This window comes from Rhipicephalus microplus, chromosome 3 (genome assembly GCF_043290135.1).
Source record: "Rhipicephalus microplus isolate Deutch F79 chromosome 3, USDA_Rmic, whole genome shotgun sequence".
In the NCBI taxonomy this organism is placed as follows: domain Eukaryota; kingdom Metazoa; phylum Arthropoda; class Arachnida; order Ixodida; family Ixodidae; genus Rhipicephalus; species Rhipicephalus microplus.
The window spans coordinates 135542265-135686443 of NC_134702.1; the positions used below are offsets into that span (position 1 = coordinate 135542265).

The 144179-nt window shown below is 46.4% G+C and overlaps 1 protein-coding gene across 1 annotated transcript; it reads right to left on the reverse strand.

Annotated features, from left to right (window-relative positions):
• Positions 1–24518: 24518 nt before the first annotated feature.
• Positions 24519–116478, reverse strand: LOC119171420 (techylectin-5A). The gene is made up of 4 exons (XM_075890287.1): positions 116348–116478; positions 98296–98401; positions 97135–97302; positions 24519–24986 (listed from the first exon to the last, which is right to left on the reverse strand). The coding sequence occupies exons 1-4, from the start codon at positions 116357–116359 to the stop codon at positions 24718–24720; spliced, it is 555 nt and encodes a 184-aa protein (XP_075746402.1). The 5' UTR covers positions 116360–116478; the 3' UTR covers positions 24519–24717.
• Between the last annotated feature and the right edge of the window lie 27701 nt (positions 116479–144179).

Consider the following 144179-nt stretch of genomic DNA (forward strand, 5'->3'; position numbering starts at 1 on the left):
CATCTCTCCCGTTAGAGATCACTGCTCGCGTCTTCCGCTGCCGCGAAATTGCCCACGTCAATACTGCTACCATTCAGGAAAAGAAAAAAAAAGAAGTATTGATGCAAAGCATCGAGTTGTTCTTTGTTCCACCTATAGCGACGAATTCCTCTTCTGCCCCCCCCCCCCCCCTGTTCATGCACCTGGGCTATGCGAAAAATTCCTTCATCGATATCTCGGTTCAAACACCAACCTGTAAGGAACATCTGACGTCAGTGTGGCTCCTGATCGTCGTCACCGCAGCGCCGAGATCGTTCACGTATTTTGACTAAAACCCTTATTTGGCGTCCGAGCCCTTTCTAACTTGCTGCCGTCTTTCACGAAGGGAGGAAAATAGTGTGAGCGCTACTATGTACTTCATCTTCGTCTGTAACGAGCAAACAATTGTACTGATCACCATCATCTGTCACGTGGGCTGGACTGCGTTTGTGGGTGTGTATATATATATATATATATAGCTTTAACAATAATATTGCGATCTAACAGACAATAATGCCAAGGAAAGAATAGGGTAAGTTATTAGACCGAATTGTATAGACGTGAAGAACAAAAAGTGGGTGAAAAAATAACTTGCGGTGGGCAGTAACCAAACCTGCGACATTTAAATATATATATATATATATATAAATATATATATATATATAAATATATATATATATAAATATATATATATATATATATATATATATATATATATATATATATATATATATATATATATATATATATATATATATATATATATATATATATATATATATATACACATATATATACACCTGCTTGCCACCTAGCAGGCCTTCAGGATAAATTTATACTCAGAGTGAGGACTTCTTTTATTGCGTATTTATTTATTCGTATCCATCACGAAGCTTCACCACTCAAAGAGAACGCCGACTTCTTTTACTCACAAAACAACTTCCCACGCCACCGACATCGACAACGAAACAAGATTTTCCGTGAAACAACATATTTAACACTATTGCGTACAGATTACCAAAGTTGTGTTTTTCTTCGATAGTGCTCAGCGAGTTTTAATATATATCTAAGCTTTGTGGGGTCATTTAGATTCCATTTTTAATTTTTGCTATTCAATAAATATTTTCCAACAACCTGACTATTGGCACAATGACGTTTTGTCGTATTTCTCACGTTGAGCCGCAAAATTTCTTCCGAGCTTGCTTTTTCTCTTTTTCCCCATGAGTCAGCGCTCTGTTAACATGAGCAGCTAAACGTTTACTCAGCCCATTCGCTTGTCCGTATAGTCGTGAGTCTTGTCTAACATAAAAAACAACAAAAATTTAATAGAAATGATGAGAAGAACTAAAGCTGCTACAAGTGAACTTGAGCACTACTTCTTGAAATGTTGTGAAAAGAGTGCCGTATTTCATGACGATGTTGGAAAAGGAACCCACACTGAAGCACAAATTAATTAAGGCACTTCTGATCTCACATTTCTACATTAGGTAGGGTGGGGCTCGGACGCAATTGCAGCTTCATTATTTGCTGTTTTGGTAATGCTTCTAATGAAAAAAATGGGTGGTTTTATCACGACCTTCCGAGCCCCCTAAAACTATTACACCACGCAGGCGCTGTAGGTATTGTAAATAAATTGTAAATAAAGGTCATCATTAATTTATTCTATTTTACAGCTCATTATTGGCACAGTTGTTTTATGTCATCAATTTATTCTATAAGTTATTCGTTTCTTGCATAATCCCCCAAAGAGAGTGTGATCAATACATATAGTCTGTCATGACCATACCTAATGACCAACATTAACCACACACAGCGCTTTCTTTCGTGGAATAATGTGTACCTCACAAAATCTACTTATTTTAAGAGCATCGAGAAATAAAGTAGGATAAATATAAGAACATCAAAAATAGAGAAAGCTAGATTCAAAAGTTAAAGTAAGTTTATACTTTGAAGTTTGCAGAAATGAAAGTAACTTCAACGAACACGAATCGCTGCAATTGTATCTATTAGAATGTTAGAAATTGATTTTGGTCTATATTGGCAATGACACAGCTTGCTATTTTATAGACACTGTGCTACTTTATAGGCACTGTGAAGTACCATCTGTTCATGAGTGGTTTGTGGAAGTTTTAGTCGAAGTGCGTGATGTGTACAAGAATAATGACTGTGATGAAATGTGATGTTTTTTTATGTATTAACGTGTATGAAATGGGTATGATGTATGATGGTTAGACTATCTTGACCTGTAGTCAAGAAGTGAATAAAGAAAAAAAAATGTTCTTTATTGATTGCGAAGTAAGTCCCAGTCGCCAGTTTGTGGACCAGACAGGCATACGTCGATGCTGTGAGACCAAAACCAGCGTTTCAAGCTGTTAGACCCGCACAACAATATAGTAGAGGAGACTAAAATTTTCAACAATAGCACACATCCGCGTGGGGAGATTGGGCATAAACAGGGTTGTTTAAAAAATTCCTAAATACTATAATAAATAAAGTCTAGTTTGAGATAGAAAAAAAGTAATAATGTAACACAATTGGGAACGTTAAAAATAGATCAGTAAAAAGCATAGATAGTAACGAAAAGGCGGCTAGTTCGATGGATGATTGATTGGATGTATGGATGTACTTCATTTGGTCCTTCAGAACGCGCTTTAGCACGTTTAGGCTGCTCTCACGTTGGAACAGAGAAAAAATAATTGAGATATTAAATACAAAATAATGATATGCAAAGTAATCCTGAAAACACTAGCATAAATTGGCTCTACGATGTATATATCTCTGAAGTGTGAGTTGCTGCTGGTGTTGGTTCGTTGTTAAAAACAGTACAAAAAAAAACACGGGCCTGTATATATGTGTGAGTTGACGTGAACGAAAATTGGGGGCCAGTCCAGCGCCCATGTCTGTGTGGTTTTTCTTCATCTGCGACCCGTGTGTTTTTTGCACTGTTTATAACTACAAATATGCGTACTATCCATCATTTTCATTGTCACTGAACAATCGCAGTGCCAGAGTTTCCTCTAGTTCGTATGAAAATACGATATGCGAACAAGAACAGCCAAGTCAAGTCAAATCAAAATCCTTGACGATGTGGCGCATACCCACGCTGGGGGATTTACAAGAACCGTATAGTTTTCATGACTTTCTTCCTAATAACAGGTTAAAAGTAATTTATTTACCAAAAATAAAAGAAAGATGCAACAAGACAAATTTGATGGTTGAATTGTAAATAATCTGTAGAGTAATGCAATAAAGCGTCGTATTTGATTTAATATGAATTTGAAAAAGTTAAAATCTACCGAAGAATGATTTCAACACTTAAACCTCTTTTAAATTTTGACGAACTCCTGCAATGCGTCAACAATCTTCCCGTCGCTGTGGCTTAGAGACAAAGGCCCGAAAGAAAGCCCATTTTGAGCATTTAAATCTATTCCGAGAAGGTGGCAAATGGCCCCTAAAGTGTTTTTACGTAAGGCAGAGAATCTATTACAATAAATGCGATAATGTTCAGTTGACTCATGTACTCCACAAACAGGACAATGAAAGGAGGCTGCCAGACCTGCTCTGTGTAAATATAAATTTAGCTGTGGAATTCGACAGCGCAGTCTAGCGCAGTCTATTGACTTCTGTTCCTCACGTTTGACATATTTTATTATTTCAATTGTATAACAAGTGCTGTAATTCTGGTGTGGCTGTTAGTGAAGGTGTTGAAAAATCCTCGAACAGCAGTATTCTTCTCAATCTAGCGCCTATGGAAAATTTAGATGCCGGAAATAGCTGAATAACAGGCCCATTTAGAGATGATTTTGACAGCACATCTGCCATTTCATTCATATAAATGTCCCTATGTCCTGGAAGCCAGACCGATTTGATCAGATTCAGATGCGAGGGAACTAATGCTTTGAAAGCACTTTGAGCATGTGAGTTCTCATCTGCAATAAAGGAGGCACATACTGATAGTGAATCCATTAAATATACTGTGTACCTTACCGAAGCAGTCATTTTACGGAGAGCGAGAATTATCGCAGAAAAATTCTGCTTCAAATGAGGGCACAAAATCTTGAAGGCGAAGCGAAAAGGACCAGCCTAGAGCAGGAGAAAAAATATCAATTCCACAATCTTCTTTCCTTTGTGACGCATCAGTTGCTATGACTACTTGTATTGATGTATTTGCCTGGAAATCTTTTAATATAGTTTCTAAAAGCCTGAGAGGCATGAGTTTTGAATTTTCAGAAATATATCATCAAACTGTAAATTAATAGTTTTGTTAATGTACTTATTAGAGGAACAGCATTAAGTTTAACGTCTAAATCATCTAGAAAGTGCTGTATAACCAGAATTTCGTGTACATAAAATTTCGGCCAGTATTGTCCAAAAAACAAGTCAGGACGGTCAATAAAAATTGTTTCAAAGCGCCTTACCGGTGATTCATGCAGGCTGAGAAATGCCTGTGTAGCTGAGCGGACAATTAAAAACTGGTTGCAAGGGAAGGAAGCCTAGCTTCCAGATACAAGATCTTGATAGCAGCAAACTTAAGGAGACCTAAGCATATAGTCTCAAGGCTTGTCTCTTCATGACTGCCAGGGGATGTATCTTGTAGGCAGGTGCTCCCTCGTATAACACGAACCCAAACTCAAGCACCGGGTGAATATACACACAATATACTGAGATAAGAGCATTTCTCCGCATACCTAACCGACTATTACTGATTTTGCTTAGTATTCCCACTGCACGACCTCCCTTTGCTGCAATGTACTCATTGTGTGTCTTCCAAGACATTGATTGGTCATAGATCACCCCCAAATATTTCACATTGGCTACTTGAGGGACAGGATCCAGGTGATAGGAGAGCGAAATGTGAATAAAGTCTTTGAGGAGAAATGTTAAAACAGAACACTTCTTAACATTTAAATACAGATGTAAGCTATCGAGCCACATTTCTACGGCAGGTAGTAATGTGTATAAAATTTGAAATAGCTTATTAATGTCCTCTGCTGCTGAAAAAAAAGCGATGTCGTCTGCATACACATACGTGTGCACGTCCGGCTGCCGTGGCACAGAGCTCATCAAGATATTGAACAACACCGGGGAAAGGACGGCCCCTTGTGGGACACCTCTTGTTTGCACATATTCAGAAGACGAGATGCCACTTTTGTAACAGTAAAACGTTCTATTGCGTAAAACTTCTGCTACCCATGACTGTATGTAGTTTGGGAAGGTAAGGTTTTGCAGCAGATTGATTAACACTATATGCTCAACGCTGTCGTACGCTTTTGCTGTATCGAGAGTGACGAGCGCAGCATATTTTCCCTCGCGCTGAGCTAATAATATGCGACTTTCTAGGTCTATGTGGGCCTGCCATATGGAGCATCCGTATTTGAAGCCAATTCGGGATGGATTCATAATTTCTCTTTCATTTATGAAATTTGATATTCGAATGTTTAGGATTCTCCTAATTACTTTGACAAAGTTTGAAGTTAACACAATGGGCCTAACGTTATCCAAAACGTATGCTTTACTCTGGATTTTCAGTATTGGTATTACCTTTGCTATTTTCCACTCTAATGGGAGCCATGCCTTTCTTAAAGAATAATTGATTGACTCTTTATGCATCGTTTTCAACATGAACGACGTAACTTCGTCAGGTCCCAGATCCGCTAGTGGCAAGTTAGCTAACACCTGCGACAATTCATACCTGGAAACTTCTGTGAAGTCATCGTCCCTTAGCACATATGAAGGAGGGGGGGGGGATAGTTGGCTGGAAAAACGTTGCTGTAATCTCTTACTAATCACTTCTAAAGAAGCTTTTATTTCTTCTGCCGCCAAAACGTTAGAGCCTGCATTTATTGATTGCTGAATCATTGTCTTTTTACGTAGAAATATAAATAACGCTTTTTCATTCTTGTATTTAGAAAGATAATTGAATATCCGCCTTTCGTAATCTTCTGTTGTCTTGGCAACTGTACGTTTAAAAACACCTGCAACGAACTGGTAGCCTTTTCAATTTTGAGGGCACTGATTGTACAAAAGTTTTTCCATGCAACCTTCCTGCGTCTATAGTCTATCGAGCAATCGTTATTGCACCAAGAAGAATTTAAGTTATGATTAGTTGCCGACACCACGAATTCAGATTTCTCACGGGAATTCTTTAATAAAGAATATAAGCTCCGAGCCTTTGGCATCGTGATATTATCTGACAGAGAAGACAGCGAAGAAAGCAAGGCATCATTGAATTTTGAGTAGTTTATATGCGTACGGGTAATAGAGAATAATGAGGCTACCTGAATTTTTATTTCAAAAGTTATCGGTAGGTGGTCGCTGTTTGTTGCGCAATCGACGAATGACCAAAATGATGCATTAAGGCTTGAGCTTTTAAAAGTTAAATCTAGCGCTGAAGAAGTATGACTGCATACGTATGTTGGGCTTCCCGAATTCTGACATGAAAAGTGATTATCTTGGACCCAATGTAACAACCGGCTGCCACACGCGTCAGTTTTACTCCCCATGTGACATGGTGGGAGTTGAAGTCACCTGCTAGTAAAATATTTCCTCCACAAGTGGTTACTTAACTATCTAATGGCCGAGTGTCATGTACACCTGAAGGAAAGTAAGTATTTACTACTGACCAAGTCTGCCCGGTCGGGAGAGTTAAGCCTACAACTAATATTTCGTATGCCGGGGAGAGGAACATTAACATCAGTTTGGCTTTGGAGCAAGGTTTGTTCAAAATCATTGTTTCTATTTCACCACCTCTCGTAGGATGGTCAAGACTGAACAAATGGTAATATTTAAAATGAAGATTAGTATGAGGAGCAATCTGAGATTCCTGAATTAGGATTAAATGGCGATTTAGTTTATCGCACACGAAATGTAAGTCAGTAAAAGCAGCAAATAGAGAACGACAATTCCTCTGCAGCACTCTCAGGGACGCTATTTTAGTGTAAGAATTGTTACGGAGGTAGCTGTCTCCAAAATACTTTCTTTGGGTATTTTGCTGGACGGAGTCTATTTTGGGATTAGACGGAAGGGAACTTGAAACGTCGTGGTTCAACGGGGACCGGCTACGTTTCTGTGCTCGAGGATCAAGCTCGGCATCAGTAGACACATTTAGGTCTAACACTTGTTCTTGTTCAACGTATGTCATGCACCCTGAGGAGCCCTGGATGTTATCCACGTTATTCATCTCATGATTACATATGGCAGTAGCATCACTGGCAGTCGGTATTTTATTGTGCTCAGCATTACCCAAAGCAGTGGGAATCAACAGCTTAGTAATTTGATTTCTGAAAACTAGTGCTATTCATTGGGAGATGCTAGCTACCAATTGGTCCATAACTGTAGCCATAGCTCTTCTCACAGCTACCGCAACTGCCTACGCGATATTAGTATCCTGACATGAATGACGTCCTGTAACGCAGCATAGCCATGGGCTCCCTCCTGAACAGCTGCAATGGCTTCCTTTTTAGAGCATCTCCTTTTGTCTAGGATTTCTACAATTTTTGCTTTTTCATGGCGCAATTGGCACTCTGCAAAATCAGCTGCATGATGTCCACCATACAAGCAACACAAGTCATCTTGGACCTTACAATCTTGATCTGAGTGGCGTTCACCACATCTACGACATCGACCCTCCGATTTGCAGCCACGAGAACTATGTCTAAACCTCTAGTAGTTCTAAAATTGCAATGGGCGGGACGCTACTGATCTACTTGAATACTAATGACCATGCTTTAATTTCTGAAGGGCACGACGTACCTGCAAAATTCGCAATCACTGACTCTGTAAGATGTCATTTGTTGTCAACCAGTCGATTGCACCGGTATGCAACCACACCCGCCACCGACAGCTTCTCGAGCGTCTCCGCAGGGCTTAGTTGTGCGTCAACCCCACGCACAATGCCTTTAGTGCATACTAGATGTTGCGGCATATACTCACTTACCGGGATTGAAGCACAGGAAGAACACTTAAAAAGATCCTTTGCACATATCTGATCTGGCGTTCGACATACAATGCCACCGCGACCAAACTGCCGCACGTCGGTTATGCTCTGGTAGTTGGGGGTCACGGCATGGAGATGTTCTTGTGTCGCCTTAGGGTTATTCAGCTTAATGAAATTTCCACCCAAAGGTACCAGAGCGACGGGAATAATGCTCACGCCACTGTGGTGAAACGAGTCAAAAGGTAAGTCATCATTGCGTTGCGAGGCCGTCCACAGGGAACGATCATGACCCGGAGAATTCCTAGGCATCAGTGCAGACTAGATAAAAAAATGATCCTGCATGAAATAATGAAAAACACACCAAATACTAGGTGAAAAAACTATCTGGTACTTAGCCACTCAACCAGCACCTAGAATCGCCTAACCAGATCGAACGCCACTTGCAGACCACTGCAATCTTCGACAAATGCCGAAGCGGCAGAGCATCTGGCACAAAGGGTCTTCTTCTACCCATATCGTGCTTGCAGCAATGTCTTCATCTTCTCCTCGACGGATTCCTTCGGGCCGCACTAGCGCGCTGCAATAGCAACGTACTTAGGGTGCCTCAACGCGCGCGCCCCCGTGGAGGAGCGACCGTTGAGACACTCTGAACGTAATGCACGTTATTTCAAGTAAAACTCATGAACTCAATTTTAACAAACTTTGTAGTTCATGTATGACTGCGCATGATGTCCGCACTGATGCTTTTCCAGAGAAGCTGAAACGTGGGGCCCTGGTGTTGATCAATGGGTAAATCCCGAAAGTTCAATATCATCTTTCTCAATTATTTGTTGGATGTGCCCTGAAGTGTGAGTTGATGCTGGCTGCCGAAATGTTGTCTTATTCATCGATAGTGATCAGTGACTAGTAGGCGGGCATGTTTAACCTCTCTGGCTAGGAATTTTCACGTACAGAAGACAGATGAATTTTGACTTCGCCTATAGTCCCTTATATACTGCTTCGGTGTAAGACACTGGGTCTATAAAACCAAGTGGTTGAAGAGAGTAAGTTTACACTTGACTTCTAAGAGGCATTTTTATGGTTTAGATGGAGTGGTAAATATTCAAGATATTGTCGAGACATAGCCGCTTCAAAAATCAATACATGCAGATGCCGCGAAACATCGTAGGTGTCATAATGTGCTAATACAAACAATACCAAATATTTTCAATAGGCCTTTACATCATGCCGCAGCCCTATTCTTGCATTTCACTTAAACATATAGGATGGCAAAAGACCTACACAGTCAAAGACAATCATTTTTCGAAGTACCATTTGTTCTAAAGGACAATTTTGGTAGAACATATGTCAAAAAAGCAACGTCAACAGGAAAACAGCACACGTTACACCTATTGCTCTCAGAAATTTGTCGGAAATTTGGAAAAATCAGGAAAATCAGATAATCGCTCGTGGGCTGCCAAATTGCTCTTATAGGGGCAGGTCTCTAAAGAAAGTTAAAAAAATTATTTAGACCGTAATAAAAAGGTAAACTAATTAACTTATAAATTAGTTCAGTTAGGCAAATATTTCATGTGGGAGTATTGATGTTTTTTGTGCAACAAATCTCGTTAAAATGGCACCTCCGCACAGAAACAGTGTTCTCAGCGTTATTGTCAATCTAAAAATAATATGTGGAACGATTCATTCTTTCGCTGAGAGGTCTATCCTTCACTGGTTATTTTTGTTCACTGGCAATGACAAAGCGTGGCCGATGTTGGACATGCTGAAGTGCTGTCACCTATTCAAAATAAAAAGTAAACGTCATAGCGCCGTAGCGTTAAATTGCCCGTGCTTCAGAATTACGGGTGTCGTTATAGACACCGTCGATGGTGAGCGATATTTCGACGTTGTGCATGAGGGAATATTCCAAATAGACTGAAATGAAGACGTTATAAGAAAGCCTGCTCCAGTGAATATCAAACTCGGGGCGTCTGCACGGCAGTCAAGTGTGTTAACATGCGTCACAGAGCAAGAGAAGTGACGTCATCATGTGGAGTATTGCTGACAGAAGAGTATAATTGCACCTGGTGCCACACATGTTTATTGTGCAACGCTTCAGTGATTCAAATGCCACCAATTGCGAAATGCTTAGGCACGATTATTGATTAATAAAAACGACATCAGCAAAGTGCCCAGCAGCAATTAACGCTTTGCGGATGCATTGTGGCTACCTGACTTGTTTGCAAGGTGGTCACCATCGCTATTTCATTCGTAGGTAGGCATGCCCTATAGGTATGATTCAAACGGCGACCATTCTCACGGCACGATTGAGGTACTGACACTGTAAAAGTCCTGTGCTCCAGCAAGTGTGTTGATTCTGGTTATGATGCAGCAGTACTGAAAATGTTTCAAAAGTGAAGCAAGAAGGTAAGCATGGACTGAACACGCCAACATAGTCCTTCGCCGCTGCAATTTATGATAAGAACCCACGACATACTTCTTCTTCTTATATATTCTGACCCAAAATCAGACACGTGCTGTGGCATTTTTAACGCTAAGAAAATACCATAATAAATAACCGTCAGTACAGAATTAGGAAACAAAGGTGTGCGAAATGTTCAGAAATAACGAAAATATATATATTTTTATTTTATTCATAAATAGTTTTTGTGCGGTGGCACACATCTTACGCAGAGTACAAGAGTGAATTATTACCGCAGTTACGAAAAAAATAGGGTAAATAATTTTTTGAGTCAATGTAATCAGTTCGGTTAAGACCGAAAACTACAGCGCATGCCCTGAAGAGCCTGTGTCAGCTTTAAAAGTTCAGAAACACGGACACTGGCAATTATTAATTAGTGACATATCAAGATTTGTGTAATGACATATCAAAAATTTGTCCTGTAACACCAAAAATGAGGTCCATGGCACTGCAGCTGTAATTCCCATTTGGGGCCTCCAAAATGAGTAAGCATCGATGTATTAACAATCGACTGACTTGGTTTTGTGCTTGTGAGGGTTTCAACTGCAATTCGAACACGTATGGCACTCGTACGTTAACAAATACCGAACCAACTCCACTACAGCCAGGGTCCGCTAGGTAGGCTTGAAAAGGAGCCCGATTTCAAACTAAAAGCAGCCAAGGTGGCCATGCCATTCAAATCTTTCGCTTATTTGTAGACAAATAGAAGGGAAGCGGTATTATGAATAGAGTTTTCGCTATTACCGACTAATATGATCAGTGTTCAAGAACATCAGAAACATGATTTTTTCCTCTTGCCTGGTCTTCAAACCAAGATGAGTTGCAAAAAATGAATAATTTATTTACCTATTTATGCCTGTATTTATTTACGTACCGCAAGGCGGCGAGCATCGCAAGGGAAAATGAATCAAAAAACAATAAAAAAGTAACACAACACAACGAGTAAAAATGTAAAAAAGAGTAAACACACTTCCCACAGACTAGTACTTGTCATGGTAGTTAATGCTTCAAGATAACTCATTATCAACACTTCAACCATAACAAACGTGACTTCAACAGTTTACTGCGGGCACCAGAAAAGCTTCGGCAGATGGCAAAAATTTTAATGCAGTGTTATAGATAGTGGGTGAAGGCTGAATTTGATGTCTTCTATGCTATGTTGCGTGATTTTCATTAGAGGTAACAATATATTTTTCTGTTTTTATTACAGATGTACGAACATGAGAGAACTATTCAAGGGGGCGGTTCAAATTCAAAGTGATCGAAGTGTTACATAGGGACCTCCAAGTCTTTTAGGATTCATGAATAAACTTTGATTTACCCACATTTAGTTTCATAAACCATAATTTGTACGAGCTGGCGCAGGACCTATATTAGATTGGTAAGTGTTGCCTCAGCGCGCTCACGCAATTTCGTGCGGTATAGACTTGCTGCCAAGGACAGATTAATTTTGCAACATTCTAACCAACAAGTCATTGGGAATATCCGATATTTAATTAGTTTTTTCTTGAATCCATTGATTGCAATTTAATATTAGATTCGTTTTAATGCGGACCTCAACTTCTCTTGTAGTTGGCACGATAATATGCGCTGGGTATCAGCGTTAGAAACTGACTTCAGAGTAGATAACGGTCAGCGTGACCTGCGTGCTATCCACGCGTTTCGAAACTTCTCCTGTTGTCTTCGAAGGTGCGCATGCAGATGCCTCGATGCGGACGAGCCTTCCGGTGGGGCCAAGATGATAAGAGGGCTAATTAGCTTACGCCACAGAAATGATTCAAAATTGTCGGTGGTCTGTAGGCTTGCTCGTCCTTTCCCCCATCAACAATAAGAAAATTGCCGACCAAATGTGCAAAACTCAATTTAAACGCAGTAAAAAGGTGGTGAAACACTAACCTGGAATTTCCGTGGCCAGACAAGGTCCTCAAATTGTCAATTAGACACACAGTTGCAGCTAACAACCACCCTGACCGAGATAGCCGTCGTGAGTGGTTACGTTATTCTGGTCGTAGTATACACTGTAAACCGCAAATGGCGAAAAGGAGTCTGCGGTTTGTCCTTCCAAACGATGAATGATTCGTCCTTTTGGGAGCGACCATAAGAGGACGAACTGTTAGTTTTCAGTAGTTTCGAAGGAGGCAATGTCAAGGAGCAAAAGTTACCCCTGTATGAAAGGGGTAACCGCACAGGGACAAACTGTTACAGCGCAAGAAACAAACAGTTGCTCTTTCTAAAAAAAAATCAATATATCACAATTTCTGGTGAATCGTCAAGACTTGGAGGATGAAGAATGCGTGCTTCAAGTGAAATTACGTGCTTGATGAGTCTATGTAAAAATAAATTTTCCCATATATGTTCTCATCGCGGTGTCAAGCTTGTTCGCTTCTGAGAGCACAGAGAGCGGTTCGTTAAGTAATTCAGCGAAAATGCCTGTCTCGTGACAAAGAAAAGACGAAAACGTGTAAAGACACAACTAAGCTTATTAAGCGACTCGTGTAAAATCTGCACCATCATGCGCACACATAAATGATCATTTTTATGAGTACGAAAAATAGAAACACATCCCTGAATTCTGGGAAAGACAATAAAAGATGCAGTGTTTCATTGGAATAGATGCTGTCCAGCCGACTTCTGGAAGTGTACCCACACCACCGACAGCTGCTGAGTGCGTATTCGTAGCTGCAAGATGTGACCTTTGTCAGAAGGTGCAACGCTGCCAGTTATTGATTTTTTATATTTTTCTTTTTATACAAAGTACAGTACACAAGTACAGTAGACACAAGTAATAGGCAGGGTTGGCAAAAAGGCAAATTAATGCCTGACAAGGTGCCGTAACCCGTCCCAGACTATAAAGCGCGAAAAAGCAGTAATGTACACATAATTAAAATGTTTTAACAAAGAAGCAGACGCTATTACAAATTTTATATAAGAACATATAAAGAAACGTTAGATGAACATTTGATTGAGTAAAGACTTGTCTGCAAGACTGAGTTTATAGCAAACAAAGCAAGGAATATGTGAATAAACCCAATTGATCGAATAACAAACCAATTTATTACAACTGATTAATGAAAATGTCACGAGTGTATACACTTCAATTAGATATACTACCTGTGTGATACCGCATAAAGAGGAAAAGTTGTTCTTGGAGCCCTACTAGATTAGCTCTACTATTTTTCGATAGTGTAATTGAGAAGCAACCATAATTTTTGGCAGAACTGTTCGTGCATTTGAAGTTACGTCCCATCCTATCAGTTAGAGTTGCCGCATGCATAAAAGTTTGAGCAAAACTGCTCTTTTACAGAGCCCGTCATAATGCAATAAAGCAGTTTAGAACATGCTATCAAGTTTAATAAGCCTGTTCTACCGCCTAAAGCTTTCACTGCGATACACTTGTGGGCTTACTTATTTATCAATGAAGCTTGCGCTTCGTTTTAGAGATACAGAATTGAAACATACTTAGCATCACTTCAAACGAGCGAACTCGCCAACGTGGTCACCGAGTGCCAGTGATAGTGGTGCAAGGCAACCTAGACATGCAATGTTAACAACTAGCCTTTCTAAATTACTTGTTTACTTTGCGAAAGATGGCGGTGTGTGGAGTTTAATAGAATATTTTTTCGAAAGCAGTGAAATTTTCTGACGAACATTGCTTATTTGTGCTGCACTGAAAACAAAATAATTTTTGAACAGCTGTACTTGCTACAAAGGCTACCACGTTTCGACAGCCTAGTTATCACGCTTGTAGTTATATAACCGGCAGGGCAGCACTCACTATGCTGTGTAGAGCGAACTTATCAACCATACGGGTTTTGTTCGCAAAGAGCATGAGTACTAAATAAGCGGTGATCATTACATGTCACCAGAACACAGGTAAAATCTAGCGGAGTGATTGCAATCTTGTTTAGACTCACCCTTCTCCTGATAACCTAGGGCAGCGCTAAGCATTTCAATAGCGTAGCACTTCATTCCAGGAGCGAAGCACGTTTACCACAGCGGAAAGATGATTCAGTGCACCACAAAAATGCAGCTATCTCTACCACGTAACGATAACAGATCCGCAATACACCGCTAAAGCAGCGAGAACACTACGCCGCACATTTTTATTGCTTGAGCAAGATCGCAAAAGAGGGCTTACACATTTGCTTATTCTTGGACTATATAAACAATATTACTTAACTTCGATAGTTGTCGTAGTTATCACGACCAATTACACTACTTCAACCTGTAAACAGCTGATTATTTTAGAGAACTGTTTTCTTACGCGCGTGCAGACCGATCCTTAGAGGCCGCCACGGCGCCGAAAAGTCATATGGAAGTACACGTTGCTCTGTATGGCCTAACAGTTCCTCCCTCAGTTTGCACACATCACCCTGGTCTTGCAATTGATCCCTCCGCGGACTAGCTGTCACTTACAGGAATGAAGTGCAGCACTTATTTTCATTTTACTCTCATCTCACTCCTTTGCGGCTTAGAGTGTAGTTGCAGTCATCGGATCTTCTTTTTAACTTTCACCTATCAAGTTTGCTAAACTTCATTCTTCCGGAATAATTACCAGAGGCTTATAGATGAAAATCACGAAGCGGAAATAAAATTCGTGCACGAAGAAAAGTCATTCTCTGATTGGAACTGACCACCTATCTCCACCAATTGTGTTAACGAATTTATTTGATTTTCCTCGTAATGGCTGCGCCTTGCCATGTTCAGATGTCTTCCACCACTACTGGACTGCAGGCCTATGTGAACGCCTTTAAAGGACCACTCACCAGGTTTGAAAATTTTAGGCTGATAAGCGCAATATGTATATGAGGCGTTCACGGTCACGTCTGCCGAAATTTGCAAAGCTACACGCTACAGAAATGGTCAAACTTTGAGATGAACGTTTCTTCCCCTGACCCGTACGTTTCCTACCCCATATTTTCGCCTGTGATTTACACCTCCACTTTGTGCATTTTCTACCAACAAAGAGCTAACCTAGACCATAATATGTGGGGGTGCACCCTGAACCCACCACTTATCACAATAATAATAAGGAGCAGCGGGAGGCTGCTATCTGCCGCTCGGTACCCGAGGTCCTGGATCAGATCCTGAATCGGGCCAAGAGGGTAGCGAAGACATACGCTGGATAGGCTCCTCTGACTCTCCACCCCCACACCTTTCCCTCTTGGGATAAATAAAGTTTTTCTCCTCTTCCTCCTTTTGCGGGCGCGCGTCCAGTGAAGGAGAGCATGAAGTGCACGTAGGAATGGCCCTACGTACATGGCAGTGTGGTGACGTTGGTCCTCTACGTAGACGACTGTGCTCTGACATTGCCAACAGTAACACGACTTGCGCAGTTTATGTAAGTTGTTGCTTGAAGAGAATAATAAAGCTTGAGATAAATAATGAGATGCAATAAGGGAATGTGCGCCTCTCTTTTCCATTTGTTTTCCGTGAACTGCAACGAGATGTGGGGCTCATTTGCTGGCGTTGCGCGTGCGTTCGTGTCCCCGCTCTCAGCGCTTCAAGCAAACGACAGCCGTGGAAGCGAAAATAACGCTCCTGCGCGTTCGTGTACTTCTTTTGCACATCTACTCACCGCATCTAATCCAGCGTTTCCAAACCATCTCGCAGGAACAGGCAGTAGACCACAATATAACGCTGGTCAACAACAACCAAACTAAAAAAGAACGCCGCTCGTGTGTCCGGTGTTTGGGCTTGTTCGGACACGTCATGCGCACATGAAGAAGAGGGCAGGGAAGAGATTTGGCCTGCGAAGGATACGTGGGGGAGCGGCAAGGGTTTCGAGCTCGCCTCTTCAAATTCTCCTTTCGTGCCGCTTTTAAAAAGCAGTTTTCTCAGCTCGTAATAAACCGATTGAACAAATTTTTGTGGCGTGAGGCTCATCATCGGACACTCAACTTCCACGGTCAAACTAAAATTTTTTATGGGGCCTAATGGGTGGTCCTTCAAGTTGTACCACTCTCTTATTGTTTTGGGGAAAAATAAGTAGAAAAAGTGTTAAATCTGCAATTGAAGGTAAATATCTTTTTGGTATTATCACAGCGAGTGCATGTGTAAGGTGGTTGAACAAGATAGTTATGATGTTTATTCCTGTGTTAGAGTGATATATCTGGTGCAAAAGTGTAAGCCACAGCTTCTGTCTACGTACACGTAGCTGATCCCATTCCAAAGTGCACCTCATTCGTGAAACGCTGACGTAGAGGCTATAATTATTTAAAACAAATTATGATGTTTTTGTTTTTTGTTTATAAGATAGCCTTTGTAGGGTTCCATACTGTGCATGCGTAATAGAGTACAGACCAGAACTGCAAAAAATGTAATGTTTCCTTTATTTCGCGCGTTGCCTGTTGGAAATTCCTGCGAATAAAGTACAGCATCCTACTAGCCTTTGCTATGGCTGTACCAATGAGTTTATTCCATGTAAACAATCAAGTGAAATTAACACATAGATACGTATGTTTGCAGCGTATATGTTGATAGATACGTCATAGATGTTATATTGATGATGTGGTTTGGATGCTTTCTTTGAGAAGCTGACGCTGCAACACTTTTTATATTCGAATTTATTTTCCATTTTTCACACCAGTCCGCAATTGGATCTAGGCCGGTTTGCAAAATGCGAGTATCAGATTCAGTCATGATTTGTGTGTATATGACAAAGTTGTCAGCAAATATTTGATGAGTGATGTCACGATTCCAACTATGTTGTTTATGTAGATTAGGAACTGTAAATGTCGTAAAACACTACCTTGGGGAACGCCCAAGGGGGGGCGCTGCGAGCGCTCGATAGTGACGGACGCACTCCACATCACCTCCGTAGATTTTCTGCTATTTCTGCGGACATCCACCCTGGTACCCCTGAAACTTGGGTTTATCGTCACCGCCAAATTCTCCGCTTCGCCTAGACAACACCTTCGTCCAGGTGGGTCCAATTTTGACAACTTGAGAGACGTCCTTCACTCCCGGCTACAACGCCGCCTCGCTAAGGGCTCTCAGCCCGGCGATGACGGCCGCTAACGTGGTTACGGGCTATGATCCTACCTCAAGCCAAGTACTGTCCATGCAGAATTCATCCTCCGTAAACAATATGCCATCAGAAGACGAATACCTGGACGACATGGTGAGACTGTGGCAACGCAAGCAAGCGAAATCGAAGTCTGCGTCTCAACAACAACGAGACGCCACAGGGGGGCACCATTCCCCAGCCTTGCAAGGAACACCGGCGCGCTATCCCTCCGGTGGTGTGCCTACCTCTGCTCCGTCCTCGCAGCCAGCGAAGCAAAGCAAGTGGCGTCCGCCTCAGACTCCTCGCCTCTCTCGCGACGACTACATCGTAGTAGTGAAACCTCGCGTTCTTTGCGAGCTACGCACATTCGTCCCGGCCGATCGCACGGGCGACGCCATCCGCAGCTACCTCGGCGACCGGACTACCACGCAAATTCAAGTGTGGCCGATCTGGGAACTAAACATTTTGGTCTGTAGCACCACCATTTGGCCTATGGCACAGCGACTCCTCGGGGACTTCCAGCTGCAAGTGGGGGATCAGCAGCTGCCCGTTTGAGGGCACGCCAAGCACCAGGGGATACATGCAAGGGCGTCATCAACATAAACCCTGCTGAATGCCCGGAGAAGATATATTCAGAACTACATTGGCCTCGAGGTACTATCCTCGCGGTCCGCAAACTCGGAGATTCCGCGGCGGTGGTGGTGACTTTCGAGGGCACGAAGTTACCCCGCTTCCTCTTCTACCACTGTTGGTGACGTATATCCACGCCTACAAGAAAACGGTCCCTGTTTGCACCAAGTGCGGTACCATCGGTCATCGACCACCTCAGTGTCCTCACCCCGCTCCAACCCAGTGTGCCAAATGTGGAACCCCCGCACCTGCAGGTCCCAATGCCCACGACTGCCACCCCAAGTGCCTCCTCTGCCACGTCGCCCATGAGACTGGGACCAGTGACTGCACGGCAAAATATCGGAAACGCATGCAGCCCTCAACATTTCCTCGAGGGACAACCTCATATTCGGCACAGCCAGACAGCGGCACCAACCTGCATCAGCCGGCTCCACCACTCCACGCCGACACTCAGGCATTCCCACCGCTCGAAGCACCAGCGGCGGTACCTCAGGTGACCAGTTGGGCAGGGAATGCTGCTTCTAAGCCTCTCTCACCCACTTCTGTCAATCATCCTTCTCCAGAACTTGCGGCCCTTCGCCAGCAAGTTGCGGCACTTCAAAAGCAAAATTATCTTTTAACTAAACAACTCAAACTCTTAAATAAGCGTCTTCAACCCCAACAACAGTCTACTGCAATGCCATCCGGTATTGCCTCCTCTGTCCAGGCGGCTATGCCAGCTACGTCCAAGCTTAGTCCTCGCGCTGAGTCCACTCCCATTAACCCACCGGTTCAAGCAGCCATGTGTACTCCAGCACTTGGAACCGGTGCCGCATCTACTCCAGAAGTTATTGAGGCTCTTGGGGCACCTCAGGTTCTCTTGCCCGCTAACCAAACTCTCCTTTAGCGAGAAGCGCGCCCCGCGCACAGAGGAACGCCTTACGCGCGTCGAAGCTTCGATTAATCACCTTCTCACCAGCTTCTCTGTCCAACGCATAGTAGTAGAGGTTACCCAGGCTATTCAAGCCTGGGCAATCACCCAGTTTCAACCCAAGGCATCGCGTTCCCGCTCCTGCTCGGTGAGCAGTGAGGGTGCAGCTCCACGGTGTCGTCGTAAGGTGGCTACCACCACCCCGCCGCCGGACAATTCGGTCTCCGCGCCTCTCCCTGCCTCTGAGGATTCCGAGCGGGACATGGAGGACCAAATATAAAACCTAAGACAGTCACGATGGCTACCAATCGTACGTCCCGTTCAAACATTGCGTCTTAATTCGAGATCATACAGTGGGACCCTGGAGGCTTCGGGAACAGGCGAAAGCGTTTTTTTCCCTTTTCTCTTCTCCCTTTTTCTTTTCCATCTTTCCCTTTTCCTCAGCTCACATGGCTCTCAGCCGGCTGTCTTGGCGCTCCAAGAATCTGGCCCTGCTCCATCCCTTTCTGGATACTGCTCCTATGTAGGCGGCACCGCCACATGCCTCCTCGTGCATAAAGCTTACACGGCGATACAGATCGACCTCGATCTGGATCTTCCTTACGACTACTGCATGATATCAGGGCTGTCTCAGCAGAGAGGCCAACCATCAATACATATCTTAAACGTGTACTGTCCCCCTCGCCTTGCGAGGGCTTCGTTTGCGCATCGCTTCCATCGGGCGCTGCGTATAGCGGCCCGACAACCACTGGTGACTGTCGAGGACTTTAATGCCCCCAGCCCTCACTGGGGTTACTACTACGAGAAGGCCCGGGGCAGAGAGCTCAAGGAGCTCATTTCCTCGATGAGCCTCACGCTTCTTACGGATCCGGCACAACCCACACGTTCCGGCAACTCGGTGACGCGAGACACATGCCCCGACCTCTCCCTCACCCGTCACATCCGTGATGCTACATGGGAAAATTTAGGCGAAACCCTAGACAGCGATCACTTTTCACTCCGCATTTTGTTCACACCACGGCAGAAAATGCGCCAACACTGGGGCCATGCCCGTCTCACCGATTGGACTCAGTTCAGAATGCAACCATTCCCCGCCGTCCTCTCCTCGACCGAATATGCAGCGTGGGCATCATACGCCCTCCATATGAAACAAACGAACACTCGCACCCTTGCAACCTCTAATTTGACTCCTGCAATCAATCCATACCTCCTACATCTTTGGCACGCTCGCCGCGGGCTCGTAAGGCGCTGGAAACACAACAAACTTAATCGGAAACTTCGCGCTCGCATTGAGGTGCTCACTGCAGAGGCGGCCGCATACTCTGCACAACTTTCCGATGCTAACTGGGCAGACATCTGTCCGAAGGCTGCAAACCAGATGAGCTCTAAGAGTGCGTGGCGACTCTTTAGAAGCGTTCTCGATCCCTCCACCACCAGGGGACAAACGCAACGCCAGCTCCGCCGTGCTCTGCTTGCCTTTCAGGGCACTACGGATCAACTCGCGCGAGAACTTTGTGACCGCTACATCTGCCGCACAATTGATCCCGCAGACCCAGCATATACGTATTCCGGCGCCCCTAACACCGACCTCGACGCTCCATACACGCTTCCCGATTTACAATTGGCACTCACGAAAATGCGACGGGGCACGGCCCCTGGACGCGACGGAATCACATTATCGCTCCTGGCAAATCTTCCCGACCAAGCACACCTCTCGCTACTCCACCTTACAAATTCGATATGGGACGGCTCTCCGCTTCCAATGGAATGGACCACATCGGTTGTGACATTCATACCCAAATCGGCAAAGTTCGTTAGTATCGAGGTACTGAGACCCATCTCACTTACGTCTTGCGTAGGCAAACTCATGGAAACCATGGTTCGCGAACGCCTTTCCGCCTACTTGGAGGCCAGGAGGACTTTTGCCGACACAATGTTTGGCTTTCGCCCGCATCTGTCGGCGCAGGACGTCCTGCTCCAGCTTCAACACAATATCAGAGCCGACTACTATGCGCCATAACGATAAAGCCGTGCTCGCTCTCGATCTCCGCGGGGCGTTCGACAACGTCAAACACAGCACTATACTCACTAACCTGTCTACCATAAACTGCGGGCAGAAGACTTTCAACTACATTCGCGCCTTCCTATCACATCGCACCGCCTTCATTCGCCTTAATTCAACCGAACACGGCCCGTATTTATTAGGCACGTGGGGTACACCTCAAGGGGCAGTCCTGTCTCCTCTGCTTTTTAACCTGGCGATAATGAACCTCCTCCTTCTTCTAAGCGAGGTCGAGGGAATACAACACGCACTATATGCGGACGATATCACAATCTGGACCAACACCGGCTCCTTAGCTTAAATCGAAGAACGCCTGCAAAAGGCTGCCCTTCTGGTGGACACCTACGCTGGTTCATGCAGCCTGGAGTGCTCGCCAGCTAAATCGGCTCTTGTTTAAGTCTCTCCACTACCACCGCCTCAAATTTTTCTTCCGTCCGGGCCCGTCTCGTCAGTGCAAAATATTCGGGTTCTTGGCCTTCACCTCACGTCGTCCTTGGATCCAAAGGGCACAATAGCAGGCCTCAGACGCACCAGCGAACAGGTGAGCCGCATGATACGGCGAGTTTCTACCAAGCGCGGCGGCCTCCGCGGGTCTCGGTCCCGCCGATTGGCCCACGCGATTGTGACCAGTCGAGTCCTCTACGCCTTGCCTTACCTTCGCCTGCGTCGTCGACACGAGCACCAGCTGGACGTCCTTCTTCGTTCAGTATACAAACGCGCTCTGGACCTACCTATTGCAACTTCCAACAGCCGATTCGCGGCCCTGGGGGTACACAACACCTTTGCAGAGATGCGCGAAGCTCATCGCGTTAACCAAATCAATCGTCTGTCGCAGACGCCTTCAGGGCGCCGTCTTCTACACAGACTTGGCATTAACACGATATCTGACCAAGACCATCTGCAGCCGGTACCAGAGCTCTGGCGTCAGAAGCTATGGGTGGAACCTCTACCCCGTAATATGAACCCCGACCTCCATCCTGGCCGTAGACTAGCACGCGCCACGGCCCTTCATATGCGACACTCCGATCGTCCTTGTGTTTTATACGTGGACGTCTCGGGTCCCTTCTCCTCGGGTCACTTCACGGCTGCCGTGAATACAGAGGGCAAACACGTCGATGACTTCTCCTTTCGAGCAGACACAGTAACGCACGCTGAAGAGGTTGCCATAGCTTTGGCTGCCTCTCACCCTGCCTCGCGCACCATCCTGACGGACTCGCGCTCGGCCTGTTTTCAGTACCTTCAGGGTTCCATTGCCCCGCTGGCGGCTAGCCTACTACAGGCAGCCTCTTGGTGCTTTAACCCTCATCCCATTTGTATAGTCTGTACCCCAGGCCACTCGGGCCTGCCCGGCAACGAGGCGGCAAATGCCGCTGCCCGCGCTTCTCCTGTCCGGGCCGTTGCCCCTCCATGTCCCGAGACGGAATCTGGCAATGCCAACCTGACGCGCGCGAAATTGTGGCTTATTACCGGGCTTCGTGCCGCCTCTACCCGGACCCCGCACGTGATTTGGAAAAAGCGGACGAACGACTGCTACGCCGCCTGCAGACGAATACCTTTATCAGTCCGGCGGTCGCCAGGCACTTTTTGCCGGAAATGGCACCTGCTCGACCTGTCATGTCCTCGCCGACACTGATCACGTCGTAGCATCGTGCCCAGTTAATCCCGTTCCTTTCTCATCCCCTTTTCCTATCCCAACTAGAGAGGCTTTGGAGGAGCACCTGCTCGGCTGCTCTACCTTGGCTGCGCAACGCTCCTTGGTGGAGCGCGCACGGGCAGCTTCAAGCTCCACTGGCATCCCGGAATAGGGTCTGGCCACTCTATCACGCTGATGGGCCACGTCGGCACTCTCTAGTTGACTTTTTCTAAATTAAATGTCTTTTACCATCACCACCACCACGCCCAAAGTTACCGCTATGGACGAAGATTTGAAATTATTGAAGGCAACAGACAGTGTGTCACGATTCAAGTAATTTTGTATCCATGTTTGAACGAGTGTTTATGCCCAATGCAGCAAGCCTTATATCCAAGAGAGTATGGAACACAGTCTCGAATGCTTTTTGAAAATATCTAAAAATTGCGCCTACACGACCATTGTTATCAATGACTTTGGATACAAAATGCTAAAACTCCATTAGTTGTGTGTTACAGGAATAACCTTTTCGGATGCTGTGTTGGGATGGAGTAAAAAAGCGTATTGTTCAAGGAGTTCAAATATATTGGTATGTAAAATGTGTTCAAATATTTTGCAACATATCGACATTAGTGAGATCAGCCTGTAATTTGCTGTAAGCTTTCAATCTCCAGATTTGAAAGCGGTTGTAATATTCGCAGTCTTCCAATCTTGGGGAATAAGACTACTTTCGAGCGAGAGTCCGCAGATGATACCTAATTTTAAATCAATATTGTGATGGCTTTATTTGAGGACTACTGGGGACAGTCCATCAGTTAATATGGCTTTTGTTTCACCAAAGCGGCGCTATAATGAGTCGGCACCACTGACATCAATTTCAATGTTTCGCATCACATTGCTCCAAGTGGTACTATTTAGAATCGGTGCTCACTCATTAGTTTCATGCGAGGACGCTTATTGAAAATATGATTGAAACATTCTGCTCTCAGGTATTTTGACGTCCCAACTGTGCTGTCGGCACTTAAAGCTGGTAAAGATATTTTTTGTTTTCGGTTCTGCTTTACATATTTCCAGATTGACTTCGGGTTGTATTTTAATGGTTTGCCTAGTTTAACAAAGAAAGCAACCTTCACAGATTTATTGTTGCTTTTATTATAAAATATTTATTTGATATAAAATATTTGAGTTTTCAATATAAAATATTTATCATACAAGTGCTTACTAAACTAGAGTTCGCAGAAAATGTTTTAAACTCGCGTCTATATTTCCTAATAATTTGTGTATTTCCGCGTTAAACGAAGGTTTATGCGTTTTCTCTTTGTGCAGGTACCTACAGTAAACATGACTTTAGACCGATCTGAGTATTTTTTCGCGGAATGTTGAGCAAAGAACCAACTGACAGTGTGCTTTTGAGTTATGCTTGAAAGTAGAAAGAGAAATTTTCTAGTTCAGTTCTAATAGCAACAAGATCTCCTCTGGCATAGCTGAAATTTTCTTTGTGGAACCTGTGATGTCCATACGCATTGTACGATAGCCTCTGCGACAACGGCCCTGTTGTCGCTAACACCTCGGCACACAGTAATACCTGACACTAAGTTTGGTTCATTCCAAAACACCAAATCTAAAATCGAATTTTCTCGTGAAAGTCCCAGCTTGTACTGTTGTAAATCATACAATCCAAGCAGAACTTCAAACTCTAAGCAGATACGGGAACCATCTTCAGTACCAACCTCCAGCACTCCAACTAAAGTTCGGCAAGTCAAAATATTCACAAAAAATACGCTCTTTTTATAAAGACCACGCAAATATTGATAGGTTCAACATTGTGGGGATTATTTTGTTCAAACAAACAAACAGAGAAATTTATTGCTAGAACAGTTTATTGCGTGTTCATATGGTACAAACTACAGACACTTAATCTGTTGGAACAAAAATAATGACCTTGATTCTTTAGGTGCAAAATGATAGCGTGTGGTTCGTGTGCCAGTTCTTCTTAGATACATGTACTGAATCAATCAAACCACGCGCATCTTTCAATACCACTTAACAAAGTTTAGTCCACTACCTATCTGCTGGTCGTATCATCATTTGAACCTTTGGGTAAGAGTAGTGCAACATATAAGTAATCATAGGGCTCTTTTCCCACACAATACCATCACCCAGGCTATCGTGATGGCCATTAAGATTCAGCCCGTTTAGGTTACCACCGAGACAATTACTGTACCACCAGCCTCCTCGAAAACGCACCGCACAGTTGACCCTATAGAGACTGTTGTCACGATCGTAGGTTGAAAACTTTAGGCCTGAAAGATGTCCCATTGCGTCCCACTCTGAAAAAAAGAGAAGCGGAAGACATGCGAGATTCGTGAAAATTGTTAGCTGTTTTTTGAAAAAGCTATTTCTTTCCAATGGCAGATAGCCTTTAATGAAAGCAAAGTATGTAAGCAATTTGTGAATAAAAACTTAGCTCACAAAAAAACAACCAAATACAAGAACAAAAAAAAATGCCGCCCGCATCTCCTCTCAGTGGGGGGGGGGGGGGGGTACTCGAGTAAATGCGTCGTAGAGTGGTGGGTGTATCGCATGAGTGTTGCGTAATGGGGTTTGGTTTGGGAATGTGTATTTGTTGTTTCATCTTCCTTATTTTTACTTATTGAATGAAGGTGAAGCTTTGCCTTCAACGTCAAGCGAAAGCCAAGACGCCCTTGACTAAATTCCTAACGCGTGATCCATTGCCTACATATATGGGCTAAGCCAGTGAGTGGTTGTGCAGCGTGAGTATTTGTTAGCTTTCCTTTTCTTTTTTGTAGCAGACGCTACCTGCTTCGGCACTGCGAAGCGAGAGAGGGGAGTGACAGTTTTGCGGGTGTCTTCCTGGTCCGGCACGACACGCACGCAGGCGGCCAGGCACAGTAAGGCTATGGACAGGACCACGACACCGAAGTGCGACATCGCGCGACTAAGAAATGCTTCGTGTTTAAAAGCGCAGCTCAGCTTCTTTAAAAGCTATTTCCGATGTTAAGGGAAGAAAAGTTACTCGAGCTGTTTTATCATGCACTCCGATGCCAATTTGGCAAAACCTTCTTGAAGCGCAAAAAATGGGCGTATCTATGGTGGTGGGGGAGGTGTTGAGGAGCTCAAGCTTCCTCCCTCGAGGTTTTTTTTTTACTTTAGCTTGCGTATATATACAGCGCCCCAGAAAAAAATTCGGCAGATCCCACGTACCTGGGAATCGACCTTGTGCGAAACATGCGGAGGGAGGGAGACTGTTGTACTTTTTTATTGAGTGACACAGCATGAAATTACACTAAATATATGTACAAATGTTGCACGCACTGACATACGTTGAAGAGTTGCAGATGTTTATATAAGTAGTTTTTCACACATGAGCAACGGTGCCAACTGAAACATGCGTGTTAGCAACACCAGAAGCTGATACGAAGCGCCGATGCTCGCGAGGATGCTGGCCCTCAACACTGCTACATGAATCAAGTTCAGCACATGACAACTAACCACAATTGACGTTAACCCGACGTGACGGCTGTATCAAAGGAACACATATGTAATTTTCGCAAAATTGGGTAGGCATCACTGCTACCACCATTGAGGTTTCACGAAGATTACCGTGTGTTCGAAAAGTAGTTCCCAGACCTGGCATATCTCTGAGGTAAAATGCTCATTGCCACGCAGAATGCTTGGGTTCGATTCCAGCTGGGACCCTGAGATTTATTATTTGCATTCATCGGGTTTACCATATTGATGTCGGGTATTTTTATTGCTCGAGCGTTAAAAGTGCCCATTTGTGTTCTCGTCCTTCCTGGCTAGATACTAAGTGTCGATTGCCTGTGGCACATATGCGCATACCAGTGGCACATACCCGCCCATGGGTATGTGCCACTTTCTAGCGGGAAGTGTTTGACGACGTAGGCGACGAGATTGTGACAATATTCAAGTATTGACCAGCGCGTTATATTCGCAAACCATCTTACCCTCCCATGCTAATTTTCGTTCATGCCATAGACACGAGGCTGACCACGAGAGCACCCAAACGTAAGCAGCTAGATAGATAGATAGATCGATAGATAGATAGATAGATAGATAGATAAATGGATAGATAGATAGATAGATAGATAGATAGATAGATACGCTCAAAGCCGTCAAAGTTCGCAAAGAAATGTTTAGCATTTAAAATGTGCGCGTGAACATGCGTACTTCCTCTAGAAAAACAATATTAAGGCTACACCCCTGGTGCAAGGCTTCCTTAGATGGCAGAGGTACAGAAGCGCAGAATAAAAGTGGAGTGGTTGAACAGGTGAGTGCGCAGTTTGCCACCCTGAACTGCGAGAAAACAATTCGACAAAAGTATTCGAAAGAAAACAGAGACGTCAAAGGTTCGTAATATGGCTTTGGAATTCGTAGAATGGGCTTAAAACAGGCTCTAAGCTACAATGGTTTCTGGCGTGCTATGCAGAATCGGCCGAGTTTTGCCTGAGTTTCCCAAAACTTGGTATTTTTCCGAGCTCTGGCGACACTCCCTTTTCAAGGACCCAACAGCAAGAAAAAGTCAAATTCATCCCTAAGCGGGCTGTGTTTATTGGTTACGATGGAACCAGTCATCGCATCACGGATGGTCCACTAAGTTGGGAGGTGTTGTCAAACAAGTTGCAGTGAGGTTCCGCACTACGCCGAAAACTTCCCATTCAGAGACATGGAAATTTTTTATTTCGGAGGCTTTCCCAGAAAACGTTCACAAAATTCTGAGCATTTTTTTCCAGCAAAACAGTACTGATACCCGCCACCATCCATGGACGCACATACTATATTTACACGTGTCAGACGTATTGGTGACTTGTGAAATTATGACTGGCCCCTCCACTGCCGTGCAACAAAAGCATAACTTTATTAATTCATATAACCTGCCATATTACAAAAATTCAATTTTTCTCTTTGGCTCAAAAGGAGGGGTGGAAATTCCTCGAAAAAGGAAAAATGCTCTGCACGAGACATCACTGACCAGAGGCATGTTCTTTCATATGTTCGTCATTCCACTGAGTGCAGAAGCACAACGACGCAATAGAAGGGTGAGAAACATTTAGTGATAATCTTTTTCAGAGAAGCGTGGTGCTTATATTTATTTTGCAGCTTTTAATGCCTGCACTAAGTCTGTTTTAGAATAATCAGCAGGGTGACCTCTGAGATAAGCCCCGGTCGAGTCTCTCACAATATCGCGACCGCAGCGAAACCCAAGGCCATGTGTTAATCATCATAGTGAGTGTGTACATCATAGCGCGTTGGTCGTCTGGTGCGCGTTGTCTTTGTTGTCATAGCCCGCTAGCGCCCTTAGTATGTGCGGCCGGCTAATTAGCTATTAAGGGCGATGCTCCCACAGCTGTGGGTCGGTCCCTCCTAGCTCGTAGTATGTGACCACCTAGTTCGATGACTCCCTAAGCAAATGCGGATGGACAGATGAAGAGAAAAACAGACAGACAGACAGACAGACAGACAGACAGACAGACAGACAGACAGACAGACAGACAGACAGACAGACAGACAGACAGACAGATGGACGGCCTGATGAAGGGACGGATGACAGACGAACAGACTGAAGAACGGACAGACGGGCAGAGAGACGGACAAACAGAGAATTCACGGTTCACCAATAAAACCCTCCAAAGCTTCGTCCCACTCATCATCATTGCTCCCATTTATATACTGTGATTCGTTTTTGGCTAGATGATATACTTAGCCACTTAGACCAGGACATGCTGTCAACGAGCTAATTGCGCCAAGTCATGGTAAGGTTGAGGTAATTACGTTACATCTTTAGAAAACCATTCTACTGAGGGTATGTAAAGCTTGAACCGGGCTAACTAAAACATGCTAGTTGATGAGCTAACTAAACTACACAAATTAGCGAGACCTTATTCATGAGCACGCTAAGGAAAACCAAGTAGTCCTTACTAATATGGGAAGAATTAGTACCCTGCTAATCAGGATTACGTTTAATACCTCCATACTGATCTAGCACTTGCTATTTTTAGCCGAGATAATTGCATTCTAGTTAAAACCTTATCAGTGAGGACAAGGTAGGTCAGTGTAATGGTCGTTAGGCATCAGCCAATTGATACAATAAAATTATGACATAGCTGATGCATTCTTCAATTTTTTAAGTTCCTAAATCTGCCCCTAGGCATAATAATTTTTCAAAAATGCACCTACAAGTTTTATTCATTTATGAAGTCTAGTAGAGAACAGTGGTGTGGTCTACGAAGCCAGCGGTCAAAGTTGGGTAATCGGCCAGGCCTGAGACCTGTTGCATGGAGGTTACAGGGTCGACTCAGTTGTAGACCAGTGCAAGTCCACAGTAAGAGTGAGGCAGTTACATATTGGATTGGGGCGTCAAAAGTGGACATGATGTGCCACACGAGCCTCGGCACTTTTGCGCCGAAAGGGTGGTTACGAATAGGGTGAGCGCCGCCTCAACACGAAGCCTCCACAACGTAATCTCCTCTCGGTGGGTTAAACCACCAGGGAGGTCTGATACACACGGAGGTATAAGAGCTCGTGTGGCACGTCAGAGACTTTCTTTTTCCCGCAGAATCTGTACTTACGCGTCCACAGGAAAACACGCTATCGGGTATGGTGTAACTTGAGGGTGGGTTGCCAAATCAGTTTTAACAAGGTCCGGCAAAGCGGCCCATGGAACCCACTGAACATATCTTTGCACAGATGCGAAGGCAGCAATAATGTGAATAGTATCCGAGAGGAACGTACAGCGATAAACTCGTCGTATGTCGTGAATAGCTTGCGTGGAGTTCGTAAGAATGATAAGCTGGGAGCATCTGCCTGGTTGTAAAAGAGTTAGCAGCGCTGCCAGTTCATAACGTATGGCGGCCAGCTCAGCAAGGTGAGACAGCTGTGCAGGATCCGCAAAATACGAGCATGTCTGGTCAGCCTCTGGTATTATTGGACACACAAGCGCGGTATGAATGGTGGTGCCGCTCACACTGGCATCCGTATAAATGATGACAGTAGCGGCAGGTTATCTTTACGAAGCAGGTGGGATGCTTGGGCGTTCGCCTGGCGTAGAACCGGGCTGGAAAGGTGACCAAGGGGTTCGTTTTGAGTCAGTTGCATTTTGTTCCACCGACAATAGTGGTCGTCTCTGAAGGTGTGTGGTAAACTTCTTTGCACGTGTACCGTGCCAATGCAGCAGCCGAACACAACGTTGATGGCTTGAGATTGTGCGCACAGCGATGCTGATGCACTGATTCACCAATTGTGTTTAGTTGTGACCTGTTGAAGGGCTGTCACTGGAGTAATGCGTGGCAATCCAGTTATGGCGCGCATGACTTCGTTGTTGATCGCCTCTCGACTTGCCCACTCTGCCAGTTGGAGGGGAGGAAACTGAGCGCGGTAAACGAGCCTTGGCTGCAATATCGCACAGACCACGAGGCGAGCCTTGTTGGAGGTAGCACTACCAGATTTCTTCGCTATCCGTCGTATGAGGTGTACTGTTTTTGATATTTGCAGCTTGGCACTCCTGACCCAAGGTCTTGCAGATCCAGTGGCATGAATTTTCAGGCCAAGCACGTGGAGATCACAGGCTTCGAGTAGTCACTGCTGATTCGAAATTAACTGCAGAAGCCGGACTTCCAGTTTACGACGTCCTTACTAGTTCGCAATCGACACGAACTTCGTTTTTCTTTGGAGATTGCGAGACTAATGGAAGTGCACGTGTTGTGGGTTATGTCGATTGCCTCTTGCAATGACTGTTTTGGAGAGCTGATTCTGGGTGCATTGTCCAAAGAATGATGTCGTCTGCATACATAATGTATTTTGCGTGGTGTATTACCACCAGCTTCCCTGCTAGTTGGAGGAGGGCCATGTTAAAAAAAAACTAATGCAATCAAAGACCCTTGTGTGGCACCTCTATTCTAAACAAGCTTTCTAACTGGCTGACCACCTATGCGAATGGAGACGCTGGGATTGTGAAGAAAGCCTTCAACAGACGCGCACACTCTACTGGGAAATTTGAGCCTATAGAGAATTTTCACATTCGCATCATGACTCACTATATCATATGCTTTACAGGTGTCCATGACAGTATGGTGCTAATCCGTCGAGTTCGACCTCCAACGAGAACCATTGATGAGAGGTAGGAAAGGCCATCCTCAGTGCCCAGATGCGGACGGAACTCAGTTTGGCCAGGATGATACCAGGAGTATCTCTCGAGCCACCACGTATAGTGTGTCGCTAGCATATGCTGTGTCAGTTTGCCAAGTGTTGACGCGACAGCTATCGGACGCATCTGTGCAATATTTCCTGGATGTTTTCCTGCTTTAGGAATGGCAAACATTCTTGCATGCCGCCAAGAGTCAGGAATGGTTTCAGTAGCTCAAGCTTTGTTTATAACCTCTAACAGGACAAGTAGAACCTTGCCTTCTGTGTTTTTGTAAAGCCCATAAGGTATGCCATCTGGTCCCGGTGCTTTGGTCGGTTTTGATAGGTCTATTGCGCATTACAATTCAGCTATAGTGAAGTCAGCCTGTACCCTGTAAGTCGGTAAGCGTGAGAAGCATACCTGCATATGCTGGCAGACAATTCTGAGCCGTGAGTAAAGGTGGAGTGATGTCTAACGCAGGAAAGAATGTGTGGGCGACGGTGTTGGTGAATACGGCTGAAGTCTGGCCAGAGGCTAATACGACGCAGGCTGCGGTGTCAGGAGACCGCTGACCACGTTCCATGACTTGGAAGGCACGCCATATAGAGGCATCAGACGAAGGCCCAAGTAAGAAGCACCGGTCCATTCAACGACCACGTTCCAGGCGGTGTTCGTGGCATCAAGCTGCTGCTTTAAGACGTTTGGATTCCAACCTAATTGCAATCACTGTAGGCTCACGTTTCGACGCTACTTCTGTTTCACGGTGAGATGCCCATAGACGCAGAAGCTGCGAGTTGGGAGCAGGTCATGATTCATCCACCCACGACACACTTGTGACCTCAGATAATGCCGTACCTATGCAATCCAAAAAGTCTGAAACAGAAGGAGAGATTGTGGTTTCTGAAATTATTCTGTACTGATGCCATTCCACCACTCGATAAGGCAAGCGAAGGTGGCGGATTATGTCCGAGTGTAAGCCGAGGTGAATTGGATGGTCGTCGCTGCCCAAATAGTCAGGTTCAAGGGCCCAGGAGGTCGCAATGTGGCCTAGCCACCAAGATAAGTCCAGTGAATGAGGCAACGTGTGAGGGTGATCACGCCGACGAGTGGGCACTTATACATCATTAAGAAGCGTAAAGTTTGCGTCTGTAATTGTATCGTTCACACTCACGCCGCGCACACTGCAATGAGCAGAACCACGTGTAGTGTGAGGCGCGTTAAAGTCGCCTGCTACAATGATGGGACATCCAGGATGCTGTCGCTTTAAGTGCGTCAACCAGCCTAGATACATCCGAGCTGCACGACCACTGTGCGGACGGGCATAAAACGAAACCTTGATGACGTCGGTGCGTCGTGGACGGGGTACACTATCGCGAAAGGTCCACGTGAGTTTAAAGAATAGTAGGTCACACATTAACTGCAAAGTTTCCAGGGGAAACATCTAGCGTAGAGCACCTGCGATCCGAAATTGAAGGTGAAGAGTACGCTACATAACCCGATATTGGTGGCAGGCCATTAAATACGGGAAGAGGCAGAGGCCATGGACGCACCTTCCCATGATTAAGACGCTGGTGTAGCTCTCCCACGTTTCAGGCAAGACCACGTCATTTCCATTGTAGAACGCCTTCCGGTGACTGTGATGTGGAAGCCATCATGGATTGAGATTAGCCACAAGCACCGAAATGAGATGCTGAAGTTGATGCACAATGAAGCGCAACAGTTATTGGGATGGAAGAGATTTAGACTCGGGTGGCGAGACAGAAGTTTGTTCTGAAGGAGCAGGAGGGGACACCGATGGTATGTGCAGCGAACGCGTACCGTTTCGCCGATGCTGCAGCAGCGCACGCTGTTTCTTGAGATGCTGGATTTTTCTTTCAAGGCTTGCAAGGCGGGAATCTATCTACTACAGGAAAAATTTTGTCTTCCAACACTGGAAGAGCATGTCGGGGTCGAGAACTTGAGGACGCAACCACTGCACTATAACTAGGCGTGGACGAATCTTGCGTCGTTGTTACGGGAGCTACTTGAGTATTGTCGATATCTTGCGAGGCTAGAATATTGTAGCGGTTGTGTGTAAGAACCGGGTTTTTCGTTGGAGACTCCTTCGTTCATAGCGGTCTCCAAGGCCGGTGTTGGCGAGCGTTCTTGGTGGGTTTTAGGGTCGAAGCTCCTTGAAGCGGCACCCGTTCGTCCTTCGTCGTAGCGCGTAACCAGTCTTACATTTTGACCTGCAAGGTGGTGCCGGTGGGAGATTTCTCCTGTGCGTTGTTGAACCATGAAACATTTTCAGCATGCGCGTTAACTAAAAGCCGAATTCCCCTGTCTCCCGTTCCCCATTAGCAGCCCTTGGCGCGTACATTAAGCACTATCTGACAATAAAGGCTTGCTACGTTATACTCACTGGGCGTAACCTCCTTGGTTTTAGAAAGGTTTAGCAAGCGTCGGGCCGCAGTGCCATGAATCATGGTATATACAGTGAACTAGTATATACCATGAAGTCGAGGTGGTCAAAGGTGGGAAGTAGACACGAAGTGCAAGCCGTAACAAAGTGTGTGTGTGCCATCTCTCGTTAAGCACTTGTAATGACCGCTGGATGGCGGTGTTTCTATATGCGGTATATTTGATGAAAAGATGCGAGATGGTGGTACTTGGAATGTTGACTAGATGCACGAATGGACACACAGACAGATGCATTGACGCACGCACGCATGGATGCACGGACGGATGGACGCATGAACGGACGCAGGGACGCAAGCACGGATGGACGTGCGGACGCACGGACAGACGCACGCATGGCCGGGCGGATGAACGCATGGACGGTCATGCAGATGGACAGAAGCAAGAACGAATGGACAGACGGACACTTCGCCCCACTCTCCATCATTCACCCTGTGGATATGCTGCCATTTTTTTGCTTGGGAGGACATGAGGCAGAAGTGATGTCATGATCATTTGTACGGCATAAGCCACATCGACATGGTGCTAATTCTTCTCGTTTCATGACATCATCCTTGGAGGAGTAAGGGCAGGAAAATTTCATGTGGCCTAGTTTGAAGCAGGAATAGCAGTACACAAGAGACGGCTCGAATGGACGAGGGCGTAAAGCGCAACCGTATTATAGAACACGTTCTGGAGCAAATCGAGGTTCTTGAAGAGTATTAAGACACTTGTGGCCCCTGCCTATGTAACGGGCAGCTACGACATGATGGGTAGGACATGACAGTTCCCGCAAGAGCGTTTTAGGTTCCTCATTGGCGTAAACGCCGTTAACAACATAGCGCCTTAAATCAGTGCCATTGGCGAGGTACGCTTGCACAGGAAGGGCATAATCTTTGGCTATAAGGATCTGAGGTAGGTCCTTCAGCATCTCCATAAGGAACATAGCAGGAATCCATACAGAGATCGTACGGATAGCTTTGTGAGGGGCAAAACCTTGAAATCTGGAGGTGTTGAGGCAGGTGTCAAAAGCTGCTTGATTGACATGGTTGGCTAAAGTTGACCTGCTATATCTAGAACAGGGCTTGATGAAGACCTTGTAGGATGTGTTTGAGGAGTTAGGTGCAGGAGATTTCTCCTCTGCTGCAGGATTGGTGTGCGTTTGACAGCCGTTTCGGCGCTAGTGAAAACGCCGCATCAGACGCCACTGTAACACCATCTCAGGAGCAGGAGATACGCGACTGATACTTTCGTTGGGTCTCTTATCAGATGATGGTTGCAGGATTGACGGTTTAAGTTCCATGCTGTCAGCACTAAGCCTCGCTTCGTGACGGCCATGGCTGGTTACTTGATTCATCTGCTGAGTAGCATTCGTTGTGGCAAGAAGATACTTTGGCACAAGTAGGCCGGTTCGTCACTGCAGAATGGAATACGCAGCCACTTCGCAGCAGCTGCTGCCCTAGCATGGGCGCGAAGCCTAGACTTGCAGCATCACACGATGGACGAGAGGTTGAATGAGGAGACAAGTAGTGTAAGCTCACTAAATTATTTTATATGCAATGAAGATGCCGCGTAGAAGAAGCTGCTGTGTTACCTGCATAAAATGCTTGACAGCCACAGCGGCAGCATGACAGTCACGAGTTGAACTCGGGCCTTCACAGAATAAACGAGTTTTTTTCCCGATTTCAGTTTGATTGACAGATGTCCGCGGCGAAGACCACATAGGCTCCCTTTGTTAGCTCTTGCCTGGAAACAGTGCTCACGTCGGGCGGCTCGATTGATCTGTCAGCTTTAACGTGCAGACTATGCAAACACCCACGCAGAAGTACAAGTGATATCACTACGCGGCTACGATGTCTCGCCTTCAGTTTCATTGCGCTCACTACGTATCCAATAACAGCCGCGTTGCCGCCATGATGCGAGCACACCTGGTGACTACCTGTCGTCATATTTATCTGCAACAATTGATAGAAGTGATACGAGCAGTGCGAGAGTGCTGCGTGTGCACACTTGCTGCCTTCGAAAGGGAAATTTTCAGGCTGCAGGCGGAACGAAAGAACTTTTTCATGGTGGACGAACCTACCATGAACACGCCTGTGGTAGGTGCGTGTTGAGTTGAAAAATAGATATCATGACCCCGCACTGTTAAAATATTTACTGAGTGGCAGCATTGACGTGTTCACCTGTTTGAAGCCCCTGATAAAAATTGGCAGATCTCACGTACAGTGGAAATCGATGATATACGAAGCATGATAGAGAAATGTTGAAATTCAGCACAATGTTACGAGGTGGGAGTAAATGCTGTCATACATGAATTCCGTGTTAAAATTATCATGTTTGGATGTGTCGTTTACCTTCGTCATCTATTCACGTCACGTAATACTAAACTTTGTATATATGGAGCTAGCGAAACAGCCGCGAGCACGCTATGAGCGTGGTATGTTGTCATGTTCTTATACCTGTGTCACACGGGCGCGCAAAAAGTCTTTTAAGTAAGTGGTCTTTTACGAAGTTGAAAGACTTTTAACAAAGAGGTGTTGCGGCGCAGACACACGGCAGCAACGATCTCCTTTTAGTGTTTTCGTTCGAAGACGCTAGCGAAAGCGTGGCGCTAGCAGTTAAAAGAGAAGCAGTGAAAACTAAACGATGTATCACGATGTACAAATTAAAGACTCGTTGCACTGCTCGTTTCTTCAAATAAATTTAGGAATAAGAGATGAGGAAACACCAATGTGATAGTTTGTTGCACTAGTTAAGGAAGCATTTCTATAACTAGCGACGTGCACAAGTCCGTCTGGCACCACTGGGCACCACTGTGGAGAGCTTGCGCAGTGAGCTCGAAAGACAGTGCACCAGCATGCGTGAAAAAATCACTCATGAGAAGCGAGTTGACATTGCCCTATACAAGCTTGACCACTTGAATGACGGGCAAACACACGACTGCCACGCTTTCCTCGCTTGTGCAAAATGGCTCAGCGCGAGACCGAGCGTCCCCACGTAATATTTGCGACGCGTCGTAGCTGCTCACGAGAGTAGAAAAGGAAATAAACATTAAAAGAGTTCAATACACCTTCTGCAGGATATAAAATCTGTTTTTACAAAGAGTTTTGGTGACAGAAAAATAAGCATTCGCTCTTTTTTTTCCACCACTCGAAAATTGCTGGCGCCTACTGGTTTCGAGGCTTCTCATTCAGAGCTGTAAAACAGATCGACGAACTCAGTTTACGAAAAAGACCGCTTCTGAAAAGAAGTTTGCTCTGTGCCATGTGTCTGCTGTCAGGAACTCCTTTTCGGAAAAAGACCGCTTACTTAAAAGACCGCTTACTTAAAAGACTCTTAGGTGCCCGTGTGACAGGGGTATACATTACACGCGTGTCAGGAATATCATGTTTGCACCAGTCATACATTCGTCATCCACTGACGTCACGCAACACCACATTTGGTATGTGTGGAGCTAGCAAAACAGCCGCGAGCACATCATGAAGGGCCCACTATACCACAATGCAGCGTCGACACGCGCACATGCTAGGCACAGCGACGTTATATTAGCAGAACGCGAGCACTCTATAGTCTGACGCCAGGCGCCACCAGCGTACGTCGACAGGCCCCGATGGAAACTGGCACCGGCAGTCTCCTCCACACACTTCCTTATACAGCGACGCCACTAGAACACAACTCCAGCAGTTTTACAGTTGGAACAGTGTTGAACAATAATCACGACGTAGTATCCTCATTCAGCGTACCTACAAAGAGCATATGCGAGGTCGAAGAGTGTGCCTTCGCTCTGGCGATTTCCCACGCTGCCATAAACCTTCCTCACACAGATGTTAATCTAATCTTTACAGACTCAATGGATACCTGCCGTGACTTTACACGAGGTATTGTCGCACAGCACACTCATCGAATTTTGAACACCGCATTCCACACACAACACAAGTTCCGACTTGTTTGGACCCCTGGGCACGCCTCTTTCCCCGGTCATGACTGCGCTCATGCAGCTACCTGAGCACTCACTAACCAGGATCCGGAAGGAGAACAGTCCAACCTAGATGAGGAGGACAGAACACAAACACGGAACTTCTAGGATATCGAGACACTCTTGAGAACTATAGACGAGAACTCATTCGGTACCCATTATCACACCACACGCTCATACGAGACGATGCAACTGCGCTGCGTTGATTGCAGGCGAACACATTTCCAAATCTCTATTTCCTACACGTACTCCATCCCACTTCTTAACCTGGCAAATTCCCTGGCTGTGGAGTGGTACCGACCTTATTTCACGTAACGCTGGAATGTCAGCGTCCGCCTGCCAGGCACTCTGCCCACTCCTCTCCTGTTCCTACCCTACAAGACTGAGAGGCCATGCTGCGTGATGAAAGCCCCAGTGGCGAGCGGGCGCTGGTTCGGCGGGCGCGGGATGCAGCAGCCGCTGTTGGAGCCCTGGACTGAGAGCCCCACCCGATATTTTTCTATGATTGAAATAAAAAGTCTCTCTTACCCAGAGAACATTGCGTCTCCCTCTTTTCGTGACACAGGGACGCAGGACGCGCGGAAACGCGCATGCGTCCAAGCAACGCCGCGCGGCGCGCGCCGGCGGGCATATGGCAGAACCGGCGCCCGGTGTGGCAACGCCGTCGTCACGCGACGAAATGAACGCCGATGAGCACGCGCACCGTGTCATGCAGAAATGTAATGGTGCCTTGACTGTGGCATGTAGTCATGTTCCCACATGACACTCATCTCATAATTATGATGTTTGCACCAGTCACATATCTTCGTCATTCATTTGCGTCACGTAATACCAAATTCAGCGTATGTGAAGCTAGCGAAATGACCTCCGGCGCGTACAGTATGGCATGTAGTAATGTCGTTACATGAAACCCATGTTACACGACAGCTATAACCACAAAAGCGCTGACATCTTGCAACGTTGTCATTGTTGCCATTACAGTATTTTGAAAGCACTAAATATGGCAGTTTCAAACACTCAAACTTTCGCAGTATATATCATAAACAATCGTATTCAGGCGTATTCAACAAACCTAAATTGGGTGATATGTTTATGTCAACTAAATTCAAGAAAAATACAATGGCCATTTGCGCAAGTCATTGCGCTCAAAAAAGGAGCGCTTGCAACTTTGCATGTTTTTTTAAAAGATGGCGCCACCAGTCCTTGGAAAGTGAGCATAGACTTAATATACACTCTTAGAAAGCAACTGCGCGGTGTGTTGGCGATTGCTCCGGCTTGCTTGAGCGCTTCGTTGCCTCGTCGTCCGGATTTTAAATGCTAAGAGCGAACTTCAGCGACTTCGAGTCTATCTATCTATCTATCTATCTATCTATCTATCTATCTATCTATCTATCTATCTATCTATCTATCTATCTATCTATCTATCTATCTATCTATCTATCTATCTATCTATCTATCTATCTATCTATCTATCTATCTATCTATCTATCTATCTATCTATCTATCTATCTATCTATCTACGACTTTGAGCTCTGCTGGCCGTTTCGATAATGGCATCGATACCAAACTTGGTATGGCACAACATGACAGTATGAAGAACATGTCGAACTAGTTATAACATTAAACTCCTGACATGCGTATATGTAACAACATTACTACATCCCACGCTCTTGATTCGCTCGCGGCCGTTTCGCTAGTGTCACGTATATGGAGTTTGGTTTACAATACGCTAATGTATGACGAAGGTACAACTGGTACAAACATGATAACCATGACATGTGCGTCATGTAACAACATGACTACATGTCACGCTCATGATGCACTGGCGGCCTTTTCGCTTGCTTCACTTAAACCAAATTTGGTATTACGCGACGTGAATGGATGACGAAGGTATGATACTGGTGCAAACAGGATAAACATGAGATGCGTGTCATGTAACAACATGACTACATTCTACGCTCATGGTGTGCACGTGGCCGTTCTACTAGCTGCACATGTAGCAAACTCGGTATTACGTGACGCGAATGGACGGCATAGGTAAATGACACATTTAAACATGATAATCAGGACATACGTGTCATGTAACAACGTGACTACATGCCACACTATTGATGCGCCCAAGGCCGTTTCGCTAGCTTCACATATGCCAAATTTGGTATTACGTGACGCCAATTGATGACGAAGGTATGTGACTGGTGCAAACATGATAATCATCAGAAGCGTGCCATGTGAGAACATGAGGGCAGGCCACAGTCAAAATGCCAATACATTTCGACGTAACGCGGGGCACGTCCTCGTTAGAGAGTTTTAGTACTGCGTACGCTGCGTACGTGGCGGCGTTGCGTACGTAAGGACACCACGTTCTGCGTAGTGCGCATGCGCAGACCGCAACGCGCACGTATCGCGTTAGGTACGCAGCTGTTACGTACGCACGCATGAGATGCGTGCGTGCGTACGTATGAGCTGATCGCGCTGCTCTCGAACAAACTCGCGACAGCGCTAGACTTCGTTTTGCAAAATGGCGGCATCGAAGGCAAGCACCGACCGGCTCTGTGGTAGGGTAACAACACGTACTTCTATTTTGATCTACCAGATGACGCAACACGCTTCACGCTCGTTACGTACGCGGGTACTACGGCGTACTAAAAGCCGATTAGTGGCAAACGACGCCACGTAACGCAAGGCGCTTGCGTGATGCGTACGTAGCACCATTCCGCTGTACTAAAACTCTCTATTGTCGTTCATTTGATCGCGTCACGCCGGCGTTGCCACGTGAGGCGCCAGTCCTGCCATACTCACAGGCGCGTGCCGTGCTGCGTTGCTTTGACGCATGCGCGTTTCAGTGTGTCCGGTGTCTCTCTGTCCCGAAAAGAGGGAGACGCAGTGTAGCCTGGGTAGCGCATCGGCGCGAAATGAGAAGGAGAGACAGGTAGACTTTATTATTTTCCGGCAGATTGCTCGGATGCGCTCCCACCTAAGGGCCAACGGTGAAATGTATATGTCGCATTTCGTCCCGGTTGCCGTTGGGTCGCGCCGACGGACGCTGGTCGCGCCTGGCGTCAGACTAAAGAGTGCTTGTGTTTTGCTAACGTTGCGTCGCTGTTTCCAGCGTGCGCGCACGTCAACGCTACAATGGAGTATAATAGACCCTTCGTGATGTGCTAATAGCTGTTTTGCTATCTTCACGTATACGAAATTCGTACTACGTGGCGTCAATGAAGGATGAAATATATTGCTGGTGCAAACATAATAATCCTGACACGTGTGTCATGTTGTCATGACGTGACACCATACCACGCTCATAGCGTGCTCGCGGCTGTTTCGCTAGCTCCACATATACAAAATTTAGTATCACATGACCTGAATAGATAACGAAGGTAAACGACACATGCAAACATGATAATTATAACACGGAAGTCATGTACGACATCATTTACCTCCACCTCGTAATGTTGTACTGATTTTAAACTTACATATCAACATTTCTCATTCGTGTTTCGCATATCTTCGATTCCCACTGTACGTGGGATCTGCCAATTTTTTTTTGTTAGAGCCAACAACTCATCTTTATGCAGCAGTATCTTACTGCGACGCAAAAGAGAGTTGTGAAGTCACGAAAATATCAGGAGTTAATGCAGCATTCAGTGACGAGTGCGAGTGGACACCACACGAAAGCTGGAAATCGTTTCATCATGGCGGAATCCGGGAGGTTCTCCGTTTTACTGCATGGGGCCTATGAGAAGCTTTTCTTCTAGAGTTCGTGTAATAACTCCATGTCTACGCTGCACCGCTTGTTTTAGGGTCAAAGCTCCTTAAAGCGGCCCTTGTTCTTCTTTCGTCGTAGTGCATAACCAGTCTTACGTTTTGACCTGCAAGATGGTGCCGGTGGGAGATGTTTCCTGTGCGTTTTTGAACATTAAAAAAATGGCAGCGTGCGCGCTAACTAATAGCCGAATTCTCCTGTCTCTCATTCCCCATTATTGGGGAATGTACATTGAGCACTATCTGACAAGAAAGGGTTGCTACGTTATATTCGCTAGGCGTAACCTGCTTGGTTTTAGAAAGGTTTAGCGGACGTTGGGCCGCAGTGCCATGAATACAGTGAACTAGTATATACCATGAATTCGAGGTGGTTAAAGGTGGGAAGTAGACACAAAGCGAAAGCCGCAAGCAAGTGTGCGTGTGCCACCTCTCGTTTAGTCCTTGGAATGTCCGCTAGGTGACGGTGTTTCTATATGCGGTATATTTGATAAAAAGATGCGAGATGGTGGCACTTGAAATGTTGACTAGATGGACGAACGGGCACATAGGCAGGTGTATGGACGCACGCACGGATGGCTGCACGGACAGATGGATGCATGGATGGACGCAGGGGTGGATGCAAGACGAACGCAGGGACGGACGCATGAATGGACTTGCGAATGCACGAACAGACGCACGCTCGGCTGGGTAGATTGAGGCATCGACGGTCACACAGACGGACGCATGGACTGACGGATGCTTGACACCACTCTCCATCATTCACCCCGTGGATATGCTGCCATTTTTTTACATTCGTTGAAAGATGGCAGCACACTGAAGCGATTCCTTTTTTGCCGGGTATCGGAGTGAAATGCTCTCCGCAACCCCCAATAAACGTGGCGAGAGATGCCATGCGGGTGTTGTGCCCGGTGAATGACGCGTTGTTGGTGCTAGAACTCCTCAGCTTACTTTCAGCAATGATGTTCAAAGAAACCGTGTTCACGTCGAGAATTTTCACTGGACGTAGATGGTTGTCAACGCGCTGACAGTGCGACGATGAAGGATCAGCAGCTATACTTGGCGACAGCTTTTCTTGACAGCACTGTGGAAGCTATAGAGCCAAACCGCCTGCATGCGCACGCACCAGGAAATAGTACCTATTTTATTTTCTGATTCTAATAGCTACTTGGCCCGAATAAATAAAACTTTCTTCATTATAAGGATAGAACAAGTACGGGACGCTGTTCACGGAAAAGAAGTTATCGTGCGCCCTAGTTTTTTTTCTTTTTTATTTCTTGGACGGCACCACGTTTTCCGCACGCCGGCTGCGTCTGCTGCTTGCTTTTGCAGCGGCGAGCACAGCATCGGCGGTAAAAAAGCTGCTCATCGTTGGGACGCGCCGTCTTTTATACATCACGCATCGAACTTTCCAGCCTTATCACTGGTGGCTGCGCAAGCTCTGAAATAAGCTTCACTGTTCGCGTCTTGCGCGCAATCCTAACAACGATCTGCAACAATTGTGAGGCTTCTCGAACACTGAGGCGCAGTCTGCGCCGATCATTGCTGCAGCCTTTGAGGGCGTAAACCAAATACACAAAACTGAAACAAGACAGGCCCGTGGCCGGATCATGCCGCAACCAGCCTTCCATTTCGCCTGTACCAGGGCTCAATACCGTAAACGTTAACATTCGATCACGTGTGGCGCGTACCCGTATATACTGGGCTGAACACGAAACCTAAACTTCACTGTTATAAAGGCTGAATAATGCTGGGAAAACGTTCTGAACAACGGAAAATTTTATATGTACCAGTAAATAAACAGCACAGTAACTAGCTGCATGTATGCACTCTCATCAAAGTGTAACTCTGACGTTCCCATTTTGCATGCATACATTTTGCTATAATAAACACACTAGCGCAGCGAGCAAGCGAAAACCGAAACTGGAACCGAAGTCGGCTGCAAGCTGCCGGACTTCTTGCGTAGTAACACAAATGTGCGGAGGCTCCGCCTCCGTAGCCTTCGCTCCAATGTCAAGAAAAGCTGTCGCCGAGTATAGCTCACGAGCAGAGAGTTGCACCTCATGTTCCGTCATGCGTTAATATTTGCTTGGGCATTGAGTCTATCCCAAATACAGTGAATATTAGAAAGCGCCGCATAACGCCAACATGCTCGAGTTCGGCCAGCAAAGCGAAATGGTCAGAGCAAATAAATATGCAGCTACGACTACAGTGCGCGCTAACTTTTCCTCCACTTCAGTAATGCTGTCCGTGTGACGTTGTTGTTTGGAAAATTTTCGCAATTTTTAACGTTGCGCAAAGCGTACGCGTGTATTCGTTTCGATATCCTTGTTTCGAACGCACTGATGATCCCTGCAACACCCAAGTGCAGGGAATTCCGGACTGTTAGAGTCCGATCACGGCTTTGACACAAGTAATACTTAATCGGAAGTTAAATACTTGTGTTTTGTTGAACAAGCTGCTACACTATGATTATAGCGAAAGTAACGATGGCATCATATGTTTGAAAACCATCGCTAAGCGTTAAACATTCATTCCTGTGCAGCCGCGACGGCGCGTTATTCGCTAGTGGCCTACTACTTCGGCAAATCCGCCAGACAGGCTGGGCACAAGTGATATCGGAATGCAGTTCAGTTCATACGTGAATTCTGGTTCACGCAGTTTTCTGTAGCATGCACAGGATTATGCAAAGCATCGTTGATGCACGGCCGATCAGCTGACACCACCACTCTTTGACTTGCGGCGAGAAACGAGGTAGCGAACATTCCGCAGTTTCCATTGGTTGGGAAAATATTTTGGTTCGATATAGATTCATTTGACGATCAAGAGTTCATCCGGTGAAAGCGGCACGGGTAGTACGTCCATGCGTCCTATATTTTCTTATGTGAGATCACGTGTTGATCACCCTTCCGCAGCCATCTTGGATTGCACGGCGCGCTACCCATAGGCCGTGGGCATTGCGAATTCTGAAGGCGCTGAGTAAGGCCGCGTTCACACTGAGCATTCCGGCCGCCGAAAGTGCTCCGAATCCGGTTCGGCGGCGGCGAGATCCGCCGAAAAGGCCCTCTCCGTGCCGATTGCTCTCGGACCGATTTTCGCGGCGTCTGCCGCCGAAACCGTCACCGCGGGCCAATAGGAGCGCTAGTCAAGGAATTTTGAAAAATGGTGGCCAAGCCCTACTCACTTGTTATGCTGCAGTGCACGTAACCGAATGTTGAAACCAACGGGAGTTTAAACTACTTTGTGCCTACTTCGCCTCCGTATTTGGTGAAAGAGGTGACCGAGCTTGCTGTTGGCGTGACCGAGCTTGTTGCGGTCTTGCAAAGCAAGACGAACCCACCAACGCCGCTGGCGTCGGTGGTTTTTCTGCTCTTCGTGCATTACAAGACAGCCACTTGCCAACAAACTAAGCAGTACTGTCTTTTCTTGCTTCTTGCGTACGAAAATTGTCGGAAGTATACACCACTGGATAGCGGAGTAGCGTTTGCGAGCCGCGACAACAACCGGGTGACAGCGCATCCATTCCGCGTTCGTTCTGTAGTGGATGGCATGTTCGGTGGCGCGGGGCGCGTCCTGTGCGAACGACACTGTGTTTGGGCGGCAGAAAAATTTCGGTCGCTGTAGAAAGCGGATGTTTCAGTGTGAACTAGGCATTAGAGTGCCTCCAGCATGCAGTGGAGGCGAAGAAGTGCATTGAGTCACGTCACACGTAAGGCATGAGCGCAATCCGGCAGGTATCTTGGCAAACGAAGCGCGTGGCGTGCGCACCCGTCTCGGAGGTAATAAGGTGTAAAACGAAAGGCGACGGGTAGGTGCAACCAATGTGTCGTCTAGCTAAGCGTTGGAAACACTTGCTTTTTCGTGGAAACGTTGCCACAGAACACCTTGTCAGCACAGCGTGATAAGCGCTACGGTCAATAGAATTACTTACGTATGCCTTTTCTAGTATACATACATACAGAATATACATACAGATTATTTACCTGTTGTGATGGCGCCTCAGATATGCACAATATTGTCTTTTTTATTGACATCCGCACAAGTATTAACACTAAAACTTGAGCAATATTGATGGCCGCTGCGGATGGCCGTTCTGGGCATATTGATGGCCGTTCTGGGCATCGTTACGGCGGACAAACAGACCAAAATAAAGACTATCGTCTTTAAAAAAAATGGCAGATCTCACGTAAAGTGGGAATCAATTATATGCGAAGCACGAATGAGAAATGTTCGTCAAAATAAAATCAGCACAAGGTACGAGATGGACGTAAATGATGCCGTACATGACTTCCTTGTCAAGATTTTCATATTTGGATGTGTCGTTTACATTCGCCATCTATTCACGTCACGTGATACTAAATTTAGTATATGTGGAGCTAGCGAAACGGCCGCGAGCTCGCTATGAGCGTGGTACGTTGTTATATTCTCACATGACAAGCGTGTCAGGATTATCATGTTTGATTGATATGTGGGGTTTAACGTCCCAAAACCACTATATGATTATCATGTTTGCACCAGTCATATATTTTGTCATCCATTGGCGTCATGTAACACCAAATTTGGCATTCGTGGAGCTAGCAAAATGGCCGTGAGCGCATCATTAAGAGCCCAACATACTCCAATGTAGTGTTGACGCGCACGCACGCTGGGCACAGCGACGCTACGTAGCAAAACGCAAGCACTCTATATTTTTCTCATGCTAGGCGCGACCAGCGTCCGTCTGGCTGGCCCGACAACAACCGGTGCTAAATGCGACATTCTGCATTTCTCCCCACTGCGTTACCCAGACAACACTGCGTCTCCCTCTTTTCGTGATGGAGGGACGCCGGACGAGCTGAAACGCGCATGCGTCAAAGCAATGCAGCGCGGCATGCGCCTGCGAGTATATGGCCGGACAGCGCCTGGCGTGGGAATAGCGGCGTGACGCGACGAAATGAACGCTGGCGAGCACTCGCACCGTGTCACGTAGAAATGTATTGGCGCATTGACAGTGCCATGTAGTCATGTTCTCACATGACACGCATCTCATGATTATCGTGTTTGCACCAGTCACATGTATACCTTCGTCATCCATAGGCGTCACGTAATACCAAATTCGGCACATGTGAAGCTTGCAAAACAGCCGAGAGCGCATCATCAGTGTGGCATGTAGTCATGTTGTTACATGACATGCATGTCATGATTATCATGTTTAAATGAGCCATTTACCTATGTCCTCCGCTAGCGTCGCGTAATACTGAGTTTGGTACATCTGAAGCTAGCGAAAGGGCTGCGAGCGCATCATGAGTGTAGCATGTAGTCAAGTTGTTACATGACACGCATCTCATGCTTATTATGTTTGCACCAGTCTCATACCTTCATCATTCATTCACGTTCCGTAATACCAAATTTCGTATAAGTGAAGCTAGCGAAATGGCCGCCAGCGCATCATGAGCATGGCATGTAGTCATGTTGTTACATGACGCGCATCTCATGATTATTATGTTTGCACCAATCAGATGCCCTCGTCATCCAATCATATACCGCAATACCAAATTTAATATATGTGACGCTAGCAAAATAGCCTAGAGCGCATCATGAGCGTGGCATGTAGTCATGTTGTTACATGACACGCATGTCATGATTTTCATGTTACGGTCTGTCGCTTGTGTTTGCCATGCAATCATGCTATACATACCTGTTTTGCAACAAGCCATGTGAGCGAAATCACCCCAAGAGCTGCATGATCATGAAAAGTAAACCATGACATTCATGGCATACATGTCAAGATTTGCATGTTGTGACTAGTCAAATGCGTTCTTCATACATTAATGTTATGCCATGACAAGCTTGGTATCGATAGCATGATCGAAACGGCCAGGAGAGATAAAAGTCATAGGCTAGCTAGATTGATATATATATATATATATATATATATATATATATATATATATATATATATATATATATATATATATATATATATATATATATATATATATATATATATATATATATATATTATATATATATATATATATATATATATATATATAAGAGAGAGAAGTGTATACCTAAGGGCTCGTATTTCCGTGGTTTAACACAATATTAATGAGATATAACAGACAGTAATGCCAAGGAATGTACAGGGCAAGTCATTAGAACCAATGGAATGTAAATAAGAAGAAAGAAGAAAGAAAAGTGGATGAAAAAATTACCAGCTGTGAGCAGGAATCGAACCCACGACCTTCGAGCATCGAACGCGTTATTCGAAGGTCGTGGGTTCGATTCCTGCTCACAGCTGGTAATTTTTTCATCCACTTTTCTTTCTTCTTTCTTCTTATTTACATTCCATTGGTTCTAATGACTTCCCCTGTACATTCCTTGGCATTACTGTCTGTTATATCTCATATATATATATATATATATATATATATATATATATATATATAGATAGATAGATAGATAGATAGATAGATAGTTAGACAGATAGATAGATAGATAGATAGATACGCTAAAAGTCGCCGAAGTTCGCTAAGAAATGCTGCGCATTTAAAAAAAGAAAATAAGGGTTAGAAGCAGGTGGGTGGGGCTTGTAGTCCATGACTCCACTGGCTTCAGCCGTCCACCGCACCTTGTCCAGGAGTGCTTCTTGGGCCGCTTTTCCTCGCTGGCAAGCAAGATGTCCCACTGCTGCGTTTTGAATTTTTGCGTATTAGTTTTGATTTGCCATAACTCTCATCTCCGTGTATTGTGAGCAAGTGTTCGCTGTCCTCCACCCCACGGGCAAGGTGGATATGCATCTGGGGGCATCGCATGGTTCAAACGCAGGAGTGGATGTGTATTAGCGGGGCGGAGCTTCTGCACATGTAGCACTACGCGAAGAAGTCCACATTGGCGCGCATCTCGTTACGCTGTGGAAATTGACGGGGGTGCACCATGAGCGTTTAATGTATACATAGACGCCGTTTAGTGTTTGAGGTCCACATAAAAAGCCGGGACTTCTCGCGCGTTTAAAAACGCAAGTCACAACAAATAATTAAAAATATGAGTATACTACTGCTGTTGTGGCGGTGGTAAAAACATTTATTTAGCAAATAATGACAGCATATACATGGAGTGAATGATGGAGAGTGAGGCGAAGCATCCGTCCGTCCTTGCGTCTGTCTGTGTGACCATCAGTGCGTCCATCCGCCCGTCCGTGCGTGCGTCTGTGCGCGCGTCCACACGTCCACCTCTGCTTCCGTCCCTGCGTTCGTCCATGCATCCTTCCCTGCGTCCGTCCATGCGTCCATCCGTCCGTGCAGCCATCCGTGCGTCCTTCCATATATTTGTCGGTGTGTCCGTTCATCCACCTACTCAACACTCCAAGTACTAGCATCTCGCATCTTTTCATCATTTATTCCTCATACAGAAGCACCGTCATCCAGCGGATATTCCAAAGACTGAACGAAAGGTGGCACATGCACACTTTCTTACGGCTTGTGCTTCATGTCTATTTCCCACCTTTAACCACCTCGAGTTCATGATATATACTAATTCACTGTATTCATGGCACTGTGGCCCAACGCTCGCTAAACCTTTCTAAAACCAAGGAGGTTACGCCCAGCGAGTATAACGTAGCGACCCTTTCTTGTCAGATAGTGCTCAATGTACATGCCAATGACTGTTAATGGGGAATGAGAGACAGGAGAATTAGGCCTTTAGTCAACGCGCGCGCTGTAAATTTTTTATTGTTCAACAACGCGAAGAAGAAACCTCCTACCGGCACCACCTTGCAGGTGAAAACGTAAGACTGGTAACACACTACGACTACGACTACGACTACTACGAGGGACAAATAGGTGCTGATTTAAGGAGCTTCGTCCCTAAAAGGAGGTATGCAGCGACCGCCTCATAAGAGGACGGCAACCACAACGAGTAGGTGGGGAACTCTAGTAGGGGGCCTCATTAGCATCGGCTGCTGCCTGGGCTCGTCGAACCAAGGCTTTTTGGGCCTGAAGGTTAGAGCAGCCAAGCAGGGTGGCATTCCTCGCTTCCTGGGGAAGGGTTGGGTATAGGGGTACAGCAGGGTTGCATGGGCAGGCCCACACCAGGTGATAGATGTCCGAAGACATCTCCATCCAGTGTGAGCAGCTGCCTGAAAAGGCGATATGGAAATGTTTGAGGGCTTCCGGGCACAGCATAATGTTCGTGAAGAGTCGGAATAAAAGCCGCTCTTTCGGTTTACTTAGGCCTTTGCATGGGCGTGGTCAAAGAAATTGATCGAATTGATAATAGTCCACAATTTCACGGAAAGAATACACCGGATTGATTTCAAGGTAGTCCTGATTGGGAGAGGTGAGTGAAAATGCTGGTGAGAGAGTGGGCAGGCGGTGGCGTCAACTGCCTCATTCCCTTCGAGTGCACTGTGAGCAGGGGCCCAGACTATACGGCTGGGTGCAGGGATTCTCTGATAGTCCGAACGTTGCAATAAGCGGTAGGCCAGGTATGAGAGACAGCTGTTCACGATCTTTCGACAGGTCCCTCAAAATGCGCAGATGATGATTTGCGAGCTGGCGTGACAAGCGGCGCATGTGATGGCGACTCCTTCCACATGGAATATGTCGCGGGCTCAAAATGTGAGCCTGTTAACTGTTTGGTTCTCGTGTGCGACAGCGGCCGTGTACCAACCCCCAGGATGCGAGCCGGAGGCGTCGACGTGGTACACGCTGGGTTTTGATCCATAAGAGACGGCTAGGACTTCCGCCCGCACCAGGTGCCGACCATTGTGGTGTTTTTTTGTCATATTGATTGGAGAAGACGCACGTGGAGGGCGCACCTCCACTCGAATGAGAGTTGAACGCCATCTTCCGTGATGTGAATGTGTTGTATGTGTAGGTGGGCTAATAGGTGGCGCCCCGCTACCGTCTGTGAAAGTCTAGTGTACTGATTCGTGAGGTGGGCCTCTCGAAGCTTCCGAAACGTATTCACCATGTCGAGGCCTAGAAGGCGCTGGTTAGAGGTTTTCACGGAGCGGTCGAGGGCGCGCTTTATAATTTTGCGAAAGATGACTTCAGGTACGTCCTCGTCTTGCTTCGCCAAGTGGAGGTATGGTGTAGAATATAAGATTCTACTGGTTACAAATGCATGTGCTAGCCGCAAAGCATCTCTGCAGCGTAGCCCCCGCGTTTATTCGATACCCGGCGGACCACGTTGCCCACCTGGTAACCCACCTTTCGGAGTTTGGCTAATGTGGTATCTGACCGTCTGTTTATATTATTAAAGAGTCGAAGTAGCTGTACGTTTGATTTAGGCCTTGGACCTGTCTCCGGTGAGAGTTTGATTTCGGCCGTGCACTTGTGTGAGGGGCGTATATGCACGAATTCTGATTTGGATGGCGACCACTGAAGGTCACACTGGTGGGCATACTGGTTGACTATGCTCTCGACTTGCTGCAGGTTCGCCTCAATATCTCCGAGTGCACCCTGCGTGACCCAGATGGTGATGTCAACAGCATACATTGTATGTTCTATACTGGGAACATCAGCCAGCTGAGCCGGCATGTGCATCATGACCAGATTGAATAATAAAGGAGACAGCACCGCACCTTGTGGTGTACCTCTAGTTCCTAAGAGGAAAGGCCCGTGTTTCTTGTCCTGTTTGCGAATGTACGATTGTCTGTCGGTTAAAAACTGCCGAATGTATTCGAAAGCTCTCAAGCCACAGCCGGTTCGTGAAAGGCGTGTTGAAATTACCTGACAGGTTACATTGTCAAACGCACCTTTCAAGTCCAAGGCCAGTAAAACCACTTCATTGTGAGGGCATTCGACGGGGTCTAGGACATCCTGATTAAGTTGAAAGAGAATGTCTTGTGCAATTCTGTACGGGTGAAACCCGTGCATCGAATCTGTGAAAATACGTTGATTTTCCATGAAATCAGACAAACGATCCCGCACCATCGTCTTCATCAGTTTGCTCGTGAACGATGTGAGAGAAATGGAGCGCGAAGGTTGTCTGTGTTCACGGCCTTTCCAGGTTTTGGTATACATGTCACTAGGACAGTTTTCCACTGCATGGGGAGTGGCACTTCTGACCAAATTGAATTGAAATAATCTAGCAGGGATTTAGAAGCCTGGTCGGGAAGGTTAGCTAACATTCTCACAGTAATTTTGTCCCGACCCGGAGCGGTGCTACGTTTTGTATTAGTCAGGGTTTTCCGAAATTCGAAAAGCTTCGATGGGCGATCCAGTTCCACGTTCTCTGCACCCGCGTAGGAGTACGCCGATCCACGCGGGTGCTGTGTGGAGCACAGATATTGGTCTCTCAATTTGTGCGCCAGCTGGGTTGCATTACCCTGAAAGCTACGGATTGCCCTTAGTAAGGACTGCTGAGTTTCGGTGCGGGTGTGCGTCGGGTCTATGAGCATGCGAAATAGCCTCCAAGTATTTTGCCAGACATCTGAAGCGCTGCCGTTTTGCATCTATTCACCCAGTTGGCGTCCGCGAGTTGGGCCGCATACTCAGCTGCCTTCTGAGTGATCTCGGAAATTCGAGCTTTAAGTTTTCCGTTATAATTTCGTCGGCGCCATCGGCGAACAACGCAATGGCGAGGTGGAGGAGGTAGTTATCCACGCCCGAGACCACCTCTGAAAGATGAATTTTGGTTTAAGTGGAGCGAAGGTTACTAACCAATGTATTTTATTTATTTATTTATTTCGAAATACCCTCCGGGCCAAAAGCATTATGAAGGGGGGTGAAACACGATTTTTCAATCACACAAAGTTAGCTAATAATAAAAAATAAATAAAAACAAACAAAGAAGAACAAAATATAAGCGTTGTGTACAAAGAGAACAAGTGTAGGCGTTTTTACAATGCTAGTTAACGCAGAACGAAGCAAGTGATGATCGGTGAAGACGGCCACAGATCAGGGAAGGTGGTTACAGTCTACTGATGTTCTGGGAATAAATGAATCGCTCCATGTTTTGGATAGACATGACATAACGCCAACTTTATTAGTATGATCAATTCTAGATGATACGTAAGAAGGCTGAAGAATAAGTGCCACGTGAGGAGTTGGAACAATATGATAAATTTTCTGAAATAGACAGAGGTGGAAGAGCATACGACGAGAGGCAAGAGACGGCAGTTCGAGTGAATTTTTAATGGCAGAAATGCTAAAGTGACGACTGTAGTTGTGAAGAATGAAACGAACAGAATTGTTTTGGATTAGCTCAAGAGCATTGATTTAATTAATTGCACTCAGATCATATACTGCAGTGGCGTATTCTATCTTGCTACGAATAAGCGTCTTGTACATTAGTAGTTTATGTGAGAAAGGTGTGAATGAGAAGTTGTGACGAATGCACGCAAACATGGGGCTTCCATTACTAATAATGGAGCGGATATGGAGGGACCAGCTGAAACGAGTTGTGATGTGTACGCCTAGGTAACGGTAAGAGGTGACTGATTCAAGTGGGATGCTGTTAAGTGAGTAAGTAGAAGATGAAGATGATATTCTGGAAATGCGCAGTACCTTGTATTTGGAAATAGTTAGTTCCATTTGCCAAGTCGTGCACCAGTTAAAAATGGAGTCAATGTTATTTTGAAGGGCAGTGAGGTCGTTTGGTTGGTTAATTTCGCAGAACACAACGCAGTCTTATGCAAACAGTTTTATGGTAACAGAAACACATAAAGGCAAATAAAATGTAAACTAGAAATAAAAGGGCCCTGAGATAGGACCCTGTGGTACTCCAGAGTGAACGGTAAGAGATGAAGAATAACACCTGTTAGCATTTACAAAGTGCGTGCGGTTAAGTAGAAAATATTCTACCCATCTGATGGCGTTATTATCAAGGTTTAGTTGCTTGGGGTTTAAGAGCAATAATTTATGACTTACGTTGTCGAAAGCCTTCGAAAAGTCGGGAAAAATAGAACCAGTTAGTGACCTACGATCTAAAGTAACATGAAGTTGGTGAATGAAGGATGCCAGTTGTGTTTCGCAAGATTGATCTTCAGGAAACCGTGTTGCGCGTTTGAAAAAAAAAACAATGTTTCCAAAAATGAGGTGACGTTAGTGTAAATGTTGTGCTCTAATAATTTGCAAGAAATACTGGTTAATGATATGGGGCGATAGTATATGGGTGAACTTTTACTACCTCACTTGTGTATCAGAACCACCTTCCTGACTTGCCAGTTCTTCGGGAGAGCACCGTTATCGATGGATTGCTGAAAAATTTGTGCAAGAGACAATGACGAAATAGCACTGGTGCTTTTTAAAAATTCCGGAGTAACTGAGTCTGAGCCAGGGCATGATGATGCCTTTAGTGAATGAATAAGCTTAGAGATACCAGAGGGCGAAATGATAATAGGATTCATGACTGAGTAGCTATAACCGGTTTGATAAGTAGGTGTCACGTCAGTATATCTTGTGAAGCTGTTGCAGAAAACGTTGTTTACTATTTCGGCGCAATCAGGTTGGGCAATAGGCATGCCATTGTTATCGATTAGATGCAGCATTGATTGATTGATTGATTGATTTGTGGGGTTTAACGTCCCAAAACCACCATTTGATTATGAGAGACGCCGTAGTGGAGGGCTCCGGAAGTTTCGACTACATGGGGTTCTTTAACGTGCACCCAAATCTGAGCACACGGGCCTACAACATTTCCGCCTCCATCGGAAATGCAGCCGCCGCAGCCGCGATTTGAACCCGCGACCTGCGGGTCAGCAGCTGAGTACCTTAGCCACTAGACCACCGCGGCGGGGCGATTAGATGCAGCATGTTGTTATGGTTAGAATTATTGACGCGCCAAAACTTTCTTGGGTTGTCGGTTAACATGAATGGTAAAATATGTTGCTGAAAGTTAGCTTTCCCTTGTCTGAGTGCCGTTACGCCAGCGATGTTCACTGCTTCATAATTATTCCACCTGGTGCTCGATGATGAATTCTTTGCAAGGCGATAGAGTCACTTTTTTTATTAGACAATCTTTTTAGATGGTTGGTGTACCATTGCGAGCCAGAGCGGCATGATATTTTACGCAGTGGAACATGATTCTCCGTTAGTTCATAAACTTTACTCGGAAAAAGATTCGAATTTGACATTACGCTTCGGTTTTTGAAACCAATCATGAAATAGTCAAAGTATTGGATAATGTTGGCGTTAATCACATCGCAATTAGCTCAATTAAAATTTCTATGCACTTTGTCAGTTTTATTTTTTGCTTAGAGGGAATGGAAAGAGCAAATGAAATAGCCAAATGATTACTTGATTCAGGTAAATAGGATAAATCAGAAAAAGATGACATTAAGTAGAAAGAGTAAGGTCTAGTGTATTTGCACTCTTATTAGTTATGCGAGTAGGCAGAAGGAGAAGTTGCGATGAGAAAAAAGAGACCACAAGTCAAGAAATTCTTGCCTTTGCGAGGAATATGGTGACAAGGCAGGCGGATCCAGAATCCATGATATGTTAGGGTAATTAAAGTCACCCAGTAATACTATCGGCGATGAAGGATACTGTGTCACAATGCAACCGAGTACATCGTGTAAGTCGGAAACAAAGGTAGGGGAATAATTGGGCGGTCGATAGCAAACGCCAACAATTATTTTCTGGTGCCCGAATACAACGCATGCCCAGAAGGTTTCTATTTCTGTCTCAACATTGATTTGGAATGATTTGAAAGTGTTCGATATGGCAAGAAGAACACCTTCCCCATGACAGTCAATGCGATCACAGGAATAGATAGAAAACCATCATGAATCAATAAATATCTCATCGTTGCGCACTGCAGTGGTGAGCCAGGTTTCTGTTAGAGCTATAATGTCAGGGCTAGCAGTATCTATTAAGGAATGTAACGAATCGTGCTTGTTTATTATGCTTCTCACGTTTACCAACAGTACGGACGCACTGTGATGAAGTGAGAATACAACACGTCTCCTCACATAGTCCTATGATGAAGCGCGATTTATATCTTGAGCAATGCATAAGGATGTAGTAGCTGATGCATCATGTAAGGGACCACTGTTATCAGGCAGGCTGATAACTTTCACACACTTCATATCGGCATCGTACACATAACATGTATTGTCCACAAAGAGCTTATTATATCTTAATCGAAAACAAGGAGACTGAGGCAAACTTTAAGAGAATTCCCACAAATATTTTCTTGCTAGTCGAGTACTGGGTGAGAAGTCTTCGGATACAAATGCGTTGCCAGACCGCAGTTGTGATCTCGAAGATATCATGTTGTCTTTTGTTTTGTACGAAGAAAACTTAATAACTATAGGCCGACACTTGGATGCAGCGTAAGCACCTATACGATGCGCGCGTTCTAATGTCTCGCAAAAAAGTTCATTGCCAAGGACAGTTGATAAAGCTGCTGAAACTTTTTGCTCGGGGTGGTCCCATGTTTCCCGCGAGCCAGGAATATTATACAAGATTAAATTGTTGCGCCTACACATGTCTTCTAGCTCGTCCAGACGTGCCTGCACGCTGTCTCGTGGCAAATTGTTCTGCGGGTCGAGGTTTGGTGAAGAAAGGACAAGCTTGCCGACATTGGCCGAAAGCGATACAAATTTTTTATGAAGATCACCGGGAAGTGCAGCGTGAGCGAAAGTGGTTGATGGAAGGTCAAGGGTAGTGAGATGCGATTCAAAGGCAGCAAAACGAGAATCTACAAAAAGTCTAAGATCTGCGATGTCTTCGGTTATTTGTTTTTGTCCATCGATTAGTTTGGAAAGCATGTCAGGTATAGAGCGGTCGTTCTTAGTCGTAGTTTTAGCAGCAGTAGTCGACAAGGCTGTGTGACGGGGCCCAGGATTAAGCTCAACATCACCGCTTAATAAAATACTGGTAATGCGATGCATAACTTGTGCGAAAACCGACAAGAATGACATAATGCAACACTGTGAGCAAGAAAACAGCAGCAGGAAACGATCATCGGACCGAAAACAGTAAGTATCGAAATACTGTACCTGCGTGAAGAACAGGCAAGATTTCAGCATGTAGGCGCGCCGTTGTCACCTTGCCCACTGAAAAAGTGCGATAGCTGCTTGAGTAGTTTATCTTGTCCTGGTAGTGGTGTCGTGGCACTCCGAAAACCAGCGATTGGGCTGGTTAGAGTGACGTCACTTTGATTCCTGTCGCACTTCGCTTGAGTGGGAACGGGATCGGATGAAGCGTAGCAGTCTACCAGAAGGCAGATAGGGGAGGCACAGTACGCACAGATGCGATCAGGCGAATTCTGGCCAAGGAGTGACGAAGTGACCAGGTCGTCCTAGGAGCGGCGAAAGGTATCCGAGGTGAAGCCGTCCAAATTGGCGGTAGCGCACCGGCCATCCGTGTTGCCGACAGCAGTCAGGTGATGCAATTCGTGGGAATACGTGTCGTAGCCTCCCTCGAGTATTGATTCGCTGTATTATAATTTTGCCTAAATTTTGACCAGTCTGGGAGCCAGGCCAGAGATATGACATGTGCTAATGGTTTGGTCCGGACTATTGCATTCAAAATGCAGTGGTCGCTACCGAGGGTTTCTTCCGTGTTGACTCACTGTGCATACTGAATGTTGCGGGTAAAGGTCAAATCTGGACACGTATCTCATGTCACATAGTTGCTTATCCTATTCGGGGGGACCGCGTCGGTGTGAGGAGTAAGGCCCAGCGTCAACGCGAGTTGCGCCAGCTTGCGCCCACGCTCCTCTTTATGGTGGTACCGCCAAACTCGACTAAAGGCGTTGAAGTCACCCACAATAAGCAGGGGGTCCCTACTCGAAACTCTTAGCGCGCGGCCAAAGAGGTCCGAGAATTAAACATACGGCAGTTTTGGAGCACAGTATACGTCAAGGATGTGTAACGGTGGATATGATTAACAGATTGGGAGGAGGATCACCATGATTGATTTGTGGTGTTTAACGTCCCAAAACCATGATATGATTATGAGAGACGCCGTAGTGGAGGGCTCCGGAAATTTTGACCACCTGGGGTTCTTTAACGTGCACCCAAATCTGAGCACACGGGCCTACAACATTTCCGATCACCATTACATAAGACTATTCCAGTTGGAGGTCAAGTTCAACCAATGGTGGTATTGTAGTCTTTGTGAAGGCAAAGACAAGATGAGGGATCCTGTTGGAACGGCGTATAATTTTGCAAGGTGGTGCTATTTCCTGTCTCCTGAAGTGCCATCATGGCGGGCTTTTGAGTAAAGGTTGCAATGTAAATACGGAGGTTTGCCCGCTGAGTACAAGACCGGAGTCCCCAACTGTTCCACTGAGTTACTAGAGTGCGGGAAGCCAATTCGGACATGGGGGATTGCCTGTATACGTATACGTAGGGTGTCCCGCCATTATCAGCATTTGGAATTAGATTTGAGGGGGTCGTAGTTCCGGAGCCAGCTTCTTGAGCCTGTACTTCTGTCCCTGAAAGGAAGCCACTATCCTCATCGTCGTTGAGAATGGTTTGGCGACGGCAAAATTTGCTTGGGCGGCCAAATAAATCCTTGACGCTACGCTTGCGCGCAGTGCAGGCAAGCATGTTGGGGAGGGTCTTCGCTACTTGAGCGTTAGCCTGTGCGTTCAATTGATTAGTTATTTATATATGATTTGTGCAGCCAATGTGTTCGTTATAGTGGTAAATTCGGTTTCGAGGCTGGTCTCAAAAACGGCGATAGAAGACTCCAGAGTCACAGGTGACACCGCCGCGCTCTCCATATATTTCGCGTGAGGGGAAGGTTGGGGAGGGCGAGTGAATCGCTTTCTATGGGCTTCAATTTTGGCTAGGAGCCTCTCGTTTTGTGCCCGGAGAGATGTCACTTGATTGTGGAGCTCAGCGCCATCCGTTGGGCGGGAATGGGATGATGGAGGAGAGGGGACGGAGGGGGCAGCCCTACTCGCACCGCTGACCTATTTGCCATTTTTGACGATGCTTGCCCAGACGTTACCCGCGTCTTGATTTTTGGGTTGCTGCTGCTGCTGGGAGCGGCTATGATTCCCTTGGCCGCCGTGTGGGGGTGGTGGTGATGCTCTCCGCTTCTGGAGGCCTCTATTAAGTGGTGCTGGCGTCACGTTGTGATGATCACTGCGTTTCGGTGAGTCATCGCCGCTGTTAGAGCTGTGTGTCGGCGGACGTGACAGTGACTTCCATGCCGGGTTGGTCTTGCCGTCCTCTGAGCTGGCCAACTTGGTAGTAGTGGGGTATTTCGCCAAACAGTCCTTTGAGTTCGTGGCATGGCCACCACCACAAACGGCACATTTCGCGTTGCACTCATGAAAGGCCCACAAGTATCTTGGCTACACAGGCCACAAGTATCTTGTTTTAGACTGGGGCATGTGTCCGTCTTGTGTGCCACGGTTCCGCACACGCCACAGGCCGGGATGGTCCGGAGGTAGGGCCGGACGGTTATGAGCTCGGAGTTCTAGAGGACAATCTGCGGCTTGACCTTTCCAGCGAAGATGAGTCGGGCCTTGTTAGGCGTCGCAAACTTGCGAATGTCGAGGATGGCTCCTTGCTTTTATTGAATACTATTCCGCACGGCTTCATCAGTCTCATGATTAGCTACGGAGACGACGCTACAGCTGACATCCTCATCCTATTGTTTCAGATGGCCACGAAGTGCCACATCTCCTTGCACCGTTTGGATGACGAAGTCCCCAAGAAGGCGGTCGGCCACGTGGGCATTCAGGGTATTTGCGAAAAGGAGGTTCTGCTCACGGGAGAGCATGCACAAAGCTAAAGTCTGCTGTTAATTGTGCGCCAAGGTAAGTGCACAAGGACACGTCGAGCTCACCAGGTTAGAAACTGGTTCCGAGCGCTAGAGTAGTCAGGGGCTTTAAGACAACAAAATGTCGTCCGAGTCGAATTTTCGAAGAGGCTTCGGCTCCCGCGCTGGCGTGGATAGCCCCTTTGCCTTGGGCGAGGTTGGAGCTGGTGGTTTGGATGGCTGCTTTCCTGAAGGGGCCTGGGTGGCGGCCGCAATCATGTTGGCCTTTCGTCTCTGGGAGCGTCTCTCAGCAAGACGAAACAGATTTTCATGGCGGATGGCTCTGTTCAGTCGCCTATGTCATTTTCTCAAGAGTAGCCACGTTTAGTTGAACAAGTGCCCATTTTGGCATGAGCGTTCACTTCCACGCTGCCGGACGCTGGCTGAGCCGTTAGACAAAGCGTTGGCACCGCGAGGCGAGATGGTGAAGTCACTTTAATGTATTGATACATCGGCCCACCTTGACAAATTAGATGTCTCTGTGGTCCAGGAGACTTGCTGGGCCCAAAGGCCACAACATTTCAGAAGTCCGGTAGAGAGGTTTGTGGCTTCATTCGAAAATCGACACAGCCGATATTCCTCGCGTCCGTTCGCTACGTGCGGTCGTAGCATCCCTTACTGCTGTGAGTGGTGTCCTGTCTCAAATAGCTCCTCATAGAAACCAATGGACGGGCTTTTACATTTCACGTTGAAAAAAATAGCAGATCCCACATACAGTGGGAATCGATTATACGCGAAGCATGAATGAGAAATGTTGATATGCCGCCTTCAAATTATCGGAACGTTATGAGATGGAGGTAATTTATGCCGTACATTACTTACGTGTCATGATTACCTTGTTTAGATGTGTCGTTTATTTTCCTTATCTATTCACGTCACGTGATGCCAAATTTAGTGTATGCGGAGCAAGCGAAACGGCAGCGAGCATGCTTTGAGCGTGGTAGGTTCCCTTACGGAAACGCCATACATGGCCCATATATAAGTTATATCTGGCCATATATAAGCATATATGGCAGCATATGTGGCCATATATAGGCATATATGGCAGCATTGTGATGCAGGGTTCTTGTTGCTGATTTGTTTTTCTCCCGGGCTGAGCCTCAGAGAGTTTTGTTAATAAGGACAAAGCCGTTCGGTTTCCAAGAAACACACAAAAAGTTTAATTGAAAAGTAAGAAGGCAAAGATTCCTCACAAAACAAAACACTTAATAAACAGTTGACTGGACATGACGAAACACATCTGTAAACACCCAACAAGAACGTTCAAAGTCAGTAACTAAACCTAACGTTCGAAAGAGGCTGAGTGATGGGAGTAGCGCAAGAGTATCGGTGCAGTCTCACCCACAAGTTGGTTTTCGGCGGTGATGAGAAACCGGAACGCCGTGACTCCTGCGTCAGTGCGTGGGCTGGACGAGGACGAGGGAACGCTGGCTGCTGGTGACGCGTCAGAGAACCAGGGTCGACCTAGTCAAGCAGCTGGGCGCACAGCTCGGGCCCGGAGCCCGACGGCTGTAGCTCGCCTGCCGGAACCAAAGTCCGCAGGCCCTGGAAAGGAGTTCAGGACCGGATGGCCACGGTCCTTTGGAGCGGGAACACGACGGCAGGAGGCCCCGGCCGGTTGAAGACCTGCAGGCTCGGGTCCTACGCCCGACGGCCCATCTTCAGCGCCCGGTCTGGTGACGACCTTCCGCTTGCCCCGTCTTCTTCGAACTCCCCTTGCTCTGGTCTCCTCAGGCTCCTGCTTCAGCTCTGGCCCACTTGTCTCGTTCTGATTGGAGATTCTGTACTTTCGTGGTACCCAGCCATTGGGCCTTGAAATCTCCGTGGTCTATGATCATTGGTTACCTTATCTTTTATTTTGTTCACGGGATGCCACGCGTCCTCATGCACGCGACATCTTCACTGTCGTCGTCTTCGTCGTTGTCTAGGCAGCACCGCGCGTGCACTCTGTTCTCTTCTGTTTTTGTGACGCGCACTTTCCAAAGGCGCGCACTTTAAACGCGCACCACACATCACATACGCCCCCCTTTTATTCAAGTTTTTTTTTTTTTAGAAAAAAAAACTGCCGATGAGTGCGCGTTCTGCACTACGTCACAATTAAACCACATATTTGCACCACGCAGTTCAACACATCACCGGGCTACAGTTCGCTACATCGTCCAAAGGTCCACACTTAAACTTTAGATTCACCCAATTGCATTTAAAAGTTCTGAAACCCGGAATAAACCTTTTTACTACAAAATCGACTATGGACAAAGCTACTTGTGTCCGCATCTAAAAGTCGAAGTCCAGAAAGAGCTACCGGTTTTCTAACCCTACACTCAGGTTATCGCGTCCCAAACCAGACGCACTGCCCTTCTCGCACGTTTCGAAAGTAACTGTGGCAAACATGCTTTTATGCACTTTCGCTGAAACGCGTGTCTGCGCCCCCGCCGGCCACATGAACGCTTACCGGTCACAGAGGAACAGGGCGCGGTCTCGAGCCGTCGGCGTCGACACGAAACGCACTGAGACACGAATGTCCAAATGCCACAATCTCTCACACAAATGCTTTCTTTTAATTCACCATCTAATGAACACAAGCTCGGGGTGCCCTCAGCAAGCCCAAACGCTCCGACAAGCGTGTGAGGTTCCTGGATTCTTGAGAAGGGATGCCGTTGTGCTCGGTCATTATACAGCTCATCTTGAGTGGACTTAATTATAGGTTCAAAACCAATCACGTTCTCAGGTTCAAGACCCTGTCTGGCATTCTCCATACCTACCATCGAGCCCACCTCCGATTCGATACTGTTTATTTTGAAGAGTGCTTCAGCACTCCCATCGTGTTTTCTCGGACAAATAGCAGTTACGCTATCCTGTGAACTAGAATCCCCTCTCTCTCTGAGTGAGATATACGTATGGTCTAGGACCATTGACGTGGTGCCTGCTGCTACCTCTGTCGGTACAAAACAATCAGTGGCCACTATATCAGAGCCTTCATGGCATTCGCTGCCATCTTCCCAATGACGTTCTAGCGCTCCTTCCATGGAGCTATTGAGAGGTAGCCCTACCCCTTCCCGAAATGTGCTCGGCCTCTGAGACGTTCTGATACACACCTCATTCTGAATGGAGCGTCTTTGTTCCCTGCTATCGAAGCTTTGCTCCACAACATTTTCCACAGCTTCTAGGTCGCCCATATCCAGGCGCTCTTCTTCATAGGTGCTTGGCCTCTCAGAGGTCCCCAAGCAGCTAACGGAAGTAATATGTTCCCAGCCAGAGGAGCTTTCCGTCGCTTCAACAAACTCCTCATGACTCCTGCCTTCTTGGCTGTCCACCTCTCTGCCTTCCTCTATCTGAGCTTCTCGCTCCGAAGTAAGGCTGTCGCGAGGCTCGAGGCCAACCTTGCAGGAATCGACTTCCCTCCAGCAAACGCTGCTATCGGAGCAAACATTCACCGCTTGCTCGACCTTCTGCATCGCCAGCTGCCCCCTTTTCGCCATCGCAAGCTCGAGTCGCCGCTCGAAGTCCACCCTCTCTAATTGGAGCTGCTGCTTCATTATGCGTGTCTGACGCTCTAGCAACACTTTATTTTCACGCGTTACGCGCTCTAGCTCCTCCTTCTTAGCTCTAAGCACCAATTCAAGCTTTTCCTTCGCCGCCTTTCGTTCTGCAGCCCGTTGCTCACGCTCCCTCTCCATCCGCTCCTCGTACCATACTCTAAACTCCGCTCCCGTCAGTCCCATTTTATCCGCCAACTCAATTAACTCCCACGTGTTCGTCATCGTGTTAACCGCGTCAAAAAATCTACTGGAAAAACAAACGACTTTGTCCTGTCGCGGACGCCAATTTGTGATGCAGGGTTCTTGTTGCTGATTTGTTTTTCTCCCGGGCTGAGCCTCAGAGAGTTTTGTTAATAAGGACAAAGCCGTTCGGTTTCCAAGAAACACACAAAAAGTTTAATTGAAAAGTAAGAAGGCAAAGATTCCTCACAAAACAAAACACTTAATAAACAGTTGACTGGACATGACGAAACACATCTGTAAACACCCAACAAGAACGTTCAAAGTCAGTAACTAAACCTAACGTTCGAAAGAGGCTGAGTGATGGGAGTAGCGCAAGAGTATCGGTGCAGTCTCACCCACAAGTTGGTTTTCGGCGGTGATGAGAAACCGGAACGCCGTGACTCCTGCGTCAGTGCGTGGGCTGGACGAGGACGAGGGAACGCTGGCTGCTGGTGACGCGTCAGAGAACCAGGGTCGACCTAGTCAAGCAGCTGGGCGCACAGCTCGGGCCCGGAGCCCGACGGCTGTAGCTCGCCTGCCGGAACCAAAGTCCGCAGGCCCTGGAAAGGAGTTCAGGACCGGATGGCCACGGTCCTTTGGAGCGGGAACACGACGGCAGGAGGCCCCGGCCGGTTGAAGACCTGCAGGCTCGGGTCCTACGCCCGACGGCCCATCTTCAGCGCCCGGTCTGGTGACGACCTTCCGCTTGCCCCGTCTTCTTCGAACTCCCCTTGCTCTGGTCTCCTCAGGCTCCTGCTTCAGCTCTGGCCCACTTGTCTCGTTCTGATTGGAGATTCTGTACTTTCGTGGTACCCAGCCATTGGGCCTTGAAATCTCCGTGGTCTATGATCATTGGTTACCTTATCTTTTATTTTGTTCACGGGATGCCACGCGTCCTCATGCACGCGACATCTTCACTGTCGTCGTCTTCGTCGTTGTCTAGGCAGCACCGCGCGTGCACTCTGTTCTCTTCTGTTTTTGTGACGCGCACTTTCCAAAGGCGCGCACTTTAAACGCGCACCACACATCACAAGCATATGTGGCCACATATAAGCATATATGGATGTATATCTGGCGGAGTCGGTTCATGTATGGGGTTATATACGGCCATATATGACGCGGTTGGCCCATATAAGCACGGCCACACCATATATAACATATCAAGTGGATCCTTATATGTGGAAGTGCTCTCTTATTTGGGATGAACCACGTATATATTTAGCAACGTGATCACACTTTTATGCGAATTGTAATATATAACAATTTGTACACAAAGCTGACCTGCTTGTTTTTCATAACAATAGGAGTATCAAATATATATGTTGTTTCTGCCATGCAAAAAAACCGAAATTTCAGGTCAGCTTTGTGTACGTGATAGTTGCAACTCAGTTGAATGCATATATGCATGCATTCGTGTAATTTAACTCGTACATTTTTCATAGCATTTAGGTTTGAAACAATAAGTTGCAATTAATACGACGTAAATAATGTATACAAGAGCAGACATGTCTTACGAGGAAGGAATCGTGTGAAGTCGTAAAACGTATTGAAGCTTCCGAACCTCGCTATTATTATAGAGCAATCCTATATAGTATTATGTAAAGACAAAATGCATGCAACTTATATTGTTCACAATAATGCATTGTTTAAAGTGGCAGCAAGAAAGAGTAATTTCAATGCCCTTTTAGCTTCCACATCGGTGGACAAAATTTCTGATTATTTGAAAGTTTTGATGGCTATATGCTCCCTTCATATAACAAGATTTCTCTTAATCCTGTTGACCCGTCATCTGCGATTGCTTTCAGCAGCCATTTACTATAATTGCACGCGCAGTGCAATGTTTAAGGGAGTATTTTCAAAAACAAAAAGAACTTACGTGAATGCAACTTGCAGGCACTATTATGATTACATTCAAGATGGAAGTTGTACTAATTTATTGCAAAAATACATCTTGCGTTTCCTTTGGCTACGTATAATGTTCCTGGCTGTGCACATAGTAAATTTATCGAAAACTTTATGATTGCACAAGTGAACAAATAATTTAGTATAATGGTTGCAAGCGTCAAATAAATCTCACGTCATAGACATGTACGATAAGAAAGGTGCAACTGACTCACACGTGATACATATTTAATGGACCATGTAATGAAATGCTGAAGCTTTATAGCAACATTTAACGTAGGCTGCCGAATTCACAAAACTTCTATTTTGTGTCGGTGTGTCATTACTTAGTCGAGGTCACTAAAGCGCACGTGCCATCATCAGGATTAGCCTAAACATTGCCTTGTGAATACAATTAGTATGACACATTTTTTGCGGGCTGGCGTGATACCTAAGCCAAACTCTACATTATGTAAACAGCCCCTTGTTGTGCAGGCGCGTAACGATTCAAACTGCTTGCGAACATATCCTTTCAACACCAACACGGTAGTGCACTTACTTATAAGATATGTATGCCGGTACATACCCACCAAACTGCGCAAGTGCACACTCACGTATAGAGAGAGATTCATGGGCACCCGGACACTGGCATTTCATTCAATGTGGCTAGATATTTTCGGCCTTGTCAGAATGATATGAGTGTATTATTTTTATTATTATTATTATTATTATTATTATTATTGTTGTTGTTGTTGTTGTTGTTGTCGTTGTTGTTGTTGTTGTTGTTGTTGTTGCTGTATTTCGCAAAACGCCCAACAGCAAATCCATATGCTGTCATACTGCGTCGTTATGTAAGTTTTTTAGATCAGTTATCTTAGTGTTCTTTTTGATAGCACGCTGAATTTTTTCTACTTGCATTAAATGTGCTGCCATGCGAGGCCTTCATTCTCTTCCTGTTGGCTCAACATCTCGCGAGAATCCGGTTCTTTTACAGCCTTCTACAAATTGTACACCGCGATATGTCGTGGTCAACTTGAGTACATATGCATATTTGATTTGGAATGGCCTTGCTAAATCCAGCAGTAGCACCACTGAGTGAGTCCAGAAAAATTTCATAAGTATTTACCCTCATCGTTTCACTAGAATCCTTTCAACACTGCTGGAATATTATATTTGCCATCAGTTAACGGCCGGTAAAATCGCGCTGAGCTGTTATTTCTTTACAAGCTAGTTCAGGGTGAGATATTCTGCCCTTCTCGGTTGTAATAATTTTGAAACTCCGCGTAAGTTATCGAGAGAGAATCGGCCGTTGCATGTACCTGCCAGCTTCTTTCAACACTCTATCCTTTACAGAATACCGAGTCTATCTAACGTCAACTTTTTCAATTCGTTATGTTTTTCATAGTCTACAGTAATTTTTTTTTATCAGTGAGGGCTGCCCTGTCCTAACGTAGCTTTGCACATGCACAGATTCTTCCCTTTTCCGTCTTTCAGGAAGCCTTCGCCACGGTTATGTATATTCTACATTATTTGTCAGTCCCATTCCATGAATATCTACTCTTTTATTTGTTGTTTCCATTGTGCGTTGATTTCTTTTCGACTGCTCGTTTTTGCTCTTTTTTTTGCATTTCTGTGGACAGTCTGTAATGTATTGTTTGTTTTTGTTTTCTTTTCGCACGCGCCAGCATGAAAGACCCTATGGTTGTTCTTGGGTAGGTTAAAAAATTATTGATTGATTATTGGTTGATTGAGTATTATTATTATCATTTTAAATGCTTGCGAAATAAGATGAAAATTCCGCTGAAACGCGTCTCGTAGCCAGCGTACACGAAGCAGCGATTTCAGCTCCACGGAATGCCTGTCTCAAATGTCTTGCACATGCAGCTTTCTGGGCCCGCGGGAGGAAGTTGAAGTCCATTGTTCGAAAAAACTCGCCTGACTGCATTGGTTGCAAGGGGTGCGCACAGTAAAAAAAATACAAAAAAGGGCGCCCGTCGGATGAGTGGACACTTCGGAGAAAGTTGTTCGAAGAAGCGTGGCGCATAGGCACCATGTAGCCCTGCCGTACGTGGCATACAACAGTCTGTCGACAGTCGACACAGCAGGAAAGAGAGTGCCGCGGCCCATTTCAAGTAACGACGAAGAAAATAGTTTGCACAAACATTCAGTCGTATGGTAATAACATTGCGTCACTAATAGTTAAAAAATGAAACGTCGTTCACCAATAAGCTCAGGAAAATTTAGTTCTAGTGAAAAGTGCGTAAATTATTGATCTCAAGGAGTAATGTAGTATCCATTGCAATATTCATTGTCAAGCCTAAGTGCACTGTATCCGTCCGCGTCATTGTTGTTTTTTTTGCTCGCCGGAGTCATGGGTGCCGTACTGATCGAGTTTGTTAATTTTCATTCCTTTTGCTCTTATTTCGTGTTCAACTACTGCTCCAATTTACACAAGATAATCGCGCAGCTCTCAGGAATCTACTTCGCTGTATGTGGCGAAATTGTGGACGGACGTGGAAGTGTTTTTGTGTGCGTGTGCGTCTGTACGCTGCTGGATTGGCGATCGTCAACTTTTCGTGCGAGAAGAAAATGGATACCCACGCTTGCGGGCAAGCGTTGCTTCAAAACTTCTTCCTAAAGCAGTACGAATGCACGTGGTGGCTTTAAGGTGTGAATAGGTTATTAGGATTAACAGGCTCCTTGAAAGACAAGTCTCGATTAAATGTTGAGGTAAGGTCATCATTTTCATTACCTTCGCACGTTGTTCATAAATATTATGATAACTCGAAAACATACCACATTGCATGCTTGCTGAGTAAATAACTTTATGCTAATCGTGGTTACGTCATTAGGCTGTTTTGTTTAAGCGATACGACAACACTTTCTTTTTTTTTCACTTGATTCAGACAGTGCTCTATTTAATCAAAAAATCTACGCACCGAAATGTTGGTTTTGTGCCATTGTACTTTTTATAAATATATTGATGTAAATATACTTGTGTCTTATTTTTCTCATTTTAACGCTTGAGGAAAAACCAAGGATAAATTACAACTTGCGCAATTACAAATAAAAAAGAGTTGCATATATCAAACTCCAAGGGTGTCATGAGATTTACGAGCCCACGTTTGAATTTGTCTTGCGTTTGAATTTATCTTTCTTCGTCTACGTTCTACTTGTTTTTATATTTACGTGTGTTTTGATAAGGACACGCAGTTAAAATTTTGTTGCTAGTTTGATTCTTCAAAGCAGGGTGCTATGTCACGGATACAAATGGAAAAACTTAAGAATAGCCCGTAATTTAGGTTCCGCCATCTACAACCAGGGTGATATAAGTGTAAATTTGACTGCAATGCGTATATCACAGGCGACATTATCGTTACTGATGTCGCAAAATCGCGTGGTTATCTTGAGGAACTGCGCATACCCGCATACATAGTTACACAAAATAATGTGATGTCGCGTTTTAATCCGTGAGCACTGTAGATAGTTTTACGCAAGCCGTCAAATAAACTGGTATGATGCATTAGGGCTTGCAATGTGTGAAAAAACTGGGGGACCGTTAAGCTCCGTTTTTCACAGTTGAACGTGATAGCAGTATCGATCCTGTTTCTTGTGCGTAATTCAATCACTCAGTGTGTACTCTTTATTGCATGATGCTACTTGAACAAATTTAATTGTGGAATAGTACTGTGTAATTGAGAAGGTTCAAAGTGTCTCAATGAAGGTTTCGCACATGGCTGAGTTTTGTGTAAAAAAGGGGTAACATAGTTTAAAGAACAAGAAATATTATGTAATTACTGAGTTGCGCCAAAACATTGAAATACAAAAGGAAGACACCTAGACGCAGCACCCACTGACAACTGAAACATTGTTGGAGAAAACAGACATACGTATATATGCGGTTACGAGAACACGTGCGGTGAATGAAAAGGATTAGATGAGCAGACAGATTGTATAAATGATGCGCTTCCAGGAAAGCTACCTCAGTAGCAAGCAACATAAGTGAGAGTTACGTGACACATGAATCCCCAGCTTTGTTTATGAAATACGCCTCTCCGATTTCCCGCGCTATACCGTGCCACTGAATTTAGCTTTAACTACCGTATTCCAAACAAGGGCGCGCAGCCACACTCTCTACAATATGATGATTGGTTAGAGAATGGTTGTTAATTCCTTTAGAGAAGCTTTGTGATCTACAATTATATAAATAAATTCTAAATAATACTTCCCACACGACAGCGCAGTGCCGTCCACCACACGATGTCCACACTGTGAAAGAAAATGATCAGATGTCTGCTCATCTAATCATTTTTTTCCACCTCACGTGTTGTCGTAACCGCATACATATGTCTGTTTTCTTCAATAAAGTTTCAGTTGTTAGTGTGCGCTGTGTCCAGGTGTCTTCCTTTCGCACTTCAAATTTTTTCGCGCAACTAAGTTAAGATGAAGTACCAACTCGCCCAGCAGAACGTGCTTCTCAATATAATGTGTGTAAAATGTTTTAGAACTTTATGCACCCGCTTCGCAGTCGTGAGGGAATACGTGCAGTAACCAGTGTGCCTTTTGTAATGGTTGGCTGTCTTTAGACCGCAAAGTCACGTTGGTAATAACGTGTTGTGATGCTTGATGACAATGCACGCTTGTATCATGCAATATAGCTGTGATAATAAATGTTGTGTTGTGAAACCTGTATGTAGGATAGATGTATTTGTTAAGCATGACAGTTATTTTCCTTGCATTTACAACAAGAGGAAGTTATTCATGCTTTATTTCCAAGCAGATGCATAGCTGTGTGGTAGAGCACTTGCATGCCATGCAAATTGCCTGCATGATTTCGATCATCACTCAAACCCAAAAATTTACAATATTTGTTTTATTTGCATTCTCTCAATTTTCGATCATTGACAAGACGATTTTTCACGGAAAGCCACCGATGCCTTCACCGGAATTTCTGCAGAATGAGCTCTTTACCACTGTTACGTTAATGATACATTATTGGCAAAATTGAAAGCGGATTATGTTTACAAAGTACATTTTTAGTGTCCCGTTGGCAAGAAATATTGTTAAATGGCTCCGTTCCCACGAGCACAGAGACCTATAGACACCAGTTTTAGCAGTCGTTCTATAGGTCATTAGTCACAATACTTGTACATAACAAGCTTGCATACCAATCACTTTCGACCGAACTCCTTAAAAGTTGATTATCAACTCATTTAAGTTATTCAATGCACACGCAGTTCATACGGTCAATAGCAAGTCAATATTTCGTTTTAACTGACTACGGACGCTCCATTGACACACGAGAAAAGTTTTAAACATAACACACTGTGAAAGATATCTTTACGAAACTCAAATTGGGTTTTTTATGCTATTTATTTTTGTCAAGTCAGAATCGATAAAGCGGAATATTTATTTGCACCGTACTATGTCTCAGACCGTGTTGACCATAGGTTCAAGATAAGAATAATCGCATGCAAGACTGACGTGTTTCAAAATAATTTTTTACCAAATAAACTACAAGGTGGAACCAGCTGCCTTCTAGCATTGCCTCTACACTCCCAAATATTTGTTTTATTTCATGTTAGGATTGTTCCGATTTACATGTTACAACATGTTCCGATTTATATATAAATTTCTCTTGCAGATTGTGATTCAGGTGACTTTGATTATTTGTTTGGCTGACTATGTATTTTTGGTATTCTACTTTTTGTAAATGCTCCCCCAATGTAATGCCAATTGGTGCTGTGGGTAATGAAATAAATAGATAAATAAAAAAGTGTCGATAAGTAAGCAATAAATTTAAGCACAAAGAATGTATCTCTTCAGGAAAAGTGGACTAACAGTGACATGTGCCCACCACAAACTTTGAATATCATGCCAAGTTACATTCTAGCAAATAGTTGTTGAGAATAACTTGAGATATACTGAGGATAACTTAATTGAACAAGAATGTTCAGGAGGTATGTACTGCCTTTGTTTCGGAGATGATAGTGACTGCTTGCAGACCTTTCAACAAACAGGTGTATTTCTAGCTGAAGAATGATTTGAGCAGCTATATTTTTAGCCGGTGACACTGGCTGAAAAATATAGATGAATCATTTGAATGGCTTTATATAAAGGTATCCATATAAGGCCATATATGAAAGCATCCATATAAGGCCTTATATGGATGCTTCTATATATAGCCATATATGGCCATATACAGCAGCACCCATATATGGGGATATAAGGCCCATATACGGCTATATCAGGATTTGAACATATCAGTTTATATACGGCTCATATATGGGGATTCCGTATATGGGCCAGATATGCCCAATTCCTGATGTAACCATATATGGGGATTTTTATATAAGTCCATATATAGGATTTTTGTAAGGGTTGTCATGTTCATATATTACACGCGTATCAGGATTATCGTGTTTGCACCATTCATATATTTCATCATCAATTGACGTCACGTAACACGAAATTTGGTATATGGGGAGCTGGCAAAATGGCCGCTAGAATATCATGAAGGGCACAATATACTCAAATATAGCGTTGACGCGTGCGCACGCTGGGCACAGAGACGCTACGTTAGCAAAACGCGAGCACTTAGAATTATAGATTACGCGGCATATAATGAACCCAGTGAGTCTTTGTTTCACAAGTTGGATATTCTACCTTTTGATTACATACGGCAGCATAAAACCACAGTCACCATCAACAATGTTATTGCACACAGTGTACCTTTCGATATATCTATCTTTTCTTCCTCGTCCCGCGTCACTAGATGCATGACATTGCGGAATTTTCATCTTCCACCCACTAAAAACGTATATGTGAACGCTTACTACAGTTCGTAGGAGCTAAAGTGTGGAATAACATCCCACTTCAGATTAAAGATTCTAGGGTTTTCTCGAGCATGCTCAAAAATATTTGCTACATGTAGATCAATAGTAATGACCATGTACTAAGCCTTACGCATAGTTTGATGATTTCTCTATACTTGGTTATTTCATAAATTATGAACAAAGGGCAACAATGTGTATCTTCTTGTATTTTTGTTCGTTTGCTGAAAAATCAACGTTTTTTGATGTTTTGATCTTTTCTTATATACAAATTATATTATGCTTGTATACTTTCTCCCGTTAGACCCCTTACTAGCCTATGGCTATGGGTCTAATCAGTGTTGTGCATTTCTTGAAATGTGGTCATAACAACCTCAATAAAATGTAAAAAATGTAAATGTAAAGCACTCTATAGCCTGACACAAGGCGTGACCAGCGTCCGTCAGAACGGCCCGACGGCAACCGGTGCAAATTGCGACATGCTGCATTTCGCGCTGATGCCATAGAATAACATTACTCTATGCCGATGCGTTACCCAGACACAACGTTGCCAGACTACACTGAATCTCCCTCTTTTCGTGACGGAGGGATGCCGGACGCGCTGAAACACCTATGCGTCAAAGCAACGCAGCACGGCGCGCGCCTTCAAGTATATGGCTGGTCCGGCGCCTGGCGTGGCAACGCCAGCGTGACGCAACCAAGGAGGTTATATTAAAACTTCTGGAGTGGCGGAGAGGCTCCGCAGCTGAAGCCGACACCGCCATATTGATCAGGGCAGAAAACGGATGGGCGCATTTTAGCGTGCGTGGCTTTCGTGTTGATTTAGTGCTAGTAACGTTGCGTATCATGCCTCTAATTGAACAAGACGCTTCTGAACACGTCTGTGATCAGATTTTGAGACAACAATGTTGTGCTCTTGGGTAGTATTTGGCTGCACGAATCGTGTGAGGTGGACACTGGGCTCAGCTTTCGATGTTTAAGTAGGCATGCTTCGCTCATTCGCTTATTCTCCCATATTTTAGCGACTATGCGACTGCATTCATAAATTTTCTTTTGGCGTCCGGGGGCACAATGACACTAAGAATAATTTTTTGCAGGCTCTATGTTTTTGTAGTAATGTTTGTAGGCTATATATATATATATATATATATATATATATATATATATATATATATATATATATATACATATATATATATATATATATATATATATATATATATATATATATATATATATATATATATATATATATATATATATATATGTATATATATATAGTGGGAGTAATAACTCAATGGGCCAGTTAGTCTTCGTGAAGGTATGGGATATGGCACAACGGCAGCGTTGTCAACAAAGATAAATATATTTATTTCCCAACAGTTTCAGGAGGGGTCCTCCCTTCATCAGGGGATGAGTTTTATATATATATATATATATATATATATATATATATATATATATATATATATATATATATATATATATATATATGTGTGTGTGTGTGTGTGTGTGTGTGTGTGATATCCCTGAGTACGCTTTTATTTCTTTTTATAGTGAAAGGTGTTACAAGATCAGAACACGGGTCATGCGTAGAGCCGTGTCCGCCGCCGCCGCCACTCGTAATTAGTATCGAACAAAAAAAAATTCGTTAAGTTAAGAATATCAATGACACAATGAGAGTCCAATCCGGGTCCGCTGCGTGCCAACCCAGCATTCTACCACTGAGCCGCGCCAGCGCTGGAAATTGTTTCTAAACTGGTTTTAGGCAGGCTTGATGTCTGGAAACGAGTCGCATTAATATGAGTAATAAAGCGTTTTAGACCATCAAGGAACAGCGAGGCGTCACACAATGCGAATTTCTTGACGACTTGGTCGTCCAACGCTTCCATCCATTAAAAAACTTATTCTTGATCACCTATTAACTGTGGTGCATAACCACTTCACGCATATTTCTTCATCGTCATCAGCCACTGCATAAAAAGATGCACTAAACTTCAAACAAGTGTGTAGCGAATACCGCGTACGATTCTCCAATGAATGACGAAGGATAGCATAGTGAATACTGGCCTACTACAGAAAATTTATGATTATTTATGGCACTGTGGGTACCCAGCAGTGCTCTTTTAGCATCCCAAAGAGTTTTTAGAGAAGGCTTTGAAAGACCACTCTCCCAGCTTTCGCTGTGACTGTTCTGCGCGTTTCTTGCAGGTCTGGCGTGTTCTTTTTTTTTTACACGCTTGAAACGCCAAATGTCCAAGAAAAATTAAAGCAGATGTGCATTAAAGTCCTTTCCACATTCGTTCGCCTACTAAAAATAATAAACAGGTGCTTTAGTAGCAATAACGAAACGCACGGCAAGCATCACGGCGCTTCAAAACAGGCGTCGCCTCCTTCTGCCCTGAGCAATATGGCCGCCGTGGCTTCACTTCGAGACATGGGCAGGTATGCGGGACCGCCACTCCAGAAGATTTAGTATAACCTCTTTGGACGCAACAAAATGAACGCCGGCGAGCACCCGCACCGCGTCATATCGAAATGTATTGGTGCCTTGACGTTGGCATGTATTACTGTTCTCACTTGACAACCATTGCCATGCACAAACTGGCTTAGGTCGGAGTGAGACAAGCTCGACGTGATTATCAGAAAGATCGTCAAGAAAGCACTGGGGCTTCCCGTACGCACACACACCGAGAACTTGCTCGCGCTTGTTGTGCACAACTCTGCTGACGAGATAGCGGAAGCGCAGCAACGTTCGCAGCTGGCTCGCTTGTCCACTACGACGGATGGTCAGCGCATACTTGGCGAGCTAGGTTTTAACCCTATAGAGCTGGAAACAAATAGCGTGCATATGTCAAAACATATGCAGAAAAACATCATTGTTGCCCCAAAACCCCGCAACACTTACCCTGTACACAACGAGGGACGTCGTCGGGCAAGGGCGACGGCTCTTCTGAAGCAACTGGGAAAAGGTGGCGTAAATGCAGGTTTTGTTGACGCTGCAGCATATCGAGACGGCAAAAACTTCGCAGCGGTGGTCGTGGACCAGATGGGCTCGACTACAAACTGCGCCACGGTACGCACCACGAACACCCCGGTGGCCGAACAAGTGGCCATCGCACTCACTCTGCTAAATGATCAGTGCGAAGAGGTGTACAGCGACTCCAAAGCCGCAGTCAGAGCCTTTCAAAAGGGCCGCCTATCAACAGAGGCAGCTAGGATCTTGAACAGCTCCACAAGCGATATGATTGTCACTCACAAAACATTGGTTCCCCGCATGTCGGCTCCGTAAATGGCGTTGCACTGAACCCGAAGAAGTCGGCCCACTCAGCAGCGTGCGCACTTACTGACCGCGCTGCTCTCGACCTGGGCGACGGCTCCAGTGCCGATGACATGGGACATAAAGACACACCTACTACACACGACGAGATTACGAAGTATTACTACATGGCGAGGCGGGCATTCCCAATGCCACATTCAAAACACAATAGAGCACAGGCTGTCTCGTTGCGCTTACTTCAAACACATTCGTACCCGTCGTTAGCATACCTAAACGCAATTTATCCTCACAAGTTCCCCTATGCCGCCTGCGCCGCTTGCGGGCAGACCGCTACATTAACACAGATGCTCTGGGAGTGCGGGTCGCTTAGGCCGACTTATAGCAAACCCGAGTGGGATGCGCTTCTGCACAGCCCAGAACTTCAGGACCAAATCCTGGCCGTCCAGTGTGCGCGCGACAGGGCCGTCAGGCTAGACCTGCCGGTACCACGTGGGAGTAGCCGGGTGACGCATGGCAACCTCAGCGTCTGCACTGGACCATAATAAAGTTGTTCTCACTCACATGACACGCATCTCATCATTATTATTTTTGCACCACTCACATACCTTCGTCATCCATTGGCATCACGTAATACAAAATTTGGCATATGTGAAGCTAGTGAATCAGCCGCGAGCGCATAATGAGTGTGGCCTCTAGACATGTTGTTACGTGACACGCATGTTGGAATTATCATGTTTGGATGTGTCATTTACTTATGTCGTCCGTTCGCATCGCGTAATACCGAGTTTGGTGCATGTGAAGCTAGTGAAGCGGCCGCGAGTGCATCATTAAAATAACATGTAGTCATGCTGTTACATGACACGCTTCTCATGTTTATCATGTTTGCACCAGTATCACACCTTCGTCATCCATTCACGTCCCGTAATACCGAATTTGCTATAAGTAAAGCTAGCGAAAAGGCCGCCAGCGCATCTAAGCGTGACATGTAGTCGAGTTGTTACATGACACGCATCTCATGATTATCATGTTTGTACTAGTCACAAACCTTCGTCATCCATTCACGGCCCATAATGCCAAATTTGGTATATGTGACGCGAGGGAAACGGCCGCGAGTGCATCATGAGCGTGGCATGTAGTCATGTTGTTACATCACACGAGTGTCATTATTTTCATGTTAGGGTCTGTCGCTTGTGTTCGCCATGCAATCATGTCATACCATACCAGTTTTGCAACATGCCGTGTGAACGAAATCACTGCAGGAGCTTCAGGATCATAAAATGTAAATTATCACATTCATGACATACATATGATGATTTTCATGTTATGACTAGTCAAATATGTTCTTTATACAGCCATGTTATGCCATACCAATTTGCTATCGATACCCTTATCAAAACGGCCAGGAGAGTTAAAAGTCGTAGGCGGCTAGATAGATAGATAGATAGATAGATAGATAGATAGATAGATAGATAGATATGTTCAATGTCGCCGAAGTTCGCTAACAAGTGCTTCGCATTTAATACGAGCGCTATTTTGGAACTACATTTACAGGCAATAAGATGAACGTGATCGGGCTCAGTAGCCTTCGCTGAGGTGCCAAGATAAGTTGTCGGGTATAATATGGTATGCGAAATAATATGATTGGCACTACGCTTTTAATGATTAGAAATATACGAATATTGAGAAACTTTCTAAAGATATCGAAATAATAATGCATAGTCTAGGCGGTACACCTGTCCTAAATTTCGCGCAATTCAATGCAAAACCAGCGCAATTAGGTTCATTTATCCCATTACTCCCCTAATCTTTCGGGCTTCCCAACTTTTGTCCCAGTATTCGAAGCATAATCTTTCTCACCATTGAATATTATTATAGTTTCCTAGAAGCTGTGTTTCGCCCCTCACGCAGCGCATGCGGAGATCGAGGCACGGGTCAGAAAGGTACGAGCTTACGCTACTGACGGTGTGAGCTGTGCATAACCAAGTTCTGCAGTAATTTTGGTGGTTTTCTCAGGAAAAGAGGAATCACTTGTGCTGAGTGCACCGCAGTCCTTAATTTTTTTCCATATAAGTTTGATTGAGCTAGTTTGGCTTCCAGTTCATAAGTGCCTATTTCTGAATGGAATGAAAGATGCACTAGCAAATACATCTTTGATTAACCCTGTTAGTGTTGTATTGCCGGCGTGCAAATTTATAATGGGCGCTAGAGTAAAGAAAAAAGGTTGTTAAAAGAACTTTGCGCTTGATTTCTAATAGCGACATTTTATTTGCAGCATGTAAGACACCAGTAGAATCGGCAATCTATGTCAAAAAAGAGGACTTGAAGACGCAATCACGAGACTACGTTGTCAGAGTTTGCTTCGTAATATTTATTTACACACAGCTTGGTTGGCAGCTTCTGCTGACTGTTCTTTTTGCAGAGTACATGAGGCGACCGGAAATCACCTCATTTCCAGCAACAGCTGTTCCACGTAGCAGATTAGTACTTTCGATTCCGTTCGTTCACTGCTTAGACTAGACCTAAATGTACCAATTGTGCTCACGTTCGGGGCCTTGTCTCTGGGGCACAGTAACGGGAAAGTTGCCAATGCCTTGGCGGAATTTATGAAATGTTCTAAAAGAATTATATTGTAGATTCAACTCGCAAAACTTTCTAAATTGCGAATGAATTCATAACTATTTTCTCTCTAAATAATTCAGCTCAGAGTTGCTACCTATATTTGTACTCACTATAGTTCTTGGTATTGGCAGTGGACGTAATCAGACTGATGATGATGATGACCGATATTACTTGCAATTTTGTTACATTACAACTTGCGTCACCTTCACTTGGATGACTTTATGCAAATAATTAGGAATTTCGTTTTAAGACAAGTCGGTTCTTGGCCAATCTCCCAGTGTGGGTGTGTGACACTGCCCCAGTTTCTACTCTTCTACTCTATGCAGCCGCCACCGCTTGTGGTCGTTTAAATAAAGTGGGGAGAAAACGGCACACTAAGCCGTATCTCTGCTTCTCATTACAAAAGCCAAATGACGGTTTTGTGTGTCAGACCAAGCACGTCTTTTGAATAGAGTATCAGTATTACACTGATACTGAGAAAGACGCAACGAGCAATAGAACTAGAAACGGCAAGTGTAACGTTAAGAGACAAAGGAGCAGAGTGGATCAGGGACGAAACCGGGGAGGAGGATATCATAGTTGAAATCAAGAAGAGGAAGTGGACATGCATGGGCTGGGCATGTAGCACGTAGACAGGAAGACCGCTGGTCATTAAGGGTAACTAACCGGATTTCCAGAGTAGGCAAGTGGGTTAGGTGGAGACAGAAAGTTAGGTGGGCAGATGAGATTATAAAGTTTGCGGGTATAAATGACAGCAGCAAGCGCAGGTTTGAGTTGACTGGTGGAACATGGGAAAGGCCTTTGTCTTGCAGTGGACGTAGCCAGGCTGATGATGATGATGATAATGTTAATTATGATGGTTATACTGAAGACGACATGACCAGATGTTTATTTGTTGCACAATTACACATATATCTGGGAAAAAAGGAAGATCCCACGAACGGTGGGAATCAATGATATGAGAAGAACGAATGAGGATGTTGGATATGACACTTTCAAATAATCACAACGTTAGGCCATACGTGATTCGATGTGCTGATTATGATGTTAGGACGTATCACTTAAAGGGACACGAACGTCAGATAACAATTTAGATCAGAGTGAAAGCTCAATGTATGACAACATATAAAACGACAATTTTATCAACAACAGCGCCCTACTTACTTAGAAATTAAGGTAAATGCACTTGAACAAAAGCGGCGCAGTAAGACATTTTAAATGATCTCGATTACATCAGACAAACCGCCTACAATTAATCATTAGTAATCCCTCTAACTGTACTAAATAAAGATTCTTCCCTGCATCAAGAGACGTAATAAAATGCTGCTTGTTCGTTTTTGTTTGATTTGTTGAAAAAATAAGCGCCAGACTTCACTATAGAAAATGGCGCGAGTGGTTCGAAAATTCAATTAGGCGTGGTTACGCGGGACTGGTGGTGCCATTTAGTGGTGCGCAGTTGAAACAAAAGCATCTGCAATCTCGATGCCAATGGCGGGAAATTTATCGATGGCCGCGTTTGCTGCTGTGGATCGTGCTGCTTTCGCACTGCTGCTACTAGCGCAGTAAAGCCGGCAACGTTGTGCACGGCAACAGTGACGTTAGTCGGTCCGAATGGTCCGCTTCTTGAGGTGGGTAGTTTGAAGTGCGTTAACCCGATGCAGACCACTAAAACGTGATTTTATTTCAAAATTGACCATTCATTGGCGCAAAATTTTACTACGAGGGTTCTGGACTGCAATTTAAAGAATCTACGGTGACGTAATTGTTGCTTTTGGCGTCCCTTTAACTTCGTCTTCTATTCACGTCCCCTGATATTAAACTTGGTATATGTGGAGCTAGCAGAATGACTGCGAGCGCGGTATGAGCGTAGCAAGTAGTCTTGTATTACACGACACGCGCATCGTGAGTATCATGTTTGGACGTCATTTACTCTTGCCGTTCATCCACGTTACGTGATTAAAAATATGATATATGTGAAGATAGCGAGACTGCCACGAGTGCATCGTGAGCGTGAGATGTAGTCACGTTCTTACATGACACCTATCTCATGATCATCATGTTCGCACCAGTCATACACCTTCGTCATCTATTCGCGTCCCGTAATAACAAATTCGAAGTATGTGAAGCTAGTGAAACGGCCGTGAGCGCATCATGAACATGGCATGTGGTCATGTTCTTACATGGCACGCATGCCCAGCCACGGTGGACAAGTAGCTGAGGTACTCGGCTGCTGACCCGCAGGTCGCGGGATTGAATCCCGGCTGCGGCGGTGGCATTTTTAATGGAGGCGAATATGCTGTAGGCCCGTGTACTCAGATTTAGGTGCTTGTTAATGCACCTCAGGTGGTCGTAATTTTCGGATTTCTCCACTACGGCGTCTCTCATAACCATATGGTGGTTTTGAGACGTTAAACTCCACATAATAATTACACAACGCGCATCTCACGATTGTCATGTTTGCTCCAGTCATATACCTTGCTCATCCATTCACGTCCCGTAACACCAAATTTGGTATATGTGAAGCTAGCGAAACAACCGCGAGCAATCCTCAAGCATGGCGTGTAACCATGACTTGTATACATGATGTGCATGTGATGATTTGCACGTTAAGCTCGGTCTTATGTTCACCATGCAGTCATGTCATATCATACCAGTTTTGCATTGCCATGTGAACGAGACCACCGCAAGAGCAGCAAGACCATGACAATGTAAATCATGACATTCATGACATACATGTCACGATAGTCATGTTATCGCTAATCAATTATGCTCGTCATACAGCCATGTTGTGTCATACTAATTTGGGTATCAATACCTATAATCAAATGGCCAGGAGAGCTAAATGTCGTAGGGGCTATATATAACCTGCCAGGAGCAGGAATGGAACCTACGACCTTCGAGTAACGCGTTCGATGCTCTGACCACTGAGCTATCATGGCGGTCATCCCCCCATTTACGTTTTTGAGTTTTGAGTGAATTTAAACGTGGGAGTGTCAATCAGCGCCATCTGTAGCCAAGCGGCAATTGTGAAACACCCTTTTATGAGCCTGTGTGGCGTCACGTAGCACGTGAACTTATTACGAGCAGGCAGCTGACCAATATTCCCTCGTATACAACTTAATGGCGCCAAGTCTGCCAGTACGAGACCCGATTGATTTGTGGGGTTTAACGTCCCAAAACCACCATTTGATTATGAGAGACGCCGTAGTGGAGGGCTCCGGAAATGTAGACCACCTGGGGTTCTTTAACGTGCACCCAAATCTGAGTACACGGGCCTACAACATTTTCGCCTCCATCGGAAACGCAGCCGCCGCAGCCGGGAATCGAACCCGCGACCTGCGGGTCAGCAGCCGATTACCTTAGCCACTAGACCACTGCGGTGGGGCGCCAGTACGAGACCCTCGTTAATAAATAGGGGAAAGAAGTGTATCCCTAAGGGCTTGTTTTTCCGTGTTTTGACACTATAATAATGAGATCTAATAGACAATAACGTCAACGATAGTATAGGGGAAGTTATTAGAAGCAATGTAATGTAAAGAAAAAGACAGAAAAGCGGGTGTAAAAATAACCTGCCGGGAGCAGGAATCGAACCTACGACCTTCATATAACGCGTTCGATGCACTGACCCCTTAGCTGTCAATGCGGCCATCCCCCATTCACTTTTCTGGGTTTATATGTGAATTCAAACGTGGGAGTGTCATTCAGCGCCATCTGTAGCCAAGCGGAGAGTGTGGAACACCTTTTTTTGAGCCTTTGTGGCGTCACGTAGCCCGTGAACTCATTACGAGCGGGCAGCTGACCAATATTCCCTCGAATACAACCTAACGGCACCAAGTGTGCCAGTAGAAGAGCCTCGTTAATGAATAAAGGAAAGAGGTGTATTTCAAAGGCTAGTTTTTTCGTGTTTTGACACAACAATAATAAGATCTAACAGACAATAATGTCAAGGAATGTATCGGGAAGTTATTAGAACCAATGTAATGTAAATAAGAAGCAAGAAAATTGGTGAAAAAATAACTTGCTCTCAAAAAAGACAATTTATGAAGCAAAATTTTACTGCGTCTCCATGTTACCTTAATTAGTGCTCAAACGATCAAAATATAGCACATCATTACACGGATAAAGAAACACTGTTGAGAGCTGCAGTACACTTACACAAACAAATGCCCACACATATCCTCTTTTTCTTATGAATTTAAACTTCAACAGGTCAAATAAAACCAATTCGTAGGGATAACTGATTCATATTTCATAGAAAGATGGTGGTCGAGTTGAATCACCATGATTTCAGCGTAGGAGGTCAAAAGAAAAAGAAAGCTGACTATAAAAACGACGTACATAAACACACACACACACACACACACACACACACACACACACACACACACACACACACACACACACACACACATATATATATTTATATATATATATATATATATATATATATATATATATATATATATATATATATATATTTAAATTTTGTGTTAATATCTGGCTTTTTTTCCAGGGATATTTAGCAACATTTCGCAAATGAGAACAACGATTGTACTTACATTATCAGTTATGCAAACAGAGTGAAATGCTAGCCAAGCGCTGAGACATTCGCGCGTCCCATTTTGGTTTTAGAGACACGCCCTGGTGGCGCCTTTAATGAGACTTATAAGGCGTAAATCACTGCGGTGAACAGATTACGCATATTTTACCCTTCGATGATGTGCCGAGAATTTTCTTGTAGTTCCCATAAACACAGAACTAGGCCTTCGATATTTTCGAGAATCCGAACCAACAATTTCCTTTTGCTCGCTAAGGTAAGCGACAGTGGTGTTTAGCCAAGGCATCAGCGTGCTTTTTTTAGGACAGCCACCAGGCAACTATTGCTTTCATTGAAGAATCATAACGAAACTACAGACAATCCAACAAAACCTTGAAATATCCGACTGGACGCCTGGCTCGCTGGGCTTTACGATTACAGGAGTATGATATACGTGTGATTTATTGCTGTAGATGAAAACACTCGGACGCTGACGCCCTATTTCAATCGCCAGTGCCTTTCGACACTGCTGGCTCACCAGCTTCCACTTGTTATGCATCTGTTGAAAAAGAAAAGGAATAAACGTGTGCAGACTAGTACTGCAAAAAAGGAGAAGAAGAAGAAGTTCAAAACGAGAAACAGCGTTCGGTCTGGTTTCTTCGCCGATCGGTAGTTTTCCTTTACATCGTGGTGCCGATACCCCTCGTGCGGACAGGTCTCCTTCATCGCACGACTCTAGGGGACCTTCTACTTGACCGCGTCGTTTTGCGGGCGGCGAGGACTGCAACGAATCGTTTTTGATCGGCGTAGGCCGGACTAGACTCAAACACCGGATCCGATGGATCGCCTCAAGACCAAGCGCTTTGCTCGACGAGCCCAGAACACCAAGCTCCTGCAAGAAGCAAGGTCACTGCTAAGTGACCCTACCGCGGACAAGCCCAAACTCACAGATATTTATGACCGTTTGTTAGCGAGCAACAACGAGCTCTCGAAGATCAATGATGCGCTCGAGGAGCACGTAGCGGACGAGGAGCTCGAAGCTGAGTATGTCGTGGCAGCAGAGTATAACGACAAAGCTATAATCATGCTCGCTGAGATTCGCTGCAAGATAGACGGTTTGCGACATGGAGACAGTAAAACAGCGGCTGCTCCCCAGAACGCGAACACATCACCTTTTGACGTGCCGACCGCAATTGGCCCAAGGGTGCCGAACCTTGGCATTCCAACATTTAGAGGCGATATACATGAATGGTCGGCTTTCTGGGAGCAGTTTGAGCAAACTGTCCACCTGAACAATGCTTTGTCAACAACGACGAAGTTCTTCTATCTACGCCATTATCTTGCGGGTGAAGCGGCAGCTGCGATATGTGGTTTTCCAACTTCCGAAGCCTGTTATGCAGACGCCAACGAGTTATTGAAGGAACGCTTCGGAGATCGAAAACGCATCGAGCAACACCACCTAGCAGCGCTTAGCAATCTACCTCAAATCAAGTCGGGAAGCGACGTCCGCGGCCTTAGGCGACTTTACGATGCTGTGCAGCTGAATATCCGTTGTCTAACTGCACTAAATGTTCCTACGCTTAGCTTTTCCGCTATGCTGATTGACATTTTACAGAAAGCCCTACCGTACGACATCATTTTCGCCTACACACGTGCAAAGCGCAGTCAGGCACTAAGAGAAAACGGGTCTGCTGCCAATGTCTTTGAGCCAAGCGTGGCATCTGCTGCTTCTGATGCGGAGTTAAAGGAGCTGCTCACCTATATACGTATAGAGCTACAAAGTCGGGAGCAGTGCAAGCCCTTTAATGACCGACAGCTGGATGACCGTGCACAGAGGACTCGAAGTGGCAGCACCAGCACGGCTTCCGTACTGCACAGCACATCGAACAGCTGGGGTGAGTGTTTTTTCTGCAAGTCGAAGAAACATGGCACCCGCGCTTGTGACGTGAACCTTGCCATCGATTCGAAGAAAGGAATGCTTGCGAAAGACAACCGCTGCTATTGATGCACGTCCCGAGGACATCAGGCACGTTCTTGCCGCGTCAATCTCACCTGCTCGAGTTCCCACGGGAGGCACGCATCAAGTATGTGCGACCCGCACTATACATCGACCAAACAGCGACACCTCGTCCAGTTGACTCCTCCGGCAGCACAGTAGGAATCGTGTCGTCACAATCAGTTATGCTGTGTGAGAAGGATTCACTGAGCGGGGGCACAACAAATCACAGTGAAGTATATCTACAAACGTTTCGCGCCTTTGTCATCAAAAACGTCAAAACAAGGTATGTCGGAGGGATTCTCGACGGAGGGAGCCAGCGATCCTTCGTCACGGAAGATCTCACCAAGACATTACACCTACAGGTGCTGGGAGAAACTCGAATAGCGCTGAATACGTTTGGCTGTTCATCACCAAGTACTGTGGAAAGACTTCAAGTGGTGGAAGTTCCTCTGCGTAGCCAACACGGTTCTGACACCTGCACGGTGCGCGCAATCGTTGTTCCAGTTATCTGCCACGATATTGCTTCCCCGAAAGCTGACAGCCATTTTGTTCAGAACTTGCGTCTTGAAGGCAAGGCCATTGCGGACGAAAAGAAGTTTGATGCGGAAACGGAAAATAGCCTCAGCTTGTTGATCGGTGCTGACCACCTCTGGCAAATCATGTCGGGACGCATCGTCAAAAGTGCAGAAGTTCCAGGACTGGTAGCAATAGATACAGCTTTCGGATGGACGCTACAAGGACCCAGTCACCAAAAAGCCTTTCTTGACTGCAGCTCTAGCCTAATGGTCTGCACTCGGAAACTACAAGCAATTGTTGATGACGAATCAACCTCGCAGATCTTGCAATCTTTTTGGCAACTAGAAGCAATTGGCATCGCAGATTCAACAGCACCTTCCTCCCATGAGTCCGTTGCACGGTTACATGAAACCATTAGCAAGAAAAGCGACAGATACACAGTGGCGTTGCCTTGGAAGGAAGATAAGAAACCGCTCCTAGGTAACAACCGGGAAATCGCGCTATCACGTCTACAAAGATTAACACGGAGGCTATCAACGATGAAAGGAATGTTGCAGCGATATGACAGAGTAATCCGGCAATATCTGGAGATGGGTCACGCGGAAGTGGTGCCTAAGGATACTCCTCGGGATCGAGATCACACCATATATTATATGCCACATCGGGAAGTAATGAGAGAGGAATCGTTAACTACCAAACTGCGTGTAGTGTTCTACGCATCGTCACACACCCAAGGTATACCATCTCTTGACGACTGCTTGGATAAAGGAGTGAATCTCAATCCAGAATTGCTGCAAGTCCTTCTTCGCTTTTGGTTGTACCCTGTCGCCATCAATTCCGACATCAAAAAGGCATTCTTACAAATGGAGATACAGGAGACTGACTGAGATGCATTCCGGTTTTTCTGGTTTGACTCTATTTCCGTAAGCCAACACCGTAAGCTCGTCGAATGGCGCATGACACGGGTACCGTTTGGATCAACGTCAAGCCCTTTCTTACTCATGGCAACTATTCACTACCACTTAGATAACGCATGCGAAGACAAAGAGCTCGCTTCTACATTAAAGAAGGCATTTTATGTCGACGATTTATTCGTGGGTGCGGAGACATTCCATGAAGGTCGGTGCATCTATGAGCAGTCTAAAACTATTATGAAAGATAGTGGCATGAGGCTCAGAAAGTGGAAGAAAAATGGCCTTCAGCTGCAGAACATTTTTGACAACTAGGAGGTGCAAGCAGAAGGAGCATCCGGAGAAGCAGCTGCGGTCTTGGGAATGCAATGAGATATAGGAAATGTATACTTCAAATTTTCATCCAAGTCTGTGGCCCAGTATTTAGTGGCAGGCCAGCTCGACACGAAACGTACCCTACAGAAGGTTGGTTCTCGAATTTATGACCCGCTTGGCATTCTATCGCCATTCACCATCACTGCGAAGCTTTTGTTTGAACGCCTTTGGGTTTTAGGACATTCCTGGGATAACGAATTGCCCGCGGAGATCAAAACGCAGTGGGCAGCCTGGTGTGCCGAAGTAATACAGCTCGGCCACATAAGGATTCCGCGTTGCGTGTGAGACAGACTGCATGGAGCACTTAAAGAGGCTGAACTGCATATATTCGTCGACGCCAGCCTGAAGGCTTACGGAGCATGTGCCTATTTGAGAGCATTTGATGAAGGTGGAAACTCCGCTACCTCTCTCATAGTAGCGAAGTCAAGAGTGGCACCTATTAGGGCATTAACGCTTCCAAAGCTCGAGCTTATAGCCGCGGTAGTGGGAGCCAGATTGCTAAAATACATTTGCTCCTCGTGGGATTTCAAGCATTTCCATTGCGTCATGTGGACTGACTCCATGATTACACTGAGCTGGATCCGCAGAAACTATAGCAAGTTGAATCAATTTGTAAAGCACAGAGTGTTTGAAATAACGCAAACTACGGAAAAAGCGTTACGGCGCTACTGCCCGGGCGAAGACAACCCGGCGCATGTACTGACTAGAGGCATACCGATAAGGACTCTACGTGCATGTCGCTATTGGTGGCATGGACCTGAATGGTTGTCCCAGCCAAAATCAAGCTGGCCTTCAGAACCTAACCAGTACAAACCGATGAACGAAGAAGCAGGGATTGAGACGCAACATGTTTTTCTTCAAGCGTCATCCAGGAACTTACACCCGGTGATCGATATAAGGAAGCATAGCGACCTGGAGAAGCTCTTGCGCGTCACCGCCTGGGTCTTTTGCTTTGTGGATCGATACCGTGGACTTCAAACTTCACTCAGCGAAGCGATTTCGACACGGGAGCTAAGCAAGTCTGAAATGTTTTGGGTCTGATATGTTCAGCTGGAAGTATTCGCGAACGACGTTGAACAACTGCAGCTTGGACACCCACTTCCTAAACAGTCTAGGCTGATTGATCTTCACCCTTTCTTGGACCAAAACAGGCAGCTTCGGCTTGGCGGACGACTCAAGAGAATGGACGCCACATATGACGAAAAACATCCGGTCATACTGCCACAGAGACATCCTTTCACGTCTCTGGTGGTGATTGAGGCTCACTGCAGAGCTTTGCATGGTGGTGTGGCAAACACTATGATGCAAATACGACAGCGGTATTGGATCATCCGCGCTCGACAAGAAGTCAAGCGAATCATCAACAAATGCGTTCTCTGCCAAAGGTACAATGTGAAGCCTGGGAACGTGCAATATGCGCCGATGCCTGAAGACCCTCTTCTATCGTCACGGCCATTTGATGTAGCAGGATTGGACTTTCCAGGTCGACTATATATAAAGCAACGTGAGCTACATGGTGACACATCAAAATCTCATATTCTTCTGTTCACATGTGCGACGACAAGAGCAGTACACCTTGAACTGACGAGTGCGATCTCGACCAGCGCCTCCTTGCTAGTGTTCCGGAGGTTTCTTGCTCGCAGAGGAGTACCCGCAACAATGTACTCGGATAACGCTCTCGCCTTCAAGAGAGCGTCATGGGACCTCAGGAATATCTGGAGTGTCATGAAGAGCTCTCCATTCGCATCTTTTAGTAGTAGTAGTAGTAGTAGTATTTTCTGCTGAACTACCGCATAGAGTGGAAGTTTATCGTGCCAGGTGCACCTTGGTGGGACGGTTGGTGGGAGAGGCTTGTTCGGACTGTCAAGTCATGGTTGCGCAAGGTGATGGGAAAAAGCAAGCTCAGCAGAGAACGAACTGAAACGATGCTACTAGAGGTAGAAGCGGTTGTTAATTCAAGACCGCTGACCTACACGTATACGGACGCCAAAGAGGCCTCTCCGATATGTCCAGCGCATTTTTTTGTTGGACGTTTGTTGTTAGCGCCTCCGGATCAGAGCAACAATGACTACGATGCCATCAGTGCTCAAGCTGGTCGAAGAGACATCAGCAAAAAGTTGAGGTACCGACAGAACATGATGGATCATATGTGGATGCGATAGAAAAAAGAGTATTAATTAGAACTACGGGCACTTCACCTATACCCAGCTCATCCCAGCAACTGCCTCCGAGTAAATGACGCGGTGATAATAAAAGAGTCTGGTATTTCCAGAGGAGTTTGGCCCCTTGGGCGTATCACAGACGTTTACCCTGGACAAGATGGAATAATACGAGCTTGCCGAGTGAAAGCTCAAGACGGGAAGATTTTCAGAAAACCAGTACAGAAATTGTACAGACTGGAATTGAGCGACGCTTCTGGGGGGCGGGAGTATGTTGAAAAAGAAAAGGAATAAACGTGTGCAGACTAGTACTGCAAGAAAGAAGAAGAAGAAGAAGTTGAAAACGAGAAACGGCGTTCGGTCTGGTTTCTTCGCCGATCGGTAGTTTTCCTTTACAGCATCATCTCTGACCAACACCGACATGGCGGAAGAAGAGCGACAAGATCTCTGGATCGCTTCCCTTCTTGACATTTTGTCTGAACGGGCCCCAAACTCCACCTCATGCACCCTACGTCGTCAAGGACAACAATTCGCACTTCGTGAAGGCTTGCAGTATCCTCGCAATTACCTGAGCGAGGCCGCAGGTGGCTACTCGTGATACCTCGTCATTTTCGCGTGGACATTTGCAGTGCCTTCCTCGACGACCTTCAGTGTGGTCACGCTGGCTCGTTCAAGACGTACTCGCGTCTTTGCCTGAGGTACTACTGGCGAGGCAAGTATCGATATGTTCACCGGTACGTTCAGTCGTGCCCTGCGTGCCAATGTCGCAAGGTTCCTACTCACAGCACCTCCGGTCCTCTACAGCCATTGCCCTGCCCTGCTCGACCATTAAACCTCGTCGGAGTCGATATTTTCGGTCCAATCCCGATCACTATTGACGGCAACCACTGGATAATAGTCGCCTTCGACCACCTCACGCGGTACGCAGAAACATCTGCGCTACCAGTCACCACTACAAAAGACGTCACGTGGTTCCTTCTTCGTCATCTCATTCTGCGCCATAGAGCCCCACGTGAATTACTTAGTGACTGTGGCCGCGTCTTCCTCTCAAATGCCATAGAGGTTCTGCTCAAAGCATGACGCATTGTACACCGCACCGCTTCCGCATACCATCCTCAGACTAACGGCATGACCGAATGTTTCAGTCACACCCTTGCCGACATGCTGGCGATGTACATATCGAAAAACCACACAAACTGAGACTGCGTACTTTCTATTTCGTACCCTACGCTTACAACTCTGCGTCTCAAGCTACCACTGGCTTCTTTCTCTTCTTTCTCCTATATGGACGTGAACCTTCATGTTCTATGGACACCATTCTGCCGTACCAACCGGATGTTTTTGAGGGCAAACCCATCTCTCAAGGTGCTGCTTACGCTGAAGAATGCTGTAAACTGACTCGCACGTACAGCACGCAAGGTCAGTCGCGCAAAAAATTCCGTCATGACACAGCTGCGTCTGATGCCCATTACTCCCCGAGAAAGCTGGTTTAGCTTTCGGTCCCGTCCACAACTCACGGGCTTTCCACTAAGCTTTTGTCACGGTACCACGGTCCTTACCGCATACTGGAGCAGACATCTCCCGTAAACTACGTCGTCGAGCTGGTCAGCCCATTGCCCAATCATCGCTGCCGAGGCTGCAAAGCTGTTCACCTCACGCGACTTAAACCCTCTTACGACCCACCTATAGCGTCCTTTCCTTAAGTCACCGTCGCTAGGATGGCTCCTCTTGTGGCGTGGAGGTAATTGTACCAGTGCACATCGGCGCCAGCTCTGTGCCAGTGAGCGACAAGACGACGAAGTTCGTGCGTTGCAGTCTCAGCCTCCTGTTTTCTGTGCTGCAGCTGTCTTGCTTGCCATGGCGAGTTTCTTGCTGAAACTCCTCCAAAGAAAACGCTTGTTACAATTATATGTATATATATATATATATATATATATATATATATATATATATATATATATATATATATATATATATATATATATATATATATATATATATATATATATATTGCCACAGCCATGGAACGAGGTTTAGCCATGCCAATGCGAGTATGTGCCATGGTGTGAAAAAAAGAAGAGGACGGTTGGTGTGCTCGTGCTCTAACGTTCGGTTCGGCTCGAGGTCCAGTGCTGCTCCTGTGAACAGACGTTTAGGTCGTTCTGTGATCACGTGACATTTTCTGGTGGAGGTGCTGGGTAGTGTTGTATGCACTGCAATCGGCAGCAAGGTCCCGACACTAGTCGTGACTTGGGAGAACCAGCTGACCTACGGCGTAGCAGGCGACAACTAGGCCTACCTCCTGAATTTGGACCATTTCCACAACTCGGCAGTACTATGGCTAGTGCGGAAATGCAAACTCAAGAAACATGAATGCTGCCTCCTCCATGGTTCTTCAACGCCCCACGAACTCCGAAGCCGTTCCACGGTGACCCTTACGAGGACGTCGACGACTGGCTTGACGACTACAACCATTGCGGCAGCGTCAACGAGTGGAACGAGCAGCGAAAGCTTCGGTATGTCTGCTTTTATCTCGAGGACTCTGCGCGCACTTGATTAGAAAACCATGAAGCCACTATGACAACCTGGCAGAGTTTTGCAATCAGTTGCGAAATACCTTCCGAAGCTCTGACCGAAAGGAGCAAGCGGAACGGCTCCTCCATTCCCAAAACCAGCGTCCGAACGAGAGTGTTGCCATGTTCGTTGAGGACATGTTGCGCTGTTCAGGCGAGCTGACTCCTCAATGACCGAAGAGAAGAAGGTGCGCCTCCTAATGCGGGGAGTGAAAGAGCAGCTGTTCGGGGGACTAGTGCAGAGCCCCCCCCCCCAGTACTGTAGAGGATTTTCTCCGTGAAGTCACGACAATGGAGAGAATGCTAAGGCAGCGTTCGGACCAGTATGAGCGTCCTGGCAGTCTTTCGTCAGTGTCATCGGCCCTGCCAACACCTGACGTCGCGACTGTAAAAGAACTGACGGAGCTCGTGCGCAGTATTGTGCGCGAGGAGCTGCAAAAGCTGCACGTGGTGTCTTCTCCGCCCCATGTTGCTGCTCTAACGGATGTCGTTCGCGAAGAGGTGCGGCAGCTGGTGCACCCCATGACGACTCTGCATGCAGCTGAAATCCAACCCATGACGGCCCCGCGTCCAGCCGAAGCTCCGCTATTAACGTACGAGGAAGCAGTACGTACTCCTGCACCGGCTGTTGGCTATCCGTCCCGTCCGTCCACCCTGCAGACGGCGCCGTCATTCTACTCGGGACCACCGCGGTACGGCAACCCACTCCTTACACGAAAATCCAGTGTATGGCGTGCTCCCGACAACCGGCCTCTATGTTATCACTGTGGTGAACCAGGTCACATCTACCGTAAGTGCACATACAGGCACATGGGTTTTCCTGGTTTTCGTCCGGATGCTCGTCGACCCAGAGATGGTGAGCGGCCCCGTGCTATCGCCGAATACTTGGCAAGCCAACGATCCTCAACCCTTCCGCGGCGCCAATCCCGCTCACCGTCTCCACGGCGTTCCACGTCACCTGGCCAACAATTGACCTTTGCGGACGTCCTTGCAGGAAGATCGTCTAGATCCACAAGCCCGCGCCGGGGAAACTAAGAACAGCGACCTCTGCGGGTGAGGCCGCTGTTGATCGACCGTTACAAGACCCTCCCCCGACCTGCCTGCCGACATCCGACGACATCCTTTCACCGACGTGTGCCATCGATGACAAACGTGTCTCTGCTCGTATCTCTGTCCTGATAACCACGCGCTGACCGCTCTGGTAGATACGGGTGCCGATTATTCTGTTATAAGCTCTGACCTCGCTGCACAGCTAACAAAGGTAACGACACCTTGGGGACATGAAACCAACCTCCGGACTGCGGGAGGTCACCTATTGACACCACTGGCAATGTGCACTGACTGCCTTCAAATTCGTGAGTCGACGTACATTGTTTCCTTCATTGTATTGCGCGAAGGCTCCCAAAACCTGATTCTCGGAATGGATTTTCTCCGCGAGCATGGAGCCATTATTAACCTTCGCGACCTGCTCATAACGTTAGCTAACGACCATACAGCCCTACGAAAGGATGCAGTTACGCCGACCACAACACTTCGAATTGCAGACGACACCATCGCACTTCCGCCGCGAGTCAGTATGTTGGTAACTGTGGAGAGCGACTGTGACAACAACAGTAGTGCATCACGGAAACTAACCTCTCGGTGCTCTTGGCTCAGTAGATTTGTGTCGCGCGTGCTAACGTCCAACTGAAACATTGGAGGACGCAGCTTCTGATCATGAATTTCGGCGGCCAGTACCAACACTTGGCAAAGCAAACAGCGATCGCGAACTTTAAAGCCATTGATGACGAAGATTGTTCCACTATCGCTCCGATTGCCACTGCTGCCGAAGGTAACACTGCATTAGCCAGTACAGTTGACGTGAATCGCCAGCTATTCTCTGTGCAGCAGCAGCAGATACGCATGATTTTACGTACGTATAGTGACTGCTTTGCGTCCACCTCCAAAATCAAGCAGAGCCCAACCGTGAAGCACCGCATTAAAACGGACCCTACCGAACGGCCTGTACGACAGCACGCCTACCGCGTGTCGCGAAAAGAACAACAGCGATACGTTTTCAAGTGAAACAGATGCTCGACGACGATGTCATCCAACCCTCGAACAGTCCACGGGCGTCACCCGTCGTACTTGTTAACAAGAAAGACGGCACTCTTCGATTTTGCGTCGATTACCGGAAGCTCAAGAAAGTGACGAAGAGAGACGTCTACCCTCTTCCACGCATAGATGATTCACTGGATCGACTTCAATTTCTCCGATATTTTTCATCGATGGATTTACGGAGCGGCTACTGGCAGATTGAGGTCGATGAACGTGACAGGGAAAAACAGCATTCATAACTTCTGATGGCCTCTACGAATTCAAAGTGTTACCGTTTGGATTGTGCTCTGCACCGGCAACGTTCCAAAGGATGATGGACACCATCCTGTCCAGTCTGAAGTGGGAATCTGGCCTTGTGTATTTAGACAACGTCGTTGTTTTTTCCAAAACGTTTGAGCAACATTTACAACGACATCAGTCCGTCTTCGTTACTATTCGATCCGCAGGCCTATCGCTAAAACCGGAGAAGTGTCGTTTCGGCTACGAAGAACTAAAGTTCCTCGGCCACCTTATCAGTCACGATGGCATTAGACCAGACTCAGAAAAGACCATGGCCGTTGCTGCTTTTCCTCCACCTTTGAACAAACGGGATTTGCGCCGGTTTTCGGGTCTCTGACAGACGCTTTGTGCAGAGCTTTACCAACATTGCTGAACCCCCTACCCGTTTAACGAAGGAGGATACTCCTTTTGTGTGGGGTCCAGAGCAGAGAGCCGCTTTTTCCCAGCTTCAGCAGTGCCTTCAGAGTGAACCCTTACTAGGGCACTTTGATGAAGATGCCGCCACCGAACTTCACACTGACGCAAGCAACATCGGTCTTAGTGGAGTGCTCGTCTAGTGGCAAGACGGCGCTGAACGTTCCATCGCTTATGCTAGCCGCATTCTGTCATTTGCGGAAACTAACTACTCGACCACGGAGAATGAACGTCTTGCTGTTATTTGGGCGATAACAAAGTTCTGACAGTATCTGCATGGCCGTCCATTCAGAGTAGTTACGGACCATCATGCCCTCTGTTGGCTGGCCAATCTCAAGGACCCTTCAGGGCGCCTCGCGATGCGGAGCTTACGCCTTCAAGAATTTAAGGTTACTGTCGTCTACAAGTCGGGCCGCAGGCACACTGATGCTGATCGCCTTTCGCGCGCACCCCTCGCGACGACATCGAGGGACGATGATACAGATGGCCATTTTCTTTGTGCAGTCAGTGAATCTGACTTGGCCCAACAACAGTGAAATGATTCCGAGATCCGACAATTTATCAAATACCTTCAAGGTCACAGCTCGAGTCCACCATCGGCATTCGCACGTTCTGGGTCATTTTGTCTCCGCAACGACATCGTCTACAAAAAGAACTTCGAACCTTATGCGACTGAGTACCTCCTCGTCGTTCCGCCAGGACTACGTGCTGACATTTTAACTGCCTGCCACGATGAGCCTTCCTCCGGTCACCTAGGATTCGCACATACCCTTGCCCGGATTCAGACTCGCTACTACTGGCCAAAGCTCACCCAGGATGTCAAGCATTACGTTAAAACGTGCAATCATTGCCAGCGCCGTAAAGCCCCATCTGTGCGCCCTGCTGGTTTAGTGCAGCCTGTTGCACCCCCGTCACAACCATTTGAATGAATCGGCATGGACTTGCTTGGGCCCTTCCCGAAGTCAAATGATGGCAACCGCTGGATCGTAGTCGCTACTGACTATTTAACAAGGTACTGCGAAACGAAAGCCCTACAACGAGACACCGCCAATGAGGTTGCGCATTTTTTCATCAACAACATCGTCCTCCGCCATGGAGCACCAACAGTTCTTATCACTGAATGTGGAACACCCTTTACAGCCCAATTGATGCAAGACGTCACGAGACTTAGTGGAACAGCTCATCGCAAAACGACCACATACCGTCCACAAACCAACAGTCTGATGGAGAGATTAAACAAGACGCTCGCTGACATGCTATGTACGTCGACCGTGATCACAAAAACTGGGATGCAATTTTGCCATACGTAACGTTCGCTTACAACACTGCGGTTCAAGAAACTACGGGTTTCACTCCCTTCCGGTCGCTTCACGGCCGAGAAGCAATTACGATGCTTGATGCTTTGCTCTTGCCTCACATGACCGATATTACTACTGATGTGAACGACTTTATCCAGCTCGCCGACGTGGCCCGCCCGCTTGCACTCAAGCGGATCCGAAAACAATAACGAATCGACTCGCCGAGGTACAACTCCCGTCATCGCCATGTTATTTACCAACCCGGTGATTTGGTCTGGCTGTGGATCCCTGTTCGCCAAAGGCGCCGCTCGGAAAAGTTACTTCACTGCTACTTCGGTCCTTATAGAGTACTACGGCGCCCCACAGATGTCAACTATGAAATTCTGCTTGAATACACAGCTCAGCGATCTCGATGTTCCCAGCAGGCCGACATTGTTCATGTGTCACGGACGAAGCCACACTACCCCCGAGCCACCTGACACTGCTTCATCATGCGTCTGTGTGCGTGTACGCGATTACTTTAACTTTTAATCGGCATTGGTCATTGGGGTGGTACTTTTTTTTCCAAGGGGGGGGGGGGCACACGCATGTCACACGCATGTCACACGCATGGAACGAGGTTTAGCCATGGCAATGTGAGTATGTGCCATGGTGTGAAAAAAAAGAAGAGGATGGTTGGTTTGCTCGTGCTCTAACGTTCGGTTCAGCTCGACGTCCAGTGCTGCTCCTGTGAACAGACCTTGTGGTCGTTCTGTAATCAAGTGACAATATATATATATATATATATATATATATATATATATATATATATATATATATATATATATATATATATATATATATATATATATATATATATACCACTGAGCTGTAGTAGCTCAGTGGTTAGAGCATCGAACGCATTATTCGAAGGTCGTAGGTTCGATTGCTGCTCACGGCCGGTTATTTTTTAATTCACTTTTCTTTCTCCTTATTTACATTGCATTGGTTCTAATAACTTCCCCTGTACATTCCTTGGGATTACTGTCTGTTAGATCTCATTATTATTGTCTTATTACACGGAAAAACGAGCCCTTAGGTATACACTTCTTTCCCTTATATATATATATATATATATATATATATATATATATATATATATATATATATATATATATATATATATATATATATATATATATATATATATATATATATATATATATATATATATATATATATATATATATATATATACATACATACATACATACATATAGATAGATAGATACAATCAAAGTTGCCGAAGTTTGCTAAGAAATGCCTCGCACTTAATGAAGTTGTGTTCATCACGGGCACCTTGCCCGATAATAACGAGTCCATGAAAGTGAAGCACACAATGAATTCACTGTAGCTTCAGTTGGTGTTACTTATGCCGAACTTTTGTTGGAGTACGCCACACGGGAGCCTGTGCGTTGATCGCGCGCCTGCAGAATCTCGTTCTCCGACGTCATCAGGTGCCTGCTTACAGAGTGTAAAGGAGAGGCCACAGCCACTTACACAGACATTTACGCAGGTGCGAGCACGCTGCGCGTGAGCGCGTTCTGCCATTGCTTGGGACAACTTCTGCGCATGCGCCGTGAATATCGCCACACACAACACATTCAGCTAAACTATTAGCTGCTTCGCATCTAGTAAACAAGCTCACCGTTCTTATGGTTTATCCAAAGATGAGTCGTATTCAACGAACATTCTGCTGGTGCTTCCTGCGCTTATTACGGTAAAATCATTCGTAAAAACTGTGAAAGGTCCTATACATTCGCTTAACGTGATCATTTTAGGCGTAAAATATCTCCAAATAGACAGATATGTGAGGTTCAACGTCCCAAAACCACCACATAATTATGAGAGACGCAGTTGTAGACGGTTCCGGAAATTTTGACCACCTGGGGCTCTTTAACGTGCACTCAAACCTAAGAACACGGGCGTAGAACATTACCGCTTTCTTCGGGAATGCAGCCGTCGCACCCGGGGTTCGATCCCACGACCTGCGGGTCAGCAGCTGAGTACCTTATCCACTAGACCACCGCGTAGGGGAATAAAACAATCCAGTGTTACATGTAAAGCTTACATGAAGGAATGGTGCCCACACCAGAAAAACTTTCATTGTTGAAAATTTGGTGTCAAAGAGGCGTTTCAGTAGCCACATATTGCGCTTGCCATGAAGAGATTCTAGGCGTTGACCAACGCTAGACAGATGAAAGACACCGTGCCCATGCTAGACAAACGCAACGTAAATAGGAAAGCTCTAACCAACTGGTAAACTTTGCAGATGCGAATCGTTCAGATAATTACAGAGTATAAGTTTTTCACAAGTTCTTGGATGCATAGTCTGTAGGGGCGATGTGTCTTAAAGCAATTTTAAATGTTCGACACCTCGTGTGTCGAAGTTTTTGCCCAGTCACACGAAGTGGCGGATTCCCCTAATAAATATCTGCGCACGCAGGCTTAGTATAAATTTAGAAGTGTGGCAGCTTGGGCTAGTTGGTATGGCATGACGAAAGTTATAGCGCGAGACCAAAACGACGACACAGAGACAAGAAGGAGACGAAAGACACGAGCGCTATCTTGTACAGCGTCACTGTGTCCTTGAAGAGGTGAACACAATTGCACTCAGTGCAGTACTGGGTAAGAAAATCATCTTTCCCGTTTCTAACATTGTTCGCGTGCTCTCTCAGCCGATCGTTCAGACACCTTCCGGTCGTTCCGACATAACAAGCACCTAATGTCTCGTGTCTTTCGCGCTCGTGTTTTTCGTGTCCTTCTTGTCTCTGTGTCGTTGTTTTGGTCTCGCGCTATAACTATCGTCTTAGTATAAAGAAAGCGTTATTCCACTCACACGTGCTGAGGGTACTTACCTTCGCTACCCGAGAAACTTTCCAACTGAAGTTGAAAGGACTGCGTTTCATTTGCTACTGCGAAAGTCTCGTAGCCAAAGGACACAGTCTCTTCAGTGCTGTTACTTAGTACAATTCGCAGACTCATGTTCTCTTTCCCTGACGTAAGGGCGTGCAGAGCTTTGTTACCTGTGAGCGAGAAAAGAAATTATTGCCGCAAAGCATGAGGTATTCAATGCTTATAGAATAACGCCAGACATACGCAACTATATGTCGGCAGGGTAACAAAACAGTATGAATGTTGTTGTAGTAATTTGTTGACTGCTACGACTACCGCAGACTTTAAAGAATGGTGATGGCGAATCTCTATAACGCTTGGTAGCTGCTAACACCACTGCTACTACTGCTGCAAACAAAGCTTCATGCATTTTGAGAACGATAAAAGTCTAACCACTGCAGCGGCAGCAGCGAGCATAACATCGCATCAGTTTGAAAACGGTATCAACCTTAAATCAGCTCTTTATCCAGTGAAAATGGGGTATTACAACAAATGAAATCAATTAGGGTTTTCTATTTCTTTTATACGCAGCCCTATGAAACAAACAATTTGTGGCGGCAAAGAAAACTTACGACACATAATTTGTTGTTTTTTATTTGCACCATGGTGGCATGGTTTATAAGATAAAAAAAGGAAGGTGGACGAAAAGACAAGTCGCTGTAGGTAGGGGGCAAATTAAACATGAAATGATTGTAGTCATATGTCTGAAGATGCCCTTAACTGTAAATAAGTGCGTATTTAGTCTCCTCTGAAACACTTCACATTGATGAATTTTGTTGCAATGGGACTAATTTATTTAGTAATATAATTCAATCATACTGTGAATTAGATCTGAAATTGCAAAATAAAAGGAGGCTGAATAATTCGTTTCTCATGCATTAGGTTACTTATAAAGCTTCCTTCTTATTGTTATGCACATATTAATTGTTCCTATACCGTTATATTGTGACATTAGGCAAGTGTCACCTGGTTCATAGACCACCCTCAAGGGTCAGCGGCGTGGCTACACTACTAGAGAGCTATGTTCATCACTATAAAACTGCTGTCGCAGTGGATTCAAAGCCGAACAATTTCCTGAGGGCCACCTTATTTTTCTGTCGCTCAACTGAGTCTTCGTCTCTTACCAATCCAGTACTCATCATCAGGATCTCCGAATCCATTGGCGTACTCAATCCAGTTCCGGTAGAAGTAGTAAGCATTGTGTCCGTACTGCCCACGTCGTTGGATGACCTAAAATAGAGAAACTATTTTGGAGGCCCATGCACATGAGTAATTTTTCATGGTTCATGCGCATGGAATGCTATTTACGACGGTGAAAAAGTGGAGTTGATGGCGATCATTGCTAAACAGCGCCACCGAAGTGGCCGTGGTTATTTCAGCTGTATTCTCAATACGGAAAAAGCTATGGTCTTCACCTTTTGCTTGCGCTTGACATCCTAAAACAGCACGCTTTGTAACTTTTTTTCTATTGTGATAAATATCTCCTTACTAAATAAACATACCCGAGGCGTGAACGCTGAACTTGAACGGATCTATTTGAGAGAGCAAACATTTCTCACAAGAGCAGGTACGTCATGAGGGATGCCTATTTATTGTACGTCGTAGAAAAAGTGTCAGAATTATGATGTTATTTGAATCTGGTCACAACCATTCATCCTAACGTGATTTCACTTCGCACCGTATTTGGCTTTTCAATGGCAGTTCAGCTTAGTTTACGTAAAGCTATTAGGCAGCCGCGGTGTAAACTATTTCAACGAATCGAGATAAAAGCAAGGAAAAGCAGCGTGCGTTCAAAATTTTGGTGAAGCATTTCCTTTTGGGGCACTACTGCGCTGGCGCCAAAACTGTCACACATTGCTACCATGCGGCTTCTCGAAAAGTGACTTTGCAAATCACAGCTGAAAGGTTTTTTGTACGAGAGAAAAAAAATGTGTCTTCAGGAGTGAGTGCTGTTGTGACGCAGTATTGTCTCGACATAGTGACGGCAACAAACATTTGAATCTAGAACTGTGACGACCATAACGAAGAAACAACTACTACTGCAAAATAAAGAACACACAAAAGAGATACGTGAAAATTTTCGCAGACACTCAAATAATAACTAGCCGTTTAGAAATATTAGCGGCAAAAATGTGCAAATTAAGTCATCGGCTAATGATTAGCCTTGCGTTTACCAAGGTTATCAGGAAAGACTGCATATAATTGTTAAAAGCACGTTCTAGGCGACTTTTTTGTGTATGGCGGGTTTGAAGTTCTGACCAGTAAGAAACGTCGGCGCCTATAAAAAGGAGGCATGGATACTGCTAAAAGAAGAAAGATGCTTTTTAATGAGCAGTTGTGCTTCATATATTCCTAAAAAAACTACCATTTTCATAACTCGTGGAGATCATCAAGACGGCATTATTTTAAACTCGCATGGGCTTATTTCGAGGCATCTATATTATATTGGACGATCACATTTTTCGGCATGTGTGCTCTACAACGAGAACCAATGAAATCTTTATTGCAAGTTTTATTCGCAGCTAGTAGCATTTATAGGGTTTTCCAGCCGTAGCACATCCGATACTGAGCGACTGAAAGAGAGGTGTATCACAGATATTTTGAGGAAACTTTACCGTTTTACCCAAGCGGAACACAATGGATAGTTACTAAACACAGCTAAAAATCTTGCGAATTTTATATATAAACTGAACTGCCTACAATCAATCGACGATATTGTCTCATTTTGATTGAACTTCAAATACACGTGGCCAATGCGCCAAGCTATCTTGTGGAAATGCCTGACCGGGACAGGTGAACTCAACTTTTCGAATGAGGTGCTTCTGTAACCCAGTTAGCTACGCGGAAATTATCGTGTTATATCGTAGCATGACGTAGCGTAAATATTTCGCTACATTGAGAAAATCCAGAAGTTATAGGAATGACAACACACCAGTGCCATTTTTGCCTAATGAGTGAACTAAGTCTCTACCGGGAAAAAACCATTCGCTTGAAGCAATGAATTCGATCGCAACAAATTGGATTGCAATATTAGGTATGGGAGGAGCCAGATACTGTATCATCAGAATGAGCGTAACTGAAATAAACACAAAAACAACGCAACAGCGTCACTTAATCGAATGAAGGTACATTCATGCTGTTAATTGCTTTAGCGAAAACACAAGAAAGCATAGGACGCGGAAGGGCATCAACGACGTTCTTTTCCTTACATAATGAGCGCTCGGCGACCACGCTCACACGGTCAATGCTTGAGCTGTTGCCCGAATTACGTTGGTCATACTCCGGGACACCTTCTGGCACTTTTCCATAGCGAGAGAACAACGGCGCGTCTCCATTCTACTCGAGTTGTGGACGTCGGCGACACTCGCGCGTTTGCTGTCGCACTAAGAGCTGATGATGCTGAAGAATATTATCGCAATTTAGACTTGATAGACTTATTAGGTAACGTCACACTGACGTGGATGCGTCACCTACGCACGCTTGTGATGCCTTATGTTGACGGCGTGATTGCCGAAGCAAATTGCATCAGCGCATAAGAGCGAAGCAAGAAAGACAGAAGAAGCAGCTAGCTCCTATTAACAAATTGCCCAAGTAACGTTTCATTGATGTGTCTAAAGAACAGCAATCACCGCAATACAGAGTTTCTTGTGCACGTTTTGTCAAATGGCAATGCACTGCTAAAAAAAAACACTTGATTGTTTTTCGTGCTGCACATTGAAAGAACATTACAGACACTGCTGTTTTAAGGCGATAGCGTTGGGAGCTCGTTGCGCAGAAATTCCGACATTGGCGTCGGCGTCGTCGTCGGCATCATTGGTTGGACTGGAATGCAATTAAAAAAAACTTTATTTTAGTTCTGCAGGACGCACTTAGCGCGTAGCGGGCATCTCCAACGTAGGGACCAAAAGGGAGTACCTGGCGGGCGCTTCGAGGGCCTGCTGGACGGCCCTATGCTGGTCGGCGAGAACTGAGATCCTGAGAGACCTCTCCCAGTTGTTTGAGGTAGCGTGGGGAGGAGTTGTTCTTCACTCTCAGAGCATATGTGCGAGTATCGCAGTGTGTTCACATGATGGGCATGTGTCGCTGGGTATGCATCAGGATAATAAACGTGAAGCGGGCAAGGTTTGGTTACGTGTGTGTCTGTAATAGGCGTAGGGTTAATGCCTGCGATGTATTAAGTTTCAGATGGGGGGGGGGGGGAGTGGAAAAATGCGGCGCTCAAGATTAAAGTGCTTTGTTTTGTGAATGTACGTAATGGGAGCATCCCGGTTGGTCTTTAATTCAGGAAGATGGGGTTGCCCTGTGGTGGCGCGGTCGCTAAGTGCACGTGCTGCATCATGGGTGATCTAGTTGAGGTTGGATAGGGCACCCGGCACGTGGCCGAGATGGGCGCGGAACCAGATGACAGTGTGGCTCTTCAGGGCACTCGGGTCTGCTTTGCGCAGGATACGTAACGCCTGGTCAGAGATGAATCCGCGTTCGAAAGCTTTGATGGCTGGTCTGGAGTCGCTGTAGATGAGTTCCCGTTTGCTGTCTAGCATAGCTATAGCTGCCCCGCCACGGTGGTCTAAAGGCTAAGGTACTCGGCTGCTGACCCGCTGGTCGCGGGTGCGAATCCCGGCTGCGGCGGCTGCATTTCCGATGGAGGCGAAAATTTTGTAGGCCCGTGTGCTCAGAATTAGGTGCACGTTAAAGAACCCCAGGTGGTCGAAATTTCCGGAGCCCTTCACTACGGCGTTTCTCATAATCATATGGCGGTTTTGGGACGTCAAACCCCACAAATCAATGAAATCATAGCTATAGCTATAGCTACTTGCTCCGCTACTTCAGGGTTTTGGGTGAAGATTGTGGCAGAGTTAAGAGTCATCTGCGCGGATGATACCGTGACCATGGCGAAGGCTTGGTTGTTGTGATAGGCAGTGGCGTCCTCGAACGAGGCGTTGTCTGCTTCCATGTCTATGCGCATGAAAATGGTGGTCACCCGCGCAAGGCGCCTGCCTCTGTTGTATTCAGGGTGTACATTTCACGGAATGGGAGCGATCGTGATAAAGTCACGGATTTCACGGGGAATTAGAGTCAACTTTGGTGGGTCTTTGGCCCTCGAGGAGAAGAAGCCGAGCTCTCGCATAATATGGCGGCCAACCTTGGTGGTGGTGAGTCGGGTCAATTGCATGTGTTCCTGAGCTTTGGTGATCTCTGCTAGCGTGTTATGTACGCCAAGCTCGAGGAGTTAGTGCATTGGAGTGGTGATAGGAAGGCCAAGGGCTCGTTTGACAACTTTGCGAATAAGCGCATTGAGGTGATCGCGCTCAGCATGTAGCCATTTGTGTATAGCGGCAACGTAGGTAAAATGGCACAAAACAAACGCGTTTACGAGACGCAGCAGGTTGTCTTCTTTGAGGCCGTGGTGCCTGTTGGCTACTCTACGTAAGAGTCGTATGACATTATCAGTCTTTGTCCTGAGCTTGTGTACCGTTTGGATGTTGGTTCTGTGGGACTCGATGATCATGCCGAGGACCTTGATGGCGTCTACCCTAGGTGCAGTACGACCATCTCTGTTCTGAGCGAAAAATTTCCATTTTTTGCGTGGCAGAAAAATTGTCCATTTTTGCGTGACCAATAAATTGAGAAAGACCCAAACAATATGAAACATTCTGCGTCTGAGCGATGGTCGAACCCGGGTCGTTATCGTGGCAGGCGGGTGTTCTACCACACAGCCACACCTCTGCTTGCAAATACTGTGAAAATACTTTCCTCAGCTTGGAAATGCAGCGAAAGTAACTTTCGTGCTTTACAACTACACGTTTCCTGTGTACATATTTCAATTTACAGCGTGAAGCTGCCGTAATAATGTGTGGTACTACGGTACATGACCATGAGTTGCCAGAACATGGAATTACAATGACTTCGTAGTTTAAAGGGTCACCCACTACAAAAAGCATACACGCTACTGCATTCTCAAGGCCACGGAGTGTGTGCACAGCAAGTTCAAAAAGATTTCATACACTAAGTGTTTAAAGTATGGACTAGGAACAGATTATCGCTATAGCGTTCAACTTTTAAAAGCGAAGGTTGAGAGTTTTTCAAGGTTTTTTCTCCTTGGGGTAACTGTTACAATTTCGGTCTACGTCTTTCAGTAATCAGAGTAGTTACGCCCATAAAGTGCGGTTGTCAGGCACCACGACTACTTTGACATGGTAAGGGTAGCTCACAGCTTGACGTATCATTGGCGGTACTGTTTAAGTTGGAGCTGAGGCATCAATTTCATCCCGAAGGAATGCGGGATGCATTGCGAAGATAGGCATATGATCTGTAGTGCTAGCCGGATGATTAGAGTAACGATTTACTACAGCTTGCAGAGTCAGAGACTTTTTATTTGTTACGTGACATCTGTGTTGCTTTTTCGTGCTTGATTGTGAGGGAGTTTGAAGCACTGATTGCACTAGTATACTTGGCTGGCATGCAAAATACATGGGTTATAGAGGGGTGAGTTTTTTCTGAAAATTGGTTTCCAGCAGCAGTTTTTCCGACTAAAAACACCGTACAATGCCTTCAACGCTTTTTACTCGACACGGCCGAGCAACTTTACGTTATCGCGCTATGGTTTGGAAAGTTTGGCTCGGTATAGAGTGTGAATGTCATGTGGCGCATGTCTTCTACGTTGGCAAGTAGCATGCGAGAATGCGCAATGCGTTACTGGCGGAAGCGCTTTCATGCGGTACGTGAAGGGGCAGTGATGGTACTGCGTGCGAAGCATTTTTAGCACAATGAATAAGTCGGTCAGTGCTTTATTCAAGATCCTTGACATGGGAGTACGTAACGAAGACAGTGACTTGGTATGACAAGGACAAGCGTATACTACCATCTGGAAGTTTTTTCGGAAACCAGAGATATATGCATGCTGATACATTGAAGGGGGAAGGAAGAAAAACATTTTAGCAGGCAGAAAGGCTAACCAGGCACATGCCTGGCTACATTTGGTTGGGGAAAGGAAAAAGAGAGTGTTAGTTTACCACCGGAAAACGTTGGTGGGAAACGCTATGTTGCGCAGCAGACGCGCCAAGAAGCGAGTGCAGGGCGGAGGGCACGTGGGCACGCTATAAAGAAAAAAAAAACAAAGCGCTCAACCATGGCAACGCGGGTGTCCGTCACGTCTTTGACGCAATATATTGGTGCCGAAAACCCGGGAGAAGGCCGACATCTTCAGCACCGAGACGTTTTCAGTATGGACAAACTACGCAGACATCGCGGCATCAATGCGGTGCCAGAACTCGACTTCTGTCTGAGGCCACCAAGGTCATCCTGTGAGACACATCACCGTCTACCGCCAACTTGCACGAAATCGTTGACGGGCTCCGTGACAAAGATTCAGCTCTCGCCGAACTGGATAAACAGATTACCGACGTCCTCGCCGGGGAAGAGTTTGGTGTAGAAGTTGAGGGTGCTCTTGACTGAAAGCCATGAAAGACATCAGCAGGCTTCGATCTGTATTGAACGCCCGAGCAACGGTTGGCTCTACTGTCCTGAGGGCCAACCAGTCGAGGATTGTGGGTGCGAGCGACGGATCGAGCCACTTCATGGAAGCTTCCCTCTCTGACACTACCGGCCAAACCCTCATCGATCACAGCAGGCCACGCGTACCAAGCTAGCGAGTCGCGCTGCCGAAGCTTCAAGTGCCCGTCTTCAACGGCGGAGCTGTGAGTGGGCAGAAGTTTTGGGTACGAGGTGACCTTGAAGTACTTGAAGACGAACTTATCGGGTGATGCGAAGAGGGCCATTGAAGAAATACGCATTACAGAAGTGAACAAGCACATCGCCATCAAGGTTTTCACCGAAAGATTTGGTCGAAACAATGTCCTCGTAGACGACCACAATGATAACCTTCTAGCTATTGAGCCAACTGAAAGATAATTGTACGTATCAAGGCTGCGGGACCTGTACGAGCAGATAGACTTTCAGACCAGCTGTTTGAAGAGCCTTGGTGGGCTGTCTTCCGAATACGCAGTAATTTTGCAATGGGCTCTGATGCACGCATTGCCAGAGGAGCTGGCGATTCAGTACGGAGGGCACATGAAAACTGAAACAGAGGTGGCGGACTCTGTAGTCCAGTCGAGAGATCAGCAAGTAAACGCAATCCTGAAGTTCCTTCATGTTGAAGTCGAAAGCAAAGTGGAGAGTCGCGCTTCACGCGAGAAACACTTGAAGTCCTACCTCGAGACCCATCAGACATCTGGCGCTTGGACGCCATCGGTATCACTGACGCAAAAGGTCACGTCAGCAAGCACCAAGCACTCATCCACTTTCGTACCACGGTACGCAAGAGTGGAGGATGCTACGAGGCGCCGCTGATTATCAAGACACTAGGTCTGACGTCGTGTATGCACCGAAGCGTGTCTGAAACATGGCCCAAGCATCAGCTTCAGCGGCTTGAGCATCACCCAGATGTTCTGCAGGAATACTTTGCCACCATCGTTGAGTGCTTTAAAAAAGGGCATGCGCAGAGCGTAGCACCGTTAGCACTTCTTGGACACACCGTCTACCACGTGCCTCATCATGCAGTAATCCAACGAGAGCCCATAACTGCCAAGGTCCATGTCGTATTGAACGCCTCGTCGCATGAATACAAAGCACCTGGTTTGAATAGCATGCTCAATAATGGCATCAAGTCGGCCTCTCAACTCATGCAGTGTCTCTTGCAGTTTAGGAGCAGCAAATTTGCTCTTACTTCAGAAATACTAACAGAATCACTGCAGATATGCATCCGTTCTTGCTGTCATCAATCCTGCAGCACCACCTCGAAACATGGAAGATGAAATGCGTGGACACCGCCACCAATCTGCAGTGGTCATCCCACGTTGACGACTTAGTCATACTGCGTCTTCCGAAAAGGAGGCGCTGAAGATTTACAGGGAAGCGAATGGCATTGTTGCTAACGCTGGAATGAAATTGCGAAAGTGGTGCTAAAACTCCCACTTTCTTTGCGCCCAGTTCTTGAAGGACGGCCTCTCACTTGAGAATGTTAACGATCAGAGCTCCAAGTCGAAGGTGCTTGGTCTACTTTGGGATCGTTCATCCGATCCCATCACCATCACTTCACAAGCCGTATTCACATTTATTGCAACCCAACCATCGACAAAGCGAACCATTTTGCAAGCCTTCGCCAGACTCTTCGACCCGCTAGGCTTCGTCGCTTCATTTGACGTGACAGCACGAATCCCGTCCCATGGACTATGGCGAGAAGACATCGACTGGGACGAGCCTCTTCCACTTGAGCAGGGCGCGGGTTCGAATTCCGGCTGCGGCGGCTGCATTTCCGATGAAGGCGGAAATGTTGTAGGCTCGTGTGCTCAGATTTGGGTGCAGGTTAAAGAACCCCAGGTGGTCTAAATTTCCGGAGCCCTCCACTATGGCGTCTCTCATAATATTATTATGGTTTTGGGACGTTAAACCACACATATAAATCAATCAATCAATCAATCAATCAATCAATCAATCAATCAATCAATCAATCAATCAATCTTTCACTTGACATTGAGGAAATATGAAAGAAGCGGGTTCTAGAACGGCATGTTCTGTCTACCATTCGCGTTACACGCTGTCTCGCAGTTATATCGCAGGAGCATGGACGCGCTACGGTACACTAGTTCGCTGACGCCAGCCCTCGTGCGTATGGAGTCGCCATGTTTGTGCACCGACCACCCGAAGACGACCGTTTTGAAGTGCGACTGCTCATGAGCAAGTCTCGCTTTGCAACACTCAACCGCTTTTAGAGCTTCTTCCGTGCCCTTTAGCGGTGAGGTTATGGCATGAAACCAAGGAAATGCCCAAGTTCTCATTCTGGATCAACTCATTCTGGACGGATTCCATGATTGCACTACATTGGGTCTCTGGCGATGCTCACCAATTTGAGACCTTCGTTAGAAACCGTGTGCAAGAGATTCAGACCTTTAGTCGAGGCTACACTTGGTGGAACTGCGCATGCGCAGACAATCCAGCAGACTTATTGACGCACGGAATATCCGCAGCGGTTCCAATACAAGAGACAAAATTGTGGAATGGACCTCCTTGGTTAGCCGAACCAGAAGGCATCTGGCCTCTGAATTCTCACCTTGCACTGACGATGCAGGACCTCAACAGCGAACTGGTGGCCGTGTGCCCAACTGCAGTCTCAGCTCAGGCCATACACCCACCGACACTACTACGGGACCTACAGAAATACAGCTTTTTCTCCAGGCTCCTCTGAGTAACCACCTGGATTTCTAGGTTCATTTGCTTCGCCCCCAGAAACCAGCCATCCATCTCTGAGCCGCTGATGTTCCTTGAAATGAATAACGAAGTACAAAACTGACTCAGATTTCTCCAGAAAATTGCCTTCCCAGCAGAAGTCGCCACACGTCGCGCGGGCGAGACTTTTCAATCAGGTTAAAGTGTTCTGACACTAAGGCCGGATATTGACCAGGATGAGTTCCTCAGAGTTGCAGGCCGCTTACAAGAACTTGATGGGCCAGAGGAACCTAAACACTCAATCCTATAGCAAAGGACTACGTGTTTACGAGGTTCCTGATATCCGTGACGCATGTCTGTCTTCTACAAGCCAGCGTTCATGTTACGCTGCTGGATCTTCGATCAAGATTTTGGATTTTAAAGGAAACGAACCGTTAAGAAGGTGCTTCAGTCGTGCTCGCCGTGCCATCGCCGACGTTTGCATCCAGCGTTGGTCCCAATTGCTCCATTACCAAAAGACCGCATAACGGAGGCGTCACCGTTCGACATCGTGGGAGTAGACGTTCGCGGCTTACTGTACTACCACTCTACTCAACAGTCGGTGAAACTTTCTATTCACGTTTTCCCCTTTGCGTTGACACGGGCGGCGCACTTAGAATGAACCTCAGACATGACAGCCCACTCATTTTGTTCTGACTTTCATCAATTTACGTCTAGGAAGGGCGTCCCACCTACCGTTTATTCGGATAACGCCAAAACTTTCCGCAGCTGTTCAAAGCAACTGCAATTCCTGCTCAGCGAGACCATTGAAAAACACGCAAGTACCCACCGAATCTACTGGAAGTTCATCGCTGAACAAGCCCCGTGGTGGGGAGGTTTCTGGGAGCGAGTCATACGGACAGTTAAGAATGCGCTCAAGAACTGCCTTGGACGAAGCAGCCTCCGTTATGGAGAGCTGCTGACTGTGCTGGTGGAGATGAAAGCGATCAACTGCCGCCCTCTGACACAAGTCTGCGAGGACGCCGAGGATGCAGAGACACTGACGCCATCGCATTTCTTAACAGGCAAGCGTGCTGTGGGATTACCAGCAAGCACGAAGGGCAGTTTGCCTAGTTCCACTACACATGAATTGCGAAATAGGATGAGTTACAGAGACCAGATTTTGCACCAGTTGTGGACACGGTAGAAGGAAGAATATTGTCACGACCCCGTGACATCTGGTGGAGGTACTGGGTATTGATCCCCGTACCTCTAGCATGCCAAGCGAGAGGTACGGGCTATGTTCCTCCCCACTTTCGCAAGTGTGGTGCGCAAGAGAAGGCCGCTGCTCTTCTTGAAACCCGCATGTAGATGCCAGACGAAAACGTGGCGCTATTCAGTGAAGATATGATTAAACTTTTCCGCCACGCTGACTCTGACATGTCCGAGGATACAAGAAAAGTACTACTGGCCACGTCTTACCACCAACGTCACTCGTTATGTGAGGACATGCCGGGACTGTCAGCGACGCGAGACACCGCTGACAAGGCCAGCGGGACTTCTGCAGCCAATTGAACCACCTTGCCGACCTTTCGAGCAGATTGGTATGGACCTATTGAGGCCGTTCCCGACGTCGTCTTTCGGAAACAAGTGGATCGTAATAGGTACTGACTACCTCACCCGCTACGCCGAGACAAAATCCCTTCCCAAAGGTAGTGAATCCGAGGTAGCTAAGTTCTTTGTAGAAAATATCGTCTTACGTCACGGCGCCCCGGAGGTCCTTATCACCGACAGAGGAACTGCATTTACTGCCGACTTAACTGGTACAGCATGTCTTGTGTTCGACATGCTGGCAATGTACGTCGATGTCGAACACAAGACGTGGGACGCCATTCTTCCGTACGTGACCTTCGCATACAACACGGTGGTTCAGGAGACGACGCAGATATCTCCATACAAATTGGTCTATGGAAGGAGCCCGGCAACGACGCTCGATGCCATGTTACCCAACGTCACCGACGAAGAAAACCTCGATGTGAGTGGGTACCTTCAACGCGCCGAAGAAGCCCGACAACTCGCGCGTCTCCGTATCAAGAATCAACAGACGACTGACAGCCGCCATTACAATCTTCGACGACGCTTCGTGGAATACCAGCCCGGTGAACGTGTTTGGGTATGCACGCCGATACGCCGACGTGGACTAAGTGAAAAGCTTCTGCGACGGCACTTCGGGCCGTACAGGGTGGTTCAACGTCTCGGCCCACTTGATTACAAGGTTGTCCCCGACGGCATCACGAACTCTCAAGAACGCCGATCGCGACCTGAAGTCGTCAATGTCGCGTCCCTCAAGCCGTTTCATGCGCGTTAACAAACTGAAACAGTGCTTTTTGTATTGTAATTTATTCATTGTACTTCCTTGCATTATTGCTGTACCTTCATCTTTAGTTAAAGCATCGGGGCGATGCCTTTTTCAGAGAGAGGCAATGCCACGTTCCATTTCTCAAGTTTTGTCATCGCCCTAAAACACAACACAATTCTCAGCGCAAAACGCGCTTGCATTTTTCGAGAAGCTTCCGGACTTTAGTAGATCATTTGGATAAGATCACGCCCACTCTGCGAACTGTACAGATTATTCTGGAATCTACGCCACCACCAGCGATAACGCTAGACCTTTCGATGGCAAGAGTATAAATGCCGACGCACTTCGCCGCTTGTCAGTAGTTGATCAACGGCCGACGCTCCGTTCGCCGCTATCAGTTCAAGACTGCTTCTGTAATTGGACTTTCCGTTTACCGGGCACAGGTTCGGCAAAATAAACAGTTGAATTCCATCACAAAGTCTCCTGTCTTCGGCCACGTCTCGACCCCGTGACAATATTTACTTCTCCTGCGCTCCACCCAGCACTGTAAGCCGTAGTCTTCACACCAACTGCACGTCAGTCACTTGGCGGTGTTTAGAAACGAAAACGTGCCAGCACTGCAGTGGAAGCTCGGCATTGTAGGCGAGGCGTTTCCAGGCAGGGACGGCCTCGAGAGGTATTACAAGATTGCATTCCCAAACGACCAACAAGTTTGCCACTTTGCTGAATGGTTTTACCTTTTGGAGGCAAGCGATCATGCTGCGGCCCTGGGAGGATGTTAAGTTTACCGCAGGAAAACGTGGGCGGAAAACGCTACGCTGCGCACCAGATGTGCGAAGAAGCGAGCGCAGGGAGGGGGGAACTTGAGCACGCATTAAAAAAATAAGAACGAAAAGTTCATTAAGGGCAACATGGGCGTTGTCTCGTCTCTCTCGTAACAGTAAGCATAAAGATGAAAGAGAGGAAATAGAGTAGGAAAACACGAACCAAAAAAAGTCAGTCAATGGGCTGGAGCATATGCAGCGGTGGCACTATACAAACGTTAGATCAACTAACTTTTTCATTCAGGCAAGCTGTGCAAATGTTTAAACTCGCCCCTATTTGTCAGATACTGGAATTATGCCTGCTACATTTTCACCTTACACGCTTTCGATTCTAAATATAAAACAATTTGTTCTTCGCATCAATGGGGCAAAGAGACGAATGTAACTGACTGTGCTGCTGCAGAATTCTCTCCTATTTTTAGCCGAGCACTTTGCTGAGCCCTCACATAGTTACACCGATGCCTCTACTACTTAGGAGACCTCCACTGATAGGGTTCATATCCCTTCTACAAAATAAACGCTATCTTATCCTACTGACTGCAGCGGACGTCATCCTCGACGGCAGCAGAACTTCATGGCATCAAACGAGCTGTCCTCTACATCTTGCGCCAAAAGCCGGACCGATGAGTAATTTTCACCGACTCCAAGGGAGCACTACAGATAATGTTCAGCGTCCTAAAAAATAAATTCTCACCCCACTTCATTCGACATAGCATACTTGCATCACTGGCTATTACCACAGGTGACTATAGCATATATCAGTGGATACCAGCTCACTGTGGCATTCAAGCCAACGAAAAAGCATATGAAGCATGACGAAAAAGTCTTCGACAAGAAAATCACAGATGAACTTATTTCACCAAATCAAATGCTTCTTGATGACTTAAGACTTCCGTTTGACAAAGTAAGAGACGCTGGAACCTTTCGACACATCATTTTATAATATGCCTTCGTTCACTCAAAAGTCCCCTAGCTCAGAACAAGACTCTCATTCAGAATTCTTCGATATCTGTAAACGCTCTACTATTGTTCTTGTTTAACCAGTGATTATGTAATTAGCTTACGGTACCGCTGAGGTCTGTCATCGAAACTGTGGAACATATCTTCTTTCACTGTAGAACATATGCATAATCAGCATGTGCTTTATGAGTACTGCATGCATTCGATAACCGAGAGAACGCTCTCTCTTGACTGTGCATTGGAACGTTTAGCCTGCCCCACGCTATAGAGACATGCTATAAAACTTTTGCTCACGTACTTGAACACCAACGATTAGCTAGACCAACTCTAGCTGTGACTTGTAACCACGGCAAAACCATTAACGAGTGTCCTTATTCAATGGTCAAATATGTACGTGGTATTTTATTTATTTTTTTCATTCAACTTCACATCTTAACATCTTGCTTTTTTTCTTTCTTCTTCTGCCTATCCGTATTTTTAATCACCCATCCTCTTCCACAGGCAGAGTAGCAGGTCAGCGATTTAATGGTGCTGGCTAAATTTTTTGCTTTTCAACAGAAGAGTATCTCTCTCGCTCTCTTTATACACCGGAGTTAAATGCATTCACATAGGCACGCAGTCCTCACAAAGCGCAAAAGGGCGACTGACTTTTTGAGCGAATGAAAGACGAGGACAATGCTCGAGCAGCATCTGCACAAAAAGTGGCTGATCATCCTATTGTCGCAACGCGTCAGAAAGTTTTTGTCTCTCAGAGAGAAGTCAAGGGCAATGGCATAGCAGATGATCGATGTCTTGTTTGGTGCTGCAGACGTCACATTCCGCACCGTTGGTCAGTTCGATGAGGGTTCTATGTGCTTTTATGAAGGCAACTCCCAACCAAAGCATAGAAAAAGCGGATCTTCACGTCGACGATGTCTGGTTGGAGGTTGAAGTTACAGTTGACGGTTTGTTTGACGGAGTCAAGTCTCATGCTTGTGGTGTTTCGCTCCAGCAAACACAGACTATATGCCAGGCGACGAAGTTGCCTCAAGCGTCTGTCTTTTATAGAGAGATCGGAAGGGTGTGCTCTTCTTGATGGGATGTGCGAGCCGCGTCGTCTGTGGAACCATTGTCACTTATTATGCAATCACTAGGCAGCCACTGAAAATTGACCTCGTCGCCTGTATCTGTGACGTGGTGAAGAAGCTTGACAAGCTCGCACATTACCTTTTCGTGGCAACCTCGTCAAAGAACTGAGTGCATCATCTGTGGGCTGGTTTTGAGTCGGAAAGCACAACCTATTTACTCGATCACTGGGATGTGATATCCTATGGGGCATCACACAGTTCTGCCACAGTAAATTCTGCTACCGTAGACGTAGTGATATGTGACAGCTTGATTCACAGGGCTATTCATCTAAATGTTATCACCACCACACCGTCAGAGCTAGACGCTGTGGTTGAACAATTGTGGTATATGTGTGCGTGGTTACTGTACATTTCTAGCGAGAGGAGCATGGTCAATCGTTTTAGGGCTGATGAAGGTAAATTTGATTTCTTCTGCATTCTTAGAATAGTAAGACGTTCTTATTGAAGGTATCCACCGGCTTCTCCACAGGCGTATAACCTGACGTGAGCAATGTACAATATGCACACACAATTGTAACAAACTTTGCACAGGGCCTCACAGTAGCGAGGCTCACCAAATGGTGAGGAGGGTTCCTAGCTTAGTGCCCGAGGAAAGTACGCATCGTTTCCATTCTGATGTGAGTGACACATCGAGTAGTCCTGCGCAGTGCCGATGGTTTGAGCCGCCGTTGCATAGCGGGGTAAACCAAGACATATCCTAAAAGCGTAGGCTTGAATGTTTTATAATGCACGCAGGTTACTTTTGCACGTTTCATATATTACAGGTAGGCTGTACCACGTGAACCCAATGAAGAATACCTTGTACAGCTGTAACATAGACTCGACAGACACTCCCCAAATTTTTCCGGCAAGGAACCTGTACAAGCGACACATGGCAGTCAGTCGATTTTTCACGCAGTTAAGTGTGGGGTACAAGACAGTTTTCGGTCGTTTATGGCTTTCAAAAACCTCTGACTCCAGCTGGGTGACACCAATAGCCCGTTAATTGATATGCCATAAATAGAAATTGACTCTTTGGCGAACGTCATGAATACACACTTTCCTCTTGCGATCTTGAGCACTTGTTTACGTAGATAGTGTGTTGTCCCTGATGCTGCCTTTTGAAGTCAAGCACGAAGTTAAAGTCGAGTCACGCCTGACGGCCACACACAGATGTCATCAGCATCAGTGAAAGATAGCACGCCGCTCGGCTGCTCGCCATCTAGTTCGATGAGTACTTTGTTGAACAACGTCGGACTTAGCACACAACCTTCCTCGGCTCCTCGGATACCGTAATACTCGGGTGTCGGGTCATTTTCTGTCTGCACGTGAAATAATCCACTCTGTAAGGAGCTGCAAACCTACATTATGACCCTGCCACCAAGTCTCACTTCTTCTAATACACTGAGGATGGCTTCGTGGTTGACATTATATTAGCCGCTTTAATGTCAAAAAACAAAGCAGCAGATAACTGTTTTGAGGTCTCCTGGTGTTATACAAATATGTTGCAAAGTTAAATACATTGTCGAATTATGAGCGGCTTCATCGGAACCCGTTCATAACATCCGGTTATATTTCGTAGAACTCTATTTACGATTCCAGATGCGTTAATTCATTCTCTAACTAACTTTTTCACACAGCTTGCGAGGGCAACTAGGTGGTCTAGGAAACATGCAAAGGTGACTTGCCGGCATTGAGAAGTGGAATCAGGTGACTTGGCTTTCATTCCGGTGGAACCATGCCAGTTTGACAGTATTCGTTGTATAACACAGAGCACGGTAGGGGATGCCTTAAGGTCCAGGCACTGAAGGACGTCTACACAAGGCAAGCCCAGCGTTTAGTTATTCTATTGGAAACGGGGACAGGTTCGGGGATCACGTGTGAATAACGAACTACGGGCGTCCTCGTTTCTGTTGAATTTGCCCCACCGGCAATATTTCTGCGGAGAGATTCGGCGAAGTCACGCTCTTCGAAGCGTAAGGGCAACGGCCGCAACTGCCATAGGACAAGGACATGGCTTCGGACAAGGGCGTGCACTCAGATGCATCTGGTGCGTATGGCAGCAAAGTGTCGATTGTGTGCGACGGTTGACGTTCTTATAGAAGGAAGAATCGGTAAAAACCTGTAGTGACTTAGATAGCGGTGTGGTACGCGTAGGTTACAAACGGAAGTACCAGGTCTCAGTTCGTTTGGTCAGATGCAACATGTGTCGCGATTATGTCGCCAAGGGTCCAATTCAAGCGCTCAGTCAAGCCATTCGTCTCAGATTGGTAAGCGGTACTCAACCGGTGTACAAAATGGCACTGGTGAAGAAGTGTTTGAATTGCGTCGGACAGAAACACACTGCCCCGGTCACTGAGATATTTGCAAGGAGGGTAATGATGTAGCACAAAAGAATTGAGGATGAATGCTACGACATCCTAAGTGGTCGCTGTAGGAAGAGCAGCGGTTCGGCGTACCGTGTCAGGTGATCCACAGCAACAATAGCCCACCGGTTACCTGCCGTGGACAATGGAAGCGGTTCATAAAGGTCAATTACTACGCTGTCAAATAGGTGGTGGGTGCACGCAAGCGGCTGTAGTGGAGCTGCTCCTGGATGCGGTGGATGGATTCTTCAGCGACGACAGCTCTCATAAGGCACGATAATATGCAACTACAGTGAACGTACGGCCATATAAGTATGGGTGAAACTTGACAAGCACCCAAACGATGGTCAAGCACTCTCTTCCGGTAATACTGTAGTTTACCTCAGCGCTGGTGAGCGTTTTGTTGGCGTAGACAACGACACACTCAGTGGATCCAGGCTTGCATTGACCGAGAACTGCGCTGAGAGCGACACCAATGGCGGCTGTATGAATCTCTGTTGCAGCCGTGAGATTATAGTGTTGCAATATAGGCAGTGATGGCAGGAGACGGCGAAGTGTGGCGAATCCGTGATCACAGTTAGTAACCGTGTCAAGACGTCGTTGGCGCTGCTTGAAATTTGGGTCAAAAGGGCCAATATGGAGGCAAAGTTGTGCACAAACCGACAAAAGTAGGAGCATAATGCTATGAAGCTGCGTAACTGTTTTACTGTCGTCGGTTTGGGGAATTCAGCGACAGCCGGGTCGGGAAGAACGCCATCTTTTGGTACGACGTGACCAAAAACAGTGAGCTCCCGAGCAGCAAAGTGGCAATTCTTGAAATTCAGTGGGAGCTGAGCATTCTTGAGACACGTCAGAACACGTTTCAGGCGTACAAGGTGTGTTGAAAAATTTGGTGCAAAGGTGACGGTATCGTCGAGGTAGCATAGGCATATGTTCCAATTCAAACTCCGCAACCAAGTTCATCATGCGCTCGAATGTGGCTGGCGCATTGCAGAGGCCGAAGGGCATGAAATTCAACTCATATAGCCTATTCGGTGTCATGAAAGCCGTTTTTGGACGATCGGCCTATTTCAGCCTATTAGGGCGATAAATACAATATATTACGCACTACCGATATCTTGATGCAAGAAGGCAATTGCGAAATGAAGCAGCAACACTTAAACAGATTTAGAGAATAGGGGATGTGTCTTTGGAAGACTAACCCGTTACAAATAATGAAGCATGTTTCCATGGCGAGCTTTGGAGACGAGTAGGCTGCAAAATAGAACCACTGCACCCATGCAAACCGTTTTTTCATCAACCATCCATATATTTGTGGTTCTTGTGGCTTCCGGTAGTAAAAAATGTTATGAGGTTACCCTGAAGAACATTGAACTCCTCCGCTAACTGCCGTATGCGACTTTGAATGCTGTCGTACGAATCCCTTGTCTTCGGTGCAGAGAGCTCGGTCCTTGCCACACCAGCGATGAGGAGGTCAATAACGGCGGCAGCTGGCATAATGCGCTATCGCTTGTACCTGCAGAGAGGGGAGCACGCAAATTTTGAAATACAGCAGGGCTTAATAACGACAAATAAAATGCTCTCTGAAGTCTCACAGATGTTGCACTCCGGTACTGCACTGAATGTGGGCAGCCAGCTCGTGGCTAACCTTAGGAGGACTGGGGCGTCAAGGCCGAAATATTTAATATTGAAGAGCGGCCACGGCACTCATCTGTGCTGAAAATGTAGTTTTTTTCATGTTTTCCAGAATGTTTGCTTTCCGGTCGTGCTTTGTAAAAAATTATCACGTATAACTTGGCTGCAGAGGAAAGGACTAGGCCAAGCATTACCAGCGATGGTAGTTAATTGGCCAGTTTCTAACTTCTGTAAGGATCATGTGTTACGTCAAGCCAGCTGGTGATGAGAAAGTTTCACACTCACTGTCACGGCTGCCAACACCACTAGATTATGCTGCAAGGTTTAATATTACACAAGTCCGTCCCCAATGAAGTAAAGTGTGGGATTTGGTTATTAGGTATGTACACTAGGCTGGTCTGTGTTGTTCGTCTTGTTTTCTGAGTGCGTTGTCCATTTTTTTTGCACTGATCAGTTTCCCAATGAAATGGATGAGAAAAGTGCCCGCTGGAGTAGCTCAAGTACTCAAGCTCAAGCTGCAGGATGGTCCAGCTCATGGTCTGATAGCTCAGATTAGACCTTTGTGGTCATCTGTGCACAAGCGGATACTTTTCAAGATGTTCCGTGTGATCTAATTTCATTTTTGTAGATATGAAAACTGTAGAAGCCCGATAACTGTCAGTTACTTATGTTATTCTTAGCTTTGTCTTGTTCAATGGAGGTGGTGTCACGTCGCGTAAACGCCATTCAGATGCGTTTCATTTCTCGGACAAAATAATTCCATGCTGTCTTCTAAACTGTAAGCCTTGACTGTCTACGATGATGTCTAGAATTAGTGCACAGTCCCTGTCAGTCAGTCATGACTTTTAGCGGGTAGGCATAAGAGGGAACGCAGGGTTACATCATTCGAAACAGGTGCGTCGCAGAGCTATTTAGGTATGAATGAATGCTATGAGCCACTCCTACGCTTTGTGTCAGGTTGCCACCTGGCATGCACTTTTCGAACTGAAAATGCGCCGAGTAAGATGGACATGCACACTTCGTTTCATATGCTGTTGGCAGTCCGGTGGAAGGTACCAGCGTTTTCAGCCAATCAAGATGAATCGTACTCCATAATTGTGTTTCTACGAGAATGCTGCTTCCATGCATTGGACACGTGGCCCCGTCTTTGTGTCAAGGTGTGTGCTAAAATAATTAAATGTTTCATTTTGTAGCGGGTGCAGCTTCACACCGTCTTCATCAGCTTTCACTATTTCTGGATAGGCCGACAACAGTTTTATTGCAACCTGCTCTCATAAGGTCTTGACACGTCACAGCTTCTTCAAAATGATCATGCAAGGAATAATATAGATTATTGACTCGAATATTCAAATGAATCAATCAAATTGAATAATCGAGTTAGGTAACGAAAGGGACATCGGTACAATAAATCGGAAGCTTTATTTTCTCACCAGCACAGGATAGCTTCTTTACTTCAAGTTAGCTACTCCCCCTGCAATATCATTGATTGATGTCATCATGCACATAGCAAGTAATTATTGCCATGAGACTGTTTGAATGGTTCTTCTCTCATTGTACCAATCACAACTTGAAGCTGGTGTCGAAACTCCACCTAAACCGGTAATAAAATAGTGCGCAATGTCAGTGGCTTCTAGGAGAAATGCTTTCTGAGAGCTTTACTTGTACTTGAAGCCTAGGTGACTCAACATCTACAGCAACGTCGTTATATACAAGTTCCCTTGCGTCTAGTATTCTTGGAAACGCTGAGCCACATTGGCGTTAGTTGGAATTTCACCTCTCTCAAAAAAGACGCATACCAAGCATTCAAATACGCTCAGGTCAAAATAATCTATCTTTTTCGCCCGAACCTGGCATTTTCAGTAAGAATGCTTGTTTGGAGGTAGAGCTGTATCTATGATCTCCTCAAGTGTAGTACACCAATAAACCATTCGCTCGCTCAGCTGGGTAGGTTTTAGAGGCGAAGCTCCTTAAGCCGTGGGAGCACGGGTGAACGTACGTCCGTCCGTTCACCCGTGTTTCCGTCTGTACATGCGTCCATTCGTCCATGCATCTGTCTGTGCGTTAGCCCGTCCATCCGTCGGTACGTCCGTCCATGCATCTGGCCATCCGTTGGTGGCATCTGTGCGTTCACGATGTATGTATATACGTACTAGTAGTAGTACTAGTAGTAGTATTAGTAGTAGTAGTAGTAGTAGTAGTAGTAGTAGTAGCAGTAGTAGTAGTATAGCCACCTCCACATGGCGGACAAGAGGAGTGGCTGACGTGTAGTTTTTTGAATTTAGGAGGAAACCCATGCACGTTAATCATAATTGAAAAGACAGTGGTTTCTGTTGAAATATCCAACAGCGGCGAGTATTGGTGACTTATTCTTCAAATATATTTCGCCTTGAATTTGATTATTACTAAAAAAGTGTAGCAAATCCTCAGAGTGCATGATGATGAGTGGGGCGAAGCATCCATCAGTCCGTCTAGGCTTCTGTCTACCCGTTCCTTCCAGCTTCTGTACGTCCACGCGTCCATTTGTGTGACCGTTCATCCGTCCATCCGTGCGTTCATCCATTCGTTTGTTCTTTTGTGCATGCATCTGTTCGTCTGTGGGTTCATCCACCCATTCATGCATCCGTACGTCCGTCCGTTCACCCGTGTATCCGTCTGTCCACGCGTCCATCCGTCCATGCATCTGTCCGTGCATTAGCCCGTCCATCCGTCGGTGCGTCCATCCATGCGTCTGTCCATCCATTCGTGGCATCTGTCTGTCTCTCTGTCCGTGCGTCTCTCCATCCGTTCATACATCTAGGGAACTCTCCTAGTACCGCCATCTCACATCTTTTCATCATATATTCATCATATAAAACTACTGCCATCAAGCTGACATTCCAAAGATTACCCGAGATGTGACATGGCCGGACTAGAGGAGTGGCATGCGCGCACTTACTGCGGCCTGCGCTTCGTGTGCAATTCCTATCTTTTGCTCCCTCTAGCTCATGGCACTGCAGCCCAACCCTCGCTAAACTTCGTTAAAACCAAGCAAGTTTCGCCCAACGAGTTTATTGTGTCAAACCTTTTTGGTCATACACTGCTCAAAGTGCGTCCTTCTGATGCTACAAATACCACCAGCTCGCAACTTTTAATCATATATTCATCATATACAAGTACTGTCATCGAGAGGATATTCAAGAACTAAACAAAGGTGGCTTCTTACTACTACTACTACTACTACTACTACTATACTACTACTACTAGTACTACTACTGCTACTACTACTACTACTAGTGCTGCTATTACTAATACTACATGCGTCGGGAACGCACGACCCATAGATTAAGGAACTCCGTCCCAAAAATGTTAAGACATAACCTGGCAAATTAGAAACTCATGACTTCATAATAGAAAAAGTAATAATCAAGAAACCTATTCACAAAAGTACCACCAACTGGCCAACTCTGACCTGCATATATGCATGAGGAAGGTTCCTGAGACAAGGCGACAAAATAAGACTTGATATATTTACTGCGGCTGCGCTGTACACAGTGATTGGCCGACGCGTTGCAGTAATTCTGCCAAACACGTGGGGTAGCGATGCCGGCGTCAGTATATATTCCTCTGAAAATGCAATATAGTGCTTAAAAAGCATTTGAAAGTCCTTGTAGTTGCCTAATAGAAAAAGGAACATATCATTAATAGCGACCGAAATGAACACGTCAGTTTCAGTGTAAAGCGTCACATCCGCTATCAGGAAGGCAATTTGCGGGTGATCCTCAATGCCTTTCATATGAATTGATAACGCATCGTAGGTTTGCTTTCTTACACATTGAGTACGCAGATAATCAATATTTTTATCAGAGTCTGCTCAAACATTATAGGATAAGAGGACTCATGCAGCTAACATATCATGCTTTTAATGAGGATTTCTGGGGACCACTCTAGTGCAATCACATTGTTCCTGAAAAACATGTCAGATATTGCGGCAATGCCTTTAGTGACATCGTGGCAAATGATGAGCGTAAACACACAGACAATTTCAACATAACTCTTTTTACTCATGTTGTAAAAGAAACTCATTTATGTAATGCGAGTAAACAGAATTTTGGCCATGTTTAGACAATTCCACAGGGCGAACAATGAATTTAATGTCATAGAACTCTGAACAGATTCAATAAACTTGGAGCAGTCACAGGCATGTCTGCGAAAGCAGTTTTTGTGAAATGCAAATTGTGCTAATGAACGACTGGTTTCTGAAATATCATTTGATGTGCGTCCTCATTCGCGCATCCAGAAAGCATTCTCACGGTATAAAATAGTTTACGCATATCCTGTTACTTTAGCTCTTGTTTTCAATATGAGGACTTGAAGTTTACTTACAAGCTTTGTTCCCTTTTCTGGTTGAGGGAGGTGGGGGGCGTCCCAGCTGGTTCTAGCTGGCTGCTTTGAGTGGAAATTGAAAATTTTGTCTCAGCAATACAGAGCAAGAAGGTCATTTCGCTCGCTGTAGTGGCCTCGTTTGCGAAGAAGGCGCACTGGTAAAGCATAGCGAAGTAAGAACTCCAAGATTTGCTTCTTCACACTCTTCCTGTGCATACCTGTACGAATCTTTTCTGTGCACTTTGTGTGTAGATAAAAGTGTGGAGCTGTCAGCTTTGTCAGTCAGCATTTGCCCCTTGTGTGTTCATTTTTTCCGTCTTCTGTGCATGCGCAGCCCGTTGTGCGTTCCAAAACAATTTTGTTTCGAGCTGCACTTTTTCGCGTGAAATTACGTTTTGTTGCTTTCACATTCATTGCTTTGCTCTTGCGGCAAAGCTCTGATTTATTGATCGATTGCCCCTTTTGTTCTGGCGCAACTTAGCACGGGGGGTCAGCCATAAAACGAGCGGTGAAGTGCTATATAGAAGAATTTGTTGGTAATTTCAAAATCTGAAAATCTACATAGTTTTCAAAGACCTTGTTGGATTATTTCATAAAAAAATACAAAAAACAAATACTAGTATTTTAATGATTGTGTTTGATTTTATTATCCTTAGAAATCAATTCATTTGAATAAGCAAAAAGAATATGACCAGTGTTTTAAAAAAAGTATGTGATTTCAATAAACTTAACAATCAAATCATCTCGTCTCTTGTAGGAATTCTAATACGGCAGCAGAAGCACTTATGGGGAGGACATTCAGCACGGTAGACCTCCCCCCCCCCCCCCCCAAAAAAAAAGAAGCACCGAAAAGGATAACTTTAATTTCAACGGTCGAAGCAATTTATTTCGAGTCCTTTCTTTTGAGTGATAAATAATCTTCACGTTAGAAAAATGTGATCCAGTGATTTTTATTAAAATAGAGGCATGAAGGTGAAAACAACAGGCAAGAGCTGCGTAGGTACAAGTTTGGTGGGGGGAGTCAGCATCGTATTATTTTGGCCCTTCTGGAGAAGCAATACTGATTTTTCGCACAAAGTTTGAGGTTAGGGAACTCAGAATCTGACAACGCAGACTTAGCAAAGTTGTCCAACGTGGCCAATTTCTCAAATCGTGCCTAGTTTTCTTCAACGTGATTCCCTGTCTGTTTCTCTTTCCTTCTCTGGTTCTGTCGTTTATGGCGATGATATAGAGGCAACCCGTATAACTAGCGCAGGTGTCAAAATATATTGTCGTAAAATGATACGAGATCAGTGAATGTGCATTAGTTATATGGATGCACATAGTTTTTTATTTTTACGCATGCCTGCACGCCACGTCTTCTAACATGTACCGAGACAGTTAAAAGAAATTCAACCAACGCAGCGCTCCCGTCTTCAGGTATTCACATTTGGTTTCATCGCACCTTCAGCTTAGTAAGAAGCATCTTTCATTGCATCAATTAAATCGTCTCTAGTGGGCCTATATGAGCACATAAGTTGCAAGCCCTTGAACATAAATGCCAAAGGCGGTATGTGTGACTGTCGCGCTACTCTCCTACAGTTCATCGCGTTTGTGTGCATGCTTGTGTGCCTGTTCAACTGAAAACTTCAGTTATTTCTTGCCAAACATTTAAAAATAAATATTGGAACGACCACATCACGAGGACAAGGTCGAAGTGAGACTGTCTCACAATTTGCTGTCATGGGGAAAGGGACGTCCTTGTGGAGCAAGTCAGTCAGCGACTGGGCCTTTTAAGCTAACTTAGGCACAAAGCAGCGATAAGAGCATAGGTCCTGAAAGCTTCACAGCTGTCGAAGAGAGTGCGGCTGCTTGAACTTGCTGACGGCATCAGCTTCCTGTGGGTCGAGCGGAACGCCAGTTTTCTCCACAAGGTGTCCTAAAGGTAGTGTTTGATGTTCATCAAAACGACATTTTTTTAGTTCACTGTAAAGGCAGCTTTCTCCAAAATTGATAGAACAACGTCGAGGTAACAATTAAGTTCATGAAAATTTCTTCTAAATATAACCACTTCATCCAGGTAACATAAGCAAATTTCTCATTCAGTCCCCACAAGATGGTATTTATATAGCGTTCAGATGTTGCCGGAGCATTACACAAACTCAACGGCATAACAATAAATTTAAACACCGCCTGGTGTAACAAAAGCCGTCTTTTCTTTATCAGTCAAATTCATGGGAGTCTGTCAATACCCGATTTACAATTATACCAAAGAAAAATAGAAGGCTGAATGCATGCAGTTGATGACGTCATCTATGTGATGGAGTGTATGCACGTAATTTTGCTTACAGAGTTGAGACGCTGATAATCAACTCAGAAACCTTCAAGACCCGCCTTTTTTCTTTACCAAGATAACAGGAACAGCCTAGAGACTTGACTATTCTTGATCAACACTGGTGGCTAGCATTTCGCTAACTTGTTGAGCTCAAACGCGGATATGCGATAGGGATTATATCGGAGAGGATGAGCAGAGCCAGTATCAATTTTCTGATGAGCAGCCCTATGAACCTTCTTTGCAAAATCAAATGCTTTAGCATGCCTCGCCAGCAGTGCAACCAGGGCTTTGCGACTCTGCGAGGCATTAGGTTTGCCAATCATTTTCACAAATTCAGCTTCCAAAACGCAAGTTTCTGTGGGATTCACCTTCGCAGGATCACCCAAGACTCTCATGCAGATTCTGCTCTGCATTTTAAACAGAGCAAGGCGCATACAAGCCGGTAGTAAAATCAACCCTGGCCAGCTGTTCATCACCCATAACTGAGTTTTTCGTCTGCGAGAAAAACAACGCTGCTACAAAGATTTTTGACACAAGCTGCGGCCAACGGTTTAATAACAATGTCACGTGACGTGGAACTCGAGCTTGTTTGCGGGGTGGTAACTTATACGCTGGCCGTGAACCACGCTGGCAGAAGGGCATCTTTAGCTACAATGAGGTTACTTTTCTCACAATCAGGCTGCTGGGCGAAGGACGAAAACAGAATTTCTGCGTCACAATCCACAGTCGCACGACACTCTTGCCAAAAGTCAATGCCAGGGATAACGTCATGTGTTGATTTAGCCAGTACTACGAGTTCCGCCTTGAATTTATCGGCAACACCAACAGACGCAGTGCAGAACCCGATTGGTTGCAAAAATGCAGCGCTCATTGCTCCAAAGGTGAAAAGTTTGTCCCAATGAAACATAAACTTGCGACTGATTTGTTGCTTTAAACTAAACTCATCATAGAAACATTGGCGCAGTATCAATGCCTTAGTGGAACATCGTCCCTAAGGACAAGAACCTTCTTTTGAAGCATAGAAAGTGGTGAAGGCACACATTGGTGAAAGTCGGTAGGTCCTGCCACCTCACCCTCATGAGCCGCGTCGGCTAGTATCCCGGTAGCAAAGGTGAAAGCCATGACCAGCACCATAGAAAGGGCGACCGAGGCGGACGCGTGGTCGGCGGCGTTAAGCTGCGCATAGGCTCGTGCGAATCATTCCCGTTTTTCGGCTGGTAGGCATGCCGTTCATCAGTTGGGTGGAGGGGCGAGCAGGTCATAGGCTTCGACATGTAAACGCTGCATATCGCTGAGGAAATTTCGAACGTCACATTGGACACAATCGTGCAATATGTCCACGAACACCGCACTGGTAGCAGACGGGCTGTTCACGAGTCATAGAGAAGGTAACTGGATGTTGAGGGCACGCGGCGCTCTGTTCCCACTGAGACATAAAAGAAGGTGGATGGTTGTTGTAGCCGTTTTGATTGCGGGGGCATAAGGCGGCTTTACACAAGAAGACATTTGGGATGAGGCTCTTAGCTGAAGCCCACGTTTGGGATAGCAGCACTCGTCGAAAGTCGCAACATTAATGCTTCTGTACGGTTTCTCGTACGGTGGTTCACGGGTGTTCACGGCTACAAAAACGTCGTGACAAAGTTCCTCGCGTACATTGAGGGAAATCGTTGAAAAAGAGGCGGCAGGCCAGGAGCCTTGGAATAAATTGACCGTGGCGACCATCGTGACTTTGGCCAGGCGTCTGAACTTCGAAGTGATGCGAGGAGTTTTGAACTCCTCAAAACGTGCAGTGCCCGATCACATCGACCACAGGATCAAGACTCTCTTGGCTGAAAAAAAAGTGATAGCCGTCATCCACAATTCTTTTCAGAATGTGGCCCACCTTGAGTTCTTCTATCATGTTGGCAAATACACAATTGCACAATTTTAGTACTTTTATATACACGTTCTGCAAGTCTCACTACAAGCTTGAGCTTTCTGCGACAACATTCGCTCTGCCCAAGCCTTCTTCGCCACAGGGTCGCCGAACCACTTCTTAATCTCCTCCGTGCATTGATCCCACGTAGTCAAGGTGTCTTCGTGATTCTCAAATCATACTGAAACAGTGAAGTCGAGAAATAGATCCACGTAGGACAACTGGCTGGCGGCATTCCAGCTATTGGCTCCACTTACCTGTTGACAGGGACTAAGCCATTTTCAACGTCATTGCCAGGTTTCCGCCATCTTTACCTGTGAATGTGCAATGCTCTCGGTAGTGGAAAGGTGGTGCCCTCACAGTTGGCTACTGGACATCTCCATGCGAGCTCATTTTTTGAGGTAGTGGTGTGAAACCAGCTAGTCGATGGCTGCGGTGAAGCTCGTGCTGTTGCGGTTCCGTTGTTAGTATACAGTTGCTCTTCGCTATCGTGTGGGCTTACCCAGCACCTTGCACCACAACTGTGACAATGGAAAGAATTGATTTATCATATGTCCTAATTGCGAGACGTCAGCTCAGAGCCAAAAACAGGAGACCGAGCTGCTCGCGAGCCAGTCCTGCTTCGACCTCCTCTTCCTCATTTACCCATAGAGGACGTTTCAATATGCCTGATTCGGTAATACAAAAGTACATGCAGTTCGTGAAAACAAGATTAGTCCACACAAAATCAACGCCAAATCACCTCGTCGTAACCTGCGCTGTGCGAAATGTGGTAGTGAATAAAACGATTGCTGTAGCTTTCTCATTCCAGTGATTTCATGTAAACCCTGCGATCGACATTGTGAATGGGTACAGAAACAGGCTTCTTTTTCGTTTGCGTCACAAGAGAAGTTTTCGAATTCAAAGAAAATATAGAAACGCTGCTCCAAAGCGCAGCTTTCGCGCTATATTGTGGTTTTTAGTGTAAACTCAGAAGTACATGTGAGCTCTACTAATTAAATGATTATGTGCGGGGTTTAACATCCCGAAACCACCATATGATTATGAGAGACGCTGTAATGAGGACCTCCAGAAATATTGATAGCCTGGGGTTCTTTAACTTGCACCCAAATCTGAGCACAAGCACACAAGCCTACAACATTTTCGCCTAAATTGAAAGTGCAGCCCCCACAGCCGGGATTCTATCTCGCGACATGCAGGTCAGCAGCCGAGTACCATAGCTACTAGACCCCGGTGGTGAGGCAAAAGGTTGTATATGAATTGTTAGTGAGGTGTGAGATACAGAGTGCGTAACAATCACCCAAGTCAGTGAAAGTACACGGTATTTTGTTTCATATTACGGGCACTAGAAATTTCGAAATTTCAACAAACAAATGAGGTGTGGCAGGGGTCATATCTCTGCTTAAATTTTCATTATGAGCGTGATTCACAATTAGAGGGGCTCTTCTGAAGCTGGGGGTCTGTCTATGCATGTCTTTTAGAGACAGTCTATCTTGGGGACCTTCGACGCAAAAATTTTGAATTGTATGCCTGTCTGTCTGTGCATTTGTCTGTTTGTCCACTCTTAACGGCATTGGGTACTTCAAACGGCCGACACCATCCGCAGCACCCAACTATGTTGCTCAAGGTTGAGTGTTCATGCTTGTGCAATTGTCAATTAAAGAGCCTTTATTGAGCATGGAAGGGGGACCATAACATCACGTATATATTCTGCATGTGCGTCTCTTACTAGAAAAGGCATACATAAGTAATTTTAAGGACCGTAGCGCTAATCAAGCTGCGCTGACCATGCAACGCTTGCACGGAAAGGGGAGTGTTTACAACGCTTTGCTAAAACGAAACGGTGGTGGCACCTATCCGTCGCCTTGCCCTCTACACCTTATCACCTCTGAGATGGGCGCGCACACACGCGTCTTAGCGCCACGCGCTTTGTTTTCAGAAGCAGCTGCCAGATGGCGCTTATGTCTCACGTGTGACGCAATTTGATGCGTTCGTTCACCTCCGCTGCATGCTCGAGGCACTTTAACGCAGCGCCTCCAGAACACTATTCACCGATTTTCTTCCGCTGAACATCAAATAAAGGTCTTGTTCACTCTCTCCCATCAACCAAAGGAACAAGCAGGATTTCGAACAGTCTACTCAACAATCGACCACATTCCAAGGATAACCCCCGCAGAAAAACTGGAACGTGCACCAGTAGCACCACATTCTCCATCTCGCCATGATGAGGCGACAGAGCGTGACCGTGAAATTTCGACGCCTGGGCAGCAGGAACAGCTGATCAAGCTCCTACAGCGTTTTCGGGCCTCGTTTGACCACAATCAGCCTTCCTTAGGTCGAACGTCATCTGTTGTTCATCGTATAGATACCGGTCAAGAGACGCCATTACGGCAGCGTCCATAGCGTGTGTCAACTACCGAACGCTGTGCCATTAATTAACAGGTTGACGACATGCGGACACGTGGCATAATCGAACCGTCAAGCAGTCCCTGGGCCTCTCCAGTTGTGTTGGTGAAGAAGAAGGACGGATCCATCAGGTTTTGCGTGGACTACCGACGTCTCAACCGAATCACGCGCAAAGATGTCTATCCGCTGCCACGCATTGACGATGCCTTGGACTGCCTACAGGGAGCCGAATTTTTCTCTCCTTTAGATCTGCGCTCTGGATACTGGAAGGTACCCATGGCAGAGGCCGATTGCGAGAAAACAGCTTTCATCACGCCCGACGGGCTTTACGAATTCACAGTCATGCCCTTCGGCCTGTGCAACGCGCCGGCTACTTTCGAGCGAATGATGGACTCTATCCTTCGAGGCCTCAAATGGAACGTTTGCCTTTGTTATTGAGATGACATTGTCGTCTTTTCAACTGATTTCGCAACCCATTTAACCCGCCTCGAGAAATTCCTCGCGTGTATTTCTGCCGCGGGGCTGCAACTGAATCTGAAGAAGTGCCATTTCGCCGCTCGAAAGCTTACGATCCTTGGCCACGTGGTTTCAAAAGACGGCATTCATCCTGACCCCGCCAAACTTACAGCCGTTTCAGCGTTTCCCAAACCGACCACCATGAAAGAGCTCCGAAGCTTCATAGGCCTGTGCTCTTACTTTCGGCGCTTCGTTCGCAATTTCGCGACGATCATCGCTCCTTTGACCAAGCTCCTCGCCGGCTCTAGAGACCTTTCAGCCTGGTCTGCCACCTGTGACGATTCTTTCAATGAACTGCGCCGCCTCCTCACGTCACCGCCTATTCTGCGACACTACGACCCATCGACACCCACAGAGATCCACACCGACGCTAGTGGTGTCAGGCTAGGCGCTATTCTTGCACAGAAGAAAGACGGCTTCCAAGAGTACGTCGTTGCCTACGCAAGCCGAACTCTTAGCAATGCCGAAATCAACTATTCCGTCACTGAAAAGGAATGTCTGGCCATTATTTGGGCGATTGAGAAATTTCGACCTTACTTGTACGGACGCCCTTTTGACGTCGTGACTGACCACCACGCCCTCTGCTGGTTGTCGTCACTGAAAGATCCAAGCGGTCGCCTCGCCCGATGGGCATTACGCCTCCAAGAATATAATATTCGCGTGGTCTATCGCTCCGGCCGGAAACATTCGGACGCAGACGCCCTATCCCGTTCGCCCCTACCCCCTGACCCGGACTGCTGTGAAAGGCTAACCTGTGATGCCACTGCCATCACCATCGCCGACATGCCATCAGAGCAACGCAAGGACCCGTGGGTTGCTTCGATTCTAGACATCCTGGCTGGGCGGACGGCTTCCCCCCCTTCTCGCTCGTTGCGTCGGCAAGTCGAGCACTTCGCCACTCGCGACGACGTGCTGTACCGACGCAACTACGCACCCGGTGGACGTCAGTGGCTACTCGTGATTCCACGTCATCTGAGATCCGAAATTTGTTCCACGTTTCATGACGACCCTCAATGTGGACACGCAGGTTTCCTGAAGACGTATTCTCGCATACGTCTCCGATATTACTGGCGTGGCATGTACCGTTTTATACGACAATACGTTCGGGCCTGCTCGACATGCCAGAGACGAAAAACTCCCCCTTATCACGCCAGCGGTACCTTGTTACCCTTACCATGCCCATCCCGACCATTCGACCGCGTCGGCATCGATATCTATGGTCCCCTTCCCAACACCGTTCACGGTAACCGCTGGATCATAGTTGCCGTCGACCATCTCACGTGGTATGCCAAAACTTCATCCCGTCCTTCGTCTACAGCAAAAGACGTTGCGACTTTCGTACTTCACAACATCGTATTACGTCATGGAGCGCCTCGGGAGTTACTGAGCGATCGTGGTCGCGTATTCTTGTCAGACGTCATCACAGCATTGCTGCGTGAGTGCCACGTCGTTCACCGCACTACAAGCGCCTATCATCCCCAGACCAATGGAATGACAGAGCGCTTCAACCGCACCCTTGGTGACATGCTGTCTATGTATATCTCGTCAGACCACTCCAATTGGGACCGAGTGCTCCCGTTTATCACGTTCGCCTATAATACCGCCAATCAAACCACTACTGGGTTCTCTCCTTTTTTCCTCCTTTACGGACGCGAACCTTCTTGCACTATGGACACCATTCTTTCGTACAAACCTGACTCCTCAGAGTCCACGACTTTGTCTCAAGCCGCTACATACGCTGAAGAATGCCGCCAACTGGCCAGATCATTCACAACCCAAGACCAAGGACGCCAAAAACACCACCATGACGCATCAAGTAACACTACTTCCTACGATCCAGGTTCACTCGTCTGGCTGCATGTCCCTTCTGCTACACCTGGCCTTTCTACCAAGTTGGTCCCCAAGTACCACGGCCCATATCGTGTGCTACAAAAAACGTCACCAGTGAATTACCTCATTGAGCCACTGGAACCATCTTCTGACCAACGTCGTCGTGGCCAGGAAATTGTCCACGTCTCGAGACTTAAGCCCTGCTGTGACCCGCCCGTGTTTACTTGTCCATAGGTCGCCAGGATGGCTCCTTATTTCGCGGGGAGTAGTTGTAATGAATTAATGAATCTGAATAACGGACACTCTGCTGGCAATGAAGGAGACGCCGATGATCGGTGGCTGCAGTAGTAGCTCGCGCACGCCGCTCGCCATTAGCCAGACCAGCCTCATAAAGCATATTTTGTCAAGCTGCGTCTGAACCTTTTTCGACGTACAACACCTCTATTTTAGTATATTAGGACCACGTGCAGTACGGCAGTAACCAGGTTTTATTTTTAATCCAGGTGCACGAGCCAAAGCGACCCCGGCCGCGTGCCATACGATGATGATCACTACAACTGTTTTGTCATACAGATGAATGTGAAGTACATAGTCAGCGGTAACAGTATTTTTTACCCCTTTAGCGAAAGAGGGCGGCAAGTTAGAAAGTGTTGGAACGCCGAATATCTGGTTTGAGCCGAGAGACGTGGGCGATCTCAGAGAGGCGGCGACGACGATCAGGAGCCGCGTTGACAGGAGCAATGCAGTAGTTGACTTAGGATTTTCGTTCCAGAATGGTGTATGGAGCGAGATATCCGTTAAGGAATTTTTCGCAGAGCCCATGTGCACGAACAGATGTCCACAAAAGGACTTCGTCGCCAGGGCGAAACAGAAAAACACGACGATTTGCAGCAATGTCGATTTTTCTCTTCTCCTGAATGGTAGCGGTGTTGGCGCGGGCGATTTCACGGCAGCGGGCGACGCGAGCGGAGAACTCTTCCGAAAGAGAAGACAATGGAACGGAAGATGTGGACAAAAAGGTGGTGTCCAGAACAAAAGTCGGTACACGGCCATAAACGAGAAAAAAGGGGCTGTAATTCGTCGTACGCTGTGTGGCAGTATTACATGTGAACGTGACGAAAGGAAGTATAGTGTCCCAGTTTTTGTGATCCGGTTGAACGTACACGGAGATCATGTTGGACAAAGTTCGATGAAAACGCTCAGTCAGACCATTAGTTTCTGGGTGATACGCTGATGTGGTCTTGTCGATGGTTTTAGAGGCCTGGAGGACTTCAGCAAGGACATGTGAAAGAAATGTCTTGCCACGGTCACTAAAAAGCACACGCGGTGCGCCATGTCGTAAAATATTGGCACGAAGAAAAAAATCGGCGACTTCAGAGGTAGCACCAGACGGAAGAGCTGCCATTTCCGAGTAGCGAGTAGGGTGGTCCACGGCAGTAACAATCCAACGGTGACCGGCTGGCGTAAGCGGAACAGGTTCGTATAAGTCTATGCCCACAAATTCAAAGGTAGTGGACGGGCATGGCAGTGGTTGCAATGGTGCTGCGGAAAGAGACGCGGTACGTTTTCGGCGCTGGCATGACGCGCAGGAAGCGACGTACTTGGCGACAGAAGTGGAGAGGCCAGGCCAAAAGCAGCGAGTCTTGAGGCGGTAGTAAGCCTTATGGAACTCTAAGTAGCCAGCTGTCGCGTCCTTATGAAACGCCTGTAAGGCTTCCAGACGAAGTTAGCGAGGAATGATGGGAACCCATTGGTTACTGAGAGGGTGGTAAATTTGCCGATATAATGCTTCATCTTGAAGCTTGAAACGGGCAAGTTGTCGTCTTAGGCGGCTGTTTGAAGCACGCGATAAGCCAGCGAGCCGATCTTGATTGTGCGGCAGTAGGTATTGGCATGTTGTAGCGAAGCGAGATCTGTGGATGAAAGAAGGTCCACCGAGGCAATGAACTCTTTCGAAATAGCAGCTGTCTGCTTGGTCACTTTGGTGGGTGGTGACGAACAGATGAAAGGTGACTGTTCGGCGCTTTGCGAGAGCGGGCAACGTGATAAAGCGTCGGCACCTTTGTGCTGTCGACCAGACCTATATGTGACGCTTTATTCATACTCTTGCAATCGTAGTACCCAACGACCTAGGCGTCCCGACAAATTTTTTATAGACAATTACCAACACAGAAGTCAGTCCCTAATGTGAAATGCTGGCCATATAAATAAGGGCGAAACTTTTGTACGGACTACACAATGGCGAGACATTCTTGCTCAGTGATGCTGTAATTTCGCTCAGCAGGTGAAAGAGTACGGCTCGCGTAGGCCACGACTTGTTCTTCGAAAGCGTGGTTCCGCTGAAAAAGGACAGCACCGATGCCACGTCCACTTGCGTTAGTGTGTAGCAATGTAGGTGCTGCAGGGTCTAAATGGCGAAGCACCGGCCATAATGTGAGGCATCGCATGAGGGCGTGAAAAGCGGCTTCGCAGTCATCCGACCAGACAGAGGGTGCGCTAGTGGTCAGAGGTTTGTTGAGAAGAGCCGCAATAGTAGCGAAATCACGCACAAAGCGGCGGAAATTCGACTCCAAGACAAGAAGGCTGCGGAAGATTTTGGGTGTGGTTGGTATAGGAAAGTGCAGTACCGCAGCAACCTTGTTGAGATTGGGCTCAATGCCAGGTTTACTGATGACGTGACCTAACACTTTGATGCTGTGACTAGCAAACCGACACTTTTTAGTGTTGAGCTGGAGACCAACCTTAGCTATAACACGTGAGGACTTTGTGTAGCCGTTCCAGGTGCTGTGAGAAGCTGGACGAAAAGATGACAATTTCGTCCAGGTAGCAAAGGCATGTCTTCCATTTTATTCCCCGCAGTACCGTGTCTATCATTCTTTCAAATGTGGCTGGGGCGTTGCATATGCCAAAAGACATCACATTGAATTCGAAGAGACCATCTGGCGTGGCAAACGCAGTCTTCTCTTTATCAGACTCGTGCATTGGAATCTGCCAATAGCCCGACCGCAAGTCGAGACTTGAAAAGTACTCGGCACCTTGTAAAGTAATTTTGTTGAGTGATCTGTAATCAATGCAAAACCGTACCGAGCCATCCTTTTTTTTTACTAGTACGACGGGAAAAGACCATGCGCTTGTCGAAGGCCTCATGATGTTGCGCGCGAGCATGTCGTTTACTTGTTCTTTTATAAGCTTGCGTTCAGAAGCCGACACACGGTAAGGGCGACGGCGAATGACACGGGATCTGTCGGTGTCGATACGATGAGTGGCCACTGTTGTTTCACCCAGACCTTCGGAACAAACGTCAAAGCAAGTTTTGTGCTTCATCAATAACGCTAGTAAGGCATCAGTTTGCGTCGGGTTGAGATGTTCCCACAAAGTGGCCTTGAGAGCAGGAGATGAATCTTCAGCTGGCATACACTTTGAGAATGACGAAGCAGATGAACCAGTGACGACACAAACCGGCGCTTCTTCGGTAAGGCTGGCAACAGCAGTACCCTCTGGCAGAAGTAGTGGTTGTGGCGTCGTGTTGCCGGGGGTGATGCTTGCATGACCACGTGAGAACCGCACTAAAGAAGATGCGATGGTAATCCCTCGAAAAATACAGCGTTGCCAAGGAACAACCACAGCGTCACCATCTAGAATGTCTCGTGACTTGATCGTAAGCACACGTTCTTGTCCGGGAGGCAGGAGGAAATCCGCAGGTGTGACAAGGTTGGACGACAAAAGGTCAGCAGCAGAAGAAAGCTCAGTGTCCATAATACGAATGAGGGGCCGACCACACGTAATTACAGCAGACACAGCTGACAAGAAGTCCCAGCCTAAGATTATCTGATGAGCGCACTAAGGCAGCACAGTCAATTGTACGTAATGACGGATTCCATCCATGAGAACACGAGCAGTACAAAATCCGGTCGGGCAAATCGGACTGTCATTAGCGCCGCATAACATGGGACCGGAATAAGGAGTTTGCAGTTTACGCAGGCGAAAATGCAATTCACCATCAAATACCGAAATGGCAGCTGTAGTGTCTATAAGGGCATCAACAAAAACACCTTCCACACAAACACGAAGTAAATTACATGGGCGAGGCGGAGGACCTGTAACGTTTCGACAACAAGCAGTTTGCCCTCCAAAAACTGCACCTTCTAGTTTTCCGGGTCCAGAGAGATCGGCGCGGGGCGCAGGGGTGATGGCGTACGCCGAAACAGTGATGGAGAACGGCGGCGAGATGAAAGAGAAGTATGAGGTCCAGCTTGAGACCGTGGAGGGTAGGGCGACCGACGGGATTTCGACGGATAAGGTGCGGGATCGTATTCATCGGGTCTCGGGGCAAACTCTCTTTCGTAAGCTGGATAACCTCGAAGTTCATCCTGCTGACGGTGGTGGCAGAAACGGTATATATGACCCCTTATGACACAGTAGAAGCAGACGGGGCACGGAGGGCGCCATGTAGAATAGTGGGGTGGCCTTGGAATTTGCCTTGCCATCGCAGCCAAATGGTCGCATCCGATGTCGGCAGGCACGGTTGGAACTGGTGCCGGGCCCGTGATGCAACTTATGCGTTAGAAGGCGCTGGAAAGCGCACAGGAGACGGGGCATGTGCAGCGCTTGTCATTTATGCCAGTTCTTCCTTGATTATCTCACGCAGGTTGGTTTCTTGATTATCTCACGCAATAGCTGGGTTGCCTGAAATAAGGTCGTGAAGTTCCTCTCTTACAATTGTGTGGATAAGGGCTCGCAATTCATGCTGTTCGGTAAAGCGAGCGTCGCAGGAGGCGTGTGGAAGGCGCATGAAATGAAGCGTGTCCAGGCGTTGGCATGTGGTGGTGACGTCCCGGATGGTACTTGGGTTCTGGATAACGAGAGCATTGAAGGCCACACAGTTGATACCTTTCAGTAGGTGTCGGATGCGATCCGCCTTTGTCATATCATTTTGTGCTCGGCGACAGAGAGCCAGAATATCTTCAATGTGGGACGTATATGATTCGTCGTGCCCCTGGATGCAGATTGCGAGCTTCTGTTTCGCTACCGCAGAGCATCCTGAACGGGCCAAATACCTAACGGAAATGCCCCGTGAATGCCGACCAATTGGGGAATTCGCTCTCGTGGATGTATAACCAGGTTTTAGCGACGCCATTGAGGTAAAGAGGAACGTAGCGCCGTTTGTGCGCCTCGTCTCAATAAATACACACACTAGTTGGATCATAACTGTCCAGCCATTCTTCGACGTCTTCGCCACGAGGGCTGGAAAATACCGGAGGGTCTCGGTGAGAGGTACTCACGGTGTAGTGAAGCCTAAGTGGCGGAGAAGGAGCGATTGTACCAGCGGACGCGGTGGGTTCTGCCATCACTGTTGCTTGAGGGCACAACCGTCGACCAGATCGGAGCTCCAGGAGTGAAAGGTAGAGCAGGAGGACATGGGAACCAAAGCGCGCTCCACCACTTATGAGACCACGTCCGGTACGGCAGTAACCAGGTTATATTTTTAATCGAGGTGCACGAGCCAAAAAGACCCAGCCCACGTGACATACGATGATGATCACTGCGATGGTTTTGTCATACAGATGAAGATGAAGTACATAATAAAAGCTCACTATATATATAAATATGAATATATATATATATATATATATATAAATATATATATATATATATATATATATATATATATATAAATATATATATATATATATATATTATAAAGGAGATTTATTAAGCAGAAAGGTTGTTGCTTGGAAGGCTTGGAAGGCGATGCACCAGCCGCAATTTCCGAGCTCGAGCCGCTCCTGCACACTCGATGCTGCTGCCTCTGCGCCGGAGTACTTCCTCTTCTTTACAATGGCCCCACGGAGAAAAAAAGGAGCCATCCTGGCGACTTAGTCCTGGGCAGGCGGCGTTGAACCGTGGTATTGCTTGAGCCTCTGGACGTGTACAACCTCGCGGTTGCGACGTCGCAAGTCTGATGGTGGCGTAAGAGGCTCATTGAGGTAGTTTACTGGCGAAGTTTGTTCGACAATACGATATGGCCCATCGTACTTTGGCAGAAGTTTGGAAGAGAGCCCTGGTGTGCGATGCGGCACTGACAGCCATACAAGAGAACCCGGAAGAAAAACGGGAGTTGAGGTCTGGGCATCATGAATTGCTTTTTGCCTGTTTTGGTCATCGCAGGTAAAGCGACGAGCTATTTGGCGGCATTCTTCTGCGTGTCTGGCGGCGTCCAAGATCGGTAGGCACTCGGACGCGTCTGGTCGATAGGGCAAAATGGTGTCAATGGTGTGGGAGGGGTGACGGCCGTAGAGGAGGTAAAAAGGGGAGAAGCCTGTTGTCGCTTGCGTTGCCGTATTATAGGCGTATGTAATGAATGGGAGAACTAAGTCCCAGTTAGAGGGGTCAGGCGTCACATACATAGATAGCATGTCACCGAGAGTACGATTAGAGCGCTCGGTAGCCCCATTGGTTTGTGGATGGTAAGCGGTACATGTGCGATGTACAATAGCACACTCAGCGAGAAATTTTTCAATGACCTCGGACAAGAAGGCGCGGCCGCGGTCACTGAGGAGTTCTCGAGGGCCTCCATGACGCAACACAAAATGACGCAGTAAGAAAGTGGCAACCTCCTGTGCTGTAGCCGTTTTAAGAGCAGCGGTCTCAGCATAGCGCGTTAGGTGGTCGATAGCAACTCTTATCCACCTGTTGCCAGTCGGAGTCAATGAAAGTGGCCCATAAATATCTATTCCAACCCGTTCGAAGGGTCGGGAAGGGCATGGTAAAGGCTGCAGTTCACCGGCGGAGGCGTGTGGTGGAAATTTTCGGCGCTGACATTTGGCACAAGAGCGGATGAAGTTGCGAACGAAGGTATACATGCCACGCCAGTAGTAGCGATGTCGAAGCGTTTCGTAGGTCTTGAAGACTCCTGCGTGGCCACATTGTGGGTCAGCGTGAAAAGAGGAACAAATCTGCGACCTCAGGGTTGGTGGAACGACGAGCAGCCACTTGCGTCCCTCTGGTGCGTAGTTGCGTCGATAGAGAAGCGTGTCACGTATCGAGAAGTGTGGAACTTGGCGCCGAAGCGTTCGCGTCTTTGGGAGTTCAGAAGTGTCGGAGTGATGATTGAGGAGAGACGCAGTCCACGGGTCATTGCATTGTTCGATAGCAATGGTGTCAAAGTCAAGCGATGACAATGTGGAATCGCAAGCGGAGTCAGCTGTGGCATTCTGGGGCAGGGGGGAACGGGAAAGGGCGTCGGCGTCAGCATGCTTCCGTCCTGACCGATAAACCACGCGTATGTCGTAATCTTGAATTTTCAACGCCCAGCGAGCGAGGCGGCCAGATGGGTCTTTTAACGTCGAAAGCCAGCACAGCGCGTGGTGGTCGGTCACGACGTCAAAAGAACGACCATATAGATATGGGCGAAACTTTCCAAGGGCCCACACAATGGCCACGCACTCCTTTTCTGTGACGCTGTAGTTGCTCTCAGCCTTGGTAAGCGTGCGACTAGCGTATGCCACGACGTATTCCTGATGTTCCGGTTTACGCTGTGCGAGCACAGCACCCAGGCTTACACCACTGGCGTCGGTGTGGATTTCAGTTGGAGCTTCAGGATCGAAATGGCGTAGAATGGGTGGCGTCGTAAGAAGCCGTCGCAGGGTGGTGAAAGCCTCGTCGCAGGCAGGGGACCACGGTAAGAGGTCTTTACAGCTGCTGAGAAGTTGCGTGAGAGGTGATATAATAGACGCGATGTTTCGGACGAATCGCCGGAAATACGAACACAAGCCGATGAAACTTCGAAGTTCTTTGATGGTGGCAGGTTTAGGAAACGCCGTAACAGCTCGCAATTTCTCGGGATCCGGGAGTATGCCTTCCTTGGAAACAACGTGGCCCGAAATGTTCAGTTGACGCATGGCAAATCGTCATTTTTTGAGGTTTAATTGCAAACCGGCGTTAGTTGCGCAGGTAAGGACGTGCTGAAGGCGACGTAAGTGTGTGTCAAAGTTAGGGGCGAAGACCACGATATCATCGAGGTAACACATGCATATCTTCCATTTTAGTCCACGCAGGATGTTGTCCATCATTCGTTCGAACGTTGCAGGTGCATTGCAAAGTCCGAAGGGCATGACGGTGAATTCATATAAGCCGTCTGGCATGACAAAAGCGGTTTTGGGGCGATCGGCCTCCGCCATAGGCACCTGCCAGTAGCCTGACCGCAAGTCTAACGAGGAAAAGAACTCGGCACTCTGCAAACTGTCCAAAGCATCGTCAATGCGCGGTAGTGGATAGACATCCTTCAGCGTGATCTTGTTCAATCGCCGGAAATCGACACAGAAACGGATAGAACCGTCTTTATTTTTGACGAGAACCACCGGAGACGCCCATGGGCTCTGTGAAGGTCGAATGACGCCTCTGCGAAGCATGTCGTCTACTTAGAGAGCACTGACGCGGCGTTCTGTAGCGGACACGCGATATGGTCGTTGTCGCAGCGGTGAGTGGGACCCCGTGTCGATGTGGTGTTCTACTGCTAAGGCACGGCCGAGAGATGTTTGTTCAACGTCGAAAGAGTGGCGGTAGCTCTCAAGAATGGTGAGGAGTTGTGAACGCTGCGAAGATGTCAAATCTGCAGCGATGAATGGTTGAAATATGTTTGCCGACGTTGAGTCAGGCGCTGAGACGACAGCCAGTTCACAGACGGAGGTAGAAGGCACCTCATCGGGGACGGATATAATTCTGGAAGAACTGATTGTCTCGACGTGGCCAAGGCACTCGCGACAAAGTAGGGATAAAGACGACGACTCATGATTATAAATTGGCATTGTGGTTGACCCTTCTACAAGATCGAGAGCAGCAAAAGGCAGGGGGAGAGCTCTTTGGGCGACGAATATTGGAGATGGTGTGGAGAAGACCGTGCCGTCGGATATGGCGCTGCATGAAACTTGCACGAACGCAAAAGAGCATGGAGGGATGTAGGTGTCATCGCTAACGACAAGTTTAGCGGCAAACTGGGTGTCGACGGACGCTTGGTCATCCAGTGAGCAAAATTCGACCTCAGCCCTAGCACAGTCGATTACGGAGTTATGACGCGACAAAAAGTCCCATTCCAAAATAATATTATGGGAGCATGATGAGAGAACCACGAACTCTATCGTATACAGAACGTCCCGAATTGTCACGCGGGCTGTACATACTGCGGTCGGTTGAACAGGTTGAGCACTGGCTGTGCGAAGCGATAATCCGGAGAAAGGCGTCGTAACCTTACGAATTGAGCGGCAAAATCCAGCATCTATAACCGAAACAGCTGCACCGGTATCTACAAGAGCGACAGTAGGAATATTTTCGACGAACACATCAATAACATTGGTAGGGGACAAATGAGGACTTGGGCAAACCGAAACTTGCGCAGTTCTTGCCTCAGGAACTGCGTCGTCTAGTTTTCCTCCTCGTTAGGTGCGGGCCGTCGACGCATAGGAGAAGGCGAGCGGCGGCGTGGAGAGGGTGAGCGAAGACGTCCCGGCCGAGGGCGGTGGTCGTCCTGGTAGCGGGCTGGCATTGGAGTGGAGGAACCGTATCGCGCATTGGAGTCAAGCGGGCAGAAAGGCTCACGGTGGTTTTCATTGGTGATATGCGTCTGGCGGTGACAATACCTTGCGACGTGTCTGGGGTATCGACAAGCGTAACATATCGGGCGATTATCGAGGGTGCGCCACGGGTTGGCGGTGTTAGTGCTGGTCCAGTGAACTGGAGCTGGGGGATAGCTCGCGCGAGGCTGGAACGGAGGCGCAGGCGCCTTGCGAGTTGGCATGGCTGCAGCCGCGGCGTAGGTGAGAGGAGCAGCCACAAAATTAGGCTCGCGAGCAGCTGGTAAGGCCTCGGCGACCTCTCCTTGAATGACGTCACGTAGAGACGATGGTAAAGTTGTGGTAGCTTCTGGTGTGAAAGGCACCAAGGAAAGCTGTCGTGCAACTTCTTCGCGGACAAATGCTTTTATTTCGGCTATTAGTGACGCGTGGTCATGACCACCGATAACACTAGACAGCGATGCCAAATCGTGCGCTGGAGGACGTCTTGTCAGAGCTCGCTGCTTCCGCAATTCATCGTAGCTTTGGCAGAGGCTAATTACGTCATTAACAGTGGTCGGGCTTTTCGCCAAGAGCATTTGAAAAGCGTCGTCGTCAATACCTTTGAGGATGTGCTTACATTTTTCAGCTTCCGTCATTTCGGCGTTCACGCGTCTGCACAAATCGACGACGTCCTCTATGTAACTTGTGAAGGTTTCACCCGTTTCTTGTGCGCGTGTGCGTAAACGTTGCTCGGCACGAAGTTTTCGGACGGCAGGTCGATCGAAGACTGCTACAATCGACGTTTTAAATTGCGGCCACGTTCGGACGTCTGCCTGGTGGTTTCTAAGCCAAAGGCTGGCTACACCCGCGAGATAGAACGAAACGCGTGTCAACTTGTCCGCGTCCGTCCATCTGTTTAAAGCGCTCACCCGTTCGAAAGTCGAGAGCCACTCTTCAACGTTGTTGTCATCTGTTCCACTGAAGATTGGAGGCTCCCGCTGAGGAACACTGCCTGGACAGGTGGCCGGAAGAGATGGAAGCGTCTGCTGATCGGCGTCCGGCATAGCAGAAGGTAGCTGTCGAGAACGGAGTTCCAGGATGGTAGCGGGAAGGTGTAAGGGACGGTACCCGGCACGTCTCCACCAATTATAAAGGAGATTTATTAAGCAGAAAGGTTGGTACTCGGAAGGCTTGGAAGGCGATGCACCAGCCGCAATTTCCGAGCTCGAGCCGCTCCTGCACACTCGATGCTGCTGCCTCTGCGCCGGAGTACTTCCTCTTCTTTACAATATATATATATATATATATATATATATATATATATATATATATATATATATGAGAGAAAGAAGTGTATACCTAAGGGCTCGTATTTTTCCGTGTTTTAACACAATAATAATGAGATCTAACAGACAGTAATGCCAAGGAATGTAGAGGGGAAGTTATTAGAACCAATGGAATGTAAATAAAAAGAAAGAAAAGTGGATGAAAAAATAACCAGCCGTGGCAGGAATCGAACCTACGACCTTTGAATAACGCGTTGGATGCTCTAACCTTTGAGCTACCACAGCGGCCTTCCCTCCATCCACTTTTTTGGGTTTATATGTGAAATTAAAAGTAGGAGTGAGAGTCAGCGCCATCTATAAGCCAAACGACGAGTGTGAAAACATGATAATGATTGATTGATATGTAGGGTTTGACGTCCCAAAACCTCTGATGATTATGAGAGACGCTGTAGTGGAGGGCTCCGAAAATTTCGACCACCTGGGGTTCTTTAACGTGCACCCAAATCTGAGTACACGGGCCTAGAACTTTTCCGCCTCTATCGGAAATGCAGCCGCTGCAGCCGGGATTCGAACCCGCGACCTGCGGGTCAGCAGCCGAGTACCTTAGCCACTAGACCACCGCGGCGGGGCGACGAGTGTGAAAACACTCTTATGCGCATGTTTGGCGTCACGTAGCACGTGAACCTATTATGAGCGGGCAGCTGATTAATTGTCCCTCTTATACAACCAAAACGCACCAAGTGTGCCAGTACGAGACCCTCGTTCAATGAAATAATAGAAAGAAGTGTATACCTAAGGCCTGGTTTTTTTTCGTGTTTTAACACAATATTATTGAGATCTAACAGACAGTAATGCCAAGGAATGTACAGGGGAAGGTATTAGAACCAATGGAATGTAATTAAGAAGAAAAAAAAGTGGATGAAAAAATAACCAGCTGTGGGTCGGAATCGAACCTACGCCCTTCGAATAACGCGTTCGATGCTCTAACCACTGAGCTACCATAGCGGCCTTCCCTCATCCACTTTTGTGGGTTTTTGTGTGAATTTAAAAGTAGGAGTGACAGTCAGCGCTATCTATAAGCCAAACGACGAGTGTGAAAACACTGTTATGCGCATGTTTGGCGTCACGTAGCACGTGAACTTGGCAGACTTGGTGTGCTTAGGTTGTATAAAAGGGACAATTAATCAGCTGCCCGGTCATAATAAGTTCACGTGCTGTGGTAGCTCAGTGGTTAGAGCATTGAACGCGTTATTCGAAGGTCGTAGGTTCGATTCCTGCCCACGGCTGGTTATTTTTTCATCCACTTTTGTTTCTTCTTATTTACATTTCATTGGTTCTAATAACTTCCCCTGTACATTCCTTGGCATTACTGTCTGTTAGATCTCATTAATATTGTGTTAAAACACGGAAAAAAACTAGCCTTTAGGTATACACTTCTTTTTCCTATTTAATTGAACGAGGGTCTCGTACTGGCAGACTTGGTGTGTTTAGGTTGTATAAGAGGGATAATTAATCAGCTGCCCGCTCATAATAGGTTCACGTGCTACGTGACGCCAAACATGCGCATAAGAGTGCTTTCACACTCGTCGTTTGACTTATAGATGGCGCTGACTGTCACTCCTACTTCTAAATTCACACATAAACGCAAAAAAGTGGATGGAGGGAAGGCTGCTGTGGTAGCTCAGTGCTTAGAGCATCGAACGTGTTATTCGAAGGTCGTAGGTTCGATTCCGGCCCACGGCTGGTTATTTTTTCATCCACTTTTCTTCCAGCTTATCTGCATTCCATTGGTTCTAATACCTTCCCCTGTACATTCCTTGGCATATATATATATATATATATATATATATATATATATATATATATATATATATATATATACATATATATATATACATATATATATATATATATATTGCCACATGGCCTGCTTGGGTGAGATCCATGAGTGAAAGAGGACAAAGACGATCTATCTGAGATGATGCTTGGCTAGTCGACCCAACGAGCCCATTATATCAAGTTTGTCGTGAGAAACGTGAGAAGACTTGTGGAGTTGCTTAGTACAACCTCTCACGATGCCCAAGACACCACCAAGTAGCCGAAACACAAGCCCTGCACCCGTGGACACTCCTGTTCACAGAGTAAGCCGCTGCCAACGAGGCATACCGCCTGAGATACCAACCACGGACGCAGTGACTATGACTTCGGCACAAGATCCCGTGCAAGCTCCGACACCTTCCACGCCGATCCGTCCAGAAACCGCTCAGGCTTAGTCCCTTTCACGGAGAGCAGCATGAAGATGTTGACGACTGGCACAGTGACCTTGAACGTGTCGCAGCGATATATTACTGGGATGATGCCGCGAAGCTCTGAAACGTGTACACTTGCCGAAAGGATGGTGCCAAGACGTGGTTTTCGAACAGGGATGATGTGTTGACATCTTGGCGCGAGCTCGAGCGTCGCCTTCTGGATCTCTACAGGAGTCCCGACCGCCGCGAACGGGCAGAGCGTGCACTACAATCACGCATGCAGATGCCAAACGAAACCGTCTTGATGTACGTCGAGGACATGACACGGCTTTTCAAGCAAGCGGATCCCGCTATGGCAGAAGAAAAAAAAAGTTACGCCACCTTTTGCGTGGTGTGAAGGAACAACTTTTTGCTGGTTTGGTGCGTAGACCCCCCAAGAGTGTTGCTGAGTGCATTACTGAAGCGGCAACAATGGAGCAAGTACTGCATCAACGGTCTGCCCTGTTCGACCGTCAAGTGAATGCTGCCTTAACTCCCAAAATTATCGCCACCCCAAGGAGCGAGAGCCCCGAATGAATCCGCGAAGTCTTCCGCTGTGTCGGGAAGGAATGAAAAAGTTGTACGGGACAAGGCAAATCGATGTCGGTTCTATCACCAGTGTCATCTGTGACGAGGTCCAGCATGTTCTGCACACCCATCATTTTCCACCGATGTCGGTTGATCTGGAAACAGCTCCTGTGTCTACTGACAGTCATTGCCGTACGTACGCGGAAGCCTCGAGATCTGTCACACCTCTTTCTGGTCAAGAAGTGCTGACCTAGACAGTGCCACACGTCCCGATTCAGCCAGTGCCGCACATCCCGATCCAGACAGTACCATACGCACCCCTCCAGACAATGCCATACGTCCGCATCCAGAGAATGATGCCGTCAGTCGCGATTCAGTCAGCTCACGCTGGTTTGGACATCAACGGTCGCCGTGCACCGACGCGCAAGTCTGATGTCTGGCGCACGCCGGGCAGACGACCCCTCTGCTATCATTGCGGTGAGGCTGGTCACATTTACCGCGAATGCCCATACCGGCGATTTGGGCTGTGTGGATTTTCCGTCAATTCCCCTCGTCCCTA

Excerpts from the sequence above, each read along its gene's own strand:
- LOC119171420 (XM_075890287.1), bottom strand. Across the intron at positions 97,303-98,295 it reads TGATGATGAGTACTGGATTG|GTAACAAAGCTCTGCACGCC; the intron begins GTAAGAGACGAA and ends TCTCGCTCACAG. Across the intron at positions 24,987-97,134 it reads AAGTTTCTCGGGTAGCGAAG|AGTGGGACGCAATGGGACAT; the intron begins GTAAGTACCCTC and ends TCTTTTTTTCAG.